At 46.8% G+C, this 144179-nt stretch overlaps 2 protein-coding genes across 3 annotated transcripts; one reads left to right on the top strand and one right to left on the bottom strand.

Moving 5' to 3' along the window:
* Positions 1-33053: 33053 nt before the first annotated feature.
* LOC144139536 (intraflagellar transport protein 46 homolog) lies at positions 33054-70224 on the bottom strand. Its single transcript, XM_077671848.1, has 9 exons — positions 70033-70224; positions 55085-55284; positions 54018-54092; positions 48448-48688; positions 46755-46867; positions 46108-46174; positions 39187-39247; positions 35149-35237; positions 33054-33243 (listed from the first exon to the last, which is right to left on the bottom strand). The coding sequence occupies exons 1-9, from the start codon at positions 70063-70065 to the stop codon at positions 33157-33159; spliced, it is 966 nt and encodes a 321-aa protein (XP_077527974.1). The 5' UTR covers positions 70066-70224; the 3' UTR covers positions 33054-33156.
* Positions 70225-70404: 180 nt separating this feature from the next.
* On the top strand, positions 70405-136308 carry LOC144138851 (small G protein signaling modulator 3 homolog). 2 transcript variants are annotated; one of them, XM_077671346.1, is made up of 19 exons: positions 70405-70748; positions 71780-71967; positions 76541-76607; positions 82005-82138; positions 83882-84079; positions 85362-85496; positions 89172-89367; positions 92713-92858; positions 93799-94026; positions 94723-94935; positions 103703-103858; positions 108560-108664; positions 110294-110352; positions 113092-113185; positions 114311-114381; positions 117551-117599; positions 123535-123620; positions 127032-127154; positions 128927-136308. In XM_077671346.1, exons 1-19 carry the CDS (start codon positions 70682-70684, stop codon positions 129057-129059), a joined length of 2448 nt encoding a protein of 815 aa, XP_077527472.1. In that variant the 5' UTR covers positions 70405-70681; the 3' UTR covers positions 129060-136308. The 2 variants fall into 2 exon arrangements, 1 of the variants encoding a protein (XP_077527472.1); XR_013315986.1 differs by lacking the exons at positions 113092-113185; positions 128927-136308.
* The last annotated feature ends 7871 nt before the right edge of the window (positions 136309-144179 follow it).

The raw sequence follows: 144179 nt of genomic DNA, 5'->3' as shown, positions 1-144179 counted from the left end.
TGATATCAGCGTCGCGTCCGTGGCTTGGTTTTACACATTTTCAGGGAGCCTCTCACGCTAGGCTAGACCGTATTTATGTTTCTTTAGATTCTTTACCGTGTGCCCATAGCTACTCTGTTCATCCGGTATTTTTTAGCGATCATTGCCTTGTATCTGCTGCGCATGGTAGCCAACAGTGTCGGAGTCGTCGCCTGAATTGGGAATTGTGGAAATTTAATAATTCTTTACTATCCCATCAGCCCTTTTTAAATCGTGTGCCAGAAATTATGCAAAATGCAAGAAATCGCTATGATCTGCCAATGCTCGCACGGTGGGAATTATTTAAGCAAGAAGTGAAAGTCACGGCAATTGAAGAGGCTACAGTGATGACGTTTGAAAAGAAAAACAACATAAATCACCTAAATAAATTGTTGAGAGAACTTTATGAACTTGAAGGCCGATGTCCAGGTCAATATATGGATGACATTCGGAATGTCAAGGCGCAGCTACAGGCTTTTGATGTTGAGAAATACCGGGGAGCACTAGTGCGAGCGAGATCACAGCGCTTTGCTGAAGTGCAACCGTGTCGCCGGTCACTAGGTGATGAGCGCCGTCATGCTCTGTCTAAACAAATACTTGAAATTGAGTATAAAGAGAAAATTACTGATGACACTACTGTGATAATGATGGCCTTCGTCGATTACTATAGAACTGTATTCCAAACCCCAAAAGAGCAGTGAGCGAGGACTCCATTGACAAATTCATTAGTTTGCTGCCCAAATTAAACCAGGACGAGTGTGAATCCATTTACCAGGAGATTGGCATTCAAGAATTGGTGTCTAGCATTGAATCATTGTCGAAAGGCAAAACCCCGGGACCTGATGGTCTCACTGCAGAATTTTACCACACATACTGTTCTCTGCTGGCTCCATTTTTACTTGAGGTTTACCGCGAGGCTTACAAGACTGGATTTCTTCCACCTACGCTGTACGAAGGCGACACTGTTCTAATCCCCAAAAGTAATGATCCTGACAAACTGCGTAAAGTAGAAGGATAGCGTCCCATTTCCTTATGTAATGTAGATTATAAAGTCTTCGCTAAGATTTTGGCCAACCGTCTTCAAAATGTGATTGAGCTACTAGTTGGTGGCCATCAGACATGTGGCATCCGTGGGCGATCTATTCAAACTAACGTACACATAGCAAGGTCTATATTGGAGTGTGTTTCGGGTACGTCAGCCCAGGTAGCCTTAGTACAACTAGATTTGGCAAAGGCATTCGATCGCGTCAGTCACCAATTTCTGTTTCGTGCTCTACAGCATGTGAACGCAGGATCTTGGCTTACCGAAGGTATTCAAATATGTTATGCTAATGGCTCGACAAGAGTGATACTCAACAATCGACTAACCCAACCAATCCACCTTCTTTCATCGGTTCGTCAAGGGTGCCCATTATCACCACTCCTGTTTTGCTTATATCTGGAACCATTGTGCATGCGCATAATAGAGGACAATAATGTTAGAGGGTTCACGCTATCGTCCTTCGAAGTGAAAATTTTACCATATGCCGATGATGTCGCTTTATTTTGTACTGACAAGGCCAGTGTGGAGAATGCTCTTGCCATTACACAAGAATTTTGCGAGGTTTCAGGTGCGGCGCTGAATTTCGAGAAAAGCTGCGGATTTTGGTTAGGAGAATGGGGAACCACACCCGATTGTTTCGCCGGAATCAATTGGAATAGAGACCTAACTTATTTAGGAGTACCCCTCTCGCAGTTTCGCCATACTGACTCGCATTGGTCGGAGCAGGCGGTGAAGCTACAGCGCCAAGTGAATGACTGGCGGGGACGTCGAGATAACCTTTTTCTTCCGGTTGTGCGAGGGGGACTGGGGCTTGTTCACCTGTTTCTTTGGCAGCTTCTTTCTCGTTTATTCTACTTTCGAGATGTTCAACATCCTTTTTTGAAAGCTGTACTGCAAATACGTCTTGCACATTTTCTCCCAGATATTGTGGTGTCTTCGCTGTCTGTGGACGCAGCCCGAAGCCCGCGAGGGTTCCTCAAAGAAGTAGTTGACACAATTCGCTTCTTACAGGCTCCGTTTAGCCTTGAGTACATATTTACTACTACGCGCGAGTCTATTTCTGATGCCCTGGTTTCTGGGCTTTTTCCCACACCTCTATATCGTGTTCTGTACCTACAGTGTCCGTACCAGGATGTCCTCAATAGAGTGTGTAAAATGTGTGTTCCGCCAGGTGTTAAAACATTTTTCTTCAAATTACACACTGGCACGCTCCCTGTTAAAACTTGGATGAAAGATCGGGGTCTGTTTATAGCTTGGTTGACAGACTGTCGGCTCTGTACTCGACCAGAGACAATTGATCACTGCTTTGTAGACTGCAGAGATGCTGTCTTTTTCTGGGACATTCTACAGCGAACGCTGAAAAAAGACATGGATATTACGCCTTTCTCTATCCGATTTTTGCCATTCGACTATCCTGGTGAGCCACCTTATGACATGTTCGTGTTGATTGGTTTGTACAGTCTGTGGCGATGCCGCTTATGTGATAGGCATGCTGAGCCACCAAGATCAACTAAGTCTTATTTCCGAGAAACTGTGGCATTTGTACATAGTGTGTATAGTTCGCTTGATCAACCACCTGACTGGTTCCCTCTTTTGAACGCTTGTGTGTGTTTGCCTGAATTTTGATGTATATTTGCTTCTCATAACTTCAGGGTATAATTTTGTTTGCTTGTATTCGTCGTACTGCAACGTCCGAGCGTATTTTCCCATGTAATAAAGAAAAAAAAAGCGTCCGTGGCTTGGTCGGTAGAGCGTCGCGCTGCGGCCGCAAAGTCCTCGGATCGAAACCTGGCGCCGGATGCTGTTTCTTTTTTAAATATAGAGGAGCACTGCGGACGCCCCCGCCGCCGCCGCCGGCGGTGGATGGTTTGGGGTCGCTTATGAAGTGCATTCGCACTTAAAAGAAAAAGAAATAACAGTAACCGGCGCCTGGTTTCGATCCCACGACCCTGCGGGCGGAACGCAAGGTACATGGTGCTCTACCCACTGCGCCACAAAACGACCCAGAATCAAAGGTTACGAACGCGCCTTATATCCTTGACTCATTCAAACTACGTCCTCAGCCGCGCGCGTTGGCGACTCAGCGGCGTGCTCGCGGCGTGATAGCTGCGTGGTGTACACATTGATAGCACCAACCCCCCAAACACTAAACGTTACCGCAATACAACCACCCTCTATAAAACGGGTTGGCGCGGGCTCCACTCCAGTCAACTCCTGCGCTCTCTTCTCTTGCGTTCGTCGGCGGTCGCAGTTGATAAGCGATGGAAGCAAGACCTTCAACTAGTACCGCGACACAATCCAACATCAGCGTCGCGGAACCAGTACAAGACATCGTACCATCGTCTTCGTCGACGTCGGCAGAAGACAAGGCGGCGAGGCGGCGCGCTGCCGACGCCGAACTACCACCAACAACTACCACCACCACCACCACCAACCCTACGCCACGTAAACGACCCCAATGCTCTGGATTTACTTGTGTCCCTCGCGCAGGGGCATACGACGGAGGATTTTTTTAGATGCGGTGCACCTAAGAAGGTATGGGTGGGTCAAGAAGGTATGGGTGACAGCTGAAGCTACAGGGGCTAATGAGGGTTCCTCTCATTTCGGAAGACGAAGATCTCTTTTTTCCACGAATGCAGTTTCTCCACCACGTCCTCACCGTGCATTTTCTTCTGAATAATGTAACAGCTGATGATCTGCTTTGCCTACCAACCTCTAGTCCGGGTCGCCTGGAAGGGCGCCATCAATGGAGCGGTGATAGTCACGACAGCCTAATAAATATGCGAAATACATTTATCAATAAATGCTCTGAATTGTCCCCACTGACGTCTGCCCTTACTTTTTATTGTGAAACCGAGTGTTCAGTGCCAGCAACCATTCGTTCCAACAATTGGTTGCGTGGCACCTAGAACACTTTTATTTGCGAAGAAAGTAAAACTCCGACGTGTACAATCTGATCTATATTTGACGTAGTAATGAAATCTGGGAAAAAAAGCAAAACGAAATTTTCAAATAAAATATGACAGGTAACAATATTCGCAATATCCTTGTGGCTCTCCTGCCAACTGTGTGAATAACACGGGAGCCAAACGGCAGTGACGCGTTTAGTCCATTGAATTTTCTGCGCAATTCCAAACGTCATCGGACCAGCATCTTCCGACAGCATGCAAGCACGGCGTAGATGCTCCCCACAATGATTCCAGCCTCGTGTGCCGGAGACCAAAGAAACGGAAAGCAGGTGTCCAGGAAGTATTTTTCTAGGAAGGCGCCCAGCACCGGGGGACATGGTAGCGTGAACCACAGGACCGGGTAGCGCCCCAGGGGGATTAGCTTCAACAGCCTGAACCCGTTGCCCTCGGCAGCCATCCTGTCGTCTGTGACCAGGCATAGCTGCGAAATAATTACGCCTTCTGCATATAAAGTTCTCCCACAGCATTTCGGTCAAGTTATGCAACTTAGCGAAATCGGGTATTTTCACTAGCATTTCACCGATGTCCAGTCCAATCATAGAACCCAACACATACATAAGCGCTCACCTGGAAGGAAATACTGGCATGATTAAAGTTGACTGAATGTATGATAATATTCACTGAAAAGTTTAGCAGTCAGTTTCTTTGCTTGGCAACACTAGAAACGGCAACGGACATGGTGCGGCCTGTGCCACTGCGGCGGCACGCCGCTGAAAAAAACACCGGCGTGCGTCGTCTGCTCCGTTTAAACCCGATTGTCAACGGCAGTGTCAACAGAGATGTTATTAATCGCACTGACACTGGAGCCGAGGCATTACTTTGCGTTCGGTGGGGTTGAGTTTGAAACGTACAACACACATCATGTGCTTAGCACGGACAAGTACCGCCATCCCACGGAGCCCGACGTAACCAGTGACGGCGCGCTCACATGGTTGGCTGCATGCGTGCCTCGACAGTGAATGCAACGTGCAGTATTCTTAATGATTTGAGGGCCTCTATTCATTAAAGAGACAGAGAGAGAGAGAGAACTTTATCGCGGGGAAACCAGTGATCCTAGACGTCGGCCAAGCGCCTAGAGGAGGGGCTGTATAGCAGCGTCTTCGGTCAGCTGAATGGCCCGGACTTGATGGGCTAGACTAGACGGTGAGATCTACCGTATACGTGGATTGACTGAAGTTATGTTTTTAAAGCGAATTGCTAGCTATTCGTCGCGCGGTCATTATATACAGTAATTTGAGCAATCGCGCGGTAGCTTTACAAAACTGGACATAGAGTACAATGCCATGAATTCTTTTAACAACATTTGGAAACCATGCACCACAAATGGTTGGGAGAAAACCACGAAACGACGCGCTCAAGCAAATTAACGCTTTGAGACCTGCAAAGGCCCGATGTTAACACTCCACCTCTGTCGCTTCATGGTACAAATCTTTTAGGTATTCTTACTGGGACGGCTGCGGAGGCTAGTTAGAGTGAAAAACAGAGATCAGTCGGACGGACGGTATCTAAAAATGCCTTCGTCACATGTGTGCATAAGAAACAACATGTATGTGCCATATCCAGGCGATCGAATGTCATACCGAAGGTTCAGCAATGATGTGCCTCAAGACACCATAGCAGCTATCACTGAAAAGGCTTTCTTTCACCGGGCGTTATGGATTTTGTAAACCATTAGGCAACTATTATAAGGATCATGGTTTTGTCGTTTCCACCTATTTCTACCGCTTAGTTTGTTGACGCCCGATTCGCACCTTTAGCGCAAGTATTGGAGCAGTGGCTCCGGTGTAGCATTTGTGCGCCATCTCGAAGCTGAAGACGCCCGCAAAGACGGAGAGGCCGGACTCGGCCAGTATCCGAGCGAACCAGCAGTAGAGCAGACCTGTGGCGGCCGTCATGGTGATCACGCGAACGGCGAATCTTGCTGAGCCCATGCTCCGTTCATAACGGTAGCCCAAGGACATCATTGTCGCAACTACATACGCTGCGTGGAGATTGTTGTGCGAGAAGAGCGGCGAGAGGAAAAGACGCGTCCAGTCGCCTCTGCAATTATTAAAAGCAACACGTCATGAGACGCTTCGGTACGTATATGTTTTTCAAAGAATACAAGTACACCCACCGACACAGAAGCCGCGCTATTTTACTTACTATTTTACCGTCTCCGAGCTAAATCGACTCCCACACATGCACACCTGACTCTTATCTGAATGCACCTTTTCTCCTAATTCCTTCCTTAATTCACCTCATTCCATCTATATCATACAATTCCATTTATCTACATTATTCGTACCTAATAATCAATACCATCAATTAGTTTGTAGTATTTAACTTTGGTAACAATTATTCATCTCTTATACACGGCTGGTTGCTTTGGTTAACATCTGGCCTTTATTATGTCGTGTTTTACTTCGTGTATTGTTGCACCTTTCGTGTCGACGGTAGTGTCAATCACGGTCCTCATCTAACCAGACAGATGAGGATTTCGGCCTAATACGTGCATTCTGGAGAAGAATTGTAAGGTTCATATGCTAACGTGTATCCAGAAACCCTACAATTTTGATAACAAGTCATTGAATTATCTAAAACTCCAGTTGAATAGTTTGAATCGTGTAACAAGAAATATTAACCAGTGAATTTGGTTAAAAGCGGCTGGGCAACACGGCCTCGTATTTTACGCTTCTTGGTGGACTTGTGAATTTACTGTATTGAAATGTTTTCCAGAATTTCACACTTTAACATGTACAGTCATGTACAAATCAAATGAGAACACGAAAATATGAACCAGAATACGCAAAATCAAAGAATGTGCGTAGTGTACATAAATTTACAGTATGCGTCAACCACTCGATTCCGCGCCCGGGTTCCTATGACCGTCTTGAGTGAGTTCATCAGTCCGCTAACTTTCTCCCTTTCAGCATGAAGCACTCGCCTTTCCTCCGGAGATATTAACGGAACGCGCACGTGCCGCTTTCAGAAAGACCCCGAGTGCAAGGCATGCCACGCCAGCTAAGTTCCGTTCCCTGTGACCTTCTTTACTTGTTATGCACAGCATCCTTCACCACTTCATCCGATACCATTCAGTTTCTAACCATGTCTGCAACGAAATAATGAACGGAGCCAGCAAAAGACCTCTTAGCTAGAGCTACTGGTGCTTAGTGAGCACACAATTTGCGCGCAATCAACAACCGCACCACTAATAAGGCAGCGAAAAGAAAACAACTGGCGGTGCTCAGAAAAATTGCAGGTCCCTATGACAGGTCATCGTGCCGTAAGTCCCTGGTTTCCCGTGAGAGAATGCTAAATACAGCACCGCGTACCAACTCGAGTGGCGGCGAAGAGCAGAGAAGATAAAGTGCGTATGTATGCATCTTATTATGCTTAACTACGAAAGGCCAAAAAAAACATGGGCCGCGTGTCAAGCTTTCGGATCAGGTTAAACATGGGCCGCGTGTCAAGCTTTCGGATCAGGTTAAAGATACCCAGGCGACCGAAGTATTCCAAAGCCCTCCACTACGTGGCTCCTCATATCCTCGGCGTTACGACTACGGTCGCTGTGAAACGCCACCCCGTTACAAAGAGGAAGCCGAAGCATCATCATCATCAGTAGCAGCAGTTCCGGTAAGTGAAATCACACTGAATTTCAGTCTTTGATAAAGGGATTAGCATGTTTGGCCGATAGCCTGTCGCTCTCAGCCATATGTGAAGCATCGGCCAGGGTTGAGCGGAAGGCAACGTGGGAAGAATATAGTCTGCTGACCGATGAAGGGGATGATAGTTCGTATGTGCTCCTAGTCGTTCAGTACTGCTGGGAGCTGCTCCAAGGCCACTACTTGTTCTATTTTCCCGTACCGTTTCTACGATGTCCCGTGGCCATGAAAGAGTAAACGAACACCACGCTCAAAGGAAAAATGGTCGCGTATCTGCTTCTTTTGTCGGTAATGTCAACGAAACACGTCGTTTTGCCTAATTTGCCAAGTAAAGGCCTCCTTTGCTTTCCCGCTCCCCTCTCATGCTGTTCCTCCCCCGTCGCGCTTATCCCAAGGTAAAGCGCTGGAGTACTACTCAAGCCAATTTAAATTTACTGTGTTCCACTGCTCCAGGCCGGGTGCCTCGATGTCAGCGGTGCCGTACGGCGGAGACGGGCTTGAATTGAGTTGCGCTACTGCAACGTTTATAGAACCCCGTTGCCCTTCTCTACGTGCGTTCCAAGCGGAACGTGGAACCTATCTAGTGAAACCTTTCGTTGCTGTTGGCGTTTGAGTTCTTAAATGCCGCCAGGAGCTAAAATAACCAAGAATCCATGAATTTGTAAATAGAGGAAAACTGCAAATATCACTTTTGTATTCATTTTCCGCGTTACATTTGCGTAATGTCTTGTTCTTGTTCAACAATGTTGACAATTACGAGCAGTGGCACCGGACTTAGGCGTTTAGATTTGGCTGTGGGTATGTAAACCTATTGTGCAGCTTGTTTCACTTTCGCCGGGTAGCTGAATTGAGTCACAAAAAGAGAGACAGACATACAGACAGACCAAAATTTGTGCGTTTAAGTAGCCCAAGAAAGATTTAATAGCCATTGACAGGCCTTAAAGGGTCCATGAAGAGAAAATACAACTTTGTTTAACTTTAAGGAGTTAGGCTTCAGTACCTCACTCAACTCCATTCCGGCCACGAAAGACGTTTTTTAACCGATAAAAACGCAAGAAACACTTGAGAACTTTCAAATTACGAGCCACAGTGACGCGTTATCGGCGCGAGTGACGTCATATGGGCCAGCACTAAAACATAATTTTCAGTGGGTTAGGTGCACGTTAGCATTCAAGTTATTCGATCAAACGGAACTAGCGGCCCCACTACAATCGTCCAGTCATGTGTCCTGGCGATTTATTAGTTCGGCAGCCGTCAATCGCCCAAACAAGATTCTGTGACGTCATAGAAAAGTTGCTGGAAACTGGCTAGCGAGTCGTCACAGCTTCAAACGTTTTCTTTAATATCTACGTTATTTTTTGGAAGTTTGCGATTAAATTGGTATCATTTTTATCAGGACAAATCAGCCTTTCTAATAAACCAAACTTGTGTTTTGTCTTCATGGCTCCTTTAAAGGTGTTGTGCCACCAAATTTTAACTCTGTAAAAACCCTGCTGTAAGCTTCCTCAGCATGCAACGACCCTCAACACGAAGTGCTGGGTACAGCAAGCGCTTAATATATATTTTAATTCGCTTCTAGAAATTACCTAAATGTTCTTCTGGAAATCGGGACCCATCGCTAGCGCCACTAACCATGACGTCAGTGAATTGCCAGCATAACAAAGTTTGTGACGTCATACAACGTTAGCGACTCGAGCGACGTCAACTTGAACTCCAGTTACCGCAGTTTGTTTGGTCGCTTTGTCGTATCAGACACACTATGCCGACACGACGGCGACGTCGACGCGACGCCGACGAGTCGCCAAACCATCGGCCAACTTCCGAATTGCCAGACCGCGTTGCCACACTACGCCGACGGCGACACAAACACGTCGGCCGATGGAAAGGAGCCGTAGTGTGACTGACTCGCCGACCGAAGACGCCAACGAAACCGGGCGCCTGACTGGTCGCCCGACGCGTCGTCGGGAATCGACCGAGAAGCGAAAACTGCGCCCCGACAACATTCGTGCCGCAATCAACGCGGCTCTATTTTGTTATTTTCTGGAGTGTAATAAACTCAGTAAGTTCCATGAAGCCCATACAACTCAACACTAGCGCTAATGCGATCCGCATTTTGGCGTTCGACGCTTCGGCCGTGCTCTTCGGCGACGCTGCTACCCCGGAATGCGTGTGAGATCGGCTCGCCTGTAGAAAATATAAGGTCAGTTTCGTGCAGAATAAGAGTTACGTAGGGTAATTTGGGTAATAAGAGATCAGTACCGGCAAAGGTTTTTAACGTAAAACGTAAAACCAAAGTATGGCAAGGACTATCCCTTCAGTGCAAAATCGCAGTCGCAGGCGGGCACACTTATTTTTGCGAGCGCTTTCGCAAAAGAGCAGAGTTGATGGCGATAAGCTGTTGCGAGGGCTTCGCGGAACCTTGCTGCGCAAGCGCTATTTAAGAAATGTGAGTTTTCAAGTCAGGAATTCTGTAAACTAGCTAGTAAACACCGACGTACAGCTCCAAGGATGGGCCTCCATCTAGTACACCGGCTATATCACCGTGTGTAACCGTTTCTTTGGTAGTTCAGTGGTCTCGCGCGTTGCGCCTGCTCGGTGAACGTTACTGGTTCCATAGAGTTAATACTACTGACTCTAGAGCAAAAGCTGCCCGGCCAGCCTGTGCATTGAAACCGTGCTACACCCGGGCGCTGACATGATGCCACCCTCACAGCGTTGCCCGCTGCCTTTTTGCCTACTAGAGTTGGCGGCAGTAGTCGGTGTTCACCTAGTAACCAACGCATTCCATCATGGCAGCCACCGTTGCTGTGAGTGCGCCGTCAAAACTTTGATGTAAACGTTGTGTGAAGTTTTCCTGTGGTAGGTAGCGAACTTTTGTGCCATGCTGCTGCGTTAGACGCAGTTTTGCATTCTCCGCAACTAAGAGGGGTAGCGCGTAGATTAGCGGGTACTTCGTACGCTCGGAGAGGTAGCTTCGTCGCTTCGAAGTTGAGCGGACGTGTCTTTTCGTGCTCCTGTGCTTCGGAGGGGCTTCATTTCGGCGGCCCGTTGCAAGCGCGGGCTGTTGGTGGTGGCCCGGCTTTCCCACTGCTGGTGTGGGCGGTCGAGTGCCAGCTCCCGCCCCCCCCCCCCCCCCCCCCCAGTACCCGTCTGTCGGCCGCACTCCTTTCCAGAGAACTCCAAAGCGGTCGGGACCGCCGCAGACTTCGCTCTTCGTCGCACCAAGCTCTTCCGCGCTTCACCGTTCCCTTCGAGGTTTCTCGTCTCCCGTACGCAGCATCACGCCAGCCAACAGTGTTCGTGGTGTGTTGTGTGCGACGGAATCGACCACGGTGGAACTACTCTTTTCTACTCTTTCCTCACCTTTCTAATCTTTACTTTTATCTCTCCTATCCTATTTCCCCTACTATTCCCGCTTCCGGACTGTGTTAAATTCAGGTAAGCTCCCATGAAAGCTTAATAAAATCCCTAGTACATTTTCCTTCTTCCTTTAAAAAGAAATCACTTTCCCTTGATTGCTTTTTTCCCGATTATTTTCCCGTATTCGCGCACGCGCTGTTTCTGTATATATCATCTTGTGTGTGGTAAAAGAGTCCAGTTGATATGCAGCGCTAGTCCTGTGTAGTCTTTTCTTGGTTTTCCCGTCTGTACAGCGCTAATTTATCATGTTTCACACGCCTCCCCCCCTCTCCTCCCTGTATGAGTCAGCTGATAATTTATTGAGTTCGAACTGGACAACGCTTCCAAGAAATGCATGTAAATGGAAATCGTATTTGTGACTGCACTTTATGCTAAACAAACACGCTTTCTGTGCTTGTGCCTGTCTACGAGGCCCCTGCAGCACGTGTGTCAACTTTTTTCTCCAGTTGAAATGCTTTTAGGTAGTGGCCCTTGCATTAGCTTAGATTCAATAACCGTGAAATACCCAAGCCTATAATATTACTATATTATGGGCTTCATGAAACTCACTCAAGAGATTTTCCCTTTTTCCCTTTCCCGAAACACAAGCTTCCATGTTGCGCCAAATATTTTCCCAAATATATTCCGATAATAATTGGCAGGGAACAGCTTGAACGACGTCTTTTAGAATTTCTTAGAATGACGCCCGTTCGCTTTTCTTAATTAAAAGCCAAGCCGATGCACTGCATGCAAGAGTAACGCATTTTTTTATTAGGTGGGGTTTCGAAACAAATCATACGCGAACAGTGGTGATACAAAACAAGTTGCTTCTTTGTGTTACTTTATTAAAGAAGCGTAGTGAAGTGAAGGCCGCGTGTGATCACTGGTGGGGAAATAAAATTTGTTTCGTGAGCATTGCTCGCACGTATGCGCCCCTTGCCTTTTCTGTAATTCTTTTGGCTTGCTCTCGCAGCCGAAGAGTGATGTACTGTTTGAGCATGAACTTGATCAGAGTAATAACGTGAACAGGATTTTCCCTGTAGTGCTCTGCTTGTTCGAACGACTTTGCATGCCTTGAACAAAACTGTCGGAAGGACGACAGAACAAGGCTGTCAACATTCGTCCTTTTCTCTTTGCCTGAGTTGCAACGCAGAATGTGTTCTGCCGTATGGAGCACATGATGCACAAGGGGTGATGGCATTATGAGGCCCCCATTATTTCTTATGAAGATCAGAATGCTCGTGACCTTATGCTCAATGAGCATTTCTGTGCAAGAAGTACAGCTTATGCGCTTGCACACAGCTCTTACAATAAACCCACCAATGTACTGCACAATTTCGCTGCTGAAATTGCTAATACCATAGCCGAGGCTTGTGTAATCATGGTCGGCTACAGCAGTAGCAGCAGCCAGCTCTGGTGACTGAGCTTCTTCGGGGTCATCCTCGTTGCTGTGGGCACGTTTAAGTGGAAGTGTGGAAATCCCACCAAGGTCTGGCATGACGTTGCCTGTTGCAGCCGGCTTGATGTCAGCATGGAGGAGGAGGCTGCGGTACGCGTAGCGGAACTGCAGGGCCGATGGGTTGTTATTCCATCCTCCTCTCTGACGGATACAACTGAAAAACATTTCCAGGTGGTCTTGGCTGAGCCGGTATGTGCAGAGGTAACTGTTGGAAAAAAAGTGGAGTTTAATGTATTGCCGGCTTCCGAAATGACTGCAATCATAAATACACAGTAAGTTTCTGTACACAGTACAATGCTGAATGATAATAGTCTTATGTAAAGCAATTTGACTGATATGCTATTTCTTGTACTGTTGAACTAAAAGCTACACTGCTAATGGTTGCACAAGGGTGATAGAAAAATTATGATGCTTTGGTTTTATATATTGTATTGTCGAACAGAAACTATAACGTGCAATATTTTTCATTATGATCCCTTTACGTTTTATTTCACCTTTTTCAGCATCTAACAGGCATGCATTTCCCTTCAAACAAATTCTGTCCTCACAAAATCCTCATCAAGGCTTCTTTACATCGCAGCCGGCTATGCTAGGCCAGTCTACAAAAACTGGCCCTTGTGGGTTGCAGGTGTTGACGCTTGCATGTGTCTACACATGCAAGCAACTACACAGAACTACAGGTACCACGAGAAACCCAACTCGTATTTTTAGGTTGTGTTAGGTTAAGCATTAAGTGTTAAGGTTAAGTGTCAGGTTGAGTTTAAGGTTAAGCATTTAAAAGGCAGTGCTATTGTAATGAAAGGCAAGGGGCAATGTTAAAAAATTAAGGCTTGTGTGTTTCTTTCTTTAGTAGTAAAACAAAGGAATGATAATTTTTCCATTAGTCTCAATGACGGGAATAGTATGGTTTTACCTTTTTGGATCATTGGTATGGAACATGAGATTAATTTTCCAAAATACGACTGAGGTCAGGCTAGCATGGTAGCTTTTGTTGTACTGCTTGCAAGGAAGGTTAATTCCACCTTAGCACCGTTACTGAGTGAGGATGATTGTGGGCGACGCCTGGTACAGTTATGTTCTAAAGCATTGGATGCAGTTGATAGGTTCTGAAATTTAATTTAAATCGCATAAATCTTGTAATGCACTAAGCTTACACTTCAAGTTAAAATTGTTAACTCAGCATCACTGTGTACATTTAGCAGATATAATTTTTGTCAAAAGAAAATTTGTTTCTGGTGCACTAAAAAGTGCAACCAGCAGTAAAAGGGAAGCTATGGGCGTACCTGCACAAATCCGACTTGAATAGCCTGTCTGCAAGTTCAGCCACACTCTTCAGAGAGAAAGCAAGCCTGATTACAGACATTCTCCTCCCAGAAGTGCAGACCAAGTCGCCACTTGGGAGGCGCAACATCATCAGCTTAGCCGACATCTCCAGCATGGTTTCCTTCTGTCTTTGGAAGGATGCAGGTCGAAGCGGAGCCTTTAGGTCCATTGATGTGGGGTTCTGGGAGTTTAGCAAGTCAAACGACCTGGAAAAAAATGCAATAGATTTTAAGTTGCATGTAAAGTTCACTTGAACTACAACGTACCGATCAACATCGGCGATGAACATGGCTGTTCCTGCACAACCCTCAAATTGCCTAAGCTCCAACCGTCGTGCCAGGTCGAGACTTTTGCTCACAGATGAGCTGAACGTCTGCGCGGCAAGCTTGACCTTCATGATTTGCCGGTAATACTCAACATGGCCCCTTCTGAGCTTGTTTGCAGCACGAAGCCCTTCAGCCTCTTGGAGGTCTTGCAACCTCTCGATGTAGGCCCACTCAATGGCCTGTAAAATAAGTTGTGGTGAGACACCGTGAAGCTATCAAAAATACACAAGTTACTTACTCCGTAATACCTGCTGCTTAGGACTTTTTTGTCCCCAAGGAGATTGCGGAGCAGCTTCAAGCCATGAGCAGCATCGAAGATCAAGGAAATTCTTTGTGCTGGCTTGTCTGGATGAGCAAATGAGGTCTGAAAGGAGTCGCTATTGCTTTCATGGATGCGACACCCAAGCAGCTTGCCCATGGAAACATTTGCAGCAAGTGCATCACACACAACAGCGACAACATTCGCTGAACATTCAGTAAGTTGTGCAATGGCTTCGTGAAGAATGTTCTGTAGTGCTTCACCTGTGAGTCCATTGTTCAGAAAGTATGCAAAAGGAACCTTCCATGGGGCCGCCACACCAACAGCCATGAGCACAAGTGCGTCACCAGCTAGGCCAGTTTCATCTGTGTCCAGAGTACTCTGGCCATTTCCGAGATCCACGTACCCAATGAGTCGTCCACTTTTTGTATCAAGATCGCACTTTTTGCGTATGCTCATGCCGTCTAGCATGATGCAGCAGAGCTTCTCCCGTTCGCTTTTTCCCTCAAGGGTCTTTTTGATGTGGTCAAGGGCTTCTTTCGTGAATCCTGGCCAGGCATCAATGATTTTGAGCCAGGTGCGTATTGTTTGCTTGCTAGGCATGGGAAAAATGCTAGAAACATACGTATATGCCCTCGGAGAATGGTAGTAAAGCGTGGAAGCAAACTTCCTGAATTTTTCGCCGTAGCGCCGTCGAGCTGGTGCTTTTCTGATGTTCGAGCCCCAGTTCTGTATGAGTTTACTAGGGAGCTCACCGAAGGCTTCCAAGGCCTGCTCTCCAGCGGGAGAGATGAGCTGCTTTTTTTTTTCATTTCCTTAAGAAGAGCTGTTAAGGTAATCAGCTTTTGCTTCTTCTCCTTCAGCCGCTTTCTCGTATAATAGAGCTTTTTCTTCATGACTCCAAGCTTCTTGCTCGTTTCCCGGAGCCTTGATTTGGGTGTCTGGGTGGAATGGTATTTGTGGTCAAGGGCAGATGGTGGCTTTTTGCTTGATTTGCCTGGAGAGGATGCTACCTGTCATAAAAAACAGTAGCTTAACTTTGCAAAATTGGTTTCATTCTGGTTCACAACATACCTGGGCGGGAGTCTTGGGTGTTGCTCCACCTGAGGCACCCATGCAAGGGCTCTTTAGTTGACCTGGAGTGGAGTGTCGAGGCGTGGATGACTCCTGAGACAGAAATAGGTAACCTGATGCTTTGGCATTCTCACTTAAAACACTGTTCATGAACATTTGTGTTGAGTCTCGTGAAGAGTAGGCAGTCCTACACGACCAGTTGACCTTTGTGTAGGCGTGCCATTAGACAGTGGGTCAATTAACCAAGGGTAGCATTCATTTCATTCACTATACACTACCTGCAAGCTCTTGCGGGGGGTTTTGGTTGGTGTAGGTCCTTCTGCAGCACTGGTGGGCCCACTTGTTGGTGTGTCCTGAGTCAGAGAGTCGGCGAGCTTAGTCTCTAGAGGCTAGGACACTTGTGTCTGCAGTCGATTCACTTTACCTGCGGGCGTTTGCGTAGTTTTCGCAGTGGTGTGCACGGTTCTGCACAGCTTCCTGACCTAGGTGAAGGTGTTCGAATGGGCATTTCCTGCAATACAAATTTTTAAAGCTTGGGGCTCACAATAACCAATTTAACCTACCTCCTGGCGTTTGCGTGGGGTCCTTCGGGGTATAGCTTGTTCTGCAGTGTGGCCAGAGAGAAGCACAGGCATGGGGCTCTGCATTTCCTGCAGCAACACAATTTAAGCTTGGGCACAGGCATGAATTAGTCATTTCGCCTACCTCCGAGCGTTTGCGTGGGGTCCTGCGTGGCGTGGCCTGTTGTGAGGTGTGGCCAGAGTGAAGCACAGGTATTTCCTATAACAGACAGTCACTTAGCTGGGCACTTTAATCTTGCGTATTGTTCCTTACCCGCTGGGCCTTGTGTGGGGTTTTAATTGGCACAGATGGCTCTCCATGGCTCGAGGTAGCTGCTGCAGGCTCCTACGACAAAATTGGTGAACTCATTTGCATTAAGGAATACTGTCTGCGATGGTAGAAAATTTAATGATAGCCTCAAAGGTTTCTGTGCCAAAAATTTATTTTAATACTTGCCTCTTTCCTTTTTTCCTGTAGGAAAATTGTTGGCACTGCATCTGGTTTCAGAGTTCGCTGGGTGTGGCTTTCGTAGTAGCAGGATGGTGCAAAATGTTTGGAACAGATCCTCGGGCGTACTTTCACTGGAGTCGTTGACATGCCAATAGCACTGAGCCACCTCTTAAGCAGTGACTCATTGCTATAAGGAAAGCTGAAAATTGTTGATGGGTGAAGTATTGTATTAATATGGAATGCTTGGTGTCATCAAATAGATGTTTAGTGTACACCAACAAGCTCCATTCAACTAACCAATGTGAACCCCCCCTTTTTCACTTTACGAAATAATTTAGCAGGCTACTGTGCACGTGCACATGGAAATGATTTAGAACAACTGAGCACTAGTGCGGTCTCCTTGTCCCTTATAGGGACTGTGACATTAGTGCTGAATTTTTTAATGTGCATGCAAATGCATGCGGTTATTTTTACGAAGTCTAAGCATTGATCCATTTTATCCCAAGAGAAATAAATTTTGGTTGGTGAAAGCTGGTTTATGGACAAATTCCCAACTGGACGCTGATAGTCTCAGCTGAGACCAAACCAGCTGGCACCAGCTACCATTATTTCTAGGTCTGCAGCACAAACATCTAACGGAAAGGTTTCTTTTTTACTTGGTAGGGCGCGCAAAAGTAAATTTTGTCTTTTATTATATATTTATCAATTCAACCTCCCTCCGTTTTTTGCTAAGTCTGGTATATCACTAAGCTCAGTCCAGAGACTCGAACTGAGTGATCTGCGCCCGGGCTTTCCTAAACGACTGCAAAGTTGCTGAAAAAGTTTGTGTGGCGGGCATAGCACTAGTGTGCTAATTAGGCCCTCCGTGGAGTTATTCGAAGGGGGTTAGCTGCTCAGAACCTCGGCTGCAAGCGGCGGGCGTTTTTAGTGATTTAGTGATAGAGCCCCCCCCCTCCTTCAGAAAAATGTAGCGCCCGGTAACGATCGATCCCTGCGGTATAAATTAATCCATATAGTCCCGGCCTCTACCATCTGAAACTTCGCTTCTCATAGTTTCTGCGCGCGTATACTTAAACCCGAAAAATAAAACTGGGGGAAAAATGTCAGCTTTCTCAGCCGAAGCGTGCGCTTTTCTTTTTTTTTTGCGGGGGGGGGGGGGGGGGGTAGGGGGTCATGTTGGTTTCACAGTGGTTGCATTTTTTATCATTACATTACAAAACTACCGCAGCCAAGCATCATGCAGTTATGGGGAAATACCGAATGTCTAAGGACATTTCTAATTAATAATTTCTAATTTATAATTAATATAAATGCGCGTATGCATGTCAATCGATTTGCTTCGATGTAGTACTTTTCACGGAATACTATGATCATTTTCAAGGCGATGAGTAAAAAAAATCGGAGCCATTTTACTCTATGAAGGAAGCCACATAAAATACTCACATCACACTGGGTTAGAAATTGAAAGAATAAGCCAGTGGCAAAATTTGTAAATTTCAGAGATTGACGTTTCGGCTCCCGCACACGGTCATAATTAGTCACCTTTTATTTAATATGCATCTAGATCAGCTTGACTGCCTTGAGTTCGGGTCAGGGAATTGTACGCACATTTATTTTAGGGACGGGATATACGTACAGCATTCACTGTAAAGTTGGCTTTGCCGCAAGGCGTTTCAGCTCGAGCTCGGAAAAATGCATGGAACCCTGCTATATAAAGCTTTCACTAAACAATATGAGGCCCGCGGGAACTCGGTATGGTGCTATGTTCGTCTATGAGATGAATTTCATGATATAAAAATACTGGTATATAATCGACCCAAAGGGAATTCGCATACAGTGTCGAATGTTGTACAGGTAATGTTAGGCATTTAGTAACTCGCACTAAATATTTGGTATCTGTTGCAAAATTAACCACTATAATCTAACTAAAATACAGTAACTCTTATTTATAGGTGCGCTCAAATTCACTTACTTGTGAAGGGAGACGTCCCTGGTCGGCTTCGCCTTGCACACAATACACTTCGGGGCCATCGCAGCCCGGAGACGCGCATGCAGTGCGAGGTGCTCTCTCTCACGGCGGGTGCAGAGTGAGCATTTCGGACCAAAACCGCAGGTATTTCACACCGAGGTGGTCCACGGTGGGAACGGAAGCAACCGCTTCCGTTCATTAGGTATGGCGCGGAGGGGTTCGGTCGTGAAGGACAAAATAATTTGCTTTCTACTGAACCTAGAGTGGACCATGCATGGGCCATCGGAGGGGCAGTGTATACACATATGTGAAAAAACTTTACTTCTTAATTTTTCGCTCCATCGAGTTACGGAAATGTGTGTCATGAGGGGCATCAAGGGCAGCATATACGGTATGATTTTCAACAAATTCACCTTGCGTGTTTTAATGAAGCGGCGTCCATCACCCGAAATGTCGTACACGTCTCCATCGTGAGATATATACAACGGAGCCTGTTGCCAAGAATCGAACACGCGTCCTCGTGCACAGCAGCGCAACAAAGTGGTGCTCTGAGCCATATACGCAAGAATTATGCATACAAAATAGCATTTGAATACAATAAAAGTCAAGCAATTTTTTTTTCGGTTGCATGTGGCTGCGTATGGGCGCAACAGATTGACGCAGCTGCGTATGGTATACGTTTGTGCTTCACCTTGCACAGCTCCAGATAACAATGGTTATGCAGAAATAAATTATCCGAATTTATGAACATTTATTTTGCAGCTCTGGCTCAAGATGTAAACATTGTTCTGTGAAATTATGGCAACACGTACGTAGACAAGATCCAGTTTCATTATACGCAAGCCGTTTACAAAGTGCGGACATTTGCTAGTTTCATTAACGCTTCGTATATGCTAAGTAAGCCTAGCTGCATAGCAAGATCGTTAGCTTAACATGACATGACCTGCAGACGGCAAAGGTTCTGCCACTCCGGGTAGGTAGGTAGAAAATTCGAGGATACGTGGCGACGGCTTTATTAGGCAGGTCGACAGAGTGTCCTTGCGCTGCAGCACGGGAGAAGACGAGCGAGGTTCCGCCAAGCAACGAACAGAAGACGCAAACGAGACGACGGCGTGAAGAGAAGCTGCGTACGTTAATTATTCGCATGTGTCCGACGCTCCCCTCAAAACCGGAACTGAAACTCGCCCAACCGCCACCCTCTTTCTCTCCTCTGCGTCTGCGGTATGTGTTGGTTATACCTGTCTAATAACTACAATTTGCCTAAAAAAACTTATAAATGCAGTATTTATGCGCAGTAATGTACATAGAAATTGACAACAGTTAGTTTACGATTGACAATTTGCGCCCGATTTACGCATAATTTTTAGCCCCACCTTCACTTAATCGTCTAGCAACAACAGCGTGGCATCATGGCGGCAACCGTGTTTAGACACTTTTTACGGCCAGCTTTACCGGCCTGACTGGTTCGATTCGCGACGGGGGCAACGTTTTTTTTTTTTTTGAGCGGTTTTTTTTAGCGTTTTTATGGTTTGCATATCCATGGTTTTCATTTGTCTGCATCCGAGGATACAGACAAAGAATCCGTGTCGAAGCTGTCGAGGCTTGACGTGACGAGTCGGCGTGTTTACTTCCGTGGTGAAGCACGTATGTGGGGGAGCAGACGCCGCAGTAAAGTCGCAACATACCGCAGCGCCGCATGGTAGACAAACGTGGCAGAGCGCCCTCGCAACACTGTGACGTCACTGCTTGAATCGGCCCCCAGAAACCGAAACCGAATCCTGTTCACATGAATCGTGCGATAATAATTGTTTTACTCAGAATATGTACATGTGAGAGCACGTATCGTGCTTTCTAACGAAATATAAAACGTTTGCAGCAAAGAATGCACAAGCAACAAATTTGGTGGCACAACACCTTTAAGAATGGAGGCCATGTGTAAGCATTGTTAAGCAGCGGTGAGAAGCAGCCAGTGGCACCAGCGTACATGGGTGTGCGCCGCCACATCTAGAAGCACTTGGCCAACGCCCAGCTTTGGACGCCGTGTAGCGTGTGAAACAAGCCTTGATTTATCTCGAACGAATACCCGATGCATGGCTCATAATGTCATTCTAGCACCGAAACAGGAATATTCCGTGTTCGCTCTCTACCAGAGTTGTGGAGGCGCAAATTTTTAGTACTACCGAAGGCTTGAGACGTTCAGGTTCTGTGTTATTACGCGCCGAAGTTATAATTGGGCTATAAGGCCTGTCGTGGTGGAGGGCTCCGGGTTAATTTTTACGAGTTGAGAACATTTTAACATGCACCGAAACTTCAAAGCTGTCATTTTAAATTTTATTTCTTGTGTGATATCTTGGTGATTAGAATTTCGAATATTTGAGGGACCGACAGCATCCTTTATCTGTAAAAAAGTGTATTTTGATGTTGCAGTATACACCGTCTTTGAATTTAATTTGCCTATTTCTCATTTTCAGCTCGAATCCATCACTCTTGGGTAATTTATTTGTTCTGTAAAACCTAGTTGCCGCTTTTGATGTAATAAGCCTCACATCTGAAATTTTGCCCTTAAATAAGGTGCACTGTCAAGATTGAAGTTTTCGATCGTATCAGATGGGTAGAATTAGGAGTTTGGATTTCAGATCTTCTCATAAATTTTTGGCGCGAAATTTTTCTTTCAGGGACGCCAGTCACTGAAGTGACTTTTGTAGCCCAAGATACATTTTTGTCATCAAGTGTAAACTATTGCATACGGACCATTCCGCTGTCCAGATTCAACTTACAGCGCGTAAACTCTAATGTGCATGCTGTGCATCCCTGCCGCAGGCTACTACAATAACCCCAAAAACGCTCCGAATAATTCCAAGTTCTCAGTTTTAGTTATATTCAACCTTTGAATTCCCGGCGAATATTTCAAATTTACCGGGCTCTTATTTGCCATTTTACTTTACATGTGGGCATTTAAATTTTCAATATCCCGCCAAAACATTTCGACTACCTAGGGGACAAGTTTCATCTGCTTTTTCTTTCCCTTTTGCGGTAATCTCGCCTCTCTCTTATTGCTTTGTAAAACCCGTGCCTCGGAACTTATTAAAAATGCAGTTGAAGCTATTTGGTGATGTTATGAAGGTTTTGAATGAAGGCCACTAGGTTAGTCCAGCTCCTACTCCAGGTATTCGCTTTATCTTTAAGAACCTTTTTCTCGACTATACACCACCCGGACATAAGCCGTGCGCTGCTGAAAAAGAAGTGCCCTTGCTGTGCGCACATACGATGCGGCTCGATTCACCAATTAATCTTGTGAACATCCGTTCTGTCTTGTTTCGAAAGATTGATTTATCGATAGAAAGGGTATAATCTTAAAATCTTAATCTACTGTGGCATCGCGCTTTAGTTAAGGTGAGCCAGAACATAACTGCGCACTTCAATGATATGTACAATAAACTAACTTAAAGAAATTGTGCTGGACATTACTGCTGGGATAAACGTATTGTCAGAGCTAAATATTTTACTCTCTACGGCAATGTTTTGCTACGAACATACTGTGCAGCGCAAATAAACACACACAAGAACGAGGACACGGGACAGGCGCTGTGCCGCGTCCTCTTTCTTGTGTGTGTTTCTTTGCGCTACTCAGAATGTCCTTAGACCACAAACAACACGCCCACCAACAAGTTCTCCTGGATGTTTTGCTAGTGTGTCGGCAGGATAGAAAAGTAACTCTCAGTGTTTGTGGAAAGAAACATTCCTCAAAATTTGTGTAAGTGTACCAATGTAGTAAATAAAAAAAAAATAAGTGTACAACCGATTGTTTCCAAATGTTCGCATTGTCGCAGAATTTCAAATGCGCCCCTTTTTACATTCTCTACAAAACTACACAAATAACAAGCACTGATCCACAAGCGTTTATCTATAACTCCCCTCTTTGCGCTTGTCTCTGTACTATCCTGTGTAAGAGAATAAGCCTACCGGTTGAGCACCAGGTCGGCGCTAAGGCAGGGGTTCTGGAGCACCGCATTTAAGGAACAGGGTAGGGCCCGCAGTAATGCTGCCGAGATAAGTGCGGCCACCGGGGTGAAGCTTGGTCGTTTGTGTTGGAAATAGCAGACGTATGCTGTCCCGGCAAGAAGGCCTGATAAGTGACCGATGAAGGATGACTGCAGAGCCAGGATCATGGTTTCCAGGAACTCGTACCACGCCACCCAGACGGGGAAGGTATTCGCCTGCTTGAACCACGCGACGTTCTTCAGCACCTGCACGCCCCACAGAGGTACGCAAAGTGGTGATGCCGTTGAGTTATGCCGCGGAACTCTGACGCTGAGTGTAGTTTCGCGAGTTTAGTGCTGTTGAGTTCAGTGTTGCTGCGTGTATGATGCCGTAACACATAAACACGTAAAAAGTACAAACAATTGATATTTCTACTTTTCATCGACACCCCTGGTTTGTCCTTCCACCTTTTCTTCCTTCGTACATCAACAAGCCTTAGACAGACTCGTTTGTTACCACAGTATTCATGCTTAACATTTGTAAGCTCTCATTTAATCCGTTAACAAGAAATAACAAACCTTCGGCAAATGTGTGCGCGGTTCATCCATGCGTGGAGAGCGACAGAAGGACCAAGAAATTAAAACCGTTCCACTCAGTGTGAAAGCTGTCGGAAGTGCAGAGCAGTCATTTGCCATAATGGGCTGTAGCGCCATTATCCGCTCACTGCTGCCACCCAGTGCAATTCAAATATCCCGCCTTCGCAATGCTCGCGCGCCCCCTGCCTGAAACTGCGCCAGCGGGAATTTTGCTATTTCTGTGCTTGCTATTCCTGTCGCACTTGCCAGCGTTGCACTGCCACTTTTTTTCGTTTACTATCGTAAAAAACAATCCAACGAGCGTTCCAAACTAAATGGACACCGGCGCTGCCGGTTAATTACGTATATTTTGCCTCAAATGCACCTGCAGTTTTCTTTGCGCTAAACAACAGGGAGATGTATGACAAGCGCAAACCGCTTGGCTTTCGAAGCCTCAGGGTTACGCCACAACGACGAAACGCCGTGTGGCTCTACTTGGGTTACAGTGGGGTCCAGCGAGCGAGCCCCTAAAGTACTCTGCACTTAAAAAACATCGCAAATATGTGCGCTGTCCATCTATGCGTGGAGAGCGACAGAAGGACCAAAAAAAAATCCCGCGCCTTCCCGCGAGGGGAACACGAGTAAATGCAGAGCATCGGGGCCTCAGTACTGATTGAAGGCAGTGTTGCTTCCATCGCTTCTTCCGTGATGCTGGAGTAGCAGACACGAGTAAACTGGGCACGAGCGTCAACCAAGGAAGGAAGGAGCAACGCAGTGACTGAAACACGAGCGACTGCTAGCCGCTATATTTGCAGCGCGCGCAGTAGAGGGAGAGCAGTACGGGGGGAGGGGGGGGGGGGGGAGCGCGCATGCGCAAGCAGCGCGCGCCCTTCTACGCCCCACCGCGCTGCTATCGCGCACCTGTTACGCCGAGACCGCGACGGAGCGAACGGGCCGACTGCGACGCATGCGCGCGCCAGCTGCTGTTGAGAGAGAGGAGGGAAGGAGAGGCGCACCTGCTGCGGACGCGAAACTGTTGACACCGTTCGACGCAGGAACAGACGAGGCTAAGAAATGCTCTGCATTTAAAAGCATGTGCGAAGACGGGGACGCCCGCCGAGCCAGCAGCGGATTTGCATGACGGGGCGCAGCGTTCGCATCGCTGCCGACAGCGTTGGTGAACAACGTTATTTCGAAGTTTCTATACTATTTTTATTTCCTTCCTACCCGTCACCCTGCTAAACTCATCTTTCCTTACCAATTATATACCTGTTCTCAGTTGTTCAGTCACGCCTTAGTGAGGAGGATCAGCAACGAAGTTTCTGTTTGAATTGCGTGGCAGGTACCGCGACAGACAGACAATGTTTGCGTTCTTTAGCCCGAGAAGTAGTCTTTGCAAAAAGACTCTCTCCATCTGCAGACGGCTCAATCCGCCTGTGTGTCGATTACCGTCACGTGATCGGTACAACAGACGAGAAAGTATCAATTTAAGCTTTTCAATGGACACCCATAACATTTAAAAAAGGGGTGAATTTTTCTTTTGCTTGGGGCACATTTTGGCTTCCGACAGGTACCCATCTTAAAAGTGCATTATTACCGCAGATAACACCAATCCCCCAAAACATACAAGACTGCCCACAAGCTATCCATTTTTGACAACGTTGTATTTGTATAACATAATTCATTCTGACGACAGCAAAGTTTGTACACCGATCAGTTTTGCGGAGCTACCGCCATAAATCCTTCAGTCTCTTTATAGTTACGTATACGAATTCCTGCGCGGTTCATTCACAACTGCGTTGCAATTACCCCGCCCTTGCGAAACATTTTGGAAAAGCAACAGGTTTTGACGCTAGGTCACCAGACACCGATGAATATTTCTTTGAACCCCTGAGCCTCTTTTGTGCAAGAAGCGTAAGGTTTCATGGAAGCTGAAGGCTTGCTTCTTACCTTGAGGGCGAATATTACGCCGGAGAAGCCAACGCCGCACTCGTAAGTGTATCCGGACTTTTCGGATGCCCACGATAGAAGGGAGGCCAAGGCAACTTCAATTACCCCAGTCAAAAGCAGAAGCAGCGTGAGAACGTATGCGAATTTGGCGCCTCCCATCTCGTTCTCGAGTTGGATGGCCTTCCAGAGGAAGGACACCATGTTGTTGTAGAGATGCCAGTCGTTGGTGTGCTCCACATGTGACAAGAGCAGGCGTCGCCATTGCCGGTGGAGGAGAATGCGGTGTGCGCTCAGACACACCTGCGATGGAGAATTCCATGGAACGGGAAGCCAGCGCGCGAAGATAGCCGTCTGGAGCGCTATGGTCAGTCCCGTGACCACTGGCACGGACGGGAGGCCAACTTCATACAGGAGATGGTAGGCCAACAACGCCAACGCCCATATTCCGATGTGGCGCTCTCCAACGACTATGAACACCAACCACGTTACGTACTCCATTCCTGATGACCGGCCCCTTGGTCTTCTCCGGTTGTTCCTTTTAGCGGCCAACGTGCCTGCATTAGAGCACGCGCATAGTCCTAAAAAACAGAAAAAAATCGAGAATTTCGCATACATGTTACATATGTTTCCACAACACCAGATATTATAATGGCGAGCTTGAACTGTAAAAACGCGACCTAAAGAGGAGAAATACGATTTCAATTCATAATCTTCGTGTGCCTTACCTTGATATGGAGGCAACGAGACAACCTTATTTTTAATAAAAAACTAGGGTTTGCGCCTTTATTAATTTCTTTAAAAAGACGTTTCTTAATAACAAAAAACGTCTATCAATATTCTTTGTTTTCTAACAAAAACACCCGAACAATAAAATAGGCTAACGTACGTTTGTGGCACCCTCCCATATTGCCTTCAAGGGGTACTGACACGAAATTTTCAAGTAACGTTTTTCGCTGCTATGTGCCTACCAGCCCCTATATTATAGAATGGCACATTACACGGTCGGTCGCAGCGTAAGTAATTATTTACAGCCTTTGTTTATTCGTGTCAGTTTCGGTTTCAACTAAACGAGCACCGTCGCATCACTGCCGGTGTGGACATGCGCGCATTCGCGCGCCCGCAAACTTACAGCAGGAGTCCCCCAACGAGCCATACTTTCTCCAACTATGTTTAACCTGCCCATGAGCGATCTTCAACGCCTCCTGAATGCTATCCCGGGACTAAAACATGCCATCTATGCCGACGACATTACCCTTTGGTGTCATACGGGATGTCCTGGCACTCAAGAAGAGAGGCTGCGGCGAGGCATAGACGCAATCACTCAATGCACGACATCTATTAGACTGGTGTGTTCTCCTCAGAATAGAGAGTACACGATGTCATCAATCCCCGCAAGGCTCAGGCAAACGATACCCAGGGACTCATCAGGCTACACCTAAACGGCAAAGAAATTCCTCGAAAACATTCCATACGGATCCTCGGCTTTCACATAGATCAGGACGGCACAGGTACAGCCTGGCTGAAAACCATGACTACTCAGTCAACCAGATCCTCCACATGATAAATAGGGTGCCCCGCAGCAATTATGGCTTAAAGTAACATGAAGGTCGCAAGGTGGTGGAAGCTCCCCTTATCTGACGGATCATGTACTGCCTTCCTCACTACTATCTGACAAAAACTCAGCAGACAAAACTCGAAGTAATTCTTCGCAACGCCACCCGTATCATAACAGGCACCTCAAGATTCACCCAAAATGACCTCCTATATGCCACAGGAGCGCTGAATACACTCCGTGAGAAGATTCACACGCACCACCACGCACCAGGTCGTCTCATCCTCCTAGATCTGGGCCATAACATCACACAGCCCCAGCATATTACACCAGAGCCGCCACTATGGTCATGTCCAGCCAATATAACCTTGAAGCCCATACCCAAAAATATGGGTCCAGATCAGGCAAGTCGCCGTGCTGACAGGGCAAACCGCTACAACAGGAAGATATTTTCCCCAGAAACTACGGTCATTTACACTGACGCTGCGTACAACAAAGACACCAAAGTCCGAATGACAACTTTTTATAGCGAAGAACTTCCCGCAGTAGTCAAGTACGCCCCAGCACCATCGTCGACATCTCTGGAGCTTCAGGCTATTGTCAACGCCATAGAAGCACACCAAGATCAAACGAAACCGGTAATCATCACGGACAGGAAATCTGCAATTCTCAATCCACGAGAAAATCATGTGTACCTCCACATGCCTTACACACTCGCCAGCATCACACGCAACCACCCCGAGCTTCATACTAGTGTGACCTGGGTCCCTAGACACGCAGGTGTAAAGGGGAATGAGAAAAGGCCCACGCCTTAGCCCGAGCTGCTCATTAGGATCCGGGCACCCCAATACTCTGGGCTCGCTTTAATGACCCAAAAGAGCAGGGGTAAAAATGCATCACAGTCGTAGAAAGTACTTACGGGGCGTCAGAGATCAGAGAACCACCCTCCCCTACCCCAGAAAATTCGCCCGCCCTGACGCTGTCCTCGTTCGACGAGCACAAACCGGCACGCTACCAACGCAACACATACAACACTACGTAGACGGGCTTCCAGGCACACCAAAATGCTCACACTGCGGCCAATACCCCAACAATGAACACACCCTCTGGACATGCCCAAACATACAAAGCACCCTGAAGTCTTCCCTGCGACGACTTTCTGCCACAACGCGCCCCCTTGTTGGGAGGCATGGGTCACACCCCCTAAGGAACTTCAAGAGCTCTATTGGACCACGCTTGGGAACCACATTAAACGCACCAGGACTGTATACGAGTCCCTGTAATCCAACCAAGAAGCACAGCAGTCCTTTGGACACAGGTTTCAAAATAAATCTCTCTCTCTCTCTCTCTCTCTCTCTCTCTCTCTCTCTCTCTCTCTCTCTCTCTCTCTCTCTCTCTCTGCCTCTCTCCTAGAACGGCCGTGGTATCCACAATTTTCATGCGCCGGGCAGCATGACGTCAGTCCCAAAACCGCGATGTGTGCACAAGGGGGAACAGCGCGCGCCAACAGCAGCCAGCGCGTTGGTCAAGTCACAGGAACCCCCACGTTGGCCGTTTGCGGCCAGGAGGAGCAGATGGCGTCATGACAATGCCGATTGTGAAAGGGTGTCCGTTCTGAGCTTTCTTGCGCACAAAGATTACAATTTATTTAAAATATGCTATACGAAACAGTTAGTGCTGACACTTGCTCGGACATACCTCCATATACAAAAGAAGCATTTCATATAGTTTTGCCAGCCTTGGAATTTCGTGTCTGTACTCCTTTAACTCACATAGGCAAAACGTTTTCGTTACTGTATGTTTAGACACAAGATCGCCGTCGTAAAAGGGGGTGTCTATTCTGCCGGTGCCGGCCGAATTATTGTTCTCAAATTCGACCGACGGTCGCTTCCCAAGGACACATGACACCTGGCGGTAAAATAAGAAGATAGTTATCCCACCGGCGCCGGCAGGACCATTTCCTCCAAATTTTTTCTTTCCTTTCATTTTTTTTAACCGTTTCTAGGCCTAGGTCGTCGCTGATTTAATCTTTCCACTATACCCTTTAGAACAACGGCCACAGCCTGGTCAACACCATTTAACGCAGCACGGACATTGTTTTGATGCATTATGACGCGTCTCACGGCGACGCCATGGAGACGCCACAGTCAACCAACGTGGTTCCGACAACAACAAAACAACAACAAAAACAACTCTGAGGTCACAACGGCCTCAGGGATAATAAAACACACGCAACGGTTTTTTTACCTAACCTAATCCAACTCAGCTCAACTTAACCTAACCTACTGCACGGGCACAGAACAGTTGCCAAATCTTCCGGCAAGTGAAACGGGCGAAGGGAGATACCGCCGCTAGAATTTGTGAAAAATTATTCGGCCTGTGCCGGCAGAATAGACGCAACCAAAGTATTTCTTAGCGTGTGCTGATGCGTATTCAACAGTAATAGCTCCTTTACATGCTCCCAAAGATTCTGTGGCAACGAACTGCTACGTGTGACGCGGCTGGAGTGGAAAGGCCACGACCACGGACATTACCGAGAAGGGCATAGGGAGCTGCAGCTTACGACACTCTGGCACGTCTGAAGGTGTCGATCTCTGGCAGCCTCTACGCGTGGCCGTAGCCCACTCTGAATAGTTGAAAACGTCATCACTACTCACCTGGAAGATTCGAAGAAAGGTTTTCTCACTTCTCTCGCCGGGATGCGAGCAAGAGACACCTCTGTAAACCGATCTTCCCCTGAACTCGGCGTTCGGTGGTGGTAGCGTTTAGCTGCCCTCCTGATCCCGTTCTTCTTCTTCTTCTTCTTCTTCTTCTTCTTTTTCTGCTTCTTCCAGATGATGAGGACGATCATGCCCTCAGCGTTTTCGGCGTGTGCCCAGAAGGGGGAATTGGTCAGGACTAAATTCGTTAGGACTTCAAAATACTAATTTATTTCCTGAAAAAAAGAGGCCATACAATGAGAGTTGGCTATGATTAAAACCCCAATTAGCAATTAATTAGTATCCTCAGCAATTCAAACGACCTGGAGCAGAAAGGTAGGCTTGAATACAATCATATATATTCCTTTTTTGCAAACCCCAAATTTGTTGCGTCAATAGATAATATAAGTGGAACCGACAAAGTCAACACCAAACGCTCAATTTGATCTTTCAAAAGCAGTTGTCCAGCTGCTGAGAAGCGGCGACAGGCGGGAAAAAATATTCGACTGTTTCTGGGACCTGGCACCGCACAAATAGCTCCGCAGGGTCAAGCCCCGTTCTAAACAGATTTAGCCGTGGAATCCTGGAGCGCAGCTCAGTGAAGGTCACTTCGCATTGCCGTGAACCACAAGAGCGAACAGTCCACCCGAACCTCAAATGTTGATACTCTTCAAATGACAGGAGTGCGTCTGAACGGATAGCGTCTAAATGCCAATATCTTCTTAATCTTGAAGATGAAAAAAAGCCCGATTGGGTATGCCGAATTGAACGGGCGCTGTGACAGCGAGATTAGCTAAATGGTCCTCTAACTCGTTGCCCCTGATGTCCGAATGACCACGGACCCAAGCCAAACGTGCCTCCTTCACGTGCCTTGGAACAAAAAACTTACAGATGTATCCCATAGCACACGCCAACCTTCATCGCTATCCTTTACAAAGCAAAGTACTGTAAGAATTACACCATAAGAACAAGCCCGGATTCCACAGCCAACAGCCTTCAACCGGGTAGCGTTTCATCACCACATTACTTTGGCCCTCCAACCCGCCGCGGTGGCTCAGTGGCTAAGGCGTTGCGCTGCTGAGCACGAGGTCGCGGGTTTGATTCCCGGCCGCGGCGGCCGCTTTTCTGATGGAGGCGAAAAGCAAAAACGCCCGTGTGTACGAGATTTCGGCGCACGTTAAAGATCCCCAGGTGGTCAAAATTAATCCGGAGCCCTCCACTACGGCGCGCCTCATCGCCTGCGTTGCGTCGGCGCGTTAAACCCCCACAATCAATCAATCAATACTTTGGCCCTCCATACCTGTACACGTGCTAACCTGTTCATCGTAACTGTACTCCTGCTCTTTTTAAAGCGAAATCTGTCTTAGTGAGGCCGGTAGCATCCTGCCAAAAAAACTAATGCGTTTTCTTATAGACCGGTTGGTCGACCAAAAAACTCTGACAAGATCTCTGGACACATGACGCGTATGTGAAACCGGGCTTCCCATGTGTCAAAACGGTTGCAGGAAAATCGCCAAAAAGGAACGCTTCTACATCATGAAGGAGTGCAATAGTACACTTTGATTTCAGAAACCACCTATCGGCATATATTTAGGGCGTTCCTAGATGCCTTTACTTGGTGCACGAAATGTCGTCTCATGGGTTTGTTTTTCCTTTGAGATTCGTGTGTTTGAAGGGTTGGTTTTTCGTGTAATCAATCCAGAGGCAGTCGGCTAGGGCTGCAACAGTATCATTAACACTATTGAAACATATCTGACGGACTATTATTACACCTGGAGGAACATAGGTGCAAACGTTGGTACAGTCAGCAGCAGATTGCTTATCCGCGCGGAAAAAATGCTACAAAAGCGTCGCCCTGCGGCGCTTCTCTGAAATTCAGGACGTGGCACCGCAAAGGACAAAAAAACACATTTAAGGTCACAGTGGCAACGTCGGAAACCAAATTGCTGATGAAATGGCTAAGAAAGCAGCAAAAGATGTGGAAAATTGTATTGGCCTATTCCACTACACTTTTTCGGAAAACATATCGATATAACGTAAGAAAACCCTGCAATTATAAGTGTCAACAGGAAGGAAGTAAAAATTGCAGATTTCGACGGATAAAAAATATTCCCGAAATTCCGGCCCACTTTCGCACAAAGTATTACAATCAGCAGCTTACTACAGGGCACTGCACATATACATTGTACTTTCACAGGTTTGCCTTGACAAATAACAACGAACGGAAATGTAAAGTACCAGTAGACCGCTTAGACAACTAGTTACAAGGCTGCCCCACAACAAAAGAACACAGAGAACAACCTTTTACGGTCTATAAAGATCATCTCACAAGAAGGAAACCTGAGCTAACAAAAAATTCCGAAACGTTGAAAATTCTAGAAGAAGTGACAATCCTGATAACGATAATATTCAGCAATGTTAACTCCTCATTTATTTCGAAGCGGAAAAACAAAAACACAGACACACTAAATCAGCGGGAAATAACAAAAGAATAACCTTGAGATCTATTGTAATCATCTAGTGTGTTTGTAGAGAGTTATCTCTTGGTCTATCCGCAGCTATTGGTTTCATGTCCTCACTGATGATATGTTCATTGTGCAGGCGGGAGGATGAAACATGGACTTCAAACATCCCAATGCGACCTGACCGGCGTATTCAGTGGCCGAGCTGATTGTGTTGGTGTGTTACACAGACAGAGATGCCTGCGACGCGGGAGATGAACAGACAGCTTCACGTTTGCCCGCTAGAACAAAGCTGGGGCCCTCTCAAGTTTTCTTCAGCTCGGTAATTACCTACGGACTGTGCTCAATCGCAAATTACGAACAAACGTGCTTTTTTTTCGTGCACCCCGTGGACACCTTCGCAAGTCATCCTTCTTCACAGAGTGGAATCGTCGTCGTCGTCGTCATCGTCAGCCTACTCAGGTCCATTGCAGGACGAAGTCCTCTCCTACTGACCTCCAACCGCTCCTCTGCTCGAGCCCACAATTTACCCCCGGATTTTTTATTTCATCCCTCCATCGGGTTAATAACCTTCCCTTCTTCTAAACCCAAGCCTCTTGGTAATCACTCTGTTACCCTCGTTGTCCACTGGTTGTCGGTTCTTCTCACCGCATGACCAGCCCAAGTTCATTTCTTTTTTCTCTATTTGAACTATGATATCTTCTACTCTAGTTTGTTCTCTGATCCAGGAAGCTCGTTTCCTGTCCCTGAGTGTTATTCCTAAAACTACTCGTTCTATGGCCAGTTGAGCCGACTTGAGTTTGCTTTCTAGTTCTTTAGTAAGGCGCCAAGTTTCAGCTCCGTATATCGCCACCGGTAGTACGCACTGTTTGCAGATTTTTCTTTTGAGCGACAGAGATAGCTTACTTTTCGTTATTTGGGAGTGCTTCCGGAGTGCTCCCCTACCCATACCTACTCTGCGCCGGATTTCTATCCCGTGCTTGGAGTCAGCACTAATTATCTGTCCGAGGTAGTAATATTCTTGTACTTCTAGCGTTTCATTTCCTAAGCTGAAGAGGACATTTCTGACATGCTTATTCCTCAATACTTTAGATTTATTCATATTTATTTTTAGCCACACAGCCATGCTTTCTCATTGTAGTTTCTCAAGCATTGTTTGCATGTGCTCTGCAGTCTCACTCAATAAGACTATGTCGTCCGCAAACCTCAAATGGCTCAGTGAATTCGCGGCACAGTGAACTCACACAGCAGAAGGGCACTATTTTTTATGACAAACCGTTCGCAGGTATTCACAGCAGCACCCGAAATTCGTTCTTCTGTTCGAGGAATTGTGACATGACTTTTATTCGTTTGGTAAATAAAGCAACAGTGCGGCTGCACCATGCACACGTTCCCGATGTTACGCGACACGTGCTGTCTTTGTAGAGATCGAAGGTACATCTCGCTAAAGCACAAGCCGGTCCACGCCATCAGGCTCTTCTCCTTCGCTGGGCACAGGGCCTCCACTCTCCATGCCCAGGGCTCCGAAGTGCTGTAAAGATGAAGATAAGGAACACCACAGAAAATAACTTGCATTTCACCGCTGTAAAAGAAGAGTACAGGTTAAAAACGGAAGAGAGTTTTAGTAAACTCGACAAACACTGATAACCACGCGTTTCTACCAAGAAAAAAAGGATGCTAGCAGAGGGATACGGTGCCCGTCTTGAAATCAAAAAACTATATTTGCGCGGAGTACCACAAAGTATTTTCAAAGACCCGTCCGCCACTTCTAATAATGAGCCGCGTATAACTGCGTATTTTTATTCAGGCGATGACGAATCGACTACAGCTTGTATTCACTGGCGAGGCACGCATGCAGGCAACCATGTGAGTGTGCCGTCTCTGGTTACGTCGGGCTCCGCGGGACGGAAGTACTTTTCCGTGCTAAGCACATGGTTTGTGTTGGGCGTTTCAAACTCTACCCCACCGAACGCCAAGAAATGTCTCGAGTCCAGTGTGTGTGAGATTAATAACATCTCTGTTGACACCACCGTTGAGAACCTGGTTGAAACGGAGCAGACGACGCATGCCGGTTTTTTTTTTCTTCGGCGCGCGGGCGCAGTGGCACAAGCCGCGCCACGTCCGTGTCGCTTAGGCCATGTCCGTGGCCGTTTCCAGTGTTCCCAAGCGAAGAAATTGCCAGCTAAACTTTTCAGTAAATACCATCTATATTTCCAAAAGACCGCGCGTAAACAAAGTTTTTAGATCGGAAAGCAGTTATAGCTGACAATTGTTGAAGATGAAAAGTAATGCATAGGCAAATTTGTTTTAGTTTACCAGCAGAACATACCGCACTATGCTAACACTTGTGCGGGTTCTTTGTGTGCGTCATTCATCTTTTAGCTATCGAATTAAACGCCAATGTCGAGAGGTACGCCTGGAGGCCAGTCGTGCTCCGAGACCCGTACATCAATTAAATTCTGAAACACGCGTTACAATTTTCAACCACAATATTTTTATTTCAGTTAGTTGAAGGAATACAAATCACATTGACGAAAAAAAGCTCCTTTATCTGGGAAAAAACATCTGCCTTAATTGCTTTAGGAATGTAGCGAAGTCGATTTTGAGAATGTGGCTTCCCCGAATTTTTCTCCCTTAAGCCCTACTACGCCAACCCCAATTTCGATTATGATTTTAGCAATCCCCAAATGGAGCCGAACGCTGCGAATTCGGAAAACAAGCCGGTTGCAAACGCAGCAAAACTTAATGGCAGCGGCCACTCGTAGCAAAAGTGCTAGTAAAAAGGTAGTCACACGTTTAGTTTACAAACTCCTTACGAACTTAACTACTCCGCAGAACGGTAGGTACGTTTTGCCACTAAATATGGACCCTGAACGCTGTCGCCACTAGTCTTGACCGCGCACTTAGTAACTGCTGTTTATTTGATACTAACATTCACTGATAGTAACAAAAGTCTACGGAATATTGACCATAAAACTACAGCACTTTTCCCAATCCAGATCACGTTTAAAAAGATCTCGCAAATCCACATGCTGACTTGTATATTCTCACATTAAAATGCGTAATTCTAAAATTATCACTCAAATATTTTATTTTTGCGCAAGTCGACTGACCCTATCAGGGGACTTTCCGCTGCTGGTTATAAAAGCAAGAGCAGATGTATACCTAAAGTAACACAGTTATACTCGCTCTCCTCGTGCATCCCGTTGGTTTTGTTGCTCATTTTTTTGTCTAAGTGAGATATATGTGCGTGTTGAATGTGTCTACGTCATGCTGCGCGTTCAGCTGATCCACATCGTCACGCGTAGCTGTTTACTAGGTTATGCATGTCCAGTCAGTAAAAGCACTAAATACCTAATGACTGTGAGACCCCGACCTTTTTTTTAAAAAAGTATTTTCCTTCTATCCCCCGAAAACCGGATCGTACAGCACGCACCTGCGAGTTCTTGAAGGCTGTGTAGAGAGAAAACAAGACGTGCATAGACTGGATCAGCTTTCCTTTGTATACGGGGATGTCCATCAGCACTGTACAGACAGGGAGAGGCAACAAGAGCAGTCGGTGAGCAGGTTTCAGAACCAATGCACCTAAAAGAAATTCCGCTATAAAAAGCGGCCGCATCAACACATATCACCTGTTAATATCATTTCTAATAAACGGACAGCTTCTTCATTTTATCGATATTGTTCATTTTATCATAGAATATAGACTTTGACGGAATCAAAAATTTTGCACCTGCGTCGGCACGTAAGACATGGCCATTGGCTTCATCATATGAACCACTTCTTACTAACTGACACACATCCTTTACATAGGAGTGAATGAATGAAGCTTCAAACAAATTTTGCAGTGCTTATTGAACAGGCGTAGAATGCATAAGCATTTCTTAACATTGCCTTTCAGATGTTTCCGATGCAGCCGACAGAACAGCCCAGTGGTGCTGAAGCTTTAGTCTGACTGGCTGAACTGATTCAGTTAACTGCATGCCAGATTTAACATGCTGGTATACTCTTACTTTTTATTTTATTTTTCAGGGAGTAATACGCATGAGCATTACTAGCTCGAAAGTGAACTCTGTCTTCCCTAAACGCGCATACGCAAGTGTTACCAAAAAAAACATCAACTGTGCGGAACTAACGACGGGTTATTTGCAGCCGCTGTCTTTTAAAGCGAAGCTTTCGTGTCCTCACTGATGCCCCTGTGCGCCAATATGCCCTGCAGGAAAGCCAACTTTCTCGGACGATGATGATGATTGATCTTGGGTGAAGTGAAAGAAAAAAACGCTTCCTGTGGTCGGAGTCGAACCTGGGTATCTTGCGGCGTCTATACCATTGCTCCATTTCGACATGGTCGAAGCGAAGGTCATGCAGTAGGTAGCGATTCGCGCCGTACACCCCACATCCAAACGTTAGGACCACGGAGTGTATGCTCGAGAGTTTCTGCGAGCATTCTAGAAAAGTGGTGCGTACCTCCAGGGTAGCACATACTCGCAATGTGGGATTGGCCATCCAAAGAATCCATCACGAGAAAGCTTCGCATTCAGCCATCTTCGTCGTTAAATGGAAAAACGCAAAAGTTTTTTTCGACTCTGCTGCTATGGTTGATGCGTGCACGGCAGTTAGGCAGTGAAAGTTGGGCCTCAGCTTTGTTTGTACATATAAAGCTTCACAACAATTTGGTCAGCCATAAGCCAACTGCCTTCCAAAAAAACACTTTTTTATTCTGTAAATCAGTCGAGAGACTAAGATTGTCGCATGGCACATTACTATGCCAACCTTCGCCGGATGATTTTGGCATAATGAGTGTTATTATATACAGTGGAACCCCGCTGATACGTCCCCCGCACTTACGACGACCCGATTGTTACGACGGATAACCGCGGTCCCCATAGAAACAATGCATTAAACACCGCCGTGATATGACGCTCGGGTGCATGCGGTCCGCTTCAGACGACGGACCCTGCGCGCCACCTCGTTCAGACCTTTTTTTATTGTGAACACCCGTGCGTTTGACGCTGCTTGATGTGCAAACAGACGCAAGCAAGCGGGCGGGTGCTCGTGAGCGGAATTTTACCTTCGACGGCCGCACGCAACAGCATTACCCCAACGCGCCAACCGCGAAAAGTCGAAGTTCAGGTGGCAGGCGGACCGTGAATTTGAAGCTCGCACCGAGCCGCCGACGAATGCCAAATTACATACGACGCAACCCCACGGCGATGACCAACCAGACAGCCGCTTTCCCCACCCGCTCGATCCAACTTCCTTCTTTTCACAACGCTCTCTCTCTCCCTATATCTCTGCTCTCTATATTTTCTTTCCTCCATGGCTCCATGCTTATTAGTGTCTTTCAAAGCCGCGTTTGTCACTCCGCTCCTTTCTTTGCTGGGGTGCCTCAATTCGCGCGCGTCCGCCGCAAGGGTGGAGACACGCCGTTGGCACCACCATTTTGGGTCAGTCGCTGGCCGCCGCAGCAAGTCACTGCAGCAAGACCGCGCTATTATTTTTGCCTCAACACCATTTACTCGAGAAGTTTGAATCATCTTATCTATTCCGCGTTGCTGGGTCTCGTGGGAAACGAAAACAGCTATGTGTTAAGCCCTTTGACCCAATAGCGAGCGAACGCGACCGTAAAGAGGCTGTCTTCACCCTGTACGGAAATACGTTTTTTTTTTTTATCTACACCTTCTACTATCGTTTGTTTCGCTTGGCTTGGGCAGTTTCGCACTGGCTTGTCCCCTGGCATAAAACAGTTTTGGGTTAAAAACTGCAAGGCGCGCGGGAGCTGGATTATAAATAGCGCCGGACTGCACGGACGTCGCATAGCGCACGGCGATTGGCTGCAGGCTAGCTCGGACGCCGTAAAGGGGAGGGGACACAACATGGCAGTTTTTTTTAACCTGTGCTTTCAAGTAAAGATTCGCACATCACGCGAGAACGCGTTAAATACAGTATAAATAAGTTCTTAGTCCACCTGTCACGTGAGGCCGTCTACAGGCCGGCATTTACCGCACCCCGGTCGTTCGACACCCCGGTCATACGACGCTTTCTCGCAGTCCCTTGAAAGTCGTATTATCGGGGTTCCACTGTACTTGTACATGTGGTATATGGATAAAGATCCCCTTTACATACTTTTTTGTGTAATGATTTTGAGTGTTATTAACAATATCTGACTTGTTTGTGTAAACATGTTCTTTCTCTGTGTTTTTGTAGGATTGTTGCTGTTGTTAACCACACTGAGTGCATTTTTTGTTTGTATTTATTGGTTGAACGTCCTCCCCAGTCTATGACTATGGGACCTCCTAGAGTTATTTATGCTCTGTAACATTTCAATACCAACAATAAATTGAAACTGCACTGAACTGTTCAAGAGTTCCATTCCCCATTTTATTTGCGTGTCGTATTAGAGATGGGCGCACCCATAACACGCTTGTGGTTGAGACAGCCTGCTGAAAGTCCCTTGCCGGTTTGCATGTTCTCATTGAAAACGGGGAGTCGGATTACAATATTTTACTCAAATAAAGTTTTCCTGCATAATTTGTATAGTTTCACTGCATGCCTCGAGGCGTTTCATTCAGAGAATTCTGAAAAAAAAAAAACATTCAAAGGGCGGTCTTCTTTTATTTTTGTTCATCAAATATTCGATTTTTTTTTAAATATTAAGGGAAGTATTTTGTCCATTTTCGGAGCCAAGCTTTGCGCATGTATTTGGGAATACCTGGCGGACATTATCTGCCTCTAACAAGTTGCTGCTATGCAGGTATGGAGCACCACAACGATGGACCCCCTAAAGTCTTAACCCGATTCACAATTTCTCTCTTTTCTCACCGGGGCGCAAAGTTTGCCTAAAGCTGAATAACAACCTGCTGAACTTTCTGAATTTTTTGGCTTCTAAAAGACTAAATACGGAACTTTTTTACCTTGCCGTAAACAAAGTTACAAAGTTGCACACCCGACCTAAACAGCGAGTCATACACGCCAGAAATAAAAGTTTTCATTTGAACCTACACACATTCCCCAAAGACGTATTCGCGTCCAGTGTTCTAGCTGATGTGCGCGTAATTCACAAAGTAAATAAAAAAGTTCCAGCGCACATGCCTGTTTTATCCCTTCTGAACTATCCGCCTGCACAAAAATGTATTTCCAGAGCTCGCAAATGTGTCTGGACCTACAGAGTGCAGTTGGTCAAATCGAGCACGCTGCAATCCTAAGACAACTATCGAAACTCAACCTGGGAGAGCGCAGCTACAATTACGTTAGAGACTTTCTGACGGATAGAAGCGGTAGCCAACTTCAATGGTTACCCTTATAGGGACGACAGACTGAAATAGTACATCAACACTGACGGAAACGGTACTTCAAAAGTACCTCAACACTGCGGATTCTGTTTTAGAACATGGGCTCCAGCATAATAGCACAGACAATTAGTATAGGAGGGTGGGGCACGTCTAAAACCTGCAGGTGGGAAGGTTTAACTCACAGCAGGCAATGGTTGCATACTCCTCCAGCGTGCACTCCAATTGTGCCGACGGCACCTGCACCTGAAAGCCAGACAGCGCGAAATACAGAAACACAATTAAGGCTGCAAGTTGGGCAAGTTGGTGTTGAGTTGAAAACATATCACCAGCGATAAAAGTCACAAAACAAGTAGAAGCGCACAGGGCGACTACTTTATTCTTGGTCTGTGTCTTTTTTAGCGGGTAATGTTTCCAATATAGAAACACACTCGGGGGCTATCAGCCATTCGCACTTTAAACTGAAGAATGTCGTACGTGCCGACCCTAACACTTCACTTCCGTACAAATTGCATAATAATGAAAGTACCCCACCATAGACATTATACCTACCCCACAAACGACAAACGAAAAATCGGTTGAGTCCTATCGAAGATGTTCAATAGGAAACAAATGGGGCTTTTTGGTATTGCATCATCTCGTATTGCACTAGGAGTACTACGACGAAGTAGACAAGTGGACGGAGTGATTCCACTTCTCTCCCCCTCGAAGTTCATCATCATCATAACCCTACTCATGTCCACAGATGCGTCTATAATAATTTCGCACGCTATGGAGTTATTCTACATCACACACGCAAGGTAGAATCAAGTAGGTGGGAATCTTACAGTCGGTTCTTTGCCATTATCACTAAACATGAACATACAATAATCAGTTTTTATCTCGAATTCTCACTTTCAGATAGCCCTATACAAAGCCCTAAAAAAACTGCGTTCAACCTGAATAGCAATAGAAGAAGGGTAAGTGTCACCTCAGCAGTAAAAAGCACGATGAATATTGAGGAAATGATTAGGAGACATTCCACTCTTTGAAGGTGAATGACCACCGAAGCCGTATAAAATACACATCCAACAGATGGTTAGAAAATTCGCACGCATTCATTTTTCTTGCCTTTTGGTAATGGTATGGACCATGGTTTCGTGATTACCTCATAAAGCTTGGAACGACTATAAGCCCATGTGTTGACAGCAGACGGGAATTCCACAACCTTTGCAACTTAACTGTGAACTAATTTTGAAAAGTAAACGAAAATCGCCCTGATCATCATCGTCACCGTCGTCCACTTACTCAAGAGTTGCAGCTATTTTCTTCACAGCTTCTTTTGCGATAGAGCTGGCTTTGCCACGGAGCGTTTTTTGAGCGCGCATTATAAAAATGCTCGGAATGCTTGCCTATGTTCGCCCCGAACGCGTACCACCTCGTCACGTTAGTTGAGTTGTCTCGATGCGAGACTCTGCTCTCTCGGCGCGTTCGGGTTGTGTGCCGCGCGTGAGCCGAAGTCCCGAGCTTGTTCCCGCGTGGACAACGAACATCTCAGTGTGCGCTATAACTTCGGGGTCACCACCGAGATCATAGGTCGTTTGAACCATAATGTGGTCCCCCGAAGCTCTCTACAGCAACGAATAATTGAGACAGCCAAGTCTGTTTAATGGCGCTTCCTTCCTCAAAGAGCAGGTTTTCTTTTGCTGACATGCCAGAAAAAGACCCGGAAACCCTAGCCATATCACATTCGCTGGGAAATATGAACTGATTGTATTAACGACTGCAGCCTAATTGTGAGCTCAATGGGTTGCTTCCTTTTTGTTGTTGTAATTGGTTTTGAAAAAGACGAAGTAGCAGGTGCTACAAGCAGGCGTCACCGTCTCCTTTTATACTTGTAATTACAACAGAAAACCATGAGCAATTCCTTCGTGCGGAGGTGGATGACCGGCGAAGATTTTCGCCACTTCACAAAAAGGTGACACATAGATGACACACATAACACCACCTCATATGCTGGTGTTGTTTTCATCTTTGGAAGCCATTTAGAACCGGGCTGCTCGATTCATTGCCACAAATAACTCACGAACCGCTAGCATCACGTCAATGATGCTAGCAGCAAGGTCACTTAAACTCAGTGACCTTGCTGCTAGAAAGAAAGTTGCTTGCTTGTGCCTTTTTCATAAGAATTACTTTACTAACCCCATTCTAAAACAGGCTCTCCTTTTCTCCGCACGTAACGATCACAGGTACAAGGTGAGGGTTCCTAACTGTCGCGCAAACCCCTACTCTTACTCGTTCATGCCCAAGATTTGCGACGACTGGAACCACCTCCCCGCCACCATCGCCTGCATTCCGGATACTACATCATTCAAAACGGCTAACTAATGTTTTGTGAATTGTTAACCCCTCCTCTCTGTAACTCCTCCCGACTTTGAGAGTATTTTAACAAATAAATAAATAAATAAATAAATAAATAAATAAGCAAATTTTACATAATGGTTTACGAAGGTTATTCCTAAGAAAGATGCACGCGCAAACGCACACACTTTGGGCTTCATTCCTTGAATATAGTGTCTACCGATAACGAATTTAATCAAACTACACATCCAAGTTATGAGAAGTATATGCTAGAGGCCTAAGTCATGTTCTCATCCCCAAAAATGGGCCCATTGATAACTAATGTACTCAACATGTATATCCATGTGATGAAACATACATGCTTAATGTCTGAGCCGTGTTTGGTCTTGCCAATGGGATCTGCTATTAACTAATCTACTCAAGCTGCGCTTCCAAGTATAAGCTTGAAGTAAAAATCATGCTTTCAATAGTGTGCGAGTTTTGTCGAGGCTACGTGGTAATAGCACAATCAACTTGGGGTTCGTTTTCTTAAAACTCGCGCTATAGAGCGCTTCGCCCTGAGAAGACGTGAAGAGCCTGGGAAGTATTCGTTTGTGGCATGAAAATTACATGGAACCCTAGCCATATAATCTTCGTCTAAAACATGCCGCAACCGGCACGCGTATGGCATGACAACTAAAGATGGTTGTCATGGATACGATTCGTAACCGTGTAACTGTAATTGACACGCAACGTTAAAATTGTGGTTGATCCCTCTTTCATGTGCATGTATAAGGACCGGGCAGCTAGACGGGTGGCGCCACCACTCGGCGCTCCCCTCGTCAGTGGAATGAGCCGGCGCATTGGACTACACAGCCTCCCGTTGTTTTTGTCGTGTTTGCTTCGGTGCTTTGAATGTTTTGGTGGTGTTGTGAGCGTATATGTGCGGTGAAACAAAGTCTACACAGATGTGTTGGGTTCTTAGATGCAGTAATGACTACGTAAATTTGTCGGACGCTTCTAGAGTTGGGTATCGGCTGCAATGGCATGAGCGCTTTGTACAGCGATCTGCGGTAGACTACACCCGTTCTGAGTACGAAGAAAACTGTTAGTAGTATTATTTTCTTCTTAAATGCACTAACGGCTACGCAAACTTATTGGATGCTTGTAAGGTTGGGAATGGGCTGTATTGACACGAGCGCTTTTTGCAGCGCTCTGTGCCTGGCTCCGCGCGATCTGAGTAGGAATAAAACTATTAGCAATATTATTATTCATTTCTACCCCTTTAAATTATCTTCACTGGTTTCAATGACTACGGTTTCCACGTCAACCTTAGCTCTGGGATACCTCGATACGTGTGCTTTAAATAGAAAGGCACCTGCATACGAGATGGATTACCGTGTAGCCGTAGAAATGTTGCTGTAGTTTACACTTCCTGTAACCGTGAGCTTTGTGCCTTCGGTTTTGGTGAAGGGACACACTGACAGCATGGGAGCCTGAAAGACGAAGTTGAAATCCCACATTTGTGGTGGTCATTTTATCAAGAGCCAAAGTTATTCACCAACTCAACAGCCCAAGCTACAAACCATCCACCATCCCTCCTCCGCTTCCCGTTTTAACACCTGCGTAAAATAAAGGCTGGCACCGATAGTTCAAAAATGTGGCAGCGTTAACGTCAGCCGGTGTTTTTTAATGCTTAAGTATTCTTTACAGAGTACCTAAAAAATCGTGAAATGTCTGGTTAAGACACCAAAAACGCGCGATTAGTTGCCTCAAATATGGGTGCATCAGCCCGAGTCCTACAGCACAGACATTTCCGACACGCTGGACATGGAAGTTCAAAATTAAACAGCGAAATCATCTAGCCCTCCGTCTATTGATTATGATGGTTGAACGCAAAGCTTTCTTCCTGCGAAATCGAATGGGAAATGTTCAAAGTCAAAGAGGCTGCGATCAAAAGACCCACCGCGATACCATGCCCCGTTTTCCACGACCTGCCCCTTTTGTACGGCTCCTGCCGAAGAAGCCGACACCAACCACCTGCTATGGACGTGCCCTTCACTGAGTGCAGCGAGATCCCGGCACCTTCGCGGCACAGGCCTGCATCCGGGGAGACCCCCCGATCTTCAGCGATGGCTGTGGGGGCCCCACCACCGCTGTCTTCTGGATTTCATCCGGGAAACGGGTGCACACTTGTACCTGTAGGAACTTATGCCAAAGGGCATACTGTCGCAATTAAAAAAAAAAAAAGACCAAACTGCGTGCTGGCCAATTTCGACGCTCAACTAGTCAGGCAACCAAGGAAACCCATACGATAGAGCTTTGCGATAAATCCTCATCGTCGTTAGACGAAGGTGTGCATGATTTTGCAAGCGTAGGTGGCAGCTTGTAATCCGACCGCAGCATTCAGTTGTGAAGCTGAGTACAGGTTTCGGACACCCTCCTGTACTGCGTCCTTCAGCCACGCAGGAATTGGTTTTTGAAAAACCATTTACCAACTATAGCCAGCAACCATTGCAATTCTTGTAAAGCAATGCTTCTCCACGACAAGCAATATAACGTTCTAATACCATGCGGTATTTATTCTATCAACGATTCCCGATGACTGTAGTAAGAGCATTTCTCTGAAATGAAACACTTTTCAGCCGTAGGTAATGAAGTTACGGAAGCGTCGTCCATCACAATTTCTGTTTTGAGGTAAATCTTAGAAGACACCCCCAACTTTGTCTTTCGCTTGTGCACAACGTCGACGCCGTTTTGTTATAAACTGCCCAAGGCCAGCGCCGCAGCTTTCCTAGATCGGTTGCACACACCGGCTTTGTGGGAGCATTTAGCTGCAGTATACTCCTGGATACGCGAAACTACATGCAGGCATCAAAAAATTGCATGAAGCAACGAACTTTCACTTCCAGTTTGACTTCCAGCTTGGCGCACTGAGCGTCGTCTGCTCTTTGTAAATACTGAGTATGGGCGTAAATCACACACATGGCATGCCTCGTAAACGTCACATCCACGCTCAAGGTTTACCGATCTGAAAAATGCACGTGGGGTTACGTACGCTTTGCAAGCCGCACCGCATAAAAACGACAGAAAGCCATGCACAGTTACGCTGCGCTGACCGCCACCGGCATTCCACTGACGAGCGGTTCGCCACGGGCGGCGCTGTTCGCTGAAGCGACGGTGGTGCCATACAACGGCCGCCCGGTCCCTATAGGAATGGGTAAAACACGAAAGTGAAAGATGCCTTCACAGGAGCAGTTCAATATTAAAGGAACCTGTGCGAAGGGTTCGCGAGCCTGACCCCGCCTGACGAAGTGACGCCGACACGCAAGAAACAGAAAATACAAGGGGCCATCGCACCCAATGCAGTAAACAGTGGAAGGTGCGTCAATTCACGCACGTCCCCAGTGCACGAAGGCGCTGGCATCGAGGCGCCAACTGTCGGCGCTCATTAGCGTCATAATGCGCTACTTTACTCCGCTTCCCCTAGACGGCAGCACCATCTGAATGAGTCATAGGGAAGCATATAAGGCTCGCTCGTAGAGCTGTATGCGTCTGAGTTTATAGCAAGCTGGCAGAGCGCCTCGTACCTCCCGTTGCGGCGAGAGAGTTCGCAGGCTCGAAACCTGGCGAAGCCTGACACTTTTTATGGCGACGTCATTTCAGTGACGGATATGACGTCAGTGAGACCTTCGTGTACGCTGGCATAAAACCCTTTCAAGTTAAAATATATACCGCCACCTTGTGCGCTTTTATGAAAGAAATTACGTTCATATTGCCTGTCGTTTAGAACTACCAGGTAAGATGTTATTTGGGCTTTGCGGAGTGCTTTATTAAGCTGCATAATGTGCTTTTGTGGTGTGAACGGATGCGGTGTCTGAAGGGAATTTTCTTAATTGGAATGGCGTGCCAATTTCTTGAATACTTCGTAAAGTGGGGTTTCAAATTAAACGCAAGACCAGAAAAAGTGCGGTCACGGACCAAACACACGATATATTCAAGCGAATAACTTTCATACATACAACACAGCAATTGGTTATCTGCATCACAGCAGCAGAAAAAAATCAGCTGTCACCAATAAATGTTTATACATTATCCACTAACTAAGCAGTGCTACGTTTCATGACTACTATTTAAACGCAGAAACGTTAGCGTATAAAATGTGTAACAAACCCTTTGTCGATAACATGTCGGTGCATATTGACGCTACAACCCTCGTTTAAGCTCACTGTGTTTAATATTGAGGCTTAGGTAAGATTTTATTTCTCTTCAGCCATTCCCTTGTTTCAAACTTTGCGTTCGCTACAATCAATTCCGTCAAATGTTTTTTGACCCCAGGTCGTGAACATAGGCGGAATTAACTGTTGTAGCTTGGCTCTTGGCTTGTACGTTTGGAGCAGTCCCTTGCAAATAACAAAAATCATCTGTAGGCTTGCAATTGCTGCCTCAAAGCAATTTTTAACAAAACATTAACCTTGACGTCAACAACAAATCTTCCATCTGATTTTAAGGACGTAACCTGTTTCTACAAAAGTGACCGTATTATAATTTGGATGTACATTAAACATAGTCTGCATACATTATTCGTTCAGTAGAACCCGAGAGGGGACGCTTCTGTAGGCACACACAAAGCTCTGGTCGGAGTTGCCTCTTCAGTGAACAACTACGACCAGTTGGTCATGCCAACACAAATGGGACAACCAAGCAGAATTTCTCACCCATTTCCTCCCTCTTCGCAGCGCGCGCACAAGAAAATGATTGCGATGCACGAGGCTCAAGCCGCTCACCTCCGACAGCATTTCTTCGAAATCAGGCGGCCACTCCTGCATCAGGGACTCCACATCCGGCATGTTCCTGCAGGTGACGCCGTTTGTCTCAATGACACCACCATGCGCTGAGGCCTCGGTGGCTGTATAACTGCTCAACTGCTTAAGAACACGAATCAATCGCTTTAGGGCTTGTCATCCCCCCCCCCCTGCAGTAAAGCTGACGCTGTAATATGAGTAGTATTAAAAGCGAACCTGTAAATAGCGTTCGTGCACACAGGATGCGGGAACAATATATCGCTAATCCAGAGGTGCTGACCTCATATTTCCCAACGCAACCATCATGAATTATCCTGATGAAGAGTACTCCTGACGCCAAAAAATGGTTGACGACTGAGGGAGGGATAAAGTCCAAGACTCCAACATCCCAGAACCAACCTGGGGCATTAAATGAAGTCCTCCCTCTCTCGACCCCTCATAGGCACTGTGAATCCCACCCTCAGTAGGGTCACTCAGCGTATGACTTCTGATGCACCCTGTTCCTCAGCCCCAACTGGTTTCCATAGCAGCGTGCAATCTTCACCGGGATCGCGCTTCCGATGGGCTTGATCAAACTGCTTTAGTCCTTCCCCCAGTGTCACCATTTTTAAAATCAAGGGTGCACGGACCTGGTGTAGTGGACGGTGGGTGGTGGTCTCGCTCGGTGTAGCTCCTGAACGCTCTGAAGCCAGAGGTCAATCTCCCGGGGTTGCTCTTCGGGACGCTCCACGCACTTGACCACCTGAATTAAGCAGTTGAAACGTGCCAGGTTGCATGAAGCATGGCATAAGGTAATAGCGGCCACTCCTCCCCTTCAATGCCAATCAGCCTGAAATGTTCTTCAATTTACTGGTGATTGTAGGGTTTAACGTGCCGGCACAACGCAGGCGATGAGGCGCGCCGTAGTGGAGGGCTATGGAATTATTTTGACCGCCTGGGGATTTTAACGTGCGCCGAAATCTCGTACACAGGCGTTTTTGCTTTTCGCCGCCATCAGGAAAGCGGCCGCCACGGCCTGTAATCGAACTCGCAGCCTTGTGCTCAGCAGCACAATGCCTTAGCCACTGAGCCACCGCGCCGGGTGATGTTTTTCTATATTTCGTAGAGAATGCATGACCTTCCATTAAATCCGCGATACCGTTCCTGCACAGCGCTGTTAATCTCAGATGATGCTAGTGATGTCCTATACCTGAAGAGCGAACTGCGGTGCAAGCTCGTTCTGATTACCATCGCCGACGTGCAAGTAGCCATATTTAGCGCCACAGGATCGCAAGGACATTTTTCCTAAATACGCTAAAAGTACACCAAAATCATTTTGAAAGATTCAGAAATACGAAAAAGGTATGATTATCATTTGTGTTCAGCAGCGGGCTTGTCATTTTTTAGTGCTTTGAAGACGTCTCCAAATCGCACCAGTCTGCTAAAATTTGCGTCGATAATGCAACCACTTACCGCGACACTGTTTTCGCATTCAGTCATGTAATTTACGATACTAGACTAATATCACTATGCTCCTTCCCTTCCTCAATCTACACTTTTGTTTCATTGTGCTCTTCACATCGAGAAGAGCCCAGTTCAAATTCATCTTGCTCAGGTTTCCCAAGTATTGGACACCTTCTTAACCATCTAAATTTCGCCTTTCAACTACGAGAAATTTCAGCAATGAGCGTGCGAATTATTTGGTGAACTTGTCTAAATCATGTACCTAACGATCCAGAACGTTGTTATTTTGTTGTGCAAGTACTGAGTGTACCTTGTGGCCATACTGGCTTTCAGGGAAAAAAGTTTTACCTATATTCAGTTACAAATATTGCAGCTGTCCCAAGTAGTTTTCATCTGATCATGCGCCGCAGCAAATCAGAACCACAGTCTTTTAAAATATTCAGTGAAAATTCCCAGTAAACTCCTATTGAACCAATGTGCCCCCTAAAAACTAACCTTTCATTGAAAAATAATATTCCTAAAAAGTAGACGGTGTTGCAAAAAAAGCAACCGGAAACTCCCGACCTTACTCACAAGTATACTTCGTTACATACTCTATACGCGTAGGCGCCTTGCTGATTAACGCAATAACTGTCGCATCTTGCCGGTCTGTGCGTTGGTTGGCATGTGGTTTTACTTTTTCCACTGTTAGCCACTTGCCACTTTTAGAATCGCATGCAGCAAAAAGGCAAGCTGAAGTCCAATTGGTACACATATGACAAACGCCCACTATTGCCGAGCTGCTCGAAAGGCAGCGCGCGTCCCATCTACTACTTGATCTGTCTTGTGAGATTTATAATTCCAGATGTATATCCTTGTTTCCTCAAGGCAGAAACTCACGGCTTTGCTGGCGGCCGCAAGTTTGGCGTCCCTGGACAGAGCGCGCAGCCGCAGTGCCAAGATAGAGGGTTCTGATTGCTGGGCACTGGGTTCGTCGAGGACCCGCAGTCCGAGCTGGTCACTCGTCAGGCCGTCGGGTCGCGGCACCTTGAGGAAGGCGTCGATGTCGCCCACCGCCGGGATCAGCTCGGGCACGAACGGACGCAGCTCCTGGTCCAACTCGACCGTCTGCGGGGTGTACCTGCGACGTACCGTTTCTACTCAGCTCAGGGGACAAGTCTCGAGGACCGTCAAAGGGAAAAACTGTCCAGGCATTCATCGAAGCCAACCAAAATACCACAAAATAATTCCGAAGAGGGTGCTTTCGACCCCCTCTCAGGGGTCTCAAAGGGGCTGAGTCCCGGCGGCCATGTTTAAAACAAACAAAAATTGCCGCACTTACATGTTAAAAATTGCACTGGTGGGGCGTCACTGCCAAAGAATGCTTTACGGGATTTGAAGTTGTAAAACATTATGCAGCCATTTATTCACAACCCCCCCCCCAGTACTTCAACCCTCTCTACCGAAAGTACGCTTCCATACCCGAAGTACGGTTGCCTCCACGGAAACATTTTTGAAGATGGCATTCACAACACGATGGATGAACTTATTATAGAAGCCCAATGCATTGCCCAATACAACAGGCTGGCTGGGACCCCAACTGGGGGGAGGGGGGGGGGGGGGGCTTTCTGGAGTCGCTGCACATACCTTACCCGGACTAGGATGGAACTAAAGACATCATTGAAGAGGAACTAAAAGCCAAAATCAGCGTGGCCCCACTCCCTAGAAACATCTGCAGTACCACCAAGACCGACGGCTAGCCCGTGCTAAGGCGCTCCGTAAGCAGTACAACTCAAACCCAGTGGTATGCTACGTCGACACGGCGGTCTACCCTGGCCAACGTGCTGTAGTGGCCGTGGTGGTAGATCAGCAGGGAACTGCAACCTCACCCTGCTCAATCCCTACGTCCAACCGAGAAACGGGGCAAGACGTGGCCATAGCTCTGGCAATTACGGGCACGCAGGCTACTACCATTATCTTCTCTGACTCCAAGGTCACCCTGCGCAACTATGTGCGCTGTAGAATCTCCACTACATCCGCCAAAATCCTCGCGGACAGTGCGATCCCAGTTCCAAGGCACATCCGCCTGGTGTGGACTCCAGCTCACTCGTCTCTTCCGGGGAACGAGTTTGCACATGAAGCGTCCGAGGATATACGAACTGGGCTACATCGAATCCGACAACGTGCCGTCACAGACGGGGGGAGGGACAGACTGGCAACTAACCGAGAGATTACCCAGCACTTATAGGCTGAGCCGACTGAAATTTTCAGCTGCCCACACTGTGCTAAACAAATGGCAAACAGTTGCGTGGCGCAGGTTGCAATCAAATACCTTCCCTCACCCCGCCCTGTGTCACCACAGCTATCACAATAGGTGCACGAACGGATGCAAGTGGTGCAACATTGCAGCAGCCACACTACAACGCAAGGCCTGGCAATGCCCCAACAAAGAACCGACCTTTGAACAAGGCATACATATAAGAAGTAATGAGCAGAGGGAGGCCGCATTGCTCAGCACTCTTAGCGAGATGCATGGTGCTGTCATTTTACTGGCAGATGACGCTGCCACAGTCCTGACCACGTCTGATGGGACGGACACCGGACATTCCCGCGCGGAGCATTCCTCTTTAAAAGGGGTGACAATAAAGTCTGCTCTCTCTCTCTCTCTCTCTCTCTCTCTCTCTCTCTCTCTCTCTCTCTCTCTCTCTCTCTTCAATAGGATGGTGAGGAGGACGAATATGATGATGATCACGATGTTGGTAACTTGTTGATGATGACGACAGGAGCGACTACAGTGAAGTCTGAATATGGATGACGGTATATGTCGTTCCCCTCATGTACATTTATTTATTCATTTTTTGTTTGTTTGTTTGCTTGCTTGCTTGCTTGCTAGCTTGTTTATTCATTTATTTATCTCAGAACACTCGATCTTGGCCTTTAGCCCTATGTAGGGGTGCGACACACTAGCAATGTGAAGTATCAATACATATAATCCATAAAACAGTATAAACAGCAACTCGCCCATTTTTCCCTTCAGGGCAACGAGCTGGCTAACGAGGTACCCCGAGATTTCTGCTTTCGGGACGCTTCGGATGCTTCCTCTCCCCACCTCGAGCGAAGGGGTGTGGGGGGAGGGAGGGATCGCCTAGTCACCTATCGGGACATTACGCAGCACTACCGCCTAATTCCTGCGCTACTCGGCTGTTTCAAAGGCCTTCCGAAGGCCGTTGAAAAAATTCTCTATCGAGTGCTTCATTGTAAGTACATAGGACGCAGTCGTGGGCGAAAGCCCAATTGTAAACTGAAATGTAGCGCGTAGCACAGACATTAGTCAGACCTGCTCTCCCGGCCCCGCTCGCACCCTTTAAAGCGCAGGCAGTCTGTTCAGTGGCGTCGACTGCAGACGAACACCTTTCCCGCATCCCTCCTTGTGTCACCTGCACTTCCCCACGCGATGCTGCCACACGTGCACGTGGTGCGACGCGCCTTTCACTGCCATCGACCACATAGGGGGCGCGTGCCTCTCCATCCTACTCCGTCCTTGCTCCTTACCACGCTAGACCAATATGAGGCTACGCTGCTCAGCTCCGACCCACAAGTGCCAGAGTGTGTGATCCAACTGGCCGAACTCGCCGCTAGGGCCCACGGGCTCCTGGCCGTCGACTAGAGGACTGCAGTTTGCCGGTGCTCCCAACTGTCGCCTCTTTCGATTAAGCGGTGGATCAATAAAGTTTTTACCAGCGCCTTTACACATCAGACGCCAGATGTTACACACCATACCTGGTAAACATCGTAGTCACGAGCTTAAGTTCAAATATTGCAGTCAAAGTATACATAAAAACTAAAGGGCAATCAACAGCAATAGTATACCAAGCTTACAAAAGCTTATCGACAACTGCTTGCCTTTTTTTTTCAAACTCCGACTTGTATTTATTCCAGACTTGTCCCGACAATAGCGACAGCCGCCCTTGAACTGCCCCTTCGCCGCCATTTCTCCACTAATACTTTAATCGATGTTCGCCAGTACCCGCTGCAGACCGGTCAATGCCTTCCTCAGCGGAAAAACACAGCGCTTCAGTAAGGTGGAACCTCCCCCACCCCCCTTTCGAGCTAGGTCGATACTTCGAAATTCGCTTTCTATGTGTTCGGTTGTTTTCGCTACATCTCCACAACCTACGCACGAAAAAAGTACCACGGAAGAGAAAATACCATGCGCCTCTAGTGGCCGCCTTAGGAACATCGCAATTATGTCCCAGGGGTTTGCGGTGGAGTCTGGTCCCACATCAATGCTTAAAATGTCAATTTTCACCTGTTTTATTGTCAAGATTTTTTTTGTTCACTCTGTGTTTGCACCAGTTGCGTGAAACTTCGGGAAACAAATGCGCGAAACTTCGCCTGTACACACGATACGTTTCGCGAAGTTTCAATGTCATCCTCCAAACTTCAGTTAAAGACGACGTTAACGAATCTCTAAAGACGACGGTACAGGTAATATGGCAATCGTGAGCGCTGTTTTGGCGTTAGTAAATTGCCACTGATCAACGAAACAACGGAGACATGTGGACTCATTTTAGCCTTTAATGCAGTGAGGTATACCTGCAACTCCCTTCGGTGGCACATTTAGTAAAACGACACAAAATCCCGCGGAGAAACATGCACGTGTACCAAATAAGTGTATATGAATAAGAGTTCCGCGGAAGCTTACATATACCGACCACTTATTCAAATTTATGTTCGTACAAATAGGGGTAACATGTGAGCAAACCATGCCGTACTAATCAGACCTCACTCTATGCTTTTCAACAAATTATTCCAATAGTACCTGATTGCTGTGTTCGACGTGATAAGCATAATGCCTCACACATTACTACCCACATCATGTAGGTGTCGAAGAGTCACAATAACATAACTATTGCAGCGGGAAGCTGATGGCAACTACGGGTGAGCAGTTATGTTTTAAGGGGGAAAGGAGAGAGCTTAATCGCAAGACTCTAATGGCGATGCCATGAGCAGGCAGGGTATAGAGTTTCATACTAATGTATACTAGAAGGAAATTTGGCGCCACTGTCTAGGCGAACCGCGTTTCAGCGAGCGTTCCGCCATGTACCGGGCATAGAGTTTGTACTGGGCAGGCACGTTCCACTTGTCCTTGGCGTGGCTCATAACCGGGCAGAAAAGTTGGCTCTGGCTGCAAAAAAGCAGCATTATTGCTCTAGAATATTATTGAAAGTTATTTTGTTATATAAAATTGAAGCTTCGTGCAGGATGAACAAAAAAATTGTTACCATTTTTGTTGGTTTTGGCTTTGCGAGACCACAAAGAAGCCACATGGCTAGCTTAGCTAAATAGGCCAGTAACGTCGCTAGCGGCAATGGCACCGCCCACGGCGGCCCGCGATTGCAGTGCCAGACTTCCCTCTAGTATATGTATTATCATCGTCATCATTTCTTTTACCCTTAAGGGCCCCTTGCGGGGTATTACATAAGGGGAGGGCAAGAACGAAATTCCACAATGGGTGATGGATGAAGGTACAGGCATACACGTGAGGCAGGTTAATAATGAACTGTCTGCAACATTTACAAATCGTACATGATGGAACTGTAGCAATGAAAAAAGAAACTAACAACAACTGTAATTATTTACGATTAACTGTTTGAATACTCCGGGGTCACGTTCGTTGACTGTGGGTTCGGGCAGGTTATTCCAATCTTTTGTGGCTGTAGGTAAAAAAGATTTATTAAAAGCGTTAGTTGACCCATGTGGGCGCTGTATACTTAACGAGTTAAAGAGGCGACGCGATGAGCGGGCAGGAGGGAGGACGACTGTATTCCGTTGTGGAGGGAAATTATAAAAAAGTTTATGTAAAAGGCAGAGTCGAGAAACTTCACGGCGGATTTCGAGGCCGGGGAGGTTCAGAGATATGAAACTCTATGAGGCAGAGCAAAACCGAGCCAACCTCCTCTTCTCCGGACCGGCACACCGGCACACAGACATATCCGCCATTTCGACGGTGGGATTGCCCTCCGCTATCTTACTAGAGCCCGTGCGCTGTGAATGGGTGTCACCTGTGGTAATATCACGTTTACGCGCGTCACGTTAAAACTCACTAAGTGTACGGCACCGTAAAAAAATGTTCGTCCATATCGAACAGCGGCAGTTCAGCGATTAGAGTTCCGACGCTTCTAGAAACTGGGTGAAGAACCGAGGAAGCGAGTGCTGAGAGACAGAATTCGTGCACATGTGTGCCGTGCCAACAATAATCTTCCGGGATGGAAGACCTCTTCGAATGAAAGCAGTGCGGGCGGGTAGCTTGCCATCATGAAACGAATGACCGACCCAGCGGTAGATGATTCAACGGAAGCAGCTCCTTTACGATATTTAAGACAACTTGTGACACACACAAGCCTCTTTTTCCCAGAAAATGTGCGTTCATATCAGCTCAACCTAGCCCCTTCACGGGCAGGACGTACCTGGTGATGAATCCGAAGAGCTCCTTGATCTCTGCCGACACCGCCAGGGAGTCGAACTCTGCGGGGTCGTAGGCCCTGCGTCACGGAGAGATAATATAGTTCGCGCTTTACGCTCTAAGCACATCCAGCTGATAACAGAATAAAAAAAGAGGCAGAGTCGCTGCGCGCAATAACTATGCAATCCGAGGGTATCCGAGGGCTCCCTCCCCTTGCCCCCATTCCCAAAATAGCAGTGGGAGGAACAGCTGTCTAGCCCCCCCCCCCCCCCCCTTCCAGACTTGCTCAACCATCGGAAGGAGTAGCCGCGGAGTTGCAGACCAAGTGCATTTTTAGGGAACATGCAGCGTTGGTGAGGAGCGTTTATGCGGCGCCCAGGGATTTAATGGTGATGCAGCACCTCTTGAGGCAGCTTTGAAATGGTGCCGACCTTTGTTAGATTGATGTGCTCATTCTTCGCTCTCTGTTAGCTTTTATATGGTGTGTTAATTGCCGTATGTAAGTTTGACTTAATCTGACATGCACAAAACAAAAAAGGCCTAGTAGGATCTCGAGTTTGAGATCGAAAGGTCTGAGTTTGAGCCCCGGCGATGCTAGTTTTTTTTTTTTTTTCTGAAGACCTGTGATTTTTCGCTTTGAATGTTTTCTTAGCCCAGTTCTACGCAGTATTTCCGTAAATAAATGTATTTTGGTTGATTTATTGTAGGGTTTAACGCGCCGACGCAACGCAGGTGACGGGGCGCGCCGTAGTGGAGCACTCCGGATTAATTTTGAGCAGCTGGGTATCATTGACGCGCGCCGAAATCTCGGGCAGGCGGGCTTTTTTTTTTTTCTTTTCGCCTGCACCAGAAAAGCGGCCGCCACTTCCGGGGATAAAATACGCGTCATTGTTCTCAGCAGCATTTCAGTGTTTTGGTGTCCTTCAGATCGGTTTATACGTGGAACGCGGCACATCAAAACGTTTAATCAACGCTTTTCATCATACCGGAAGTGTCGGGCGTGTATTTATGTGTGAACGGAATATCGCCTTCGCGGCATATCAGTTTTTGCAGGCAACAGTGCGCGCTCACCCCTCTATGGTGATCACAGGCTCGTCATCTTCCTCGTCGTCCTCCTCCTCGTCGTCGTCGTCCTCTTCCCGGTCGTCGGAGTGCCGGGCGTTCTCGGACGACGCTGCCATTAGTCCCTGCACGGCTTCCGGTTTGGCCTGCTTCCGGAAAGGGTTCAGCATAGACGCCAGAAGGCCGGGCTTCCCCGCTCCGCCTCCCGCCTGCACACATTGCGCATGCGCGGCAGCACGTGACACAGTCAGAGGGTGATGTCAGCATCACGCAGATTTTATGACGCATTAGGACTATTGAAGTCTGATGAATCCTTGTCCTATGCTTTTGTTTCTCAACGTGTGTACCAAGCCTGGCTGCAGTGGTATGTGCATTGAAAACACCCTGGAGTAACACTAGTTTTAAACTTTAAACGACGCACTTTAAACGACACACTTTAACACTTTAAACGACGCACTAAATTTTTTTACCCCTTTCTGGCCAAAAAGGGTGTAGTATAAGTGTAAATAGGGTGCTGGAAGGACATTACACCCTTTTTCTTGAATCTCAACACCCTTTTCGTAGCTGTACACCCCTTTTATGCTGAAAAAAGGGTGTTGACCAACCTCAACACCCTTGGTTTTTCGTAAGGAGTTGAAAGGGTGCGGAAAAGGTGCTAAACTTTTGATTGATTAGCGTCATACATGCATTTATAATTGCACTTTGAAGTGCCAGAGATCCCCTCATGCCCCCCCCCCCGCTCCACCTCGTAAGAAAAGTTCAAAAGCAAAAAAAAAATATTGTTCGTGTGCAATGGTCGCTCGTTCGCACATGCGGTGCGCCGCATTGCCCAAGTTCAGCTTTGGCACATGAAACATCAATTTGAACTTTTAAAATTCAAAGGAGGACTATATTTCTGTGGCGAAAATGGTGTTGACCAACTGCAACAGACTTGACTTTCTGGGCGTTTAAAGGGTGTGAAATAGCTATTCAACCGACACAAAACAAAAAAAAAACTGTGGAACTGGCGGTTGACCTAGCTTCTCCCGGTATTGCTAAGTTTGGCTACGTTTTGCTAGGCTTCGATCAGTTTTGTTAGGTTTTGCAACGTTCTTGCTCGGCTAGGCTAAGTGCTGAAGGGTGAGCCCAAGTTTAGCCGGATTTTACAAGGCTATCCCGGTGCGTCTCCCACACTGACAGCGAATTCAATGGGGAAGTGTAAAAAAAACCCTGCTCTGCCGTTTCTTTAGCCTTGCCCCACCACTGCAAGCTGCGCCATGTTTTTTGCGCATTGGAATCCCAAAAATACCACTACCTGTGAAATGTATAATAAGAGGTGCTCATACGCATGGGCCCCTTGTGCTCACACTGGAACAAGATCGAAAGCCAGCTTCACTGTTATAATACCCTAACTGCGTAGGTGCACCCTTCACTAGCAGTGCAGTTCTTATTCGCGGCATTTTTTGCTAACGCCACCGAAACTAGCTCACGCTTAAATAGCTTCACTGGTAATACGTTATGCCAATTTATATTCATTTAAATATCGTGACGTACAAAACAACCCCCGCTTGTTCAGTCCAGCCGTGTAAACAGCACAAAATTAGTTTGGAGGTCTCTTGCCAACTTTTCTCAGTTGGCGGTCTTCTTTTAAGCCCTTTTTCTTAGTTTCTAACAACCTCATTTGTAGCTTTACACCCTTGTGGGAAAAAGGGTGTTGAAATAATGAACACCCATCTTGAAGGGTGTTGAGATGGCGGGTTATATTTGTTTGGTATTTTGTAAACTTTTATGGCTTATTGAATATAATAACTACCTCACGACTAACAAGTGTTTGCAAATCCGCGTGGTGATTCGTAAACGCTCACATTAAAATGCATAATTCCGAAATTAGCTCTAAAATATATGGTTTTTGCGGCAAGCCCACCGACTCTATCGAAGGGCTTTCTTCCGCTGGATATAAAAGCAAGAAGAGCACATGTATTTCTGAGTAAGTATGCACTCGGTGTACCCATGCATCCTGATGGTTGGGTCAATTCATTTGTGGTCGAAGTGTTGTGCGTGTTGAATGTGTCTGTATTGAATGCTGCAGGCTCTGCCGATCCACGTTCACACGCGTAGCTGCGCTGCCCAACACCCTTATTTTAGGGTGCTGAGCAACCTTACACCTTTTTAGGGCATTCCCACGAACACCCTTTTTTCGTCCTTACACCCTTTTTTAGCTAAAGCACCTTTTAAAGGTGTGTGCCATGGGACAAGATTTTACACCCTCAGTGTAAGAAAGTTTAGTGTGAAATCTGGGCGAGTTTATTTGAATGCTTGTTGACCTGTCAACAACGCAAAACGAGCGATAAATGTGCACAGTCCATTCCGCGGTGTGCGCACGTCAAAATAAAGCCGGCTTGTGCGTAACATGAACAATTAATTTTCGTGCTCCGGGCCATTCGCAGCTTCAACTCCATCCTCTAAATTTATGTCCGTAAATTGAGAGCGCAGTTTGGCTGCCTCCCACATCACTGTAATCATCCCCATCTGGCGCCGTAAGCCCTGCCGCTGGTATATCGGGCTGACCTCTCCAGTTCACGTTTAAGGCTCTCTCTCTCTCTCTCTCTCTCTCTCTCTCTCTCTCTCTCTCTCTCTCTCTCTCTCTCTCTCTCTCTCTCTCTCTCTCTCTCTCTCTCTCTCCTCTCTCTCTCTCTCTCTGTATACTCTTCTTTACCAAGATGGCGGTTACACAACGAGAGGGAGATTGAATGATATGCTAGCTAAGAAAAGATGTCTTAGGTTTTTACACCGGATGAACGCGGCAAAAAAAGGGAAGGCGACGGTGGTAGCGATGATATGATGAATCAGGAAACTTATACAAACTTCGTTACAAAATGCTGGCCCTCTCTTACAGAGGCTGGTCCCTCTGTAACGAGATCTAATGGGTCCCTCGGCTGTGGTCTCACGGAAAGCGACCAGCCCAAAGACACCGTGAGGAATCTGATTTATTGTGGTTCAACGCGCTGACGCAACCCAGGCGATGAGGCGCGCCGTAGTGGAGGGCACCGGATTAATTTTGGCCACCTGGGGATCTTTAACGTGTGCCGAAATCTCGTGCACACGGGCGTTTTTGCTTTTCGCCTCCACCAGAAAAGCGGCCGCCGCGGCCGGGAATTCAACCCGCGACCTCGCGCTCAGCAGCGCAACGCCTTAGCCACTGAGCCACCGTGGCGGGCACAGTGAGGGATCTATCCAGTGGCCGCTGAAAATGGCCTTTTCACAAACAAGCTTACCTGGGTGCTCGCGTGCATAGAGTTTCTTAGTAAGTTTTGTAAGAAACTCCATGCTCGCGTGCACTGCAAAGTGTGCCAAGCAGTGGACTCGCCTTTCTTTACTTTATACAAGAATCGTCGTCGACAGGCGACATTTAAAGCTGAAATCGCTTCGTCATGCTTAATAAATTCAGGTAGCACCTTGAAGCTAGAGAACGGGCGTATATAACCAAGCGGTGCGTGTTGATGTGACATGTCTGCTCAGGTACGTGTATCTCTAAATTCCCCATGCAACCCTCCATGCAAAAAATAGCTCAGGGTTAACACACAAGTGGTCGTCGCCACTGTCGACAGCCAAAAACGCATTATCGCCACTGCCTCCACGCGGGCCTCAACACAAACTGAAGCTGAAGAGATATTCATTGCGCTCCCCCTTACCTCCACTCGTCGCAACTACGTGACAGTAATCACGGACTCGCAGGAAGCCTGTCGACGTCTTCAAAAAGGTCTATACTTCCTCGCACTGCCCTACACATCATCGAACACTCTACTTACATCCCCGAGGAGGCGGGTTGGCCGGTAATGAAGCCGCGCGCGACGCGAAGTGACCCACCGGGCCATTGCCCCCGACTCCCCTCCTCCCCCCCCCCCCCCCCCCCCCTTGATGCTCACCTCCTACTAAACTACGACGGCATTCTCACATACTACAAGCTCTCTCGCCGCATCTTCCCTCTCCTCACCGCTCTCTAACAAAGGCGCTGACAAAATCACTCTCCGCCAACTTCAAACCCCGACCTTCCCTCACTCCCCACCTCTCACTCACCACAGTGCAAGTTTTGCCACGAAATGGGTGCACTTTATCACATAGTATGGGAATGCTCCCACACACGCGACCTCCCTCCCAACCCCACCCCTCCCCTTCACAGTGGGCGGCGCAGCTGTGCAGCTCTGAGCCCGGCTCCCAGCTTAACCTGGTGTGACGGGCCCGGACTGTCGGTCAGAGCCATGGACGCCTGGACTAAGGAGTCCCCCCACTGGCCTGCCTCCACACACGGAGTCGGATTGGGTCTCAATGAAGGTTTATTTATCATCATCATCATCTTCCTCTCACACTTTTCGCAGAGGCTACTACTCCATGCGTGGCTCTTCCGAACCACGTGAAATTGGCGCGGGAGGTTCAAACACGGTTTCTAACAATTTGCTTGCCGGCGGTGGCGACGCGCTGCCAGATAACAGCGCAGCAGCGCGCACCGCTGTGCGTTCCCTGATGACGCGATCATTTCCTGAGACGCAGCTGATATGCGCCTTGAACGAGAAGACTGCAATTAGCGATGCGCACAAATTTCACATTAGCGAGTAAAGAAATCGTCAACTCATTTTTCTCATCCTCCTCCTCCTCCCCGGCAGGCATCCGTTCACTTTACAGCGGCTGAAATTTCATCAAATAAGTGTATCGGACAACGACATGACTTACGGATGTTTACTGGCATTTTTTTTTATTTCGATTTCAGCTGAAATAGAAAAGTACAATGCGCGCTGCCGTGGCTCGGTGGCTAAGCTAAAGCGGCGTGCCATTAGGGTAGTAGTCACGAGTAGGGCTTCCGGCCGCAGCGGCTGTTTTTGTGACCGAGGCGGAAGCGAGAAAAAACGCCGAAGTGCACCAGATTAATTTATTGCCCCCCACTGCTGCGCGTCTCATCCATCCGGCCTCGATCTATCTGACTCCAATTCCACATTTTTTTTTCAAATATTTCCCCCGCCAAATGTTTCCATAACCACCATGTTTTCCTGGTAATTTGTACGCCTTCAGCTAGCAAGGTAATGTGCACATGGTCGAAATACAATTCCCCTCCATAGCTGATGTTGGTCGAAATGTCAGTGTAGCTAACGTAACGGCCGGACTGTTTGAATATTTGAGGCTTATTTGTCAGTTGCACGGCATGATTCGCAAGTTTGTCTATGCAAGACCTGCCGCAGCGTGCGTGCGCGTTCCTTTCATGTAATACTTGTTTTTCCCGCTGCGTACTTCCTTTGCTCCACACCGTAACTTGTTCGGAAACTTATTCGCGGGTGAATTAGAAGGGCAGAAATTCCGCGTTCTTTAAGGAATTTAATAAAGTTTTGTGTCGGTCTGTGTAGTTTCTATCGCGTACAACCCAACATACTGAATTGTTACTGTCACTTCTTGTATGCTTCCTTTCTTTCCTTCTTCCTTTCTTTTCTCATTTGTTTGTTCGTCTCCTAAAAGAGCTGCAATTCTTGAAAAGCTGCGATTACAGAGCGTTATGGCGTATTGTAACGCGTTATAATCTACAATGAACAAGAAAATGAAGCGGCAACAAAATTCGACACGGCAACTGTAACTTCGCTGCAAAAACAAAAGGAAACGAGTGATGACGGAAATACAACTGAAGGTTTTGTCGCGTTTCAACTAAACTTTATTTCACATTACCATGCATGGTTTTTTGCTGAACTAGGATAGTAAGTTGGGCCACTTGGTTTATATTCATGTATTAAAATAAAAAGCGTTACTAGACGTGAAAAATGGAGAGACGTACAAAGACAGCCGCTACCCTTCACTCTTAACAAAAATGCTAGTAAAAAAACTGTGGTTGATTCCTCTGTCATAGGAATCAGTAAAACACGAAAGTGAAATATGCGGCGAAATCTGCAGCTGAGCATAATTTGCGGGTCGGCGGCTGTCTTGTGGGTGTGCTTGGCGAGCGACGCCCTGCTGGCGGGTCGCTTCGACAAAGATGTACTGGCGTCATTTCAGTGACGGATATGACGTCAGTGAAATCTTGGTTAAAAAAACCCCGAAAACGAACAACCCTAAGTATAACGTACTCTTTAGTATTAAGGGTTGCTTCCCCGCAAGAAGACCCTGTGCGCAGGGGTGTACCCTTTACAGGCCGCTTGCTTCGTTGTACTGGCGTCACTTCCGTGACGGATATGACTTCAGTGAAATCTTCGTGTATCCTGGAATAAAACACTTTCGTGTTAAAAGGTAGTAACGGCCGGGTTGTATTTACTAACTCTTTAAGAAATTTACTGACCGCTAAATGGCCCGTAGTACCTGCCACTAAGTATGGACCCTAAATGCTATCGTTACTATAGTCTAGACCGTGCACTTAGTAACTGCTGCTTGTTTGACACTAACATTCACAGATAGTAACAAAATTCTACGAATTTTTCTATGTAGTAACATTCTATGGATGTTCCTATGTAGCAACAAAGTTCTATGAATTTTGTTACTACATGGGAACATAGGCACGAGAGCGTTTTGCCCACTCCAAATCTCGATTTAAAACGTTTTCGCAAAATCTATATGCTGACCTGTATGTGCTCAGATTAAAATGCATTATCCTAAAATTGTCGCGAAAGTGTTTGCATTTTGCGACAAGCCCAGTGACTCTATCAGAGGACTTTCTGCTGCTGGCTATAAAAGCAAGAAGAGCATATGTATTTCTATGGCAGCTAGGTTACACTCGCTCTCCTCGTGCATCCCGTTGGTTTTCTTGCTCAATTTATTTGTTGTCTAGGTTCCACATGGGCATGTTGAATGTGTCTATGTCATGCTGCGCACTCAGCCGATCCACATTTTCACGTGTAGCTTTTTAGGTGCCGAGTACCTTAGGACCGCACATTGTCCGTCCGCGTCCGTGCGCATAGCATTTACAATCGCAAAAAATCACACAGGCACCAGCAGGATTCAGCCTGTGTCTGGTAGACCAGGCCGAGTTAGCGTCAGTCGCCTTACCCAATGGGCTGCGACCGTGAGTTAGTACCCGAGAGTCAAACGGCTTATACCCCTGTTACACGGGCAGTTTCAACTGCCGTTCAGTCAATCTCCGTTGAGGTCAATGCCAGTTGGGCGGAGTTTACTCCCTCGCCTGTAATGGTGCGGAGTACCTTAGGACCTCCCAATGTCCGTCCGCGGCCATCCGTGCGCACACACCACCATCGAGCGAAAATCGAGGGAAATTCGATTTGAGCCATGAGTTGCAGTTTAATTTAGGGAATAATCAAGGCGCAACTCACGGCTCAAATCGAATGACGGTCGGGGCGCAACTTGGATGTCATTTCGAGTCCCCGTACTCCGCACCCTCGCCATCATTCACAAAGTGACAGATTGGAGATGGTGCCATTTTACTATGTTATGCATGGCCAGTTAATGAAACACTAAGTAGCTGGCGGGTAATGTGGCAAGTAACTGGTTAGTGTTCGTTAATAAGTGCCACAACCTTTCTTAAGAGCGTTAATTACGTAGTAGTAGTTACTTTATTTTTTTAGAAAAGTTCCGGTGATTGCGCCACTGAGTTGCTCACCCGGTCATCTAGACAGCAGGGTTACCGATGTTTTGGGAGCTCGGTGTCTTCAGCATGGGCTAGAGATGGCAGCCTCCCACTCTGGTAAGGATGATATGTTATGAAGGATGGGATGATTTCTTCTACGTGATGCCGGTATGACCAAATGATGTGGGTATGTGGGTAAAGTGAGGCTCGTTCCACAGAACAAAAGGGGCAAGCGAGTGTTAATCTACTCGTCCAGCATTTTGTGGTGATGCTCAGACCAGCTGCGTGCTCACAATGGCGGAGCCCTTTACTACGGCGCGCCTGGTGGAACAGGCGTAGCTCTGGCGTGTTAAACCCCACGATGAATCAATAATCATCATCATCATCATCACCACCAGCCTATCTACGCCCACTGCAGGGCAGAGGCCTCTCCTATTAATCTCCAATTATTCCGGTCCTGTGCTAATTTTAATTGGCGTATTCATGGGAGGTTGTGGCCATTACTACGCCAGGGTGGCCAATCCTGCTCTGGTGAGGGAGTGCTTACCGGCAATGGTCGCCGGGGTCAGGCCGCACCCCAAGCCTCATTCTGCAATTCCATCAACCCACGGATTTTTTGGGGGCATTGTCCGGGACCGGGATTCGAACCATGGTCCTTCTGCACGCGAGGCGGATGCTCTACCTCTACGCCACCGCACAATACCAACAAGAATGCTCAACGCTTATTGGCTCACAGGCCGCGCGTGCACGCGCTCGCTAGGGCTCGGAGCCGGAAAATGAACATGCCTACGCATGCGCCTTCGCACGCAGCCAGCGCAAATCCGCGAATTCAATTGAATAGAGAGAGAGAGAACCTTTAATAGAAAAGGTTGACCACTGGTCATGATGGGCGAAAGGAATGGGGAGGGAGGGCAAGAGAAAATAAACAAATGCTGGTCGTTCTCAGTAACTCAATAACTGGGCCAATAATTGGAACCTGCAATTCATGGGCCAGTTCATGGTGATCGCAATAGGGTTTGCGCACGTTCGCCAGTTCGTTCGGTGGAGGACCCGCTCAAACAACCCGTCCTAGACCGCTTTTAGTGGAATAAACTGCTATTTCATATAATAGTTGTGCATGAGTTTGTTGTGGATCGGGATGAGGTTGGGGAGATTTGAATGTGCGGTGCCTGGCGAAAGCTGGGCACCACCATACTACGTGTGTGAGGTCTGATTGAGTGGTGGTACGGCAGTAAGGACATCGAGGGGGCAGCTGAGGGCTATACCACTTGCGAAGTGTTTCGGGTGTGTACGCTGAATTTGCAATATATTTGTTAATAAAACTTTCGCCTGAGCGGGGAATAGCAAGTAGGCGGCTAAGGTAGCCAACTGGAGTTAGGGATTTTAGACGTGTGCGTCGGTTCTTCTTGTGCTGGTGAATACGCATCGCTGGGGAGGGAGAGGGGGACCGCGACGGCCTTACCCCAGGCACCAGTGGAGGATAAGAGGGGGAACTCTCCTGAGCGGCCACATGAGCCGTCTGGTTGCCTGAAGAAAATGGGTCGTAGTCAGGTACCCAGTCGACGCGGATGTTGGTATTGTTCCGTTGGAGGAGTTGAATTTGAAACAGAATTTCGTGGACGACAGGGTGGGTGGAATCATACGATCGCAAAGCTGTGAGGGCCTCGTAAGAATCTGTTAGTATGCGTATGGAGGGCGGTAGAGGTGGGTCACAGTCGAAGGCGATAGCGGACACTGCGTGTTTAATAGCGTACAGCTCCGCATCGAGGCTGGAAAGTTCTCTGCCAAGTGTGGCGGTGTACCCTGCGAGACCCGGGGCCTCGGGGCATGTCCAAGCAAGGCCCAAGCCATGTACCAACAAGAATGCTCAACGCTTATTGGCTCACAGGCCGCGCGTGCACGCGCTCGCTAGGGCTCGGAGCCGGAAAATGAACCTACGCTTGCGTCCGTGAAAATGTCCAGTTCGTTCGGAAGGCGACCCCCAAACCCCATCTAAATAAAGAAATTGAATAACCTTTATTGAGATGGGGTCTGGGGGTGGGGTACGTGGCCAGGAAAGAAGTGAAGAAAAAGTGGCGATCAGTCAGTTATGATTAGGGCACATGGGAGATTATGCGTGGTACCTTTGGAAGCAGAATGTAGACCCCATCTCACACTACCCTTGCCAGGGCGCTCTCAATTGAAAAAAAAACACAAAGAGCATGCAAGAAATCGGGGTTTTCATTGACGGTGGAGGTCAGGAGATGAGTTAGGGGGGCAGAGTACGGAACGAAGTGTCACGAGGTGATCGTAAACCAGTCCGTCTTGTAGGGAATGGTTGTGCCGGGGACACCTCTCGGTAATGCGAAAGTGATGGGGGAACAACATGATGTATGTTGATCCGGGCCATTAATTTAAAGCAATTTGTTCTTGCAGCTGAGCGCCATCTATATGATCCCTTTTGCGTGTCTCGTTTTTTTCGAATAGGTGGCGTTTTGTGCAAAGGCCCATTGCTAAATCGTGTGCTTCGGGGAGAAAAATAAACGTACAAGTCATGCAGCGAAGCCTCCTTTTTGCATTGCCAGCAAGGCTTGACAAAAAAGAGAAAATGAGGGTCGGTAGTTTCTGCATACCTACGAATGCTAAGCGTCAAGTACTGCAGCCACCGTTTCTTTCGAACCTCAACAACTTCGTAACTGAAAAAATTGGATGCATTTCACGTGTCAAAAGCTTTCTTAATTATTCATAACTACCTTATTTCTTACAGCTTAATTATTTTGTTATTAACTGAAATGTAGAACTAAGGTGAGATTGGTCACGCCACCCTGGATGATTGTTAATTACTTTGTTGCTATAAAATTTCAATAAATGAAATCTTCATCACTGGTCCAAGTTATGCCAGTGGTACAACGCCGGCTTTTCTGTACTTCGCTTTACTATTTACATTATACGCAGATCTTTTAAACTAAACGTCTAACTATGCTCGTCTTTATATAGGTACAGATGCAGTCGTTGTGACCATGTGCACCAGGCATAGTGTCATGACTCCTTGGCCATAGTTTGATCGATTGTGGGGTTTAACGCTCCGAAGCTACACACGGGCTATGAGGCGCGCCATAGTTGAGAGCTCCGGATTAATTTCGACCACCTGGAGAATCTTTAACCTGCGCCCAAATCTCGACACGCGGGTGTTTTCGCTTTTCGCCTCCATCAGAAAAGCGGCCACCGTGGCCGAGATCGAAACCGCTTCCTTGGGTTCAGTAGCACAACGCCATAGCCACTCAGCCGCAGCGGCGGTTCCCTGGCCATAGTGCCTAGCGTCAAGCTTAGGTGCAAGCGGTATAGGTTGTATTCACTGGCGTGGCACACGTGCCAGCAACCATGAGCGCGTGCAGCCAAGTGTCTGTGTTGCTAAGGCGACGCCGGGAAATCACGCGTCACTGGCTACGCCGGGTTCCACGAGATGACGGTATATTTGTCCGCGCTGGCGCCCGCTAAAGCACATCACGTGACAACAGCAAGAGCAGTTTTATGTTTTAAGAACGAAAAGTAAAACCTCAACGCCAGTGTTTCGCGCAGCACCACGATCTACCTATCGCCAGACACTGTTGAAACTGTCGCTCGGCTGTAGGTAGAGCGGCAAGAACTCCGGAGCCTACGCGTACGCGTGCAATTGCGTCGTGTGTGTGATGGACGAAGTCGCGCTCGCATACGCTAGTGAAAGCCGATCACCTCTTCAATATCGCGCACCTGTTCAAAGACAACAGAAATATTGTTGCCGAAAATTTTTGCCGTGCGGAAGCCAAACCCAGGTGATACGTTCAAAAGGCGCTTGCGATTCGCAAGCGCTAGTGTTAACTGATGAGTGCGATAACTGCATGTCTCGGTAGACGGCCTCGCATCGTATCTACGCTACCATTGTATCTAAATCGGCTTACGCGGGAAACGTTTCTTCAAAATCATTACATATTCGGTTTCTGCACTCAACCACGCATTAGAGGGTTTTTGTGTCAGCGTGCATGGTCGCGGACGACTGCGGCGTCGGCCTCAGGCGCACCGAGTTGCTTTGGTTCGTAGCCGCGGATTCAATCTCCGAAGATGCTAAATTCTCGAGGGGAAGGAGAGCGCCATCACATAATGTGAGGGCGATGAATAATTTATCTGCTGATGCCACGGCCGCGGATCGGGTTGAAACGGGGCAGACGACACACGCCGGTGTCTTTTTTTCTGCGAGATGCGGGCGCAGTGCGCAGGCACAGCGGGCACAGTCATGGCGGTTTTCAGTGTTGCCAGCCTAAGAAATTGCCCGCTAAAATTTTCAGTGGATACCAGCTTATCGCTGCACACGTTGTCGTTGGTAGATGTTCCCCCAGCCTCTCATCCTTAAGGGACCATGAAGACAAAATACAAGTTGGTTTTATTCCAAAGATTGTGGTTTATAGTGCGCTGGTCCCGCGCTTGTCCAGCGGCAAACGATGCTTTATTTACTGAGAAATCACACAATTTAAGCCAAGATTTCAGTTGTACCGCTAAGTCGTGTTTCGTGGTGTCACCGATGACGTATCCAGGGCAGTTATTTGAGACGAATGTCAAGTATGTTGACTAGGCCCGCAGCGGACAGCAAAACGCCTTTCGTTGTTTCGTTTTACCGTCCGTCTTCTAGACGGGGCCACTATACTGCCAAGGCCCGCTGTCCGCACTCGCGTTGTTTTAAATGCAGAGCATTTCTTAGCCTCGCCTCTTCCTGCGTCGGACGGCGTCCACAGCTCCGCGTCCGCAGCAGGTGCGCCTGTCCTCCTTCCCTCCTCTCTCTCAACAGCAGCTGGCGCGCGCATGCGTCGTAGTCAGCCCGTTCGCTCCGTCGCGGTCTCGGCGTTACAGGTGCGTGATAGCAGCGCGGTGGGGCGTGGAAGGGCGCGCGCTGCTTGCGCATGCGCGCTCTCCCCCCCGTACTGCTCTCCCTCTACTGCGCGCGCTGCAAATATAAAGCGGCTAGCGGTCGCTCGTGCTTCAGTCACTGCGTTGCTCCTTCCTTCCTTGGTTGACGCTCGCTCCACCCTAACGCGACTTTACTCTCCTCTCTCTACCCCAAACCAACACCAACGCAACTACGACCCAACTACCCACCCTAACGCGACTTTAAGCGGCGTTAACGACCCCCAATGCTCCGCACTTACTCGTGTTCCCCTCGCAGGAAGGCGCGGGAATTTTTTTGACCAGATTTGCACCTGGCTTATTTTTCTAACGGTTGACAGTAATCGTTTCATAAAACATTGCCATGGGTACACTCGGCAGACATGGTTACGTAAGACAACGTCGCTTATTCCAATTCTCCAGTGTCGTATGAGACAACACCAAAGCGCTAGACTGCTGTGCCGTTATAACAAGCATAATGCGTGCAGTACGCACTGGTGCTACGTGTGCGCCCGTAACTTCTGTTGTTTACGTCACCATTCTTACTGCTATTAAAAGAATGTGCATGAAATGTAAGCGCAAATAGCTCATTCTGCATAAGCGCTGCCTAACTTGCGTTTGGTTTTGCCGGCCTCAGTCGCACGGCTGCCCGTAGGTGCTAGTGCGAGAAAGTCGCATGTCCATTCTTTTTTTCCATAATTATAAAGCTTATTGTGATAAGGATTGCATTAAATATGCTGTCAGTGCTATTATAACGAGGGAGTCTTTCGAACGAACTTAACTTGCATTTTGTCTTCATGGATCCATTAAAACGCGCCAAGCCGCGTGAGCTAGCGGAAGGGCAAAGCACATTCAAAAATAAGCTTTATTCACTCAAGCTACATATTTCGAATCAACGCCAATTATTAGGTTTAACTACGGAACACGGACATTTGCCTACGTGCTTTTAAACACACGTTCTGCTCTAATTACTTTAATAAAAAAATTGCTATCCTTATTTCACATACAACGGTTAACAATTGTGTGAAAATGTACTTGTCATTTTAGCAATCCTAAATATGTAGTCTACGCTTCAAATTTTCCTTTCCGGATGTGCATTTGTTTGCTGTTATAGTTTTTCCCCTCCGCTTCCACGAACATATGTATGTGTGTCATGTAGTGTAAATGTTATGAGTGTATATACACTGTCCAAAACTTCACGGCCAAAAAAAATGTCATTTGCTGTTGTCCTTTTCCGACGGCTTATATTATTATAAGACTGCTTATTATTAATTGACTGCTTATAGCTTGTTCTTTGTTGCGCAGCAATTAGAGTGATGTGGAGCTATAGCGTGTGCAAGGTCTTCCGTGCGCCTGAGCGTCAATTAGGCGTTTTTTTTTTTTTTTTTTTTGCCGTTAACCACCTCAACGGCGCAATGTATGCATGTGAACGAAATTTTGAAATGAATAACCATCCGATGCACGTATTGCCCAAGAAGCTTCCTCCAGTGAGGGGCCTAATAACAGGCGAATATATGTTGATGCAGCTAGCTTGCTCCCGCGGATGTCTGCCCTGACGTCGTGGAGGAGGAGTACGTGCGCGTCGGATGAAGATTTCTGCCCTTCAAGCAGGGCGGGTAATGACACAGTGCTGTCGCGGATAATTATGGCGGCCAGTGAGGAAATATAAAGGCTCGACAGGAGCCTTAAAAGCGGTACCGGTAGTTACACATTATACTCGCAGTTATATTTTGAGTTTAAACTGCAACTCCAAACAAAAGTGCTTCATCAAGCCAGGTTTCGAGTTATCCGAGGCTCGATCGCCTCAGCATCTTCTAAAGATGGGTGAAAATACAAAGACAACCTTGGCAATTGGTTTTTCGTCGGAAAATCTTAAATTTTCCGGGTTCGCCGTTCCATGGGGATGGGACAAAACAAGGGGGTTAGCTTTGTTGGTGCAAGTTTTGTACTCGAATTTTTTAATTTTTTTTCAATGTGTACATTAGAGTACAGGAATTAAATGGGATTAAATGGGTTCACTGAGGTGTGTGTTAATATGATCCTAAGTCCTGTGGAATAATTATTCGCGTTTTCCTGTGCATACAGGTGGGAGTAATACAAAAGGATTAATTACCTTCGAAATTCGAAAAAAAAATTTTGGAAAAATTTTCGGGCGCATCTAGGCCAGGGGAAGCGACATACATAAAACCTGAACAGAAATGTTTTTGCTCAGTTCTGAGATCCGCGTTTGCACCCCATCTTATGCGAACACCACAGTGTGAATTGCATCATGTGAGCGCATATCTGGAAACAATTAAACGCGCTGCCTCGTTCGAATTACAAAACTTTAGGACGGCATTACTGGAACCCAAAATACAACAAGCGAATAGAGTCATTAAGAATATTACTTTCAATATGAAAAATTCGATTAAACGACTGGAAGAGTGCCTTACACGAAAACGTTCTTCCTGTTGAATTGAAAGCGAAACCACATTCACGAGAGCGGGTGCACAAATGTATGCTGCCGAAAATTCAAAACCAGTTGGAGTAACCATACCTTTGTCGGCGGCTGCCCGTCTTCTTTTGGCATAGCAGATACCGATCGGATATCGTTTTACGACGATCGAAAAACGGCAGCAAAATTCTCGAAACACGAGCGTGCGCGGGCTGTAAACATCACCGTAGCCTAGGAAACCGTTTAGCCAGTTAACGAAAGCAGTTTAGCATAAGATCTGCACTACACAAAGCCACACAAGAATTAGAGTTAAAATGCTTGGACAGTTAATTATTATCTGTTGTGATCAGACTTTAATAAATAATATGAAAAATGAAACCACAACCGTGCGACGTGAACAAGATGGGGATGAAACGGCGCTTGGGGGATCACGTGGCCATTGACGCCTATTTGACGCCACTAACGAAAGCGTGGGCGGCGTTGTCCGCGCTCTGCCGTATGTTGTGGTTCGCACCGTTAGCGCTGCTGCGGTATCTCAGCTGCGGGCCCTGTCTGACATATGTGTCGTTTGTGTCGTAAAAGTGTGGGTGCTTGTCGCTATTGAAGCTTAGAAAATAAGCTTTTGTAAGCTTAGGGTCTAAAAAGAAATGTGCACGCTGCCAGGACTGCGCTTACAAAACGTACGGCACGAAGAATGATTGATGAGTATTAAGTTGTCGTCGGCTGCTCCACTCCAACAGTGCTGAGAAACATGGATTTCGCGAGATCTGTTTTCGGGGGAAACTCTACTGAAGGCTACAGCCGGAAGAACACAGAAGGTAAGGCAGTCTGACGAAACTTCAAGCGCCGTTTTTGCTTGTTGATCGTACCAAACCCTGCGGTAACCTTCGGCTTAATCGTCCCGATGTTCGGCCGGTGTTCACTGGCATTCAAGTCTGTGGGCAGAATTTGCGATCTTTATTCATTCAGCAGTCTTAATGTCGACGTAACGCTATTTCTCAGTCGTGTAATCGACAGGGAACTGCTGGGAGGTCACCGGTGAGAACAAGTTTGAATTACAAGCGCCGTGTACAAGTCCCAAGTTTACAAAGCAAACCTCCGCTCGTAGTATCAAACTGATTCCAGTGTTCATAATGATGTGTCGTATCCGAGTATTTCACGACAGAAATTCCTACGAGTGCGTGCGTTCACCGTTTCGGGGCACACGATCGAGCTAATGTGCGCGCGTTTTGAATGAGATATTCGGTGACGAGCTGTTTTTTTGCTGTCGCGGTGTTGCTTAGCCAAAGAAATATTACATCCAGGCGCTAGTAGCAGTAGTTCAAGTGATGCTGTAAGAATGTACAATCGCAAATACCGACGTCATTCAAGTCCTAAAAAAAACAGAAGGTTGAGCTTTAGTTACCTCCATCACGTTGTAAATGCTTTGGAGCTCTAATGCGTCAGTATATGTGCTAAAAACGCTGGGTGAGGACGTACAAGCCGGTGGGTGGCCCCCGATATGCCTACACCACCGTCTTCTGCATAAGTGAGGATTCTAAAAGATCTTTGCACTGAACGCTTTAGCGCATACGTGCGAACAGAGTTGATCGTTGGAAACGTTTTCACGGAGATTGAACGAACGGAAGACAATCATTCTGGCTTCTTATGTGTGAAGAACGCTTTGAGCTTGGTCATATGTTTTTTTCTTCTAGCCGGGTTTTTATAGACCTCTTTTGTTCCCCCCAGCTCGTTGTAGGAGTGAAAGGATACAATCTCTTTGTGCGGCGTTGAGGGCTATTGCAGCTGTTGTGAATGAACAACCTGACAGCCATCTTGCCTGAACCTTATTATATGCCTTGCTGTCCAGTGGAGACGCTCTCTGAGGATGAGGAAGACATCTGCTGCGGTGGAGACGGTAGCGGGGAGTCTGTCAGCGTCCGTGCCAACCTGTTCGGCGGGGGTTCGTCCCAGGGTTACAGCCCCGCGCCCGGCGGACCCTTCTCTGCGCTGACGCCGTCCATGTGGCCTCAGGACTTGCTCGCGTCTCTCGCCCAGGTGAGGTCTGGGTGGAGCTGTTGTTGTGGAAAGGTGGCTGTCCAGTCGCGGATTGTTTTTCAGTTGCGTTGGGTGGTGCTTTACTCCGAGGGAAATAAGTGACATTAAAGTACTGGACGCAGGAAGAGGTGCGACAACGTGCAGCACCGACTTAATGCTATATGACGTCGCGGGATCCCACTTGTACGGTTGGCAGCGACTGACCAAAGCCAGCGCCAAGAAGCAGCAACGATTTTAGTGGGGCCTCTAGTTGGGTTTGATCACAGCACTTCAATGGTAACGTGCAGTTAATACACTGATGACTGTACTTTTAGTTTTCCATTTTTTGCCTAACTTTTTACATCGCGTGGCACGAAATTTAGTAGCTTTAATTAGCCCTTACCATTTTTGGTTAAAAAAGAAAACATCTTTCAGGGCTGGCATGGAGTTGAGTGAGTTCTCAAAAGCCTATTCTTTCAAATTGATTGATTGTCTTTATTGACGAGGAGGATTGTAGCCCAAAGGGGGTTAGGGATTATAGGAAGGGGATAGCTTGGTGGCATGTCTTTGTTCTTTGAGACATAGTTGTATTTTGTCTTCCTGGCCCCTTCAAAAACTGAAGCTGTGATTTTCAAACTTTGAAAAATTGTGGAAACGAACAGCGAAAAAGGAAACAAGAAACACATTAGACAAAAAACAGCCTGGGAAATTCTGTTTTTTCAATGTGGCCTCGCATAGGACCCAACAAACTTGTGCAAAACAATTATGCATTGCAGTGAGTTGTGTTTCATCTGATGGCTGTACTTGAAAAGCAGGCTCCTGAAGCAGACATTGGGGACGGAAGTGACGAGCTGTAAACTTCAGAATAGTGCAGTAGTTTTCACTGTGTTCTGTTCATGCCAAATTACTTAACGGCTTGGCTTGTCTTGTCTGCTTCTTGTCCCACGTGTTTTTCACTGTTTCAGTAACGCAGCCGTACTACCTTGCTCACGGAATAATAAGTTTTATGCTGCGATAGAAGAAAACAGACATACGAATAGTGGTGTTTATAGACAAATTCACGGGGCCGTGAACCCACAAGTTTATGCCGCACTCCATTAGAGTAGCTGTTAATGCCAAGAAATCCTGTGCTCACCTTTCATAGCTTAGCTGAAGGGCTACTTACCAAGTGACCAGATAAGAGCTGACTCTCCTTTTCCGAATATGGCAACCATCATTTGTGTACAGGCAAGTTTTCAAATGAAATGGCATTGGTTATGTAGCAGCTTGCTTAGGAGATCAGTTTTTCTTTTCTTTTTTTTTTTCCCCGGAGTAACTAAGAAAGAGCAAACACAGTTTTTCAGCTTGCATGCTGAAAGATCTGAAGGTCTTAGTCAATTCCTATTTCAGTGACACAGGCTACACTGTAGTGATAGTTAGGCAAAACCTTATATAAATAACCAGTTGCACTAGCAGGTGAGTCATCCGAGTCCCTTATTGAAAAATCGACTTGGTGACGATCCTGTGTGTTGAAAATGGTGAGAAAACCATTCTTGAAAAGTTGGGCCTTGTGAAGTGCCACGGTTCATTGTGCCTGAGATGTTTCCTTGTGTGCACTATTGAAGCGAAAGGAAGGTCGGGTCAGCATGTCTTTGTTCTGCGTGTTCTCAAAAAAAAAAAAAGATTTGTCATGTTGTGGTGTAGGACGTCAGTTTGGACAGGATTTTGCTTTTTGTTGGTGACCCTTAGGAGAGCTGGATGCAAGGCTCGATTATAAGCCAGTGCTGTGGGCTGCCGCTTCTTCGTGATGTAGTTTTTATGCTTATTTTGACACCAGAATCAGAAAATTAGCTTAGATCTCCACTGTCCTGAATGTGTTCCTCTGTTATTTTAATTTGATATTGTATTTCTGAATACCACACTTGTCCTACCAAAGGCTTTGGAAGCTCTATATGGCTCCTGCCATGATATGTGGCTGCACAGTGCACTGCAGGAGAACCACATTGATATGTTTTCAAGGGGACTGGGAAATAGGGAGGTATGGCCTGGGAAGACGTACCATCCTAACTTGCCTAGCAATGTTACAGTAAGGGCTGGGGCACTGCATTCTAAATGAGCAAATCAGTGGGGTTCTGCTGTACTTGTGCCACTCACAGTTTAAAGGGAGCATGAAGAGAAAACACAAGTTTGGTTCATTCAAAAGATTGCCTGGTTGGAATCATACTAACACCCTTTTTAACGTAAGCTTCGCTCAAATAAGCTATATAAATAGGAAGAAAGGGAATGGCCACATGACCCACTAGCTCATTTCCCGCAACACAACCTACGATGTCGTACCTGCAAGCTCTGCGATTGGCGGAGGGTGGCAAAAGAAAATGCAACTTAGGCAGGGCTTATAAGCTTCCCAAACGAGCTATTTGCGTTTTATATCAGTAAGAATGGTGGGCCAAACAGTGGAACTTACGAAAGTACACGTGTACTTGGAAGTACCGATGCGTACTGCTGTTGATACTGCGTGCACTATGCTTGGTTTAGCTGCACAGCACTGTGGTGCTTTGGGTTTGTTTAAGAACACACTGGCCAACTGGTGTAAGCGACTGTGTCTTACGTGACCATATTTGTCGAGTGAGCACTATGTTTCGCGAAACGATTATTTTCTCCCTGAACAAAAACAAGCCAGATTTAAACAGGTGAAAAACAAACCAAAGGCAGAAAACGGGTTCCCTCGGTAAGGTTTCACTAACAGTAAACAAGGCTTCGGAATCGGCTGCAGACCGGTCATTTCCTGTGATGTCGTTGCAGACCATGAAACTATTTAGTGGGAAAATCAAAATTTTAACTTTAATTGATTAATTTCTCAGTGAATAAAACATCGTTTGCATCCAGACAAGCACTATGGGCACCATAAAACACAAAATCTTTTGAATAAAACGAACTGGTATTTTGTCTGCATGGCCCCTTAAAACAAAGTTGTAAAATGAATTCATATTTGTGTGGAATACCGTGGTATAATTAGAATGGTCTTAATGCTGTGAAATCTTTCACTAATATTTTTTCCTGATTATCTTGCTGCAAACACTGCACTGCTGCATGGAAAGTCAACTGTGTATCGTAAAAAGTGCAAGTTTTAGTGTTTTAGGGTCGAAGCAACTTAGGGGCTCGGGCTGTCGGCATCTCGTGTCGTTGGTGTCTCCTGTCAATGTCTCGTGTAATCACGGTGCTGAAACACCGGGACACTTGTTTTCCAATTTTCAGTGTGCGTTTCAGCCCACAGAGGCTAAACGCCTCGCGCTAGAACGTTTCATCTCCATGGGCAAAAGCGCATACCTAAAGAACACACTGGGACACTCGCTTTTGAACACCTCACACTAGAACACTTCGTGCTTCCAAGACAGGAGACTTTTGAAGCAAAGCTGTAAACCTCTACCCCCAACGGTTTCATCTCCGTGGGCAAAAATGCCAAGGGGCCAATGCCTAAAATGCCGAGTGCTCGGCATCATTCGGACCAGAGAGAGGAACCAAAGAAATACATTATGCATATTGACTGGCATTGTCCCTGAAGAAGAAAGTGTATGACAGCTGCATCTTACCGGTGCTCACCTATGTGGCAGAAACTTGGAGGCTCACTAAGAGGGTTCAACTTAAATTGAGGACGACTCAGTGAGCAATGGAACGGAACGATAGGTGTGACATTAAGGGACAAGAAGAAAGTGGAGTGGGTCAGGGAACAAGTGCGCGTTAAGGACATATTGGTAGAGATTAAGAAGAAAAAAGGGGTGTGGGCAGGGCATGTAATGCGAAGGCGAGATAACCGTTAGTCAATAAGGGTAACAGGGTGGATCCCTAGGGAAGACAAGCGTAGCAGGGGGCGGCAGAAAGTTACGTGGGCAGATGAGATCAAGAAGTTTGCGGGGATAAATTGGTCGCAGTTAGCGCAGGACCGGGATAATTGGAGATTAATGGGAGAGGCCTCTGCCCTGCAGTGGGCGTAGATAGGCTGGTGATGATGATGATGGTGATGATGATGATTGAATGGGATTAGCTACACAATTGCTGAGTGTATATACTAAATGTACATATGTGTATAGTTGAAACAGAATGGTCTTCTGTCTCTCGTTGTCCATTAGCAGTGATTTATCTGGGGGAAACACCGGCGCACACTGCATGTTTCGCCCCTCCCAGGTTTAACGTTAGTGGAGATGGCCCGGGATTTTTTTGTTTTCCCACTAATGTGAATTTTAAATGTGTTGAAAGTATTGACCGAGACGCTTTTAGTCTCCCCACAAATCTAGCATAGACCATTTTGTAGCTGCCCACGTAATGCCGATTTTCACTTTTGAACAAACTTGATTAATGGTGGGTGTAGTTTACCTTGTTCATTGCAGCGGGTTTTCGGAAGGCACGCTGAAGCTGCATTTTACAGCAAGAGCTTTGGAGATGGGGAAACACTGCTGTCATGTATGCGGGAAGGGGAGCTAAATAGCGGTTGCATTTACAAAGGGCAGCCTGTGTTTTTGCGAGGAAATGTTGCTGCATTCTTTATGAAAGCACCTCGGTGGAAAATTACACATTGGCTCTGGTAAAGTTGTGACTGACATTTTCCTCTTCTTTGCAGCCAGAGGACGCGGGCTGCCATCACGACTGCCGCTTTGACGAGTTCGGATTCAGAATCGAAGATGAAGGTAAGGTGTTCTGTCTGTTAACATTCCTGCACCCTACACTACACAGTGTTAGTATTGTGTGCCTGTATACTGGTGGCATGGTCCAGCCAAAAAAAAAAAAAAAAAGGAAAGCTGTGACGAGATAAAACGCGTTTGAGGGTGCCCTTCACTGCTGCTGTACGAGTCGGGCAGTTTTGTCTGCAATACTACTGAGCAACTTTCACACATGCGTTTTCGATGTCTAGAAACCTTTTGTCGCACCAAGCTGATCTTTTTATGTGGCATAATTTGCAAGAGTGAATGTAAATGGGGCATCATGACAGCTAAAGCACATTTGCTAGCTAAGCAGTAGTAGATGGAATTTGCTGATCTTTTTTTTTTTTCGAGCAGCAACCACAATGTCACACATGCCGAAAAGTCATTTCCAGATAAGCTTTTGGAAATCAGACGAAACGTGTGTGCTAGCAGAAAGATCCATTGTGCGGCATACGGCATGGGCCGACCCTCACGGCAGCAGCAAAGGGCACTCGTGAACACGCGTTTTATCTCGTCACAGCTTTCCATTCTTGCAGCTGGACCGTACTCACAGTATCTGTCATCTGCTGTTGTTCTGTTTCAGCTTAGGCTGTCCCTGGCTGTACTTGGCCCATAGCTCAATAATCAGGCTTCATTCATTAGCGCTGCAAGTGGGCCCCGTGTTTTTATGGCGCAACGCTTAATAAGCGTCCCCTACTGTGGTTTGACGGCGTCGCTGGCCTCGTAATCGAGCGGACGGAGGAAACACGGAAGACAGGAGGCTGAAAGTGTGACGAAAGCACGGAGTAAGAAAAAGACAGGAGGGGAAGCAAGGCTTCTTAGCACAGCCACATAATGTCAAAAGTGCTCGGCATAGGTTAAGCTCATTTTAATGTCATGTGGCTCATCCAAACCATGTGACATTTGCGCGGGAGGTTCAAACATGATTTTTAACAGCATGCACGGTGGTGGCAACGCGGTGCGAGATGGCGGCAGAGTAGTGAACATTGCCGTGTGTTTGCTGATCACGCCATCCCTTCCTGAGATGCAGCAGCTATGCACCCTGACTGAGAAGACTGCAATTTGCACTGCACACAAATTTTGCATTAGGAAGTATGGTAATTGTCAGTCATTTTTTTACTTGCCAGCTTGTAGTTCACACGCCTTGGAAGTTGTTGCCATGAGGTCTAGAGAAAGGGCCGTATTCACATATGCTGAAGTCATTTCACTCTATCGGGGCTACTCTTCCACTCATGCAGGGTTCAAGCACAAAGAACATTCTCTACACAAGTTTATCCCTTGAAAGTGCTAAAAAGTGGTGATTGTGCATTTTTATAGCACATACGGAAGGAAGCCAAGACTTGCACAAACGCTCAGTCATTCTGTTGCGACTGCGTCACTAGGCGACTTCTTAAAGCTGTAAAAACATGTTTACGGTGGGACACAGGGCCGACCTTACCCCATTCGGCATCCTGTGTGGACTACAGCCAAGGTGCCTACCCCCCTCCCCACCCACTCGCATGACTCTTTTACAGAGCAGCTGTCTATGGCTAGGTTCCAGCGGATGCACTCCGACTATGGAGCGACGTAAACAAGAATCGCACGCTAGCATAGCGTCACCTTGCGGTGCCCACTTAAATCCCTGGGCTCATAAAACTGTGGCCACATGTTCAGCGTAAGGGAAGAAATCGTAAAAATAATAAAAATGACCTATGTAGTAGAATCTCGAATAACGTAAATTGCTTAAATGGAATTGCCGCTTAAACGGAACAGTAGCCTGTAAGTTGGTTGGTTTAGTATTCAGATAACGTAAAAAAACTCCCGGTAATCGGAACTACAATTTCTGCGTCACTGTGTAAATGGAACCAGAATTGGAACTTCTGATACCCATTGGCATGAGAATCATCTTCTTACAACTCCGGCTGTTTTTTTTTTCTTCCTCCGTGTTTTTTTAGCCTCGTTGGCCTCGTGAGCCTCATCTCGTAATTAGTTAGCCGTGTTAACGCAACGAATGCAACATCGCAGTTGTTTGGTCTCGATTCAAGACGCCGAGGTTACAGGGCTCAGCTCCTGCCGCCTCGTTCGTGCCATCGTGGTGCTATTCGTACTTCATTACCGCATTGGTGTCTTGCAAACTCGGTGGCTCATAGGCACTCGTGAAGTTGAGGCCTCTAGCCTCCGTGAAGACGCAGTTGCAAGGACTCAATCGAAAATAATTGATGCATTTTGCAGCGCACAGCGACTCATTGTTGCCAAATCAGCTTTGTGAATGCTGTGTTCAAGCCTCTTGTAGTTTTCTTGCTTTCTGAAAAAGTATCAGCTACACTCACCTTCTAGTGCTTAGAGTTCCATTAAATGCTCCATTAAAAAGTATGTACACACATAAATTTGCACCTTTGCACATCTCTCTCAGTAAACGGAACTCCTGTTAAACGGAACTAATTTTTTCTGGTCCCTTGAAGTTCCATTTATCGAGAGTATACTGTATTGATATAACACTGCTTAAATTTCCTCTGAAACTGTTCCTTCCCGGCAATGCGTTTTTCTCTAGGGGTGGAGCCGACTTAAAGGAAACCGGCGTGAGCTTGTTCTTTGTTAACTGGCTTTTCCACATTACGTGTTGCACAGTGAAGTGTGGCCATCTACAGAGGCAGTATGGTTACAGAAAACAACTCTAACTCTTCTTTACTTGAAACTATCCTCAAACTAAGTATGTGACAATTACCCTCCAGGACGATTCTAGCGTAACGTTTAGTTTAATTTACGTTTTTAGTTGTAAATGTTGGAAAATTCCTGTCAGCTGTCAATACGGGTACTTCTGTTTGTCCGCTAAAATCAAACTCTAGTCGATCCGGGTTTCATTCAGCTAACGCAGAGGTTCTCAAGCATGTTGGTCCCAGGGAACCCTGTTAAGTTCCGTTAAATGCCAAGGAACCCCCCCCCCTCCCCTCCGCCATTTTTCATTCCGTTCATGCTACATTGACGTGCAATAAATTCTAAAGCAAGCAAGGGTATCGTTTATTCCCGTCGACTTTACGCGAATGCGTACGCTAGCGGCACCTATCTCCAAACAGGAGAAATGCGCAGGGGGGAAATATAAGGCCGAGATTAAAGTGCAATAGTTTAACCACGTGGCCCGTTTTCGGAGTCTGGCTGGCTACAAGCTGCTGGCGAGATTTATTGCGCAGCTCGTGTGTTTCTGTTATGCGCTGAGATGTGCTTACTGACACTCGGGCGTGAGTAATGGAGGTTCCTTAGATCGATCGCACCTCAAGTTCACCATATAAGACTTTGCGACTGCGGAACCAGGGAAAATGCATCAGTGGCTCGCGGAACCCTGAGGAGGGGCCTGCGGAACCCCAAGGTTCCGCGGAACCCACTTTGAGAAACCATGAGCTAACGCATTAGAGAGTACCGCATTTTCATGTGCATAACCCGCCCCTGCATATAATTCGCACCCCCACTTTCAGGCTGCCGGAAAAGAGAAAATTACGCGAGGGAACCCTGATGTGATGCGACGCATCAGGGGGGAGCGTTTGGACTGACGCTGGTATTGGATTGTGTCAGTCCACTCGCTGAAGGGACTGTCGCTTCCATCACGTCTTCATCGGAAGATCTTGCACGGAGGTATCGTCAAGCAAAGTCAAGTCAAGTGCGAGAGCGAGCGCTGGACTGATCCGGCGCCGTGCGCTCCCCCGCTTACATGCTTACATTCACGCTTTTGAAAGGAGAGGAGCCGGGGGGGGGGGAAGGGGGGGGGGGGGGGGGGGGGGGGAGTCGCACGCATGCGCACACATGCGCGCACCCAGAGCAGTGAAGCGCACACGCGCAACTGTTATGATAATGAGACGGAGTGAGAGTGTTGCGCACAGCTGTCGGAGAGAAGAACGGAGGAGAGTTGTGCATGTGCAGTGAGCGTGCGGACAACGCCGATGCCGGAGGGACATACCCCCGAGCAAGAGATGCGTCGCATCTAAAAAAAAATCCTTGCGTATTGCCGGCACATTTGATACAGGAAAGGCTGCACCGAAGCTACTGCTCAAGCAACACATCACATACTATGCGGACAGAAAAGAGCAAGTAGAATACTCGCACTGCTAGGCGAAAGTTACAATTCCCTGATTAATTTCAGTTGTTGGAGTGCGCTCATCCTTGTCCTTGTATGTTTTGCACAATCGCTGCCGTGGAAGGCTTACCCAGTGTTACTGCGGAGGAGCTTGTTGGCACAATGCGCATTGTCATGAAGCTGCAGCATAGGAAATACCCCGCGTATTGTCCGCACCGCTATTTTGCCACTGAAATTTTCGCATTTTTGGTGCAGGTTATATGCGCGAAAATCGGTATGCTCAATGGCAAATTACAAACAATGGCAAATTACCAACTGCGCACATGTGTGGGCCAGCATTGATGCTTTCATACCGGTCAAAAAGTGCAATCTTTATTCTTATTGCCTTGTCACTTTGCGCTAACTTCAGCGCATGTCAACTGTTATTTAACAGAAGATGAGTTAATTGGCGTATTCATGGGAGGTTGTGGCCGTTACTACACCAGGGGGGCCAATCCTGCTCTGGTGAGGGAGCGCGTTACCGGCAATGGTCGCCGGGGTCAGGCCGCACCCCAAGCCTCATTCTGCAATTCCACCAACACGCGGATTTTTTTTTTTTAATCCGGTGGGAACTGTGTGGCACTGGGATTCAAACCACGGTCCTTCTACATGGAGGCGGAAGCCCTACATCTACGCCACCGCTGCACCACACGCTGCACGCTGCATCGCAAGCGTGGCAGGGGGCAGCAGAAAGTTCGATGGGCGGATGAGATCAAGAAGTTTGCGGGGATAAATTGGTCGCAGTTAGCACGGGATTGGGATAATTGGAGATCTACGGGAGAGACCTTTGCCCTGCAGTGGGCGTAGACAGGCTGGTAATGGTGGTGGTGGGGATGATGATGATGATGATGATGATGATGATAGAAAGTAGGACATGTACAAACAGTCAATCTTTAGTATAAAACCGTGCTACTACACTGGAGCGCAAATTTTGCTCCATTCGCACGCGTATAATGTGGCTAGTGAATGTGCTCATGCTACATGGTAACATTGTATTGTATTGTATTGTATGCAAAGAATGAAATAAACTTTTTTTCTTATTCTTCTTCTTCTTCTAAACCTCTGGCTCTGAATGAAAGGAAAGCAGTAAGTGTAACGAGTCATAGCTCTGTGGGCCTCCCAGATAAAATCAAATTAGCTGCGCTCACTGGCATTTTGTTATTACGATACACATCCATTGATTAGACCTGTAGTTACTTTTCTTATGCTCAGCACTTCTTGTGTATGAGTTATAGATTGAGGGGAGGTTTAGTCTGTGGAGAAGTCGGTTCCTTATTGCCACATCTTTGTCCTTTCAGACGGCCCGGAGCAGAGCCGCTGTGGGGTGGACAGTGAAGAGCCCTTCCAGGAGAACCCCCAGCACCGGCTGCAGTGGATCGCCTACCTCGAGTTCACCCACAACAACGAGGTCGGCGACCTCACCTGGGACAAGGTACCGTCTCCGCCGTAGTGACGTGGAACGCTGACAGAGGTGGCCGTGTGGCGGAATTTTGATTCAGTGCACAGCTGATGACTAAAAATGATCTGCACAAAGATGATGGCGTAGAGAGGTTCTTTAATTTAGAACAAAAAGGAATGAGTTTCCAGTCATGAATGTTACACAGATCCTGCTTTTGCAGTAAAGTTAATTGGCCTGGAGGAATCGGCCTGGAGAAGCACCATGCTTTTTGCTGAAAGCATGGTACGGCCTCAATGGGCAGTAAATCTCGCATCTAAAAAGAAGCATTTTAAAGCGAAGCTGTAGTGTTCTCACTAATGGCGTCTGTAACGTGACAATGGGTGATGTGAAAGAAAAAAACGGTTCCGGTGGCTGGAGTCGAATTTGGGTCCCCCGCGTTATGAAGCTGTCGTTTATCCTATCACTCCATTTCGACATGGTCGAAGCGGTTTGATTTAGAGAGGGGTTCATGGATGTGCAAAATTACAGAAAAATCCTGCACCCCACTGTGTTAACCCAGCGATAATCCATCATGAGAAAGCTTTGCGTTCAGTCATCGTCGTCGTTACATGGAAGGGTGTCGGGTGTATTGTAGGGCATGTAGGAAATGCATTTAATTTTGGGCACAGGTGAGTTAAAAACAAAAAAATATGCTTAAATGCGTCTTTGCGCTAATTAACTAGTGGTTATATAAAACTTTGTTGACTGCAAAGTAGAAAACCCTGAAGCTATTTTGTAGTTTGACATATGCACCACCAAGTTCATGCCACTCTAATTTGGGTTGCGTTAAGAATGTGAGAGTTATGTTACGAAAGAGGGTGCTTAAGAAGCTTCCTTTGCACAAAACAAAATTAAATGTCGGATGCTGGTGTTGAATCTCGCACTTTTACCAAGCTCGTTGGCAAGTTCCGCAGCGAGGTTACTCAGCATTCCAGTGATGAATGAAGACTCATGTTCGCATTACCTCTCTTCTTTCTTTCTGACCTTCAAGGCCATCTACTGTACGGGCTCACCAAGTAACAGATCTTTCCTCTGAACACGTTGTTGCGAGTTTTATTTCTAGTCATAGCAGCCGTATGTTAGATAGAAGTGAAATATAAAAATACTATAGGTGTGAGTGTTGCACAGCACACAATGGTCATCGGAGTTCGAAATCATGCCTTGCAGCTTTGCTGTTTTGTCAGTCATTGACATTGGTCAGGATCTAATTTATATAGGCAAATTCCCAAGCATGCGAGGCTAAAGCTGGCGTGCTAATGCAGCAGTCTGCAGATTGTCTTACATGATATGCCTCGATTATCTGCTTAGTTGTTTGATTTGTGTTTTGCAAGCACTGTGAAATCTTCAAAAACTGGCGTGGAAATCCGCACAGCCATTTAGTGTAATACTGTATCACAACACACGCTGTAGCATGTGCAGATTTTCATGCTGGATTTACATTGCTTGTCGTCTATACTGCATGGCAGTAACTGAATTGTTTTATAATTTGTCTGGAAGTAGGGCACAATCGTGATTGTTCATTCTCTCTATAGTGCTTGTCGTTTGAGGAGCTGAGCAAATCCGTGCCTTTGCAGTTCGGCCTAAACGTGTGATGCCTTGTTTCATGCTCGGGTATCCCACAGGGATCAACTCTTGCTCCCCTGCTGTTCTTTATTTACGCGAGTGAAGTGTTGGGAATCTCTACCACTCTGTGTCCTCTGATTGGTTAACGGGTGGTTGCCATGGCGACCAATGCAGGTGGAGCCCCACCTGCCGCACACGTCCAAGCTGCGGGGCCTGGTGCGGAACGGGGGCATCCCGCACTCGCTGCGGCCCCAGCTGTGGATGCACCTGTCGGGGGCGGCCCGCAAAAAGCGCCAGGCGGACCTCGCCTACCGGGAGGTCGTCCGGGCCAGCGCCAATGACCACTTGCTCACCTCCAAGCAGATCGAGAAGGTATTTAGCTGTGTTGAACCCACACGAACCCAATTTATTTTCTGTTTACAGTGGCAGCCGTTTTGGTACCGTTCTTGTTGATCCGTCATAGCGCTGACTACTATGACTATGGTTCCATTAAGTCTTTGATGAGGCATCTAAGGTTTTTCCTTAATGATTTGCAAATTTCTGGATAAGTATATTGTGATTTGTTTCATTTATATATTGTGCAATTGCAAGACTCAAGCATGTAAACTTATATGTGCCTTTTATTTGTAATATTTTTACCGTACCTGTATTTTCTGTAGTTTAGTTGTCGGTATAAGTTTCGCGCTTTAGTCATTGCTTTCAGGAACAGTTTTTGTAATTGTTCATTTTGGTGAACCGCAATATATTTTTGTTTGTGATCGGCACCCATTGTTGCCACAGGTGGCCAAGGAACCCTCGAGCTATCGCTGAACGGCTTTTACCTTGGCCACCCTCCACCTCCAGTGGAAAAAAAATGGCTGACAATTACTGTACTCTCTAATGCGAAATTTGTGCTCAGTGCAAACTGCAGTCTTTCACGGTCACAGCGCATAGCTGGCGTGTTCCAGGAAGTGATTATGTGATCAGCAAACGCACGGCGGTGTGCTCTACTCTGCCGTTATCTCGCAATGCATCGGCGCTGCCGAGCATATGTTATTGTAAATCGTGTTTGAACCTCCCGTACATGGTTCAGATGAGTCCCGTAATGGGGAGGATGCGAAGCACATACACTGGTTGCCTCACTCCTTGTTCAGCACTCACTCCTGAATGCTGCAATGCTCTGAGGCCGAACTGACTTGTAGGTTCTCTTGACGGCAGCGATGGTAAGCCTCTGCATCGGTGGCACGAACTGCGTCTCAGGAAGGGACTGCGAACTGCATCTCGGGAAGGGACCGCGAACTGCATCTCAAGAAGTGAACGCACATTATCGTCGAGCACTCAAAGGCATGCGCTGCTATGGTGTCATCTCGCAGCACATCGCCACCGCCCAGCATGTCTCACTGCCTCCCTCTCACACTTTTGCCATGCTTTTTCGACGGGGAGCGTCTCGTGTGGACTCAGCATACTGCTCTCCCCCTCACACTTTTGCCACATTTTCCTCCGCCGTTGCCTTTGTGTCTTTGCTTGCTCGGTTACGAAGCCGACGTCAAATCACAGTAGTGGCTGCCAAAGTGCTGCGCACTTAAACAAGTAAAGGAATGAAGTGAAAGTGTGTACTGACGTGCCAAGCCTCCTCTTGAGCCCTAGGGTGTTGCTGTTGTTGGGATGTGTGCAGGACCTTCTGAGGACAATGCCAACCAATGCCTGCTTCTCGCACCCTACAAGCACGGGAGTGCCGAGGCTTCGGCGTGTGCTCCGGGGCCTCGCGTGGCTCTATCCGGATATCGGATACTGCCAGGGAACCAGCATGGTACGTGCTATTCAGTGTCGGCGCTGCTTCGAGGGAGGAGTTATTTGGCACACGATGCCCTGCGCTTGTCTCGCACTGTTGGAGACGAGGCAGAGTCATCGTTACGACCAACTAAAGCGAATTTTGTTGGGTTGCCATCAGCACTGCGAGAGATCTGTGCGAAATTTTGAACTCGGGGTGCTTGATCTCTCCAGTCAACATTTTGCATTTGGAAGAAGTGTAGAATTTTGGGAGGCTAATAAAAACATTTTGGCAGGTACCTCGGCAATGCTTTCGGCGTAAATGAGTGCACTGAATGCCCAAACTTGATTAGCTGTAGGATTTATTTGACACTTCTAAAGATTGCACCTACTGCTTCGGCTTGTGGACCTTCTGCTGTATCTATGCCAAACTGCAAATGTGTACATAACACAATTATTCAGTTATGGGGGCGGAGAACGTCGTTGTTGGCGATGTCCTTAGCCTTCAAGTCACCCCACTGCCTGTTATTTGAGGCTTGATGTTTCAGCATGGTGGCTTTAACTGTGGGGACACTAGTTTGAATGCTTAATCTACTGAAATTTCAATCTTTGACTCTTTTGTTACCATGGAAAACTGACTGATTTTTTGGTGTCTGAGAGAACATTTCTTTTTTCTGCTAGACATTGGTTTGGCACCAACTGCAGCGGCATTAAACACAGATGATTTAATGGCCTTTTCAGCATCACCAGTTTTTAAAATGCTTTCATACATGATATTTGCAGAAAAAAATATCAAAATCAAAATTTTTGTCTAGTTGTCGTGGAAAATGATAAAAAAAAGGAGTTGTGTGTAACAAACCGCCAGTGGTAGAAAAAAATTAAAATACCGTATTTACTCGCGTAATCCTCGCACTCGCGTAATCCTCGCACCCCAAATGTGGGCCACCAAAACTTGGATTTTTCGGTTCCTCGCATAATCCTCGCACCCCCAACTTTGCAGCGGCGAAAGTTGCCTGCTCGCGAAACCCGCATGGTGCACGCGCTCTCCAACGCGCGCCCTCCCCCGCCGCCTCTCCGTTCGGCGGAGAGCGCTGTGTATCCAAGGCCATCCAGGCGCCCTAACAACCCTAGCAGCGTGTTAGGCGCCTGTTAAACAGGTGCCCTAACACGCTGCTCACACTGTCCTTGAGCCGGTTTCGCGTGCGCGCAACTAGACGGCGTTCGCGCAGCCCGCTGTCGTGTCGTCGTCGTGGTCCCGTCACTCGCGTCAACGGTGGATAGCTCGCTGCCATTTTGAGAACTTTTTGATCTCTTTGTTTTGTGCTTGGTGCCGCTTTCAAATTGAAAGCGATAGAGTACGCGATCGAACACGGCAACCGCGCCGCAGGCAGGCACTTCGGCGTCACCCACTTCAATGTGCGTTACTGCAGGGGTAGGGTGCACGCACATGACGACTACGAGATAGGGCGCGCGCCAGAAAGCAAAGGCGGCAATTTCATGATCGCTGATCGACGAGAGACTATTTACGTTGTAAATAATAAAATAAAAAGAAATAGCTGCTGTTGGCAACACTGAGCTTACATATACAAAAAACGACCGCTACATTTAGCGGGATTGGCAGGAGGCAGATTGGCAACACTGTGCACCGGATTTTTTTTTTCCCCCGCATAATTCTCGCACCCCTAACTTCGCATTGACTTTTCCGAAAAAAAAAGTGCGAGGATTATGCGAGTAAATACGGTATACATTTTGTCGCGAAACATGTCGAAAACACGTGCTAGTAAAAATGTTGACTTGCGGAGAATGGTTAATCAGATAAAAAAATGTTAGCATGCAAGGTACCCATGCCATGCAGTGAAGCCCACCTTCCATTTCAAAAGGCGCTATTTTGGATGGTTGCCTGGAAGGAATTTGGTGGTTTGAAATCATCAGAGGCACCAATTTGTCCCCACGTGACGTAAAAAGATCTTGTCAATGACTGATTTTGCATTGACGGCATACATGTTTGTGTTCATTGGGTCCTAGTGAGCACATTTTACTGCCATTCAAAGGTCCACCTCCGCTGCACATCAAATGACTGGCAGACCAACAGAAGCTGTGGGAGGTGGTTTTAAAACACAGCAGCAAAGGGTGTGGCTGCGGGGCAGCTGTTTGCTGCATATTTCTGATTGCAAATGAGGGGCGAGTTCAATATAGTGTTTCAGTGAGTACAAATTAAAAGCATTCGTAGGGTTCAAAACTGAGGTTACCATCCTTACTTGGTTCCGTTGGTGGTTGATGCTTACGGGGCTCACGCGCACAAAATGCAGTCTTATTCAATTTGAAATGATGATGGAAACGTTTATTGTACAGAGGGGAAGTTGTTACGGCCATCCACCCGTGGGAGGACTCCTTAGTCCAGGAATCCTTTCCAAAGAACTACCCTTTGGCAACTCATTCAGCTCCATTCCAGTCACGAAAGATGTTTCTTATGAAAAAAACTGTAAAAATATCGAAAAGATGGTAGATTTCTTACTAAAGCAATGAAATATGGGTGAGAGCGACCTAATATGCGCCAACGTGAAATATACATACAGTAGACTTGCAGTAATTCAAACCCTGATAATTCGTACTTTCGGTTAATTAATTCAAACAAAATTCAAGTTTTTGTTGGCCGTCTATCTTTTCAATGTATTTAAGAGCCACTTAATTCAAACTCCGTCATTCAGTTAACTGGTACTGTTTGTGTGTCCACGCTGGAAAATATCTACTGCTTTCCCGCAACTATTTGAAAATTTGTGCACCTATATAATCATAGCAGTCGAAAAATGAAAAATAAGCGCCTTAAGCCTTGGAGGAAAAGGGTGTTGCTAGTAAGCAAAACGTCTGAAGTGAAGCACAAGTAAGATGGATCGTGACGTTTCTCAACTTTGTAGCGTTATGTACCGTTTTCACGATGCGAATTTAAAACCAAAACAACCAACAGGCCTCAAAAAACATCTGAACACGATTCACTGCCTACACCTGTCGAAGCGGTCAAAACCATGTGGGCCACTGTCGCAAAAACGAAAAGAAAAAAGCACAATCATGCATTCACGTGTCAGCAAAAAAAAGAAAAAGAAAAACGACACGGCAGTTATGAAAGTGACGCACACGGCATTCGGTTTGTAGACCTTACGCCTCTGCTTTCTGTTTATTTTGTGCAGTTAGGGTTTAGAAACGCTTCGAAATTTTAAAAATGTGATTAAAATTAATGCCTACTCATATTGCGGGCAGTCACCTTGCAAAGAGCCGTATATACGAGAACTTCTGATTATTCAAACTTCGGATAATTCAAACAAAATCCTGGCGTTCGTTCGAGTTTAAATTATCGTGAGTCGACTGTGGTTGTCAGTGTGTTAATTGCACCTTAACATTCAGTTGATACAATAAAATAGAACTAGAGGCGGCATTACAATCGCCCTGCTGGGTTTCTTGGTGGTGGCTGAGGTCGGCAGCCGCCAATCACACAAAGAAGATTCTGGGACGTTAAAAAGGAATCATTGGAAAGGGGTTGGGCAGTTGCTTCTGCTTCGTCTGCTTTCCTAATAGCTCCCTTATCTTTTTGTAGTTTAGGAAAAAAAATTATAATTTTTATGTGGACACAGCAGTCTCTTTTGAATGACCCAAATGTGTGTACTGTGTGTTCAGGGCCCCTTTAAGAGAAGGGCCCCTCCCTCTGCGCGTTCCATTGCAGATAGCGGCCAGCCTGCTGCTGTTCCTGGAGGAAGAGGACGCCTTCTGGATGCTGTGCACCATTGTGGAGGACATCCTGCCCGCCTCCTACTACTCCACCACCCTGGCTGGGGTGCAGGCCGACCAGAGGGTCCTGCGGGCCCTCGTCGCCGCCTGCCTGCCTGACCTCGACGCCGTCCTCAGGGAGCACGACATCGGTACTGCACGATGGCCCTTCCCCTCTTCTCTTTTTTTGGAGTACTTCCGCGAAGCCTTTCACGCGATTAGTACCATCTTTAGCAAAATATTCCGGGCCATTTCCACTAACGTGAAACCTGGGGAGGGCCGAGGCATGCAGTGTATGAGCTTATTCTTGGCGCCTCGGCGTTTTTGCCAACGGAGATGAAACTGTTGGGGGGTACAGGTATACACCTTTGCTGTAGAAGTGTCTTGCCATTGAAGCACGAAGCTCTCTAGCACGAGCCGTAAGCGAGTGTCCCGGTGTTTCTTTAGTACGCATCACGAAGCATTCCAGTGTTACGCATAAACCAGTGTCTGGGTGCTTTAGTACCATGACTACATGAGATGGTGATTACGACGACCGCAGCAGACGCCAACAGCCTCAGCCCCTAAGGGGGGACACTGCTCTTAATCCAGGTCCTTTTAATTTCGAAGTAAAACTTGCCAGTCTTGCTGCTTTTCCCCCACTGATTTCAAATGTGCCATTATTTTTTGAGTCGGTCAATTAGTTACCAAGTTACCAAGAGCTAACTAGCCATTTTTCGGAAGAACAATAGACACAACAGTGTTGGTCACAAAACTGTAATCTTTACATTTTCCAATGCTATGTACCCTGGTGAGTGCAATAAGAGAATCAGTTTTTTTATGCACCGCTTGGAACTAATTTTACAGCTCATTAAACTTTGGTGCTTGAAATCAGTGTTCGAAATGGTTCTTTGCCACTGGTGCCACCAAAGTTTAATGAGCTGTAAAATTAGTACCAAGCGGTGCATAAAAAAACTGATTCTCTTATTGCGCTCACCAGGGTACATAGCATTGGAAAATGTAAAGATTACAGTTTTGTGACCAACACTGTTGTGTCTATTGTTCTTCCGAAAAATGGCTAGTTAGCTCTAATTATCTTGGTAACTAATTGACCGACTCAAAAAATAAGGGTATATTTGAAATCAGTGGGGGGAAAGCAGCAAGACTGGCAAGTTTCAGTGAGTTTACTTCTAAATTAAAAGGAGCTGTTTTAAGAGCAGTGCCCCCCCCCCCAGTGTTTGTAGGGGCTCTGCTCCTAGAAATACCTTGCACAGCTCTATCAGTAGAGATTGTTATCAAAGTGGTGGCAGCTGGGATACCAGAGATTCAGCTGGCAGACTTGTGTGCTTGCTGGGTAAACACGTTTCATTGGGTCCCACCACATCGAACCTTTCTCAGGGGGCTTGTGAAGGTTTGGTGAAGTGGGGGCTTGTGAATGACGGTTTTTTGCTGTTTAAATGAATGCACAGGGAATTACGATTTCGTTAAAACATTTTGCAAAATGAAGCAAGTGGCGCACAATTTCCAGCAGACACTGAAAAATGACCTCGATGCCATGCTCAGGGCGCGTGACATCGGCACAGCATGAACGGCTTTCCCTCTCCTCTTGTATTTTTTTCTTTCTCGAGGTCCCTTTTCAGAGTCTGTTGTGCGGCACGTTGCGGAGGCATTGAGTTTGCAGACCTTCTTCGCAGCATCCTACTGGCATCACTAACGGTTGTTGTCAAAGGGGTGCAGGCTGGGATACTGGAACCACTTTTGACCCTTCCTGCAAGGGTTCTTCTAAAGATCTTGTCTAAAGGGGGCGTAACAATGGTTGCAATTGTATTTATTGGTTATTGGTTACAATGATGAAATTTTCTTGGCACTTGAGTGCTGGTAGAGGCGGTATTCGTTGAAAAGTTTAGCAGTCAATTTCTCCGCTTGGCAACGCTGGAAACTGCCACAGACATGGCCGATGCGCCACAGACAGCGCGGCTTGGGCCACTGCGGCCGCACGCCGAAGAAAAAAAAAACACCGGTGTGCGTCATCTGCTCCGTTCCGATCCGATTCTAAACGGTGGCGTCAACAGAGTTGTTATTAATCGCACTCACATTGAACTCGAGGCAATACTTTGCGAAGGTGAGGTAGAGTTTGTAACGTGAAACAGTCATGTGTTTCACAGTTGTGCTTAGCATGGGCAAGTACCGCCATCCCGCGGAGCCCGACGGGATGGTGGGAGAAGAGGGGGGTGCCTGATCTGCGGGCCGTGCGCACAACGTCGCCTAGCAAGAGACGCTTGGCCACAGATATGGCGGCGCACACTTGGTTGCCTGCATGCATTCCATGCCATCGAATACCAGCTATAAGTGGACTACACTGTATACACATTCTTTGTCAGTGACCACCTTTTGACAGATGAAGCACCCATGCGTCACACACACCGACTTTCCCAAATCAACTTTTAAAGCGGGAGCTTTCTTAGTGGGACTGATCGTGTCCCGCCAAAAAACTAATGCAATTCTCCATAGACCGGCTGGTTGACCTAAAATCCCTGATAATATCTCTGGACACACGGGGCATACATAAACCGGGCTTCCATTGTGTCAAAAGTGTTGCTTGAAAACCGTGAAAAAGTTATGGTTCTGGATAAGACAATACACACATCGATTATGAACGAGTACTGTAGTATATCTTTGTCTCATGAACCACATATTGTTGTGCATTTAGATCATTCGTAGACGCGTTAACTTACTGCGTGAAAAATGCCTTATTTTGGTGCGTATAACCTGCCCCTGCATATAATCGCACCACCACTTTCAGCCCGCTGGGGAAAAAAAAAATATCCTCGCGTACTGCCCGCACATTTCATACACGAAAGACTGCAGCAAGGCTACTGCTCAAGCAACACACCACATACTATGTAGACAAAAAGGAGGTATATTTAGCAAGTACAGTACACCGACTGCAAGGCAAAAGTTGCAATCCACTACTAAAATTCTGTTGTTAGAGTGCGCTCGTTCTTGTTTTTTGTTCCTGGTTTTTGTGTGTTTTGCGAAATCGCTGCCTTTTTTTCTTGTTTTTGTGTGTTTTGCGAAATCGCTGCCATGGAAGGCTTAGTCAGTGTAACCGCGTAGGAGCTGCATGGCACTACGTCCATTGCCATGAACCTTCACTAAAGGAAAAACCCCCGCTTATTATCCGCTCCCCTACTTTGGCACTGAAATTTTCACATTTCGGGTGTGGGTTATATGAGCGAAAATACGGTAGTTGCATGGTTTCGTTCCTCGTGTGCGATTTGGGCCTTTCAAGGTTTGACAATAGATGGGACGCACTTTCAGCGAAAGTGGGACTCACTTTTAGCTTTCGTGCTACTCTCAACTTTTCGTTACGAAGGGATGATAAAGTTTTGTACTATCCAAGCGCCCTGTCACTGTGAGGAGGCTGTCTGTTCTGGTTGCTGCTTTCTTACGCTCTCCGTTTCTCTCTCCCCCTCCTCCTCCTCCGTATGTTCTGTCCTGTCGGGGGCCCCGCACAGAGCTGTCGCTGATCACCCTGCACTGGTTCCTGACGCTGTTCGCCAGCGTGGTGCCCATGCGGGTGCTGCTGCGCATCTGGGACCTGCTCTTCTACGACGGCTCCATCGTGCTCTTCCAGGTCCTGCTGGGCATGCTCAGCTCCAGGGTGAGCTCTTATTCGCTCTTACTGGCGATGAACGGTTGGAAGGGGGGAGTTGTGCTGCTGGGACAAGTAGTTTAAAGACATATTGGTAGAAATTGAGAAGAAGAAATGGACGTGGGCAGGGCATGCAATGCGAAGGCAAGATAACCGCTGGTCATTAAGGGTAACAGAGTGGATCCCTCGAGAAGGCAAGCGTGGCAGGGGGCGGCAGCGAGTTAGATGGGCAGATGAGATCAAGAAGTTTGCGGGGATAAATTGGTCACAGTTGGCACAGGACCGGGATAATTGGAGATCCATGGGAGAGGCCTTTGCCCTGCAGTGGGCGTAGATAGGCTGGTGGTGGTGGTGCTGGTGGTGGAGATGGTGGTGATGATGATGATGCTGGTGGTGGTGTACTGGCATAGAAGGTTGATGTCCTTGCTAGGGGCTTCTTTCTTTGTTGGGAGACCACTGTTGCTAGCCAGCCCGGTCATAGCTCTCACACCTCTCTTCTGCTGTCACTGCATAGCGTTCATACCCTACCAAGAACTTATTGCACTCAGGAAGCTCGTTACCAATGGTGACTACATCTCTGCGGTAACTGTTGTGCAGTTTTTTCCAGCGTAACAGTCCCGATAATAAAGTTCAATTGTTAGTCAGCACGGTATGTCAACTCTGGTACTTTGTGTCCAATGGCCTATGGAACTTTAAGGAAAGAGTTAAGGGAATTCAAATTATCCTGTTGACTGTGAGTACTGCTTGTTCCAGCATGCTTTGTATAGTTTCTTTGCCAGGTGGTTGAATCAGCGGCAACCGGACAGACCAAAATTTTTCCTTTTAGGTAGCTCAAGCACGGCTGCCGTCGTTAAAAAAACAGTACGCGCCTGTGAATGTACAGAGTGTCCCCGAAAGGTCAAAACAGAGCGCTCGTGACGTCTCTTCCTCCCCCCCTCTTTGTTGGCAGGAGTCGGAGCTCCGGTCGCTGGAGAACTCGGCGCAAATCTTCAATGCGCTGTCGGACCTTCCGGGATCCGTGCGGGACGCGGAGCAGCTGCTGGAGGTGAGCGACCGGGCGTCCCGGGACGTGACGGAGGCGGCCGTGGAGGCCCTCCGCCGCAAGCACCTGGCCTACCTGATGGCCGACCAGGGGGCCCTGCTCAACCCGGAGCACGCCCGGAATCTGCCCAAGCAGGTGCGTGCTCAGGCGTCCACACGCGTGGGCTTCCTCCTTTTAGGTGCGGAGCACCTTAGGACCGCACAATGTCCATCCGCATCTGTGCGCATAGCAATTACAATCGCAAAAACTTTGTGGCTGTGAGGCAGTGTGTCTGGTTTCTATTGTAACCGTCTCGGTTTGAGCTCCCACATGCCTACCGCGTGTTTTGTGTTTTCTTTCTTTTTTTGTGTGTGTGTTCTAAGTGAGGTGATTTCTGTGTAAAAGGTTTCAAATAAACACTCGTACCCATTTTTTTCCTTTTTCTTTGATGGGCTCCTTCAAAGTAGCTACCGTTCTAACTTTGTGGCTCTGAGGCAGAATCTCTGGTTTCTATTGTAACCGTCTCGGTTTGAGCTCCCACATGCCTAAGTGTTTTCTTTTTCTGTGTTCTAAGTGAGGTGATTTCTGTGTAAAAATGTTTGAAATCAACACTCGTACCCGTTTTATTTTTTTTACTGGAAGTAACAGTGGTTGATTGTAATCTTAGGTTGCCGTGGGTGCGGTGTGCAGCGATCTTCAAGTGTTATTGATGGCTTGTGCCGTGCAGGAAGGGGCAAGCTCTGTACTGTTAATGAAACGGAATGTCGCCTCTCAGTTATCTCCTCCCCGCTCTCTCTCTTCTTTTCTAATCCAATGCAATCCAATTCGATCCAATCCAATTTGATGGTGCAGCAACTGACCCGGCGCAAGGTGAAGCGCTCCAAGTCGGTGCTGCAGCTTCTCCTGCAAGGGGACGGCGGGGGCGGCGTGGACTGTTCGGGGTCGTGCTCGGAGGAAGACGCCCGGCACAAGAACGTCCGCCAGACGGAGATCCTGGTGGACCTGAGGGAGGCCATCCTGCAGGTCGCCCGGCACTTCCAGGCCCTTGACCCCAAGCTCCATGTGGTGCGTGCAACGACTCTAGTCAGGCCTTTGCCTCAGGTTTACACTGCAATGGGTTGCGCTACATCGAGTCTTGCACTACATCGAGGTTTGTTGATTGATTGATTGTAGGGTTTAGCGCACCGACGCAACGCAGGCGATGAGGCGCGCCGTAGTGGAGGGCTCCGGATTAATTTTGACCGCCTGGGGATCTTTAACGTGCGCCGAAATCTCGTACACACGGGCGTTTTTGCTTTTCGCCTCCACCAGAAAAGCGGCCGCCGCGGCCGGGAATCGAACCCGCGACCTCGTGCTCAGCAGCACAACGCCTTAGCCACTGAGCCACCGCGGTGGGTACATCGAGGTTTGTGACGGTGATAGCGTGCTGCCGTCCTTATGTTACAGCTGAACGGGGAACGGTTCGTTCCGTTACAACTTGGCATTCAATGCACTCACAACACAGGGACGGCGAAAAAAAGACAACACGGGGCTTTCTATACTCGGTTGCAACTTAAGAATGGCAACGGAAGTTGCCGCTGTACCTCATCACTGCAGCCGGATGTTACTGCGCGCGCCGCAAGTAGTGCGTTACTGGAAATACTTTGAACATGGCACGAGCCATTTCCATAGTTTTCTGTACTTAATATGCTTATAAAGTACTGCAGCGACGGCAGACAAACTACGCGAGAAAAGGCAGACGATACCACGCATTCACAGCATCTCCTGTCAAAACGCGCGCGCCCGTTGACATCCAGGTCCGTCGCTTAGGTGGAGTGATACCGTATATGAGCTATTGCCGTTCTTAACTTGTTCCCGAGTATATCTTCTTTCTTTATTCTTTCTTGCTTTCGTTTTTCTTTTTCTTTTTTTTCTTTCCTCGTCCATGTGTGGGAGCATTTTGAACACCAGAATGAACAGCTGCCAACTAGCCCAATTGTGTGTTCTGCTTCTCTTACAAGGTAGGTACAAACTAGGCACAGGGGTGAGACAGCTGCGCATATTGCGCAGTTTTGATACAAATTTGTTTTCCTGCGCCAGGCTGCTCCAAAAGCTTGAAAATCGCAAAAATTGCGCCAAACTGCTCCATAACAGTCTGAGAGCCAAGGATTTTAACGCTCCCGTCAGTCTCAGAGGGGAAAAATGCTTACTAACGGCATAATTTTTCAGCAACCCCAAGGTGATGCTGTTTGTAAAGGTTTGGTTGATTGATCATTCAATAAAACACCGCATGAAACTGCCTCAGAGATAGTTTCTTTTTTTTTTTCGAAAGTCTCGTCAGGTTGCACATGTTACACTCTGCGAGTTTTAAAGTTTCCCTATCGAAACTGCATACTGAGTACTGCGTACTGAGGCGACAAACTACTTGTGCAAGTTGACGAAAAAACGGCAATTTTCGGAGCGCCTTATCTCCGGAACGACATCAGCGCTCAGCGGGCGCCGCCATCTTGGTGTGGTGAAGATTGGAAAACATGACCGCCGGGCGAAGCAGTTGCTCTGGCTGAGTGTCTTCGCCGATTTGTGCCGTGGTTTTGGTTATGGGGGTGGCTGGGTTTACATTTAGTCGTTTGATCTGTTGCGGCGGGAAGCTGTGCGACTCGAAAGACGGGAGTTCATCAAAAACAACGTGCTGCTGGCGAATTCGCCGTGTTTCGGCGTTGGGTGTGAGGCGCGGTGCGTGCTTGAAGTGAAATTTCGCACTCGTTGCGGTGTTATAAAACTCTGATTTATTGCTGCCTCTGACAGCAAGCTTGCGAGCGGCGGGAATGGGACGATAGACGCTGCAGAAGTGGCGGCGCAGGCTACATCACCGCAAAATATTCAAGCAGTGTCTGAGGACGGGCTATTATTGCACGCTAGTAATAATGGTTCATCTATCTGAAGTGAAATTTGGAGCCAAGGGAAAGGTGGCTGAACATACCAACGTTCCTCAAATTACGATCGTAGTGAACGTGTACCTTGGGGATTGAAATGGGGAGGGGGGGGGGGGGGGGGGGGGGGGTTCGACGACTGTCACCTCGCTTTGCGCAACTTTTGCCGTGGCTCTACACTTGTGCGTAAAGCCGGGTCTGGGATTGCAAAAATAATAATTTAGGCATTCACATGATAATAAAAATGCCTTGGAGTTGCTTAGATTTTTAATTCGATATTCTCAACGGCGCTCCACGCTATCTATGCATAGAGCCTAGAAATTTAAAAATGGTTTGTAAAACTGTCATACCAATTGTGATACTCTGATAGAAAAACTTTATTGATAGCTGTTTCAGAGTTATGTACGTTCAAAACCAATTAAAAGGTGCACTTCCCTCCACCCCCACCCCCCTGATTTGCCAGAAATTTGTTTTTTAGGCTCCTAAGGTGACATAATAAATCTCGTTCTTCTGCTCCAAATCAAGGTTCTCCTGCTCCAAAATCAAGATTTTGCTGCTCCGAAAACTGCTCCCAAATCTGGTTCAGCTGTCTCACCCCTGTAGGCACTTCGGGTCCAGGGCAGTACGTTGAAAATGTTGACATGTCATGCCCTGTCCTCAAACCCACCTCAAAGATACCAGGCCACCCTTGTACTGTAGCTGAGGGATTTTTCGGACCTGGAGGGAATTAAAAATAGTCCGTAAAATCTGCGAGCCGCAAAAACGAACTTAAATAGGTCCAAAGAAGTCGCGAATGGGTCCTTGCCCTAAGTTCCTCCTTCCCTATGACTAGCAGAGGCAGCTTTTCAGTGCCAAGTGCGTTTGCTCCAACCATGACCGTCACCGTCCAACCTGTGAGTGTCACCTGGTGCTTAAAAGAGGTAGTGTCCAAAAAAAAAAAAAAACTGGCCACGTATGACCTGCTGCCGACTGTTTCCGCCACAGACAACGTGCAAAATTATGGCCTCTAAAATGAAAGTTTGTTATCCCTGCGGGAGTCAAGCCAATCCCCATCCAATCTGAATCTAACCAGGTGGCTTAGGTTTCAAAAAGGCGTCATACTGGACTCGCACCGTGGCTCTGTCGCAAAAACTTTTGTCCCGATAATTGAACTTTCGGCTTTATTTTGTCCGAAATTTGCATTGTTTATGTACATTACTCCTATGGGACAACTGCTGGTTCCTTGGGAAAATCCGGAATATCCAGCAAGTCCGAATTTTCGGAGTCTGAAAAAAACGGTCGGCTACTGTATACAAAAAGAGTGGGCAAATTGGAGCCATGGCAACGTTCTACAGTAAATAAAAACATGTGTCTATGCGAAAATTTTGGTCCTTCTGGGGCCCAAATACAGGTCATTGATGTTTCCAAAACCCACGATTATACCCCTAGGCTACTGAGGCCGAAAAGCAGATCTCTTTTTGCAGTCATTCAACACACCAGTATCAGTGTTAAAAGTGGAACACTCGATGGCGCTGATAGCATACAGAAAGTGGCAAGCCTGTGCCCACAAGGAAACAGAATCCCACTTCTGGTGCAATGCAGAGCTTTTAATAAATGTGGTGATTGGCTTCCCTCCACACCTAAGCTGATCTAGAAGGTACTAAAGCACCCTAATTTTCAAGAAAAAAATGTTTCGCACTGACCTTGAGCATTTTTCTTATAAGAAGATCCCAGAGATAAAAGAAAAGGTAGAATTTCAGGGGCTTGGTTCCAGGATTAAAATCCGCGATGCTACCCGCTAAGCGCAGTTGACCAAAAAGATTGTGGTGATGTTCAAAGCTAACCTCTAGACAGCACTAGCTGCAACAGGAAGTGTGCGGCTTTTAGCGACCTGGAAGTGGAATACCGTCGAGTCCACTTATAACGATAGCGTTTATAACAATATATCGGATATAACGATAAACAGCTGTGGCACCGTCACCTTTTGTATTCTTTATATGGTAAAATAAGCCGCTTATTACAATGCTCCAGTGCCACGATATCGTATATAACGATTGAATCCGGTTATATTGTGCACCAAAAGTGCAACAGCGATGACTCTAATGACGCGCTTGCACAGCCTACTCAGGTAGTGTCTTCGTAGGAGGCCCAATGCGTGATACAGTCCGACTTTTGTTTCCGCCAAGGACATTTACCCCAGCTAGGTGAAGCACTTATAGATGCTCTTGGAAAAGATTTGCGCTAGCTTTACACACGGCAAACAAAGGTGACCCACTGTGGCTTCTTTTCCGCAAATTAGTAGTAGTATGACTTTGCTGGCATGCGAATAAAATGCTTTGAGCTCTGTTCCGTCTTTTTATTTCGCAAGCCGCTTATAACAATTATCGGTTATAACGATGGGATTTCCTTGGCACTTGGATATGGTTATAAGTGGACTAGACTATTGGTGTCGCCATCCTTATGTTGCAGATGCATGGGTAACAGCTTGCTTGGGGTGTAGAGTAATTTTTTTTATGCAGTGGGTACTCGATGAAACCAGTCTGTTTGTCTTCGAAAAACTTGAGGGCTTGCACATTTGCTGTGCAAGAAAATGGTAATAAAAAATCAAAGCCCCTTCCTTAAAAATGGTTGAACTGTGCATGCAACATGAGTGAAAGCCAAAGTCCAAAGCCGAAGTCCAAGCGTGCTTAGAGAACGTATTTCATCGTCATCATTGCTAACTGTGCATACTGCCAAACTATAATCTGCCTCTTACAAGATGCCCGTTAAGTGCGAAGAGACATCCCATTGATACAGTTAAACCTCGTTATAACGAGACGGGCTATAACGAAATAATGGATATAACGAGCAAATCGTAATTCCCCTTTGAAAGTCCCCATAGAAACCAATGTATTCAAAACCTCGTTTTAACGAGGTAAAATTTCCCCGTTACGGGATATAACGAACAAATTTCGTTGAGAAATCAAATTTTGAGTTAATTTTACAACAGTGCGCAACGCGGATTTGAGACAGTGGGTGACGCGGCAACTGTATTAGCAGTTCAAAACTCCCGCCACGCGCGCGAAGCTGGCTGGCGCGCCATGCGGGCGCTGCGCCCGCGAGGCCCCCACCCTCCTCTCGCTGCGCACGGCATGGGGCCCTTCGATTTACAGTGTCGGGCTCACCGCGGGCTCCCCCGAGAAGCAGTCCGACGTTCCATTTTCCCACGTATCCCTAGGGCTTCGGGGAATCCGCGGACTATCCGCGGTGAGCCCGAGAACCCCAATGCACACGGCGCGCGCGGTTGCGCAACACCACCTAGACTCCTTCCTCTCCCCCCCTGTTCGTATCGCCGACGTCGCTGCGTAGTTGTGTGTGCGTGGGTTTTGGCAGTCTTCAGCCTTATCTTATATCGTACTGCCGGCGTGATTCCAACAACGCGAGTGCGACAGGCGGGAAGCGAAAGCGAAAGACTATCACGCTTGAACAGAAGACGGCAAAAGCCGTCGCATCGGGCGCGAAGGAAGGTAAGGTGCACTCCGTGGTAAGGTAGCAAGAGACTTTGACGTGTGGACGAGTACACTGCCTACCATCGTGAGCAACCGAGAGTCCATCGTCAGCGCTGTTGCACATGGCTTGAAAAGAAGCGCTAAGGACGGCGTCGGAGGCACTAGATGCGGTGGACGCGCTGCGTCGCTACTTCGGTGCGCACGAGGGCGGCGAAGATGGCGTGAACGTAGCGGCCGCAGCTGAGGGAGCCATCGCTCGCATTAGGAATTGCGGACTTCTTCGTAGCCAAGTCTGTTTGAAATACGAGTTCTGAACTGCAATAAAGTAGGTTCGTGACTTTTCCTTTTTACCTCCGGAATTTGTTTATTTTACTGACTATCGCCGTGCAGCAAGATGCTATTTCGCCCGCTTTTTGTTTTAGGTAACTACAATGCACAATATTTGCAGTAAATGTCGGCTACGGCTATAACGAAATATTGGCTATAACGAGCAAATCGCGGCGCCCCTTTAATTTCGTTATAACGAGGTTTAACTGCATGTTATCATAGGTGGTGTTACGATTGATGCACCCTCTGGGAAACCCATTTTGGGAAGTTGGCTTTCTCGCAGTGGGTTTTACTCGGATGTCAATGCCATCAGTGAGGCATAGCAGGCATTGCTTTAATAATAAGCACCAGGGCCTTGGTATGTATATGTCATACTCCCTGTATTGCCCCTTGAAAAATGTCGTTCCAGCAATGCATTTATGACTAATAAGGAAGCCCACTTTAATTTGGCTTGGTGTATAGCATATATTGTAGTGTGAATATTCGAGCAATTCGATTATTCGAACGAATATTACAGTATCCAAATTCGCTTTGACCCGAATTTAAAATTTCCGATATTTCGAAGTCATCGGGGGGAACGAATATCAAAACTGTGTTCAAGTACTATGAGGAGTTTTGGTTTTGTTAGGCAAGCCACAGTGTCATTGACATCAGGCCTACATCTTGACTACATGGGGAGCCAAGACAAGCTAAGCCACATTTAGAGTGTTGTCGTTGCCCTCTTGTGCGTGCATGTTCATCAAGGTAGTCAAGGCTCCCAATTTATTGTTCCAAACAATGAAACGGTAACGAAATAATTTGTTTGGTTACTGTGTGGCAGGCGTGCAGTGAGCAGGAGTTGATTGCACTCCGCGCTTGAACTTCAGTGGGCATCAGTTGCTTCAACCAGTGAAATGACATTGCTAATGCGTCCACAGGTGCCAACCTAATATAGAACTTTTTTTATGAAGGCCCCGCAAGGCCCGGAAGCCCAGTGTCTCAGTGACAGGAACTTCAGTGACACCTGACAACTATTCGAATTCGCTTTCGACCCCAAGGACTATTCGCTTCCAATTAGCTTCGAACTATCAATATTCGCCCAAGCCTAATAGTTTACCATTTCATACTGGCACATGGTGTCTTTCGGAGGTATTATAAAACGTTTCCCGGCCGCCGCTTTTCTGATGGAGGCGAAAAGCAGAAACGCCCATGTGTACGAGATTTCGGCGCACGTTAAACATCCTGAAGTGGTCAAAATTAATCCCGAGCCCTCCACTACGGCGCGCATCATCGCCTGCGTTGCGTCGGCGCGTTAAAACCCTACAATCAATCAATTATAAAACGCCCTGTGGCAGTCGTATTATCCTAGAGGATGGTTCTCAGCAATGCCTTTATGCTTTGTAGTGAAGCTGGTTTTAAAGGGGCTTCATACTTTGAAATTAGCCTGTTTATACTTTACCCTCAAAAAATGTTTCCCCAGCAATACATTCGTGCATAGTCGTGTAGCTGATATTGAAGGGGCTCTCTGTAGAGTAGAGCGGTGTGTGCTTGCGCGTTGTGTGACAATTCTCACCTGAAGGATCCTGGAAATGTTTTTTGTATGTTAGGTGTCGAGACAGATTTTTGGCTGGAAATGGTCTTGCTGAGCCGAGTTCTGTTGTTGCTTCCAACTCCTTTGGATAGTTTCCTGGGTGGGTCTGACACGACGCAGGATTTTGCCAGTAGAGCCTTCGAACAGTTTCCACTTTGAAAAAGCTAATAGAATGGAACCAGTTTCGGATACCAGTATTCTTGAGTCGCATTTGATGCGTCGTAAATCCCATCGCAAGCTGCATAAGTGATCACTGACTCGATGGGAAGGGCACAATGTTGATGTGTGGTCATGCTGTTTTGTTTTGGATTTTTTTTCCTTTGGGGTCCAACTAAGGCGTTGGTTGAGGCAGTCAGTGAAGCACCAGGTAGGAAATTGCAATTCAGCCCGTTTATTCGCTGTTCGGCACCCTAGCAGAGCTTAGGTGTGTCGTGTGAAAGCCAATATAAGGGCATCAGTAAAATATGCTGTTGGGCTAGTTGGTGCATATTGCTTCAAGAAAAAGAGCACCACAAACCACGACAGAAAAGACGAAGAACAACGAGGCAGGTGTGCTCTGTCTCATCGTTCTTCATTTTTTCTGTCATGGTTTTTAGCGCTCTTTTTCTTGAAGCAATAAGATCATCAGTCGTGCACAGAAACTAGCTGTAAAAATAACAAATAGCCTGGAAGTGAGTGCTTTGCATTAAGCAGACTTGCGTGCTGCTGCCAAGTTTGGAAGAAATAAAAAGGTTGTATGTAAAGGGTCATTAAGTAGGGTTGCCGTTACTACAATTGCTTTAAGGTTGGGAAATTTCAAACATCGAAAGAAAAATTCAGATATTCAATTTAGGCTCAGATCTCATGGTATCACGATTTGGGAACTTTTTTCCATAGTATTTCAAGTTTCGTAAACACAAATCAATAGCTACTTTGCTGAACTCAGACACATCAAATTACACTGTGCTCAAAACAGTGGCGAAAACGCATGTCCAATATATACTTTGCATTTAGTTTGGAATTAAATGTGTCACGTTTTAAAGGGGTCATGGAGACAAAATTGATGTTTGTTCATTTGAAAGACTGTTTCTTTGTGATAACAATGGCAGCAATGTTATCGCAAGTTTCAAAAAGTGAGATATTCGTGAGATATTCAAGCATATGAAGCAGTGGCGACTCCCTAATCACTTTCCGTTGATTTTTTTGTGACGTCATGGAATCTTGTTCATGCGGCTGGCGGCTAGTGACCAAATCAACCGCCAGGAAACATTACTGGGCAATTAGAGGGGTGTCCTTTGGCTCCATTTGATTGTAACACTTGAATGCCAACGTGCAGATAACACACTGACAACTGCATTTTGAGTGATGGCCTGTATTACATCGCTCCCGCCCATATTATGTTACTGGCAATTGGAAAATTTTTCTGCATTTCTTGCATTAAATAACATTTTTTTTTTTAGCTGGAAGAAAGCTGAGTGAACTTAGTTACTAAAGGATAGGTTTTACAAAGATTTTGTTTTTGTGGCCTCTTTAATGCACAAATGAAACAAAAAGCAAGAAAGCGTGCCTTCTGTTTGCAGGTCCTCAACTCGGACTACTCTATGGAGAGCCACGCGCGGGACCACGAGAACTTTGCCAACGTGTCCCGCTCGCGGCACCGGCGTGCCAAGGCCCTGCTCAACTTTGAGCGGCACGATGACGACGAGCTGGGCTTCCGCAAGAACGACATCATCACGGTCGGTGGCTGCCCCTCTCACTGGCTGGTCTGCTGGCTTGGCTTGGCTCGCTTTTCTCGGCTGACTTTGTGTTAGATGTAGACACCTGATGATGAATCACCCTTTGCAAAGTGGAGATAAGGCTGTACTGAGGACCAGAAAAACAATGTGGAAAAGCCAGAATTACTCGGTATACACCAGTTGCAAACTCCCCATAAGCCCCATGTATCAAAGACCGGGCTGTGGTGGCCCCCTGTGCCAGGGTCAAACAGAAACAAGCCCGCAGCAAGTGGACTGCCGTGCCATCTGTCAACAGAAAATTGAAGTAGCTCTCTCTGCTGGCATAAATCATGATGTACAAAAAGTTTTAGAAACATAAGCGAACATTTCCTCATTTGGTGCTTCCCGATTTGAAAAGCAAGCTTTAATTTATTAAGTTGCGTTACAAAGTAAATGTTTAACAAAGTTCGGTTGTTTTGCCCTAGGCACTGCGAAGTAGAGGGGCTCACACAGCCAAGTTTCTGAGGCAAAGTTTTCACAGTGGGTGTATATTTTTGAACTCTGGACAAAACTAACTGGTGTGTTGTTTCGTGGAGGGGCTTGTTCGTAGTTACTTATGTGGGATGAATTCATTTGGTTGGCGCACTTGCAGTCATGCTTTCAACTAAGGACGACAGCAAAATAGAGCAGAGTTAGTTTGTTTCCACTGCCCTGTCTCATCACTGTTCTGTTCTTTCTGCCGAGTAGTAGCTAGCAGACGCAGTGGGGACTGACCATGACCATGCCAGGGTGCTTATTGATGTCCTGGGTTAAGTGAATTTCCAAATTGACTACTCTGCAGGCCCTGAATTCCTTTTTCTACACGTTGAATGCACGAAAAAGGACAGGGAGAGACAGCGCTTCATCTTTAAGCGAAGAACTCACCATTCGCTTAAGACAGGCAGCTCAGGGTTTTCCTTTATATGTTTCTGTTTTGACCAAATAACTTTACCACTCTTTCCTAAATAAAGTTGAGAGAACCACGAAAGCTTTGTCCAATCCGAGGAAAGTGCGTCTAGTCGATCGTCAAACCTTCAAAGACCCAAATCGCAAATTAAGAACGAACCAATGCAACAGTTTTTCGTGCTCTAAGTAAATGCATCTACGAATGATTTAAGTGTATACCGATACGTGGTTTATGAACAGGTAAAGGTACACTTCAACCTGGATGTAACAAACCTCTGTGAAACGAATTCCTGGATTTAACGAAGTTTTTCAATTCCCCATTTCCAGCCCCATTGAAACCCATGTGTTTGAGACCTCTATGTGTAACGAAGGCGTTGCAGCAATTAACCTTGATGCCATGAATTCACTACGTGGACAAACCATTGTTTTTTTGCAGTTTTTCTTACAAATAGGCTGCAGAAGCGCACTAATTTAGCGAACTTTGCCCGCACTGCAAACTACCGTGTGTTTCCAGTGTCAGTGCGGTTTCGGCTAGGTGCTAGGGCTGACTGTTGGTGTGTAGTCGCACGTCTCCACTGCTATCTGCAGTGTGGGTTCATCGGTGATGAGTCCTGCTGCCAGAAAACAATACTTTTTGTACTTTCAAGACAAGCTCGCAATTTTATATTCCGTCCCGGCCGGTGAGAAAGAATAACTCGCCGCCCGCTACAGTATACCAGCTAGTAACCTCTGAACAATTTTTAGTGCGCCAAAGAGAATCAAGTTTGCCAAAAGGCTCCCTTGTAGCATAAGTTTAGTCCTTGAAACGGGTTAAGGCACCGAAAGTGGCAAAAGGCAAAAGTGCTACTTAAATTACATTTGTAAATACGGAGGTACGTGATCCTGCTTATTTAAAGTTCCGTGTAGTGACTAAGTTTAATTGAAAGCAGCAGCACAAATCACGCAGTTTTTCGCTGTGAAATAAATCCTTGAAAGGTGAGTTCACCATCACTGATGTCTAGCATTTTGGTATCATTTCTGCTTCGTTCATGCGAGCCTTTACTTGAAACATGCTTGTAACGAAAACCTTCCAGCAACGAAAAATTGCGAATTTTTGTGAACTTCTTTATACCCAGGTTTAACAGTATACTATTGTACCCCTCATTCATGATCGGCGCATGTATTGTCTTATCTAGAACTGTTCCTTTTCCGTGATTTTCAAGTAACCGCCTCGCCGCAACAAAACCCCGGTTTCAGAAACGCACCGTGTGCTTAGCACCGACATATATACCGTATTTACTCACGTAATGAACCCACTTTTTGTCTTGAAAATTCGGCATGAATTTGGGGGGTGGGTTCATTATGCGGGAAAAAATTGCAACAGACTTTTAAAAGTTAAAATTTAATACAATAACATTGCTGAGAGAAGCACTGTCAGAGCCTTACCATTTTCGTTAAAACCCGTAGGTAATTATGCAATCAAATTTCATTTTTGTTCCCATCAGGCTAGTGGCCCCCTACTCGCCATGGAGCAGTCCTCCTCACTGAAGTCGCTTGCGGCCGCGCATTTGTTGTCGGCCCACAGCGCGCACCATCTTCCGTGGTGTCAAGGCACCCCAAAATTTATTTTCCGACACCGGGAAACTTCTCTTCTTTGGGCCCACGAAACACATGGTGATCCCTGTTCACCGCCCGAAAACCCCTCGTTTTCGCCCGTAGCAAACTTGCACTGGGTCAACACTGATGTGCCACCCCGCCACGCGGTTTCCATGTGCATCAGCGCATGCTTCACCACCTTCAGTTTAAAACCGGCTCTGTAGTTCATTTACAGGCCCATCGCACGGTGTGAACCAGGGGCGCAAAAAAAGGTCGGAACACAGCTGAACATAACCATGTGGTGTAATGGCACAGTCGCGGAACAGCACAGAGCAGGGAACGAGTGCGGAGTACGTGTAGTGCTTTGTTTGCACGCCGCCGGAAACAGCTGAAACAGCTGAAACAGCAAAGAGCAGGAAAGGAGTGCGGAGTACGTTTTGTTCTCTGTTCGCACACCGCAGCATTTTTATGGGGCAAGAAGGTTCGTTTTGCGTTCCACAGGTGTCGCTCCGCAAGCGCGCAATTTTTAAATTGTGAGCCACGGAATTCGCACTCGCGCCTCCGGCTACTGTTGAGATTTCTTTTTGTTAGAATGCGTTTTTACATTTCTGCGCATATTGCAGCGTGATATTGTTGTTGCGTTCGTCTAGGGCATCAGGAACTATGCTGAGATAAAACAATTCCCGCTGCATGTTTTATTCAAAGTGACACAAATGTAAATCTCAAGAAGAAAAGGGGGGGGGAGGGGGGTTCATTATGCGAGTAAATATAGTAAATATGATCGGCTATTTCAGCAAAACTGTTAGCAGCATTGCATTAGTAGGAACATTCTTATCAGAGCTTTCAGGTTGATGTACTGGTCTATAGGCAAACGCATTACCATATTTTCGCGCGTACCGTACTTACCCAATTCTAACGTGCCCCCGATTCTAACACGCACCTGATTTTCCTGGCAAAAAGAGCGAAAAAACTTGCACCTCCGATTATAACGCGCATGGAACTTTGTGACCCAGACAAACGTGTGCGAAACAAACGGGCGATTTATTTCCTAAAGTAATCTCACTCCTCGTCGCTCTCCAGTGACCCCAACATCTCATCCTTAGTGCCGTCAAGCGCGTTCGCGATGCCACACTTCTGAACGAACGTTCAACCATAGTTGATGGGATCGTGGCCCACGCTTCACACGCCCATCCCGCGAGCTTCTCCAGAGGCACACGCTTCAGCCGACCGCTCGTTTTGAATGCGTGGGAGCCGCTGCTGCCATTGCTGTAACCAAGCGCCCAAGTGGAACGATCTGACGATTTGTGTGAACGCTGATAAGAAAGCCTAGGTGCCTAGGCTTCTTGCGTCCGAAAATTCGTTGCTGAAAGCTTGGGCACCATCTTGAGATGGCAATGGGTGGGACGAAATTTCCGTTTCTGCAGTTTTGGTTTCATATCCGATTCTAACGCGCATGCTATTTTTTGGCCTATTTTTCCTGAAAAAAAAGTGTGTGCATTAGAATTGGGTAAGTACGTTATATCTTACACCAAAAATGCGAAAATTTCAGTGGCAAAGTAAGGGTGCAGATAATACGCGGCGTTTTTTTTCTTTAGTGTAGCTTCACGGCAATGCGCATTGTGCCGTGCCGTGAATCTCCTACGTGGTAGCACTGACTAAGCCTTCCATGGCAGCGATTGCGCAAAACAGAGAAGGACAAGGAAGAAAAAACAAGGACAAGCGCACCCTAACAACTGAATTTTGTTAGTGAATTGTGACTTTCGCCTTGCAGTCAGTGTATTCTGCTTGCTAAATATACGCTTTTTCTGTCTACATAGTATGTGATGTGTTGCTTGAGCAGTAGTAGCCTTGGTGCAGCCTTTCCTGTATCAAATGTGCGGGCAATACGCGAGGATTTTTTTTTTCTTTTACGGTGGGCTGAATGTGGGGTGCGGATTATATGCAGGGGCAGGTTATATGTGCGAAAATACAGTAGTATTTGACAGAACTTCATTGGTCCCACCAAGAAATGTTTGGCTTTAACAACTTGCGTACCTCTCAAATCCCTCGTTTTTTTTGCAAAGAGAAGCACAAGATTGCTGCAAAATTGACGTTTGGTGAATGGTCTGTGGGGCTTGTTCAAGCCTGTTGGATGGGACCAGATTGGCCCCGTTTCAGCAAAACTTGGACGAATCGAATGTCTGATTCCCCGCTTACTTGCAGATCATCAGCCAGAAGGACGAACACTGCTGGATTGGCGAGCTGAACGGCCTGCGCGGCTGGTTCCCCGCAAAGTTCGTCGACCTTCTCGACGAGCGGAGCAAGCAGGTAAGAGTTGGTTGGCTGCTTGACTGCCGTGCGGATGCTTCCATCAGCTAATTGCCACCCTTTCGTCACTGACGCTGCTTTGTCACTCCTGGTTAGAAATCCTGAATAGTGTGGCTGTTACAAATGTTTCTCTTAGTGGGAATTCACTGAGTGTGTTCTTTTGTGTTGTAGAATCATGTGAGAGTGTGTTTGTTCCATTGATGTTATTTTCATTTCTCATGCTCTCCTTTCTCTATTGTACACATATTCCTTTCCTTTCCTTTTCTTTTTCTTTGTTTGTTCTGTGCACCACGCTGAAGGCATCGTGCTGTTTGGGGACACTTATCGAAATAAATTAATAGAGAAAAAATAAACAACGTTCTCAGCCGTGCTCCACTGTTCACAGTGCACTCATGTGTTCCACATGAACATGGCTAGGTGTTCACTCATTACATCTTGCATGCTAATGCAACAACAAGAAAAAAGGCCTTTTAACAGGCTTAGCCGAGTATAGATTTCACCCAGAGTGGGCGGATGGTTTGGTGTTGACACTTGCTGTAGAAGTATGCTTCACTGATTTGTATCTGAAGTTGTAACAGCATACTGTAGTTTGGACAAGCCGGGTCTATTACCGTATTTACTCGCGTAATTCTCGCACTCGCGTAATCCTCGCACCCCTAATGTGAGCCACCGAAACTTGAATTTTTTGGTACCTCGCATAATCCTCGCACCCCCAACTTTGCAGCGGCGAAAGTTGCCTGCTCGCGAAACCCGCATGGTGCACGCGCTCTCCAACGCGCGCCCTCCCCGCCGCCTCTCCGTTCGGCGGAGAGCGCTCTGTATCCAAGGCCATCCAGGTTCCCTAACAATAGTATTAACTCTATGGCCCTAACAACCTGTATGGCTACTCCCTAACAGGCGCCCTAACACGCTACTCACACTGTCTTTGAGCCGGTTTCGCGCGTGTTTCGCGTGCGCGCAACTAGACGGTGTTCGCGCAGCCCGCCTGTCGTGTCGTCGTCGTGGTCCCGCCGTTGAGCGGCAGCAGTCAGTGAGTCACTCGCGTCAGTGGTGGATAGCTCGCTGCCGTTTTGAGAACTTTTTGATCTAATTATTTTGTGCTTGGTGCCGCTTCGCCATGGGGAGGAACGCCAGCTACACCGCCGCTATCAAATTGAAAGCGAAAGAGTACGCGATCGAACACAGCAACCGTGCCGCAGGCAGGCACTTCGGCGTCACCGACTTCAACGTGCGTTACTGGAGTAGGGCACGCACATACGACGACGAGATAGGGCGCGCGCCAGAAAGCAAAGGCGGCAATTTCATGATCGCTGATCGACAGGAGGTTGTTTACGTTGTAAATAATGAAATAAAAAGAAATAGCTGCTGTTGGCAACACTGAGCTTACCTATACAAAAAATGACCGCTACATTTAGCGGGATTGCATAAGGCAAATTGGCAACACTGTGCATCGGATATTTTTTTTTCCCGCATAATTCTCGCACCCCTAACTTTGCATTGATTTTTCCGAAAAAAAAGTGCGAGGATTATGCGAGTAAATACGGTATTGTGCAGGGTCTCAGGGTGGGCGAGTACGCATGCAGGCACGTTTTCTTACCCCCTCTGTGTTACTGTGTCTGTCCCGTGCAGTACTCGAGCGCAGGAGATGATTCGGTGACGGAAGCTGTGACAGACCTAGTGAGGGGAACGTAAGTGCTGCTCTGTGTTTGTTTGTTTGTTTGTTCACTCACCCATTCACTCACTCACTCACTCACTCAATCACTTCTGCATTCATTCATTCATTCTTCCCTCAAAGGCTATAACTCTCCGCAAAAGTGCAAGGATGAGACGTGTTGTTAAGAGCCTTCATCACACTCAAGATTCTTTAATGGGTATTTCCTCAATTATTGTGCTGTTCTAGGCAAATATGTTAGCTTGGAATGGGTGCGGACTTATTTTCATTGGAAGCCCTACCTTCTTTCTTTTTTTTTTTTTGGAAGAAAAACTTTGTTTGTCTAGAGGCATTTAGGGGATAATTCGTAAAAAAAACTGAGTGCAGATATGAAAGACTGTTTCCACAGGGTATCTTCTCCCGTGTAGGCAAGGTTACCGCGAACTGGGGGCAAAAATTGCTACAATAAGAAAGCAGCAGCAGCTTCTCAAAATTCACATTTCCTGATGGACCCTCTAGGGCTTCGCAGTATGCAAACTCGTACCCTCTTTTTATTCGGTGGTTATGTTTCATCAGGCAACTACGGCGATGGAACTGCTGAAACTGGAGGAAACGACATCCATAAATGGGATCGGCTCTTCTTCTATTGCAGCAAAACTGTTTGTTAGCAGCACTGCATTAGATCCAACATTTCCCAACCAAATCTTCAACATGTTTAACAGTCTGCTGCCCACATTTGTTCACAATGGGTTACACATCAGTGAAAAATTTTGGGCAGTTTCATTGTGACGTCACTGGTGAGAAGGGATAAAAAGGGGCTGCCTAATAACCACAGGGCTTTCTAGGTGCGGGCTACATCGAAGTGGTGTTGGTGTATCGCTGGCATCACTGGTTTTTGAGCAGTTAGTGCAACATACTCTTGATGTTACTTGCGTTTTCCGAAGGTCAGTATGAACATAGTACAGGGCAATGATGGGAGATACAATAAAACGTTGCGAGAGACACTCAAGGGAACCAAAAAACGTGTCTCCCATAACCAAGGTCTCTTTTATGCAATGTTGCTAACATGGGGAACATAGGAAAACCAACCAAACCGCTTCATTCAAATATCTCTTATAACCAAGTGTCTCTTGTAACGAGTTTCCACTGTAGTGCGTTTTCACGCACGAGTGTGTTTCAAATGTGTGGAGCTGCTCGTGCTCCATTTTCGTATGCTCATCTGTAGTGCAAGGGATGGGTGAGACACTATTGTCTCCCGTGAAGAGAAAGAGGGATTCTTCACTCACGTTCCTCTGCTCACGTGAGTGAAGAATGGGCACGGAGCAAGAACATGACGGGAGGGGAAGCGGCCTTTCCTTGGATGGCCAGACAATGTCGCAAGTGCCTGGCAAAGGTTAAAGGGGCCATGCAGGCAAAATACAAGTATGTTTTATTCGAAAGATTTTGTGTCTTACTGTTCATGCTTTATTCACTGAGAAATTAATCAATTTAGCTTAACATTTTGATCCTCCCGCCAAATTGCATGTTTTCATGACATCTGCGATGACATCACAGGCGCCACTCTGCAGCCGATTAGGGAGCCTCGTTTACCGTTCGGTAACCTAGATGGCGCCACCGTACTGCGGTGGCCCATTTTCTGCCTTTGCTTTGTTTTTGACTGTATTTGTATCTGTCTTGTTTTTGTTAAAGGTAGAAAATCATCGTTTCGTAAAACATAGTGCTCGTTCGACAAATATGGTCACCTAAGACACCGTTGCTTATGCCAATCGGCCAGTGTTGACTGAGACAACGCCAAAGCACTGCAGTGCTGTGTATCTAAACGAAGCATAGTGCACGCAGTACCAACAGCAGTATGCATCGGTACTTCTATGTTTACGTGTGCTTTCGTAACCTTCACTGTTTGTCCCACCATTCTTACTGCTATGAAATGAATATGCACTACATTTAAGTGAAAATAGTTCTTTGTGCAACCTTATAAGCCCTGCCTAACTTGTGTTTGCGTTTGCCGGCCTCAGCCAATCACGGAGCTGGCTGGTATGGCATCACAGGTTCTGTTGCGGGAAATGAGCTAGTGGGTCACGAGGCCATTCCTTTTTTTCCTAATTATGTAGCTTATTTGAGTGAAATTTACATTAAAAGGGGTGTCAGTATTATTCTAACGAGGCAATCTTTCGAATGAACCAAACTTGTGTCTTGTTGGCAGCTGTCGTGGGAGACAAAACAGCTTGGCTGCCGGCATCGGCATTTCATTGTGCAGTTTTGGAAAGTATGGTGGCCGCTATCATTTCGTCCATCGGGTGCCGCCACCCTCTCCTTCGCCGTAACAGCGACAAAGCTTTGCAGTTCGCTTGGCTTTTCATTGGGACATTATCTGGTTGCTTGCCCGTGCTGTTTGCCATAGTGGGCCGTCTCACCGTCTATGTATTCTTGCTCTATGGGAATGGGTCGTGATTGGAGCTTTTTGGCACAAAAAAAATCACGGTTTTAGGCACATATAGTAGGCACTGAAAAGTGCAATTTATGCAAATATAGGCACCAAATACTGTTGTTTGGGCTCCAAGGCTGCTTCAAAACAGCATTATTTCTGCTTCCTGAGCTTCTCCATAAGGCTCAAGCCTGCTTCCATCCCTGCTAAAGTTCTAGAGTGATAGGTCATGATGTTTGGTCACATGCACGGACAAATTTCGCAACATCATATTGTACGTTGAAACCTGAATGCACAAGCACACCTCTTCAAATCTTGATGAGACGGCTCTTTTTTTTCGTCACGATGCAGGCTGTGCCCGGCCTTGAAGGCTGTGCTGGAGTACGGCATGAAGCGGTCCACCATCCTGGGCGGAGTCTGCCACCCGTGGCTCTTCATTGAAGAGGTGGGTACCGGGTGGGAAGCCTCTGGGAAGGGGCTCGTTCTGTTGGAGCTATCGAGGAGCCATCAGTGAAGCTTCTTTCGTGTTGCCCCCGTTGAGCTGCTGTGCTGAGTAGGTGACATTTTTTCGAGGTGAACCTGGACAGCAGGTCAAAGCAAACTAGGTAGGCAGGTAAGAGGGTTTCTTTTTTAATTAATTTAGACACTGTCTCTAGTTTGAGGGGTGTCAAGTGCTTCAACGCACGAGCAGCGCACAAATGAAACGCACGTGTCGCGCGGCGCCTTGAAGCGCCGCGCATTCCCAGGAAGGTCGTGCCTGCTCACACTGGATGCGCTAATGGCCACCACATGGGGTTGGACCCCCACGAAGGACTCGCTTTTCCCTCTTCCCTGGCCCCCAGCGGCAGGGTGGAGGGAGGATGAAGACGATGGAGACGCGGTCCGGGCGCAGGAGAGCGCGGCCCGTCGTCTTCGGGCTCCGCACGAGTACTGTTTTTTTAGCCGCCCGCTGGGGTGTAAATAAATGTACAGTTTTGTATCGGAAGCTGAGTTTGTCGGTTGAGGATACCCGGCGTCAGATCCTCAGTGCTACTGCGGCTAGGAGGAGAAGCCTCGGGGAAAAGAACATCACGAAGATAAGTAGGGGGGACACCTCTTGAAACAGCTTGTTAATTAAGTAAACACTGAAAAATGTCAGTCTTGCTGCTTTTTTTCCCACCGATTTATAATATGCCATTATTTTTTGAGTGCCATTATTTGCTCTCGAACATGGTTCGTGTTCATGTTGCACGCTTAATTGTGCATGTTGAAGTAGCAACTGGTGCTGTGTGGCTCGCTCATTTCACACTTCATATGTGGCATTTGTTGATTTAAGGGAACATGACTGTCAAAATTTACCCATCTTTTTTGTGATCTCCGTCAACTTGTTTTTTTTTTTTTTTTTTTGTTAGAACTTCTCAACAAGTTAGCCTTTATCTCTGCATTGATGATGTATTTTACCAGGAAGATGCAATATGGTCAAAAAATACTTCGCAACACCAACATAACAAGAAAAAAAAACGGCATGGCCTGTTTTGGTTAGGGAGAGTGAAGCATTGTCTTATATCTTTTTTTTATTTTCTGTCTCCAGGTTGCCAACAAGGAGGTTGAGAAAGACTTCAACTCGGTCTACTCTCGGCTGGTCCTGTGCAAGACCTACAGGTGAACTTTCCTTTCCTCGCTGGCTACAAGCACGCTGGGTGTGGCATGGCTTTTAGTGCTAAAGCCAAACATAAATAAATAGAGTAATTGACTGAACCGATTGGCACTCTGGCTTTAGAAACTTTTTTTTTTTGTTTTTTTAACGAGTTTTGATGAAACTTCATGGGCTTGTTCAGTTTTTTTTTAACTGATTTCAAGCATACAATTAGTTCTGATGTGAGGCAATTACTTTCCGAGTTAATTGAAAATCTTCCTTGATTTTTAAGGAAAAAACTATTCAGCGAAAAATTGCCTGCACGGCATGAATACATACCAGAAGTTGCGGAGAATGAAATGTGAGAAGTAGTTTTTTTTTGTTTTGTTTTGTTTTGCAACCACATGCAAGTTGACATCAATTCAAACTCCTAGGTTTGAAGTACTGCTGCTAACCAATTAAAAATAATGGAGTTAAACAATTACTGAAATGCAAAATCTGCTTCCCCTATTCGGTTGGTCAAACATTCAACTTCACAGGGGAAAAAAAAATAATCTTCCTGGCTGCACTACATGCTGGGATGCAACTCTCGAAAATTTTCCATCACTACAATGCCACTTGTGGCAAGAAGTGGGGAATAGTGAAAAAATTATTTTTGTTGTTGAAACCGGGCCTCGTTTGGCTTTTGTGGGTACCTGGTACCATTCGAAGTACGGCATTTTCGGAGGAAAACAGTGCAAATCAAGAGAGGAGTGGTACCTAAAAAATGCTTTTTCTGGGCAATTTTTCTGTCCCAAAGACCCATGTGCCCCCTTAAAACATCCGTACTGCGATGCCTGCTACTGTGCCAAAAGATTTCAAAAACAGAGATAAGGAGAAAGGTGACATATTTCTAATTCTGCGTGAATGGGTACGGAAGGAAGCCCAAGAAGGTTTGTAGGGGAGACGGTTCTTAGTTTCAGCTGTTTGGTATTCTCTGGAGAGTCCGCAGCAAATGGGCCAAAGTTGCAAGTGGTGAAAAAAAAAGGTCGGCAGTCTTCTTTTTTTCAGTTGGCTGCACGAAGCTTAGACAGGAGCCATGAAGACAAAATTCGGCTTTGTTCAATTTGAAAGAACTAGCTTCTGGTAAACAATATCCCTGTCTCATGGCAAATCTAATGAGATTCAGAGCAAATGTGATTTGCTCTAAATGTCACCGATTCGGCGCTACACGAAAATACCAAATGACATTTGAAGCGAACGGCGATTAGGAGCTAACTGAGGTTCGTGGAGCTCATTCAGCGGCCAAATGAGTAGCCTCGACAGCAGCGGCATGTCACTAGACAAGCAAGTTCAACAACAAATCAGAGCATACTGTTTCTAAAAACTGTCAAAACTCATATTTTCCCCTTCGTATTGTTTTTAAAAGAACGACAAACAAGTACTTAAAGAGAGAAAAAATCTTGTCCCCACTGCGCACACTACACTGAATACGGATTATTTGCGGACTTGTCTCGGCTTGTGATCTCTACTTATGTCAGTTAAAACGTTCATTTTCTTGTTTTTAATTAAAAACAAAAAATTATCTGTTTTGTTTTAAAGAGCTATTATACCGTATTTACTCGCATAACCCTCACACTTTTTTTTTCGGAAAAGTCAATGCGAAGTTAGGGGTGCGAGAATTATGCGGGGAAAAAAATGCGGTGCACAGTGTTGCCAATTTGCCTTCTGCGAATCCCGCTAAATGTAGCGGTCGTTTTTTGTATATGTAAGCTCAGTGTTGCCAACAGCAGCTATTTCTTTTTATTTTATAATTTACAACGTAAACAGTATCCCGTCGATCAGCGATCATGAAATTGCCGCCTTTGCTTTCTGGCGCGCGCCCTATCTCGCCGTCGTCATGTGCGTGCCCTACTTGTGAAGCTCGACAGTAACGCACGTTGAAGTCGGTGACGCCGAAGTGCCTGCCTGCGGCGCGGTTGCCGTGTTCGATCGCGTACTCTATCGCTTTCAATTTGAAAGCTGCAGTGTAGCTGGCGCTCTTCCCCATGGCGACTAGTCTAGTTGCGCGCACGCGAAACCGGCTCAAGTACAGTGCGAGTAGCGTGTTAGGGCGCCTGGATGGCCTTGGGTACACAGCGCTCTCCGCCGAACGGCGGGGGAGGGCGCGCGTTGGAGAGCGCGTGCACCATGCGGGTTTCGCGAGCGGGCAACTTTCGCCGCCGCAAAGTTGGGGGTGCGAGGATTATGCGAGGAACCAAAAAATCCAAGTTTTGGTGGCTCACATTAGGGGTGCGAGGATTACGCGAGTGCGAGGATTATGCGAGTAAATACGGTATATATGAAAACATTCTAGACGCACTTAAGCAATAATTCTGCAATTTTGCGATCTTGCTAATCATCACCACTGTCGCTATCAAATCGCTATCAAATGGCGTTTGTTGCGCTGCTGAGCACGAGGTCGCGGGTTCGATTCCCGGCCGCGGCGGCCGCTTTTCTGATGGGGGCGAAAAGCAAAAACGCCCGTGTGTACGAGATTTCGGCGCACGATAAAGATCCCCAGGTGGTCAAAATTAATCCGGAGCCCTCCACTACGGCGCGCCTCATCGCCTGCGTTGCGTCGGCGCGTTAAACCCTACAATCATCATCATCAAATGGCGTTTGTTTCGCCGTATAGACCCACACGGCCAAACCGAATGTCACTATCAGTTAATGTCATATACTTTGAATGGCATTAGATTTGCCGTGCGACAAGGGTGCAACTCAGCTCCATTCCACCCATGAAACACTTGCTTAACCAAAAAACGCAAATGTTGAAGAACTTTTGCTCTACATTGTCGTATTATGGGCAGGAGGCACGTCATACGGGCCTGCTGCAAAAATACGGGCGTCAGTGTGTCAGCTGCATGTACGCATTCAAATGACGCAATCAAACTGAACCACAGGCCATACTGCAGTCACCCAGGGATGTTCCTTGGCGGTGGCTTTGGCCGACAACCACCAATCGTCCAGACAGGATTATGTGACGTCATTAATGAATTGCCAAAAAGTGGATGGGGTGTTTCCACTGTTGAATCTGTTTCATCTCCCTTATTTGTTCGGAGTTTGCGATAAAATTGGCACCATTGTTATCACGGCAGAGCAGTCTTTTTTGGTGAACCAGCCAAGTGCGGAACTTACGAACACAGCCGTGCCTTCTCTCCCTTCTCGATGCAGGCTGGATGAGGACGGCAAAGTGCTCACTCCCGAGGAGGTCCTTTACCGGGTGAGTGTGGCCAGCCTGGGTAGTTAAAGGCCGACTGCACTCAGCATTTCAACCTCTTGAGAACGTCATTTCCGTATGGCGTGCCTAAAAATACTGCAAGATACGAAATATGGCTGTCGAAATATGGCTGTCGATGGTCGCAAACGACCACTAGGAATCGAAGATTTACAAACTGAAATTGAGAAGAGCGTGGCCATTGCTGCTCCAGCCAGCTCAGCCAGCGATTGAGCGGCCACACACGGCCGGCCGCCTGGAGCAAACTTGCACGCAGCACTTCGCCCTCGCCACAGCCCTAAAAGAAGCGCGCCCAGCGAAGCTCGACCGGTTCTCATGGCTGGCCGTAGGAAAAAGCGTAGGGCCGGCTGCGGTGTCACCTCCGCTTGATGGCTGTTTGCGAGATCCTCTGACGGAGCTACTTTGAACGCTTATAACTAATTAACCACGCATTTCACGGGGCTACCAGTCATATCCCAGTTGGTTTGGTAGTACCCACTGTACGTTCATAGTGAGTTTGGTTGAGGTGAAATTTGAGTGCAGTTGGCCTTTAAGAAAGCTCGAAGCTTGTTGGCACCCAAGCAAGGAGGAAGCTGTGTGCGTCTTCACAGGATGTTCTGTTAGGGCACCGGCCAAAGCAGGTTCGAGACAGCTTTGTGCAAGAGGGGGAACTGCAGTTAAGCAGTTGGTGCTGTCGCACTGGTACGGGCATAGAGCAAACCTTTTGATGGAGGTCGAGTGTTTTAACTCCACTATACTCGGGGACAACTTTCAAGGCTGCTACGAAGCCGAACCACGCCGTTTCGCTGCGCTGCTGGATGTAGTTCAACACAAAACAACTGGCTGGCTCTAACCTAAGCAATTCAAAAATGTAGAGTTCTTATTTTGTAGCCTTGGATATTGATAATGGCATTAAATTACTAGGCAGAATTTGTGAAACAGAGAGCATTATGTTTTTAGATGTTTGGGTTAAAAAACATAATGTCCTCATGGACAGCACCTTTCTTCCCGTCTAGTAGCCCGTGTCTTCATTCTCTGCATGAGATTTTTAGAATGCTTGAGAAGCAAAAGTTGTCCAAACAAATGAGGCAAGTGGTTTGTGACGTTTACGCCCAAGTGAGACTGATGCAACCGGGACTCTCCGTTCAGTTAGCCAGTTTGCCGGTTTAAGCGAGCGTGTGCGTAACTGTGTGTGCAAGCTGCTCTTTCGGTATACTGCGCCCGCGCTGTGTAAGCACGCCTCACATGTCGATGGTGGTGCCCAGTTTTGAGCTCCAGAATAGTTTACAAGTCAGTGCATGCCCTCAAAACTGCAGCACTGGCAAATTTAACTTCTGGACGATACAGAGTTACGTAGATGGTATTGTCCACGGTCGTTCTGAGTTCACCAGACAATGTGTTTGCTGGTGTTTATATATAAACGAATGAAGCGTCGGGAAGGGGGCGCCAATATGCCTCCATGCTCGGTGATCATGGTACAGTGCACTCAACCACGAAGCTCATGAGAAGAAATGGACAGTAGCAAATGCGTTTGTCACGCAGAAATTGAAACTGCAACCAGTTTATCGGGGACTAACAGTAACACAGAGCAGTTAGCTCACCCTTACCCCTCCTTATTCCGTACCTTGCTCTCCATTGCCACAGAAAGTTGTCCCGAGTAGTTGAACCACCTGGGGTACTCTTGGCAACAAAAAGGCCATGCCGATTCCTAAGTTTGGTTTCACGCAGTCTCCTTATTCGGGGTGTGACTCCCGGCTCGTATTGGACTTTGCCGGTTGGTCTGCTGTGCTCCTTGAACAAGCACAGTGCAGCTGATTCTAGGTTAGCAGCGAAAGACGTTTTCGGGGCTGGTGAAGTCCGCCAACGACCATCATTCCTTGTTTTCTTAAATTAAGTAGGGACACTGGTCTTAAAACAACTTCTTTTAATTTTCAAGTAAACTATGTGAAACTTCTCAGTCTTACTGCTTTTTTCCCATAGATTTCAAATATGCCAATAATTTTTTAGTTGGTCAATTAGTTCCCAAGATAAGTATAGATAATTAGCCAGTTTTTGATTGTAGGGTTTAACGCGCCGACGCAACGCAGGCGATGAGGCGCGCCGTAGTGGAGGGCTCCGGATTAATTTTGACCACCTGGGGATCTTTAACGTGCGCCGAAATCTCGTACACACGGGCGTTTTTGCTTTTCGCCTCCATCAGAAAAGCGACCGCCGCAGCCTGGAATCCAACCCGCGACCTCGTGCTCAGCAGCGCAAAATTAGCCAGTTTTGGTCAAACAGTAGACGAAACAGTGTTGGTAATAAAACTGTAATTTTTATATTTTCCAATAGTACTGTGAACCCTGGTGAGTGCAATAATTGAAGCAGTTTTTTGATGCCTCATGCTTGGAACTAATTTTATTGCTCATTAAAGGGACACTGAAGTGAATTTGTCAAGCTCCCGTTTTTGCTTGCACTGTGTAGACTGGCTCAAATTAGCACACTTTTCATCGTTTATCCGGTTGACAAATCGGTAATTATTTTACAAAGCGCGAAAGAAGAAAAACTACCATGCGCGGTTTGCGGCGGCCGCACAAACTAAGCTGTGACGTTGGGAGGGGGGGGGGCGCCGTGATTGGACGATGCCCAAGGTTAGCAATCAAAAGTTTCGGTTTCGGTTTCGGTGCTGTAAAACAACATGCTTGACATTCGATGGCGTCGTTGGATGGGCATTCTCAATATCCCAGTTATCGTAGTACCGCGCTTCTGCCATGTTGTCGGCTGTAAAATGCATAAGATAAGCCTCCCAGGACGGCGTGGAATCGTAGCATTCACTATCTGAGGCCTACGCAGTGCATGAACGCCCTCCGCGTCCCCGCAGACGCTCAAATGCATGCGCTTTTCCCCCATATTTGGAGCTTGCCTCGCTCATGCCTGTATCGTAAAAAGCGTGTTCGCACCAGGCCAAGGGTCTGTTGATTCTGGCCTGTGCCCACTGCCTGCAAGCAGTCAGTGCTTATGGCAACAGCACGCCAACGAGAACTCGCTAGCGCGGCAGTGCCAGCCTGCGCGAGTTCTGTGGACTAGTTCGTGGAGCAATGAACGTTGCGGCCCAAAAAAAAGGTGAACTCAGTATAGAAAACATCGGCGAAAAACAAAAAAGTTAACTCATCAAAAAAAAAAAAGCATGTACCCGCGGCGATTCGAACTTGTGACTGGCAAAACACTTGCGTTTACATACCTAGCACCCCAGACGACTAGGCCACAGGCGGCCGCTGGCGGCAATGGAAAAGATAAGGTATATAATGTATAACCAGTTTACACTTTTATTTAGTTTTAGTATTTCAAGGAGCTTAGGTGACTATTTGTTGTATTGCGCTCGTGCAGTAAGCGTCCCCCGAGTTTCCACAATAACTCACGCGTTCGCAGATGCGTAGTCGTGCTGCTGACCGCTCTGCTTGTTCACCCAGCGCAAAAAAGCGCTTCCCGCACCCTAGTTTTATGCTGTACGGTAAAAATATCAGTTGATTTTATTTCCTTAGTACCTATATTGACTTCGCTCACTCTTCTCCCCCTTCAAGAGGCCTTATATTTTCCTACTGGCGTACCAGTCAGCGAAGCGTCGCATGTGCGCTTGTGCAGCGCTTGTGTGAAGCGACCTTGACTTGGAGCTAGATACAGTGTACAAACTAACGAAGTAAATAAAGGCGCATTCTTCCATTCCCAAACGTGTTGTGGCTTAGTTTCAACTGATCGAGCGAATTGCGACGACCCGTCGGCGGCCGGCGGACTAAACGGTGGGCCGACTGACTCGGTCGCGGAAGGTCGGCGAGCCGTGCAGTAGCGCAGCCAATTGTCAGCACCTCTCCTGCTGACGTCACACGAAAACGCCACAGAAAATGGGCGAGCGTAAAGAGAGGAGGACAGCATTTTCGTATTGATTTTTCTACTAAATCAATTCGCGTAAACACGCACAGAGTGGTCGAAACAGGGCCCAGGGACTCCGGACTACAGTTTGCGCTCGTAATCCCGCATTGTTTACAAATCACTTCAGTGTCCTTTTAAACCTTGGTGGCGACACTGGCAAGGAACCATTTTGTGTGCCCATTTCAAACACCAAAGTCTAATGAGCTGTAATATTAGTTCCAAGCATGGTGCATCAAAAAACTGCTTCAATTATTGCATTTGCCATGGTTCGTAGTATTGGAAAGTATAAAGATTACCGTATAAGGCGGAATATAGGTCGACCCCCTTACATCGTAGCCGAAAAATGCAAAACAAAAAAATGAGGTACCAACCATTGTTTTATTGAAGCTATAACTTGTTTCGTCTCAGATTACTCATTTATAACTGTCTGAAGTATTGTCGGACGACTGCTTCTGGCTCGCTGTCGCCCACACAGCAGGTCGTCCTCGGTGCAATCCAGGGAATTGCTTATGCAGCACTTCTTAAACACTCGCAAGACGATGTCATCGTGAAGCGAGCGCAAAGCATGGGACACTCGTGTGCAGACCGGACCGACAGCCGGTCTGTGCAGGCGGTCAGCAAACATCTTGGGCTATCCATTCGTAGAGACATCGCACGACGCTAGCGGACAAAATTTGCCCCTTTGTACAGCAGCACAGGTGCACAGAGCAGCGCCCATGAAACGAGGCCTTCCGAGCGTTGCATACCGAGAGCTGCCCCTTCAGCTAACGCTGCTAGCCACTTCTTTTGGTGATACCGAACTGGCGCAAGGCGGACACTTCATTGGCCTTGGAAAACCCCCAACTTTTCTTTTAAATGCTACTGTAAACTGGCACCAAGTGCCTAAACTCATTTTGAGCAAGAAGAAAATAGCACGCACACATTCGCCGACAGCGAGAGAAGCGACAAAACAAAGATGGCGTCGCGTCCGATTGATGGTGGTGGTGATGGTGCCTTTGGGGTTTGGATGGCCTCGATGGTCTGCCCGGTCGCCAGATGACAACTGCCAGTGACTGCAATATAGGTCGAGGGGTGACTTTTCGGCAAATTTTTCTGTCAGAAATCTCGACCTATATTCCGCATTATACAGTAGTTTTACGACCAACACTGAATTTGTCTATCGTTCCTCCAAAGTTGGCTAATTATCTCTAATTATCTTGGGAACTAATTGACTGGCCCAAAAAATAACGGCATATTTGAAATCTATGGGAAAAAGCAGCAAATCTGACAAGTTTCACAGAGCTTACTTGAAAATGAAAAGATGTTGTTTTAAGACCAGTGTCTCCCCCTAATGTCCCACTATGTCACATCGATTAATGAACATTTTCTTAAATTTCTCCTCACAAACCGCTCCTTGGTTTGCACTGAAACTTTACACGCTGAAACTTTAAAACAGACAATGCCTCATGAACCTGCTGCGAACCATCATCACTTGTCTTGTTCTGGATACCGTAGGTGGCACGGTACTACAACGGCGGTTACGATCAGCAAGATGGCCCCCAGGTTTCCCATAGCCAAAAACCGTTTTTACTTGTTTTCTAAACAGGCACATAAGCGTCATTCTTGTTCCGGGTGTTATACAAAATAGGCCACAAACTCAGCCTTTGTGGGAAGTTTCAGAGCGAACAGGGGAGCAGTTCGCTCAAGAAAAAATTTTAAAGACGCACGTTAATTGATAGAATGTACTGCATTTGCCCTTGACCATTGTTTGGTGTCTTAAAATTAATGCACAAAAAGGTGGGCGTGTAAAGAGTGTAAGTTCAGAGCTCTTCATACTCACCACAGCATCTCCTCTGCATTGATTCGTGAAACCGAATACGATTTGAATACAAAATGGCATTTCAGTTGACTGTGTCCGAAATAGTGCTTATCGGTACTTCTAACAGGGTGTGATAGCTCCCATTTTCCACTGAAGAGCTGACGAAAAGGACGTCTGCATTATTGCAAACGAGTGTAACACTGGGGTCACCCTGGGTTTGCTCTGTGGTCGCTCCAGTCGGTGCAGGCGGTGAACATGTCCCACGACTTGGCCCACGCCCAAATGGACGTCAAGCTGCGCTCTCTTGTCTGCATCGGACTCAAGTGAGTGGGGCTTAGTGTGGATCTTGAGCGGGCTTGAATCTTGATCCAAATCCGGTTCTGGACCGAATCTTGAGCATAGGCGGATTCGTTTCTGTTTGGGTGCATGTCAGATTTGCAGTGTGTGTAATGCAAATGCACTGTTACTGTCAACACTGGGTTGAACTGTCGTTTGCACTGGGCTGGCTCTGAACCAACACTGATCTGCGCAACTGTTGCACAACTTTGGTTTTAGCACTCTGTGTGGCCTCTGCCACAGTTTGGTGCTAAAGGGGCCATGCAGACAAAATACGTTTGTTTTATTTGAAAGATTCTGTGTTTAATAGTGCCCCCAGCACTTGTCCGGATGCAAACTATGCTTTATTCACTGAGAAATTAATCAATGTAAGTTAAAATTTTGATTTTCCCGCTAAATTGCGTGTTTTCGTGGTCCGCAGTGCCATCACAGGGACCAACCGCTCTGCAGCTGATTGCAAAGCCACGTTTACCATTAGTAAACCTAGATGGCGCCACCGTACTGCGGCAAGAGTTGTTTTCTACCTTTGCTTTGTTTTTGACCGTATTTAAACCTGAATTGTTTTTGTTTTAGGAGAAAATAATCGTTCGTGAAACATAGTGCTCGCTCGACAAATATGGTCACGTAAGACACCATTGCTTGCGTCAGTTCGGCCAGTGTTGCCTGAGACAACCCCTAAGCCCCACAGTGCTGTGCAGCTACACCAAGCATAAAGCACACAGTACCAACAGCAGTACGCATCGGTACCTCTATGTTTATGTGTGCTTTCGTAACTTCCACTGTTTGTCCCACCATTCTTACTGCTTTAAAAACAATGTTACCTAAATTTATGCAGGAAGCAAGCAAGCTTATAAACTCTGCCTAATTTGCGCCTGCTTCTGCCGGCCTCCTCCAATCTCAGAGCTGGCTGGTTGGCATCATAGGTTATGTTGCGGGAAATGAGCTAGTGGGTCGCATGGCCATTCACGTTTTTCTTAATTATATAGCTTATTTGAACGAAGTTTGCATTAAAAGTGGTGTCAGGTTCTAATGAGGCAATCTTTCGAATTAACCAAACTTGTGTTTTGTCTTCATGGCCCCTTTAAAAGTGCCAACCGCCAGGCTGGTTTACTGACTGCACTCGTCCCTCCAGTGCTGCGGTTTGTTTGCATTCAAATCATTCATGGTAGTTCTGTCACTGTTTGTGTGCCCATAGTGAGCGGATGTAAAGAAGGTGTCTTGTCCTTGGCTCTGCTTATGAACTTGTTTTTTTGTTGATGTCGCGGCTAGTGGTGTAGTGTTAGTGTGTGCCATTGTTATTCAGTACGCACCTGTTGTGAAAACTTTAATAACGCAATCTAATAAATATAAAGCTTGCTTTTAAAGTTAGGAAACACTAAGTAAGGAAATGTTTGCTTATATTTCTACGTTTTTTCTTTTATGACTTAAGGCTGCAGCCACAAGCACTTGAGTGCTACTACAGTCTATACTGTTACAACGGAACCCCTTTATCCAGAACAAAATGTACGCTCTATCTGAAGTATGCAGTATCTGAACAGGGGGCGGGGTGGAGTACTATATGAGCATAAAGTTGGAACTTTGACCACTATTGCATATAAATTCTGTAGACAATTTGTACTTTCTACACATTTGGAGCATCTCTGCACAGCGTTCAGGCAGGGTAAAAGAATCGCCTAACACTGTTTTCAAAGCATAGTACCAGCACTTTGAAAAGGCCTATCACACGTGGCCGAGTGCGTAGAAATGCACGCTAAGCTGAGATAATAAAGGGAGAATATAACTAGGAGCAATCACTAACCAGCTATAAAAATCAGTAATGACCAGCAGAATTATCCAGGCTCTTTTCGAGCCCTGTGTGACGAGGCTGGTTTACCCGAAAGCATTCATAAAACAATTCGGATTGCTGCCTGATGTTCCCTTAATTAAGGCAGCTTCCGCATTCTTAATGATCTTAGTCTTGTCAGTAATGCAGCTGATACGAAATAATCTGATGGGGGGCAGTTGTGAAATCAAAAGTTAGACCAGTTGTACTGTGCACGGCCAACGGCAGATTGCACGCAATGGATGGGAACCAACCCCCTGCTTGAGGCATTTCTTGCCTTCTTTCATCGAACAGAATAGGAACAATGCATGCGTGGGAATAATGAATGCCTAACCTCACTGAACCTGAGTTTTTTTATTACGGAAAAAAACTGTCAAGGGAGATTTGACCTCCGAGTGCACTTTTTCATGTATTTGAAAGCACTGTTCTTTAGTCACAGCAGTCGCTCTTTTCAGCAGTGGCCTTGTTCTTGACAGTCGAGCAGATTGTTTGTTTAGACAGGCCCGTATTCTGGCGATGTCGGCCTCTTTTTCCCCATGTTCGGCAGTGTTAACTATGCTTAGTTTATCCGCGAATGAAATCCTGCTGGTTGCAGACACACACACACACACACACACAAAAAGAGAATGGCCACCGACACTGGCTTGGCTTGACTGCGCCAACGACCTGTTGTACGCCGAGAATGTTGCCAGACAGTAGTTTCCTTGCCAAAGTAAACAAAGAAGAAGAATACCGGTTGCTGGCATTGTGGAAGTCCGCTATTAACATTCATTCAAAACAATTTTTGCGTGAAAGTTAGTCTGTTGTAGCCGATAGTCTGCTATAGCTGGGTCCGTTATGTGCGGAGTGGACTCCACTTAAAATGCATGGGGACCAAACAAACTACCAACAGAAATGGCCTGTTGTAACTGGAAGTCTGTTTTTGCTGGATCCGCCGTAACGATTGTAGAATGTAGTTCAACTTGCTGTCAACAGGTGACAGGGTAGTACACTTGCCGCACGCTTGCCCCTGTTTGCACCCAGTGCAGTGGGGCCTACCGTGGACCATTCTTTTTTTGTACATAGGGCCTATGGAAAGTTTTGCAACTGCTGTGTATTGACTAGCTCTGATTAAGTACTACACTTACCCGCCGCGGTGGCTCAGTGGCTAAGGCGTTGCGCTGCTGAGCATGAGGACGCAGGTTCAATTTCCGGCCGCGGCGGCCGCTTTTCTGATGGAAGCGAAAAGCAAAAACGCCTGTGTGTACGAGATTTCGGCGCATGTTAAAGATCCCCAGATAATCAAAATTAATCCGCAGCCCTCCACTACAGTGCGCCTCATCACCTGGGTTGCGTCGGCGCGTTAAACCCTACAATCAATCGATCAGATCAATCAATCAAGTACTAGCCTGGTCGGTTTCATGCTGTATGAGAGGCTAAGTACGGAAACGTCTGTTAAGCAGGCCTACTGAGACGTAATTGCTGTCTCCATTACGGAACACACCCTATTCATCACCCTAGTCACCACACCTGAATGCGTAGTTGCCGACTCTGTGCGGATGACCGACCACCACCCAAATGGCGGTGGCCGTTGCAGTGAGCAGGTGCTGCACCTGTGGTTCGAGGTGCTCTGCTCCAGCCTGTCGGTGGTGCACAAGTGGTACCAGCCCTGGTCCTTCGTCAACAGCCCCGGCTGGGTGCAGATCAAGTGCGAGCTTAGGTGAGTGAGTACAGGGTGGCCGCCGCTGTGGGTACGGAGAGAGTGCCTGCCTGCCCCTTCCTTACTTACCCTGTTGCTCTCTCTATCTCTCTCTCAGCCTGCACTTTCTGCATCCTTCCCTTTCTATCTAGTCATCTTCCTACATATATGTGTGTATATATATCTATAACTCTCCTTTTACTCTATCTCACTATCTTTTTGTGATGACAGTTGCGTGCTTGAGATTTAGTATCCCATGTAACATAATTTCCCATTTTCTCCAATACTAGTGTTTCGTTATCAAGCAACTTGTGCAGAAATGGTTTAAAGGGGCCGGGAAGACAACATACCACTTTGTTTAATTTCAAAGAGGCAGCCTTTGCTAACTCACTGAGCTCCATTCCAGCAACTAAAAACGTTTTTCACCCGAAAAGAATGCAAGCATTATTAAAAGAACTAACAAATTTTATGCTGCAGTGATGTAATATTGAGCAGTGCCAAAAGCATAGTTGTGAGTGCATTAACTGCATGTTGGCATACAATACGATCAAAGGGAACGAGAGGCCCAACTACTGTCACCCGTTCATGTTTCTTGGTGGTAACTGAGGTCAGCTGTCCCCGCTCGCACATAGACACTCTGTGACATCACAAGTCTCCGGAGAGTGTCTGCAGGGTTGCCATGTGTTCATATGTTTTTTCCTAATACTATCTAGATTACTGGTGTGAAGATTGTAATAAGATTGGTGCCATTGTACCTGAGCCAAAGCAGTATTTTCAATGAACCAACTTGTATTTTTTCTTTATGGCCTCTTTAATGACAGAAGCGGCTTGATTGTTAACTTCGAGCCAATTGTGTGTTATACCAATGCAGTTAAAACTCGTTATAATGAGGCTGGCTATAATGAGCAAATCGTAATTCTTCTTGAGAGTCCCCGTAGAAACCAATGTATTTAAAACCCCGTTTTAACAAGGTAAATTTGCCCATTGCGGGATATAAAAAACTAATTCCGTTCAGAAAAAAAGTTTTGAGAAAATTTCACGGTATTGTGCAATGCAGATTTGAGATGGTGCAGAAGGCAACAGCTGTATTTTTCACACTTCAAAACTGCCACCATGCACCCTCCCGCAACGCGTAAAAAGCCAGATGGCATGCCATGCATCCGTTGCAGCCGCGAAGCTATTCCCACCTTCCTCTCAAGGCACACGTCCTCAATGCACACGGCATGGCTGTGGCGCCCTCGCCTGCAACTGTTGTCACTTGCCGACGCGTCAGCTGCATTGTTGAAGTTGTGTGCGTGTTTCTCTCTTTTTTTTTCAGCTTCACTTAGCTTTTATTATGGCGCGCGTGATTCAAGCAGCACGAATGCGCCAGGCGGGAAGTAAAAGCGACAGACATGAAGGAAGCTATGATAAAAGCCACCACATTGGGCACGAGGCTGAGCGAGCCGTCGTTCGCATTAGAAAGGCGCATCAACATCCAATTGCGGACTTGTTCGCAGCTAAGCCTTTGACATAAAAGTTCCATATTTTAAACTGCAATAAAGTAGGTGCGCGAATGCTCCTTTTTATCTCCCGAATGCGGTTTCCTTTTTGTGTACACCACCATGCGACGCGATGTAATTTAGCCCACTATTTGTTTTGGGCAAGTACAGCGCCCAATTTTTGCATAAATGCCTGCTACGGCTATAATGAAATATTGGTTACAGCGAGCAAATCACGGCACCACTTCAGTTTCGTTATAACGAGGTTTGACTGTTTTAACGTATACGCGGCTTTTGCACATCTCATCCCAGGCTGCTGTCCCAGTTCGCTTTCAACCTGAACCCCAACTGGGAGCTGCCCGTCCAGCGAGAGCCCTCGCAACCGCTACGGGAGGGCGTGCGGGACATGCTGGTCAAGCACCACCTCTTCTCCTGGGACCTCTGACCCCGCTGTCTGGCCTTCGTCACATTCCTAGAAGTAGGGTCGGCTCACCAGGCGACTACGGCTTGGGACACCACTGTATTGGTCTCCAACATCATACGGTAGCCATACAGGAACTATATAGGAACGATACAGAAACCGTATTGGAACCATACAAGAGGCATACAGGAACGATACAGGATTTGTCTTCCGTATGCTCCGTATTGCGACTGCCAGATCATTGCAGGGTTCGCATGCTTCCTCTTTCTCCTGAAGGAGGGGTGTGCAAGCCTGGTCCCTGAAGTATTCTCTGCCCTCCACAGCTTGTGTTTCGTCTTTAGCAGACAACATTCTCCGTTGGTTTGTGAGGGAAAACCTCTCCGTCTCGACTGTAGGGAGGTGCTCTTATCGCATGCATTGCCAGGCGATCTCATCGGAAGAATGTGACTCGATACTGCTGGCGTGATTCCGATAGACCCGGTGGCGTCCATTTTATCGTCTGTTTCTGGCTACTTGCGGCTGCGTGGCATTCAAAAATTGGCGCGTGGTTTATTTATTGTGCGGTTTGAATACATTCCCCCGGTGCCATGCTTGACAGAAATGGGATTGGGGCTTGGGAAGTGTTTTGTGCCCTCAGTTGCATGTATTAACGACGAATTCAGCGGATAAGTTCTGGGTCCTTTGTGTGAGTACTCGCTGCCACGACACACTGCGCACAGCAGCCCTTGTTGCCGCAATACTTCCTGCTTGCACACTGGTCACAGCTGTGTCGTCTGCCCCTTGCAACTTGCAGCAAAGCAGTGCACCGCTTCCTTCACGGTTCAGGCGCATTCGCGTCTCGTTTCTAAAGAAGAATGCTCGCTTGATCCAACAGCAGAAACTCAACCTAGTCTGTTTGCTTCAACGTTCATGAGACCTTGCCAGACGGGAGCCAAACACATTCTCCTCGGTGCAATCTGTTGCAGCGCACAAACTGATCGTGCAGTGTTATTTTGCTCCATCGTGTGCGTTTCATGTTGAAGCAGACAACGGTCCTGGTAGACGAGATCTCCATTGTATTGCGTAAATTTGCTTCGCGATTGTAGGGACAGTGCAATGTACGATCAAACGAAGAGGCTCAAAATAAGCCATAACTCTAGTATTGAGCGTAGCAGAGGTAGTTCTGTGGTGTAAGCATATTTTGGGATATTTTAGCCACTCTCCGCATCTAGTTTGTGAAGAAACGATGCAATAAGCCGTGGCCACCAGCTTCAGCAAAGTGTACGTGCCACGCTGCACATGTAGTGATCCTATCATGGCTTCCTAATGAGTTGATTGTAGGCATCCTCAAAATGGTGTAATTCGGTCTTAAAAAATCGCGACGCCGTGACTTGATCGTCTCCCCTCAATTAACGTGTGTTGTAGCAGAGGGCAGTATGGCATAGTACATTGCAAATTCTTGCCGATGGCTCCAAGTGCACCAAATAATAGGGCATGCTTTGAGGCGGTTGTAGCGAAATTCGGGTCACTATCATCTGCCGTAACTCACTTAATCTACTTCCCTGAAATGCCTTTGTGAGCTTGCAAAGGTGCTTTTTGCTTGTTTCAAGGTTCTACTTCTTGACGCTCGATGACTTTTTTGTTGGTATGCCCTTTTAGTTAAATTTTTAGCAGCGAAATTCAGTTTAGACGGAGCTGCATCTGAAGAATACCTGAAGTTCCGGAAAGCACTGGCTGTCACATTTATTACAACCTGCTGCGATGTTGAGGTCATTTTGTAATGCCTCGCAACATCCCGATTGGATGACAGAATTTAGTCCGTACTAGTATACTACTTTGTGAAAGCCTCTAGCTTGCCACACTGCTTGAGTAGAGGCTCAGGTTTACAGAAAATCAACTCTATAAAGCGATGAAAATGGAACTCAAAGTGAACAAACGAGAAACTGGTTTTGTTCTTGTACGCCAAGAGCAAAAATGCCATCATCAGATGCAGAAAAAACGTGCTTTCACTTTGCAGTCAAGTACAGAATGCTTATGTGGCGTGTGCAGTCTTAGTTTTTTCATTTACGACCCCAAGGCTGCCTGGCACCTAAAAAAAAGAAATAAAATAATCAGTGGGGAGCTACTACGTAAATGCAAAAAATGAAAAGGTGCCAAGGGACAGGTACCACGACAATGATAAAACATTCGTTTGAGATGTTCTCTGCTCGCCAAAGTGACTGGGGAGGTTCGTGTCGAACCTGTTTTTTTTTTTTAAGTTGCACTAAGACACGTGTGTGACGGGATTGCACAGAGGGTAATGCAAAGCCTGTACAGTTGCTAGCCATGAAGTTATAAATGGAGTTAATCTCTACCCGTCATGGTGCCTCACGGGCTCAGGCATTGTGCAGCTGAGCCCAAGGACTCAGGTTCGACCCCAGCCACGGTGGCTGCTTTTATGATGGAGGTGAAAAGGGAGGACACCCGTTTGTTCAAGATTTCAGCACACGTGTAAGATCCCTGGGTGGTCGGAATTAATCCAGAGGCATCAAGTATGCAACGCGCCTCGTAGTGTTGCTTCACCATGTTAAACACTACAATCATCGTTAATTAACCCCTATTTAGCCGCAAAGTAGATAAATGACAATTCAGGGTTAATTTCTTCTTTTGAGAAATTAGTGAGACAATAGAATACACTGACACCTGATGGACGTATTCATGTACGTTCAGTCACATCCAAACTTTTTTTTTTGTTACTGATAGGAATCACGGAAGCATAGCAAGCTAAGAAAAAAATGCTTCCGTGAAGTCGCCTCCGTTACGCAAGAAACTCAGTGGAGTTTAGTGAATGTACACAAGCATGACATTTTGTTAAAGCATTGATCGCAAAAGAAAATTTTCTTTGTGCAAAAAAGAAGAAAAGGCACGTTTATGGTAGAACTTAACTTAATTTGTCATGATATCAGTCAGTTTCCAAGTGCACCCTTTTTTTCTGCATGGAATTTTTCGCCACATGAATTTTGTGGGTTACATTGAGATGAGCTCGAATCTGCGTCCCCATATCTGATTACTTATCTGCAGCACAGAAACCCTGTAGGCTTGCACTGTTCAAGAAAAATGTTAATGTTTTGGAACGGATTTCAGGCAACTTCTCAATTCTGTGCCAGAAAATGTTTGCATGGCACTGGCAAAAAAACTTTTCTGAGCATACAGTGCTTGCCATTGAGGTCATTTTGATGTGCACGTTTATCTGTGTTTTTACCAATTTTTAGTAATTTGTGTTTTTTTTGTGTGTGTTTCTGGCATCTGTTGGAGGGCCAAAGCTCAATTTTTGAGTAAACGCACAAATTGTTCGAATTATCTAGTGTTAAAAGAATGAGCTCAAATTTAGTGAACGACGGTTGTGGAATTTTAAGTCCGCCTTCGATTCTTTCTAGATAATTGGTAAAAATTGAAAGTTTCCCTGCACCATACGACGTAACCACCACAACATTTTGTACTTGTTAAAAAAATGCAAAGTTGACACTCCAATTTTTCCAGCTGTTGTTTCTGCCCAAGGCATTCGTTCAGCCCCGAGATTTACAAAAAACTGAAATTGGCACCCCTTTTTGTGCAGCAAAATGCACCTTACACATTAAGTTTCGCCTGCCTCCAATAAGGGATTTTTAGCATTTGTTGATAGCTGTTCAGATCACGAGATCTATATCGTCATCGAAAGGTCCAGATTCTCTGAAGGATCATCTTTAAACATTCCTTTTGAAAAGAAAGTGGTGTTATATACTTGGAACTCACTATATTTCTTAATTTTTTTATTTTCATCACCTTTATTGCTTTTTGAGTCGGTTTAATGGACTATACACAGCTTCTCATCTTTTGACTGCTACATTGCTCTTGTAAACAGCTGGGAAAGCTTTTCTTTAGCAGTACCAGTACCAGCAGTACCAGTACCAGGCCATTCAACAGTTATGAGTTTAATTTCTTTATACAAGGATATACATAGCTTGGGAGTGTTGCTTTTATGTTTAGTCACAGCTTCGAAAGATGTGTTTGTCCTCAAAAGTACAAAGCACGCGCTGCACAGTCTATTGATGCTGTTCTGGTCATCTTCAGCACAGTTGAATATACTGGCTGACATATTTGCTAAAGATCTGTATTTATGCATTTATTTATTATATTTGCTTCTGTTTTGCATTTACACGGTCATGTTGCTTGCGTGTTTGGATAACTTTCCTTTGCCTGCACATTCCAGTGGTTTTGTTTTTTCAGTTGTGATACTACCTATATATACGTTTAAACACATTCTCTGTTGAAAGTCGTGCTATTGTGATATGGCACTCGTGGCGCATTTGTTTGGGTCATTTGTTCATCTTGCTTATGTGTCATTCTTTACTCTTTGTTTTACTCTGTTTTTACTCCGTTTCTTACTCTTTGTCATTTTTGTTAAACGTCAGTCTTAGAGCTTTGCGGTGCTAAAACTAAATTTGTACACCGTCCCAACTGCGTGTACAGTGTTGTTCCGTTAAATTCAACTTTAAATTGACTGACTGATTGATTGATTGATTGATTGATTGATTTATTGATTGAAATGTTCAGTTTCATTTTTCAGATGCTTGGTATTGAAAAGGGGTGCAATTTGCTAAGGAATAGAATTGCAAGGGGAAAAACTGTAGTCTCCTCTTCCATTGATGCTGCATTTCTGCTGAAAATATTTTATGGTAAATTTGTCTTACTGTATTGTACTGTTTTGCTATATTTTAGTAGTAAAGTTGGCGTGTGGGTCTCTCAGGGCCATGTGTTTAAAACGCGCAAAACTATTTCAGCATAGCTTTCCTTTTTACACTAGAAAAAACTCCTTTTTTTTTTTGGTTCCTGACATTACTGTTGTTGCATATTTTACGCTAGGTAACTTCGGATAAGTAGTGTGCTCGCAACCAGATATACTGAACATGGCTATAGTGAATTTTCACTCATGTGCGGTTGCCAACATCCCTGTGAAAATATACATTGTGGATCTCGCGCATTTGTTTATGGATTATAGTGAACTATTTTCGCATTCCTTTCGAATTCATTACACATGCAGTCGATTACATCATGGTACCCGTAACATATGGTGCCTATTTGTGAAACTCAGCTGGTATGTGACTTGAATGAAACACAATGCTGGGAAAACGAGAGAGAAAGCTGAGTATTTAGTGCTTTTTTACAGTTATTTTGTGACTTTTGACTGATGTTTGTGCAGAAATTAGAAAAAATATGGATAAAAGATGCTTGCCTAAAGTTTTGGTGCATTGAGATAGCACGGTAGTACCTATGGTTGTTATGTAAGTCGAACTGGGTAAGGCTCATTAAAAGACCCCTTTTTTAAATGCTCAGAACACTAGCATTCAATAACAGGCATGTCTTTCGTGCGCTTAAAGAAACTTGTTGATTCAGTTTGACGTTTTTTTCTTTGAGAATTTCTCCCCGGCATTATTGAGTTCAAAGCTATCACACTGCACGACTTTTAAGGATTTGGGAGAGAAAAAATGTCCAGCGCTATTTAAAAAAACGATCACAGATAACATCTGAGGTTCTTTTTCCATAGTAGCGCCGCAAAATGAGTTCTGCACGTTGTTTCTAGCACACGTAAAACATAAACGAAGCGTATATAGAACATTCTTCGTGGCACTGTCATGGATGAATCTTAAGCGATAGTGCAGTTGACGGCACAGCGTAAATAAATATCGAACGATGAGAAGCAAATAGTGCGAGATGTCCACAGCTTGTTTTCCATTTGGAATTCCCGGATTTGTGTAATTTGGCATATAGAAGCCAGACATAGAAAAACACAGTCAATATTCGCAGTGGCTTCGAAATGCTTGCGTGGAATAGGAAAAATCAAAATGTAACCGCAGTGAAGTCTCTGGATATCATCAGTAGCCTTTCTTCAGTGGAACTTGCAATAAGCTGCAAGTCCTTCGAAAGAGGCCAGAGCAGTTTCGAGGCCAGGCTTTGTTTTAGTGTAGCGCAGAAATGACATCCCCCACTCTGTTTCAAAAATGCTTGACGCGATGTTTTACACGATTTATAAATCGCAGAAAGCAGGTCCTTGAGAGATTAAAAGCTGTCTAGTCACGAAGCCTGACGTATAATCACGTGTGAGCTGAACAATGTTGTTCTAACCAGTCAAGCGGCTATTAAGACAAACAACGAGTGAGGTTTATTAGAAAGACTGCTTTGTGCTCGTAACGATAAGGCAAATTTTATAAAAAAACTTCACAAAAATAATGGAGATATTGAGGAAAACCAGTGAAGAAGTGGCAACACCGTGAGGCACTTTTCCAGCGATTTTTTTTGTGACGTCGACGAATCTTGTTTGTGAAATCGGCAGCCGCCAATATGACGGCTATTGTAGCGTGGCTTCTAGTTTCATTTGATTGAATTTGATTTGATAGTTTCGTGTAATGGATTGTAATTGATTTGATAGTTTCTTTTGATTTGATTTCACTTTAATGTTTATGTTTGGTTAACACACCGAAAATGAGGTTTTTAGCTTTGGCCCGTGTTACGTCACTCGTGTTCATAAAACGTCACCCTCGCACCAATTTCGAAAAAATTTTGTTTCTTGCGTTTTTTGTTGTTTGTTTGTTTCTCTTCAAAAAACATCATTCGTGGCTAGAATGGCGCTGAGTCTGAGTGAGTTCTTTCAAATCTAAAATTTTGTCTTCATGGTCCCTTTAAACCCTCAGTCACAGTGCCAATGAAGTTTGTATGAAGGCTCTCATGTGAACATGGGAACATATGTCCAGTGGTCAGTTGCGAACCAGCCTCTTTCTAACCTAGACTAGACCTGTTACTCTTGCTTGAGTGCTTGCTTTATGCTTGAAGCTTTTTGTCTGCCTGCTGTGCTGCCGACATGCTGGGAAAATGCAGCATAGTTAGCACTTTGCATTATGCTCTGCACCTTGGCTTTGTCTTCAAAGCAGCACGCTTCTTAAAGCTATCAAATTGCCATGTTCATTCTAGTCGGAACTGTGTTGTCCCGAGATGTCGATGCATGAAGGATCTCACGTATCGAATGCCTTTTTTGCCACGCGGCAACGGTTTACTCCGCACATTGTATCATAGCGCACAGAAGATGTTATTTTTGAAGATGTGTTATATTCACCTAGATCTATATTTACATATTTTGGAAATATGGATGTGTTCTCGACGTGATGGGGCTTTGCGTACACCCCTCGCGAGGTCGGTGGTTTTCTTCCAGACTGACTTGCTACCCACGTGTGTTCTCCCTCTTGATTGACATTTCCGATGAATAAATTTGGTTATCATTATACTCCTGCCTTGTTCGTTCTTTCTCTGTATGGGTTTGCCTTGGAGTGGTATGTATGTTGTGCTCAAAAGTACGTATGGTATCGTTTTGCGGTTCAGTTTTTCTAGTGATATCTGATCATGGAGCTGTAGGATGGGGCAGGCATGTTAACTACTGGCAGAAATGATTGTGGTGAGAATTTACCATTCTCAAGTGCAGACTTTGTTACTAACAGAGACAAGAGGGCTGTGGAATGAGCGTGAGAAAAAAAAATAGGTGGGAAAAGCTCTTGTTCCGTCTATTACTTTATCTTCCCCGTTCTATGAAGTTACTGTTTCGTTTGCATTCATATACAAGCTCTTGTACGTGTATGAAAACTCGTGGTTCGCCATTTGTCACGTTAAGATTGGTGTTCTCTATGGTATGTAATTCTATATGTGAACGATATCTGCTTCCTAGTAGGTCTAATTTTTGTGGTCAATTTTGAGGCATATTGGACAGCTGTCTTTGGTAGGGCATTTTCGTTTTTGCGAGACCTGTGTATCTAGGCGCTGTGCAATTCAAACTTGAAAAAACGCATTCACAATTTTTTTCAAAATTTTGCTTATTTAAAAAAAATTATTAATTATAACGACCTTTTGGTGGAGTAATTCAATACGTGTATGGAGTTGTGTAACTCCCCATATAGGCCCTCGTATCGAAAGCTGTCCACATGCATTTGCTCCCTCTGGTTCAGGAACGACTCCCAAGGTTCGCAACAGTAGCAAAACGTGCAAGATGTCAGACGCAAGGGCAGGTTTGCGGAATAACTTTGCCTGGATCTCAAGCTGAGGTTGGTTTCCTAGAAGCATCTAATAGCGTTTTTTTTTTTTATCGTGGCAGATTTCATTAGTGTTAGTTGCGTAGTGCTCTGCCTCCACCAAACACTGAACCGTCTGGAGAAGTTTCATGGCCACACCACCGAAAGCGCCAAGACAATCGTTTGTTAAAAGCAGAGATGACACCCGGGCAACTGTATGGGGGATCACGTGCTATTTTCATCGATAGGAAAGGCTTTTCCAATGAGCTTAAGTTTCGGGAAGAAACAGGAGTAGCGCAACAGTGCTGGGGTGGTGGTGGTGGTAAAAAAGCAGCTCACGATTAATTTGCTCCCTAATGCGAAATTTGTAGGCAGTGCGAACTGGAGGATATCTGCTGCGTTTTAGAAAGCGATCGCGTGAGGAGCGAACACATGGCTGCGTGCGCTACTGCTGTCATCTCGGAGCTCTGCTGTTATCTCGCAGCGCATCGTCACCGCCGAACATGTTGCAAATCGTGTTTGAACGTCCCGCGCAAATCCCACGTGGTTCGGATGAGCCATGAACGGAGGAGGAGCGTCTGGCTAAAGTGTGAGGGGGAGGGCACTCCTCCATGGCGACGCATGGCGAAAGTGTGGGGGAAGCAGTCAGACATGCTTAGCCGTGGCAACGTGCTTGGAGATGACGCCATAGCAGCACGTGCCGCCGTCCAACCCAGACTTTCGGCAGCCACTCCTCCTTCGTTTTTGTAGAGTAAGCTACACTGGCCGAGGTTGAGCAGTTTCGCGTGTGCCGTGAAGGGCCGTTCTGCGCAAGCGCGAGGGACATTGGATTGGATTGGCTTGGATTGGATTAAAGTGGATTGTGTTGCGTCATAGCCGCGGCAGACGCACTGGCGCCGGCGCGTGCCCAGGTGTGCGCCTCAATTGCGCAGTAGCCAAGTCTGACGCTGCACCGGAGCCACTTGATAGCCGTTTCGCGTGGCTCGTGAAGAGCCGTACTGAGCATGCGCGAGGAGCAGTGACTGGACAGGACTGGACTGGACTGGATTAGACTGAATTAGACTGGACTGGACTGGACTGGATTGCTGAACCTTAGCTCACGCTACGTATATCCTGGCGTGATCCTGGCATAGCAGAGCTGTTAAGCACTACTAATTTTCTTTCTGCCTTCGGTGTCTCGTTCGCTCGTTCGGTTACGCGGCAAAGAAGCTGTCTTTGCCGCCAACCCACTGTACCGGGCGCCAAATTGCTGCTCACTAATAATTGAAACGCCCCTCCGTCAACGACAATGGTTGAAACGAGCAGCTTTCTTGTGTGCGATTCAAATGGAGAAGTGCCAAAGTTAGTACAAAAGTGACGCGGTCACTGGTACTACTTAATCGTTGAGCTAAATGCCGACCGTGTCGGAATGTCGCAGTCGGATAGACGTCGGCTTAATATAATGACACGAACTCGGTTTCGATTCCAACCGGGACAAGCGTTTTTTAAAGCAAAGCTTTCTATTTCCATCAACCAACGGTTATTCCTTCGCGGCGTGCGGGACAAGAAACTCCTCACGCGGCTGAAGAGGGGGAGGTCAGTTTTCCATCACGGAGACCAGCGTATGGCGTGGCGAATGCGCGCCATCACCCAGCGTTCTCTGCACACCGGCGGGTGCGGCCGCGGGAACCATTCCGTCGGCGTTGTTGTCTGCTTTAGCGACGGTTGTTGTGGGCCTGTTTTGGCGCAGCTTCGCGTCCATTGCGCGCTTCCTTCACACGGCTTGATCAACTGGCTCGACAGCACCCCCTGGGTAACCCGGACCCGATGGAATTAAGTGGTCGTTCGGCAAAGATACGTTAAGGATTGGTTCGCAGGGCGGGAAAACAAAATGTAGAGACTGCGTACAAACATCTGGCCGCTATAGAGACGCTACCTTTTGCGCACCGCTTGCCAAGAATGGGACTCCGTTTTCTAAATTGGTAAATACCACTTCGTTTGTGTTTTAAGAGGTATTGCAAAAGGCGAAAGGAGCAACTGGTTCTGATAAATAGCGATTATAGAGTTCCCTAAGCTTTCTAGCAATTCTCAAACTTCTAAACAAAATTCTAAACTAACTAGTTTAAATCGGTATAAATGGGAATCACTAAGCTCACATGCCGAATTGTTTCGTTTCGCGCGGTGGTGCGCCCCAAGCTAGCACATCAGGACGGCTAGGTTCCTCTGTCTCACCCTTCGAAAGACGTTCCTTTCCGTTTTCGTTCTGCCGACGCACGGCCGGGATACAGGGACGGCGTCGTTCTAGCCCGGCCGTGGCCTACACTGCGGCTTTCGGCACACCGCTCCCGCGAATTCCAGGTAACGGCTGGCCGAACCTCTGATTTCGCTGTTTGTAGAACCACGTGGGTGAATTGTGACGTCGCATGTAGAACTATTGTGGGGTCGCTTTGCTTTAAACGACCCCCAGCTTTCCAAGCTTTCCAACCACCTTCACAGCGTGGATTGGAGCCACTTTTTTTATTGAGGCGCTTCCACAATGAGCATCATCGTCAAAGAAAGATGGCTTTCAGGCATTGCGGTTCTGCCATGTTCCGGACGCTATCCTGGAAGCATGCACGTGGAGGAATAAACATTGCTGAGCTCAAAGACGTGTTCAGCCTTCAGTGTTTAGTCCGGGCTGCATTCAAAGCTCGTTGCAGCAGGGCTTGCTTACAAGCGTGCAAAGCTTCGCTTTAGTAGTTTTATTGTCTGGGAGACAAATTCAACGGGGAGGGCGAAAAGCAGCCTGTGTTTTCTAGCCCAAGACAAAGATTGTGTGCGTCGGGCTGCGTGTATGGCATACCGCCTCACACTCATCTTTGACGTTATTATGCCTTTGACTTCGCACTATGATCTACGAACCTGCGTCCCGGTCAAGCACTTATCCATGCCCATCGTTTCTTATAATTAAGATAAGGCACTCCCAGTCTTGCTCAGTGTGAACCACATCGAGCGTTTTCTGCCCGCGAAAACGCGCCGCGCAAGCCACACCGCGCTTACCCCGCCGCGGAACCACCCGCACGCTGCGCGCGGCGCGGCCGGCGGCGGCAACATGGCGGCGGCTTCGGCTGGGAAGCTGTGGGCATAGATGGGTATAGTAAACTAGAAGTATTCTAGTTCACTATAGCTGTGGGGAGCTCGAGCGAACGCTTCTAAGCGCTCTTTAAGGCACACACAAAGTTGCTTGAGCGGTAAAGGAGCTTAAAATGTGGGCGAAAACGCTAATAGAAAACATCGTCCGCGGCGTGGTGAAAGCGCCTATGCAGAATCTGTCGAGATGCTAAGCCTGAGCATCTCCGGCGGAGCCAGCCGGCTGTCTTGAGCGCTTTGAAACTACCGCCATGAGGCACACGCCTCCTCATTGACGCAAGTCGTCAGGCTCCTCCCACTGCCGCGCGCGTTGCGCATCATTTTCTTACCAAGGTAGAAGCCACGCAGAAGCTTCCGCGCGAGGAATCGTCGACGCCGGTAAAGTGTGTAGCGGTGTGTCGTTCGGGTATAGGGCCGATAATACACATTCTGGGCAATATAGTTCGGTGGAAAAACCAAGGGAGAGCGCGGGTCCCTTTTGCGATAAAAAGCTGGTATGGAGCGCAAACGTTCCCCGAAGAATGATGATGATGATGATGATGATTAGTGGCTTTCCCTTTGAATCGGGGTGTCGGATGTCAGCAACCGACTAGTTGCCCTACTCCCAGCGAACCCTATAGATTTGCTTCCTCCCTCGCATCTCTCCCTCTTTTCTGTTTTAAACTCATCGCCCCCACCCCCGTTTTTTCTCCCCTCGCTGTTCTAAATTCTCGTCCGCATGATTACTCCGCCTGCGTACCCATCCCTTCCCTACTTTTCCTCCACCACCACTCCAGTCGCCTCTTCGTCACCTCTACGGCCTTTGAAGTTGAGGTTCCCCCCCGCCCCAAATCCGAAAGCCTCCGCCAGCGTCGTTTCCCCCTCACCCCGCGGTGGCCGCATCTCTGTGCAGCTCCTGACAATATGGTCTATAGTTTCCCGATCACTGCCGCAGCGTGCACACGTTTCGTCCTGCTGCCTGTAGCTACCCGTGTATGCCCGGGTTCTCAGGCACCCGGCCCGTGCCTCGAAGAGCAGCGCACTGCCTCTCGTATTGCCATAGAATCCCTCCTTGTTAATTTCCCGTTTCTCTGCCCCGTAAGTCTCCAGGGTTTTTTTTTCGTTTCCATTCTCTGTGCCCACTTCGTCGTCTCTGCTGCCTTTACCTGCTTTTTACCTGTTGTGTAAACCCCGCATTCCCCTACTGACTTTCCGTACCGCCTGGTCAGCTGTCTGGTCCTCCGTCTCCACCGCGTGTCCACGCTCCTCATATACAGGTACTTAAACACCCTCGCGGCCCATTTTTCGTCCTCCATGTCCCGTAGTCTCTCCTCAAACTTTATCTTGCTCTGCGCCTCCCTCGCCTCGAAAGACGACCAGCCCGTATCCCCTTGTACCGCTTCAATTGTAGTTTTGCTTGGGCCCCTCGGGCCAATCTGCCTACCGCCCTCTGATTTACCTCCAGGCCCGCTTGGGTCTCTGGCTTCATGCACCGAACCGAATTAGCAAAAGTTAATCCTGGTACCATGACCCCTTTCCAGACTCCTCTCCTCTTACCACCTCGTATTTGCTGTATCCCCAGAGGGCTCTATGCTTCATTATAGCCGCGTTCCGTCTTCCTTTCGTCTTAAGGTGAGCCTCATGCGCCTGCATGTAATCTTCGCTGTCGTTCAGCCATACTCCTAAATATTTATCTCTTTCACCAATGGTATTTCTACTTGCTGCACTGATACTGTTTTGTGCTCCGCGCCGTCGTTAAAGACCATAATCCCCGATTTTTCTCTGCTAAAGGATAGCCCTAGGTGCGTCGCTTCTTCACCGCATATATCCATCAAGCCCTGCATACTTATCCGGTTGTCCGCCATCAACAATATGTCGTCTGCATACATTAGTCCCGGACCCCGTTGTTCCACCACCTGCCCGTTTTTCATGTAGGATAAGTCGAACCCCAGCGTACTGACTTCTAGCTTCCTTTATAACCCCGCCATGTAGATCATGAACAGCAGCGGAGAGAGAGGGCATCCTTGCTTCAGACCCTTGTAGGTGTATACAGGCCTATTGTATGTTACCCCCTCCCACACTATTTTCACTTGGTTCTCCCGGTATAGCTTCCTGAGTAAGCTAATGAATTCTGCCCCAACTCCCTCCCAGGATACTCCAAACCCGCTCCCTGTCTACATTATCATACGCCGCTTTAATGTCCAGAAAGGTTAACCACAAAGGTCGGTTTTGCATCTTCGCCACCTCTATGCATTGGCTTACCACAAATAAGTTGTCGTCTAGTCTTCTGTCCTTTCGAAACACATTTTGAAGTTCCCCTAATATCCTATTTTCTTCCACCCACTGCTCTAGTTCGAACTTCACTGCCTGCATTAATTGCTAACCTGTACAGCACTGACGTGACGGTTACTGGCTTATACGAGCTCGGGTTTGTCCTTACTTCTTTGCCCTTGTACACTAAGTTCATCCTGCTCATTTGCCACGCGGCCGGTATTGCCTTTTCTTCTATCCTTGTTATGATGGCTTGTCTTTCGCTTGCTCTTTGGTCCTAACTGGTTAATCAACTCCATCGGTATCCCATCCGTGCCTGCCGCGGTATTTTGGGGGACCTTTTCCTCTGCTCTTTTCCATTTCAGCTTGTCCCCATCTATCTCCAGACATTCCGGCCTACCCGCCGCGACATCTCTGTGTCGCTGCGGGGCCTCTTCATCCACCTTACCGAACTTCTCCGTGATGATTTTGTGTAGATATGCCAATGCTTCCTTTATATGTCCCCGCCTATATGTTTTTAAATCAAATTCAGCAGTTATTTGACGGTTTTATAGAACTTTATATCATGAAATAAGCAAATAATACTATTTAGAGAAATAAAGAACGATTAATTTCACAAAATTTCTGAAGTCAACTGTACGGCCGCCGGGGGAGCTGCGTACAAGATCAGTTCCTCAGCAGAAATTTTCATCGCAAAAGGGACCCCTCTAATCCCCCCTGAACGACACATCTCTCTCTTCTAGTACACTGTAACGCGGTTGTGAAGAATGAAAAAAATCACCCCCGTAGCGCGCCGATGCGCACGAAACGAATGCACAAATGCACCATGCGGTTGATTTCAAGCGTGAATTCCAGCTTCAGCGGTTCACGCTTCAAGCGTGAACCGCTGGGCTAGTTAGGGCGACATATTCGTGGATGAAACCAGCGCGAACTAAAACGGAGACAGAGGCAGTTGTACACAAGGAGGGCCGCTAGCTGGTCCAACAAGTAAAGTTTATATCAAGAAGGGTGAATATGTACACACAACACAAAACAATAAAAAGCATGGCGCATGAGCGAAACGAGTTCAAAAGTGAAAGCGAGGAGGCAACCAGAAAACACCAGCTGCAATCAAGGCCCACGCATATAGGCAATCTCTTCGGGATGCCGACTCTGCTCATAGGTGATGTGAAGCTGTTGTGGGATGTGTGTGCCTGTTGTGCTTTTAAAGATTTTTTATAGCTGTGCTATTTTTTGGGCTTCTAAAAGCTCGTCTATGATACTACTCGGCAGCCCATCGCTCCAAAACGTTCGTTCGGTGAAGTAACGGGACCTGTGCCTAGTGCTTTCTCGTACACTCGCTTAATGATATTATTGATTGTTTTCTTTAAACAAATTTTAGTGCAAAGAAATGCGTCATGTCGTCTACTCGGGTAAGAACCATAGCCCGCACTACTCTAATGAGGTTACCCTGTTTCATACCATGCTGCGGAAACTTCGCGTTCAATTGGCCTTCTCGCCACCTGTAACCCGTGCGTGGCTTCCACGCTGACCGTGCCCGTGAACCCGTTCACGAACTTTTGTACCATCTCGCCACAAAGTAGACAGCTGATACAAACCACCTACTGCGGACGCGCCCGTAGCCAGAAACCGCAAGGATCCGGCAACTTCCAGACACAAGACACCGTGCTTGGAAGCCACTTGAACTGCAGCGGTGGCTGTGGAGCCCCCACCACGACCCCCTTCTTGCATTCCTCCC

The sequence above is a fragment of the Haemaphysalis longicornis genome, unplaced genomic scaffold (genome assembly GCF_048455015.1).
Source record: "Haemaphysalis longicornis isolate Haplotype H1 unplaced genomic scaffold, Haemaphysalis longicornis Haplotype H1 scaffold_5, whole genome shotgun sequence".
NCBI classification, from domain to species: Eukaryota; Metazoa; Arthropoda; class Arachnida; order Ixodida; family Ixodidae; genus Haemaphysalis; species Haemaphysalis longicornis.
Note: the sequence above shows the minus strand (reverse complement) of the source record. Positions and strands in the feature narration are given on the sequence as shown.

Excerpts from the sequence above, each read along its gene's own strand:
- LOC144139536 (XM_077671848.1), bottom strand. The coding sequence starts at position 70,065 with ATGCCAAAAGAAGACGGGCAGCCGCCGACAAAG. Across the intron at positions 55,285-70,032 it reads ACGGGCAGCCGCCGACAAAG|GCGGGAGGCGGAGCGGGGAA; the intron begins GTATGGTTACTC and ends CAATGTGTGCAG. Across the intron at positions 54,093-55,084 it reads CCTGTGATCACCATAGAGGG|GGCCTACGACCCCGCAGAGT; the intron begins GTGAGCGCGCAC and ends TCCGTGACGCAG.
- LOC144138851 (XM_077671346.1), top strand. The coding sequence starts at position 70,682 with ATGGATTTCGCGAGATCTGTTTTCGGGGGAAACTCTACTGAAGGCTAC. Across the intron at positions 108,665-110,293 it reads TCGACGAGCGGAGCAAGCAG|TACTCGAGCGCAGGAGATGA; the intron begins GTAAGAGTTGGT and ends TGTCCCGTGCAG. Across the intron at positions 117,600-123,534 it reads CCGAGGAGGTCCTTTACCGG|TCGGTGCAGGCGGTGAACAT; the intron begins GTGAGTGTGGCC and ends TGGTCGCTCCAG.